This window comes from Pinus tabuliformis, chromosome X, assembly GCF_031772625.1.
Source record: "Pinus tabuliformis cultivar Carrire ecotype Pingquan chromosome X, CPIR1, whole genome shotgun sequence".
Lineage (NCBI taxonomy): Eukaryota > Viridiplantae > Streptophyta > Pinopsida > Pinales > Pinaceae > Pinus > Pinus tabuliformis.
This window is the reverse complement of record NC_142308.1, coordinates 665,510,767-665,654,945: the sequence shown is the minus strand read 5'-3', so window position 1 is coordinate 665,654,945 and position 144,179 is coordinate 665,510,767.

The window sequence follows — 144,179 nt, the reverse complement described above, 5'->3', positions numbered from 1 at the left end:
AGAACGCAACAAACACATGAAGATAAACAAGGGAGGTACTGGGCGCTTGAGATGGGCCCAACCCCAAGAACTACAGCCTCCCAAGAGCGATTTATAGCTGGTGCAAAGCTGGATCCATCTTTATTAATCAAGAAATGAAAAGTTACATCAAAACTGTCCATAAGGAGAGCTTGAGAATGCGCTGAAAGCAAAGCTAATCCATGGCCTAAAAATCGAACTACAAGCTGGCTAACTAATGGCTAAAACAAAATGACTAACTAGCTACAAAAATGACTACCAACTAGCTAACCAAAATGAGGCCCCAAGCCTTCTTATTTATACAATTTGAGGACCCAACAGTCCTCCTAAAAGTTAGGGACTTGGCTGCCCAAGACTTGGAGTTAATAACAGTCCAACTTGACTTGCTTGGCTGCCCTTGAGCTGATTGATTTGGTGGCCCTTGAACTCCGAGCTGATGGTGGAGAATTCGAGGTAAGGGCCCATAAATGAGGGGGACACCTTCCTACAAATCCTCTAGCTTGTTCTCCCACGAATTTGGCTGCCAAGTGCTCATTAAGACCTTCAAATTTGTCTCCAAGTTGACCAAAAGGCTACACAAAGCACCCATTAGACTTGTTGGCATAATGACTAACCAAATTCACTCTATTAACATAAAAATAATCAAAAACATGCAATAAACAAATGAGAATGGTGGACTAAGCCAAATTAGGAAGTTGAATGAGCCCAAATAATTGTACATTTTTGGGGCTCATCATCACCCCCCTACTGAAAGTGTTGCTCATCCTCTGAGCAACCAATCTCTCTCCTTGTCTTTGATGGCCCTGATGGCCTCCTTTTCATGCCAAGCTTCTGAAGTGATGTCCTCTTCTCTGTCATGAAACCATGCTTCCTTGCTTCTTCCCACTACTTGCTCCTTTCCCTAAAGAATTCTCAGCTTGGGTATGATTGTGCAAGTATATTCAATCTGATGGCGGAAATGGTGGTGAAAGGAGATGAAACCAGTGGAGGATAGAAGAAAAGAGTGGTTGCATGCCTCCTCAACAGACTTCAAGCTTCAAATCCCTCTCCAAAATTGATTCTGGCCTGCCAAAAGGCTTCTACAGGAAAGTCTTGTAGCTTCCTGTAGAAGGTTGAACCGTGACTAAATTGTGCTCGAACCTTGAAAGAAATGAGTGTTCATAGAGGGGATGGATGTGCTTGGGGTGGCCAACACAGGTGCTACCTCCTTAGCTAAAATCTCGGCCGATTTCTCCTTTTGCTGCCCTTTTTTCAAACTTTCCTGTAGAAACTGTTCGCTGGCTTCTACAGGAAAGTCCTGTAGTGGCTTTTTCTGTCTTCCTGTAGAAACAGACAGCACCATTATATCCTGCTCGGCTGTGGGTGATTTTCCTTTCAGCTTGGCTGTGGCTATCCTAGACTCAAGCCTGTAATATCCCATCCCGGGGTAGAGCACAAACCAGTTCGGGATAGAGCACATAGCCACAATCAAAACTACTCAAGAATCTGCTAAGTGGGGAACGATAAAACCTCATCTTGCTGCAATCAGCCCATACTGTAATTCCTTGGCCCTATTTGCAAGACTTGTCAGCTTCAGTGTTTTACTCTCTGTAGATATGTGAGGAACTGCTATCATTAGCCATCCTTATTGCAATAGACACCCAAGGATTTTTAGCTTTGTTGGCCTGCTTGCCTGCTTGTATACAGAAGTGGATTTTTGGGATTTCCTTAGAGAGAGCGCAGAGCTATGCCTCTGTTATGCACACAGTATATAAAATTCACGATTTTCTGCAAGTGAGCCTTAACAGTGGCTCAATTATGAATCAACCCCTGGAGAAAATCCCGCATACAACAACAATTCTCATGCAGCGATAAGAAAATGACTTGTAATTTCATGAACAGACTTTTATTCACAATTTCCTACCCCTTCAACACGTCAACTCCACCGGCTTTTTAATCAATTGCGTGGGAGAATTATGTTCAGGCCTACCTCATTAAGAATCGCCACCCCTGACATGAACAGTCCAAGCTCTTCGTAGGCTGGGTTTCTTGTAAAACAGCTTCCTGTAGAAAAACGCCTGTAGAGTGCGACAGGCGGGAATTTTTTTTTTTTTTTTTTATAAGGAACTGAAGAGATCTCGAGAATAAAAGGTGGAAATCGGTAGAGCACCATTGTTTAACTGATCTGGATGGTGGACATGCGCTTCAGTTGACCGCAGTTGAACAAGGAGTGGTGAGAGTTTCAGTGAGCGTCCCTTGAATTACTGCGTGACTTGCGGTGAGGTGGCAAAAAACATGAGCGCTGGCTTTTTCGAACTGGAGTGATGCATGTCCTCTTCTCTCTGTTAATTAATTGACATCATGTTCACTGGAGTTCAACACATCTACCATTAACTGTGTTTTTTTTTAATTTCCACGTGAATGATTGATCGTGCTGTGTGATTTTTGCCTTGCTGGGTGCAATTGAACGTGGCTCTCTTCTTGGCTGAATCCACTCATCTCATTCATTCATGCAATGCTTTAGATTAGATCTATGCAAACAGATGAACAAGGTTTAGTCACGTACCTGAAATCAAACGGCTGCTTGGGAAGCTTCTTGCTGCTGCATGCTTTGATTCTGCTGCTGCATGCTTGGATCCTTTGATTGCATGAGGCTTGGCTGCTAATCCTTGATTGTTTTCTCCTCGTGCAGGTGTCCTCTGGCCGGATCTGAGCTGCATGCAATCATTTCCACGTTCAACTCTGCCCGTTCAAGCTGCTGCTGCTCCATGGTCACAAAACCAGACCTTCTTTTTGCCATTTCTCCCAAACGGTAGATCGGTTTGATCTGAAACTTGGTGAGCATGTTACCACCATCATTATGCATCTCCCATAGCAAATTCGTGATCAATGGATGCACAGATTTCGAGAAAAATGGAAAATGGCTGAAGATTTCAGAGGTCGATTTCTCGGAAACCGTGCATTGGAATCGGCTGAAACTGCTTGGGTAGGCTACTATCATCCATGTGCATCTCCCCATGAAATAGGTTTTGAAACGGATGCACGGATATGGAGAAAATGCAAAAATGGCTGATGGTGATGGAGGCTGATTCCTTGGAAACCATGCACCGGAATTGCATGAAACTGCTCAGGCATGTTGTCATCAACCTTGTACAATTCCCCATAAAACGGTTTGTCAAATGGATGCATGGTTTTCAAGTTATGGCAAAAACAAATTTGGCTCTAGGTGTTTTTGCTTCAAGGCTTTTTGCATGTGCTTGCATGGGATGACAAAATGAATTTTGCTTGTGATGCAGGTATGGAGATGATGGAGGAGGAGTTGGAAGATGGCATGAGGGCTTCTGAACCCTTGAGGAAGCTACCATGCTCGCCAAACCACCTTTTGAAATGCATGCCTAGTTTCCCACAATTTCTACAGGAAGTTCCTGTAGAAGCACAATGAGAAGCACAATGAGGTGGACGAATGATGGAGAAAGGAAAGGGATGGACACACAAGTGCTTGCAGGCCTAACCAATAGACTCCCACCATCAGATTCACTTTTGAAATTGGATTTGGCTCGTCCAAAGGTTCTACAGGATGTTTCCTGTAGAAATTCAGAGCATCCTGTAGAAAACACAGTTTTGAGGAAAGAAGCATAATGACATGAAAAGAATGATGGAAAAGGGGTGAGGAGTGGAAACATAGATGAGTGTAGGCCTCATGGACATATTCCAAGCCTTCAGGTCCTCTTTGGAGATCAATTTGGCTTTTTTGTAAGCTTCCTGTAGAAGATACGAAACTTCCTGTAGAAGGCACAAAAACTCCTTTGTCTTTGATCTGAGTGCTCCTCCTGTCATGACACGTCCTCCTTTAACCTGCAATGTCATTGCTGCAACATGAACTTATTCAATGGAGATTAGCTTCATTTTTCTTTTTCTTTTTTCTTTTTTTTTTTTTTGAAAAACAACTAGGGCGCCTCATGGAGGTTTTCACCCTAATTGCCTGCCTTGGGCGCCTCCAAGGGAGGTTTTCACCCAAAGATCTTTTCTCTGTACTTTTTTTTTTTTTTCAACCCATTGACCGCCTCATGGAGGTTTTCAATCAATGAGCCAACCTAAGGCGCCTCCGAGGAGGTTTTCACCTTAGATTTCTATTTTCCTTTTTTTCATTTTTTTCTTTTTCTTTTTTTTTTTTTTTTTTTTTTTTTCTACCCTACCCTACTTGAAAAAACAAAATCATTTTCAAGTATAAGAATACTTCCAATGGAGCCATGTGCACATCGAGATTAGAGAAAAAAATGATGTGGAGGCTCGAAATGCATGCTCTGACAGGTATCCAGATCTCAGAGACCAAATGATCTGACTTTGAAGGGATCAAACATAGTTGAGGAAGAGAGTACTGCTGCAACTTAGTGACTGTCTGGAACCATGTCTCAATATATCTTTGATATCCTTGGTCCCTTTGCTGATCTGGATCATTCTTCATGTCACTTTCTATCATGACTTTCTCATCTTCCTCCTTTTGCTAATCTTTCTCTTGAATACATGGAAGATTTGATGGTAACCATGAGGGAACTTTCTCCATCTCTGATTCTGATCTCTTCTCTTCATCAAGTGCAGCCCATGGTTCTTTGATCTTTTCTTTTGGATCTTCTTTTGCCTTTCGTCCTTCAATGCTTTCAAGTTGATCTCTTTTTTGCAACACTCTTCCTGAGCTTTGGTGAAGATCATTGGGCTCAAGAGGAGTTGTTTGGATATGTTGTGCCTCAGATTTGCAATGGGTTTGAGCTACTCCATTGCATGGCTTTGGAAATGGTACGGGTAGATGAGTGGAGGTGTGAGTTTGAGATGGAGATGGATGGCATTGTGGTTGGGTAGGCATTTGGGGTTGCCTTGGTGGAGGATGAGGCGATGGTTGTGGATGGGCAGGTGGTGGAGGAAAATGAGCGGGATGAGAGTTGTACTGGGGCCTCCACTCCTGATAAGGTGCATTCCACTGAGGCTGTGGCTGAGCATAAGGGTGAAATGAATGAGCAACTGGTTGGGCATAATATGGATCTGTGAAGGAACAAGGAGGATATGACCAAGGAGGAGGTGTAGACCAGAAAGGATGAGCAGGGGGATCCCAAGAAGGCATGAAAGTGGCTTGATAAGGGTCATAATAGGTCTCGGGTATCCCTTGCATCTCCTGCTGGTAAGATCTAGGTCCATGTGGCCTCCTTTGGTTCATATAATAGAGTGATTCAGTGGCTCCCTTGGCTCTTTGATATGCAGCTTTGATTCTGGGCAAGGAAGGGCACTGATCTATAGGATGGTATTCTTCACATACAAAACACACTTCTAGGGAGTGCATTGGACATTCGTTCCTAGGATGCTTTTTAAGGCACCTAGGACAAAAAATGACCAAAGCCCTCTTGGCTTCTTCTTGCTTCTTTTGGATCCGCCAGGTATCCAGTTGCATGGCAAGAAACTGCCTCATATCACTCTTGAAATCTTTGATCTGATTTTCAAATTCATCTTTGGACAAGATGTTGCTCCCAACATCTCTACTTGTAGCCATTTGCTTCAGAGGAATGTTTTCTTCTTCTTCTCCCCTATAGGTTCTTCAGATATGTCTTGATGTCCACCCAGGGTTTCTTTCATCACAACCATCGAAGAAGAAAGTTGGTTGTGTGAAGCAGTGGGGGTGTTGTGCAATCATTTTTCTAACTTATCTCTACTCCTACAAGGCATGAAATAGATTGAACTGCAACTAACTATCTTGCGAAAATGAAAATGCGGAATTGAAATGAAAGAAGGAAAGGACTAATCTATTTTGCTCAAATGAAATTGCAAGAATGAAATGCTAGTCTACGCTTGCAGAAAGGAAATTGCGGAATTGAAAGGCTATTCTAGGAAAGCAGGAAATGCTAATCTATGAAAGCAGGAAATGCTAATCTATGAAAGCAAGAAATGTTAATCTACTTTTGCATAAATGAAATTGCATAATGGAAATGAAATAAACTACTTAGCAGAAGGTTGTAGTAGAAAATAGAAGAATAGCAACAATCACCAATACTCTGCCGCTTCCCCGGCAACGACGCCAAAAAGATGGTGAGCTCCAGTATTGTAGCAATAATGCTACAACTCTTGGGGCTTCCTGTCTCTTAATTTTATCAACCCGGTAGTTCGTACAAACTTGGAAGCGGCGGTGCTATATGCACAAGTACTAGCTCTTGTCGCAGCTGTCACTTGGTCAGCTGGCACAAGTCCGCTAGGGCTCAAGCCAACTTCTATATGCTCTCAGAAGAAGCTTGCTAAATGATGGACGAAGGCTATCTTAAAGGAAATTAATCTAATTTGCAAAAATGAACTGAAAGCCAAAAAGAAATGCAAACCCTAGCAAACCCTAGCAAACCCTAATTCTACCAACTAGTCCTACTGATGCAAAAATGAGAATGCAAACTATGAGAAGAGATGCCATTACTTCTAGGAAGGTAAAATGCATGTGTCTAAGTTATCACTATCTGAAGAAAACATCTTTTTGTATTTTTGATTAAAGTGTTGGAATTATCATGCATGTGATTCTAACTAGTTTTCCACTGTGCAGGGATGGATCAAGGGATGAAATGCATGGAAGAGGTCAGGCAGGTACAGAGAGGGTCTAAGGGATCCCTAGCATTCTTTCTGAGAGTTTCACAAAGTCTGGAGGCCATGCAACCGTGTTTATGAACTTCTACAGGAAGTCTGCAGGGGCTTCTACAGGATAGTCCTGTAAGTCTTCTACAGGATGTTCTGTAATTCTTCTACAGGATGTTTACGAATTGGATTTTTGAGGATGGATGGTTGATGGAAGATGCATGGATGGTTATGGAGGTAGGATGGGGGTCTGAAGTGACCTAGGAACTGATGGATGGAGTGATGAGATGATATGTGGAAGGCTGATTTGGCTTTAAGGTAGTTGAGGGAACAATGGAGAAGAAGGTAGGGTAGCGTGGCAAAAGAGCAGATGGGAGATAAGGAAACAGAATTGGTGATGGAGGAGCTGATCTGAACGAGGCTCAAATGAATGAGGAGGTGATGAAGATGCCCTGCACAATGCTTATTCAAACAAATCAATGAATTCTTGCAAACAAACCAAGTCCTAGCTAACTCAATCCAACTGTTAATGAATGAGTAAACAGCAGCCTTGTTTGAAAGGAGAACCATATACATCACATGAGAAAGAACATGCCAAAAGATCTAAATGCATACAAACTCCTACCAATCTATTATGAACATGAGAAGCTACTTGAACCATCAAAAGAAACCTAAGTAACAAAGCATGAATTAAATCTAAAGAGCAGATTTTATTTCAAGAACGCAACAAACACATGAAGATAAACAAGGGAGGTACTGGGCGCTTGAGATGGGCCCAACCCCAAGAACTACAGCCTCCCAAGAGCGATTTATAGCTGGTGCAAAGCTGGATCCATCTTTATTAATCAAGAAATGAAAAGTTACATCAAAACTGTCCATAAGGAGAGCTTGAGAATGAGCTGAAAGCAAAGCTAATCCATGGCCTAAAAATCGAACTACAAGCTGGCTAACTAATGGCTAAAACAAAATGACTAACTAGCTACAAAAATGACTACCAACTAGCTAACCAAAATGAGGCCCCAAGCCTTCTTATTTATACAATTTGAGGACCCAACAGTCCTCCTAAAAGTTAGGGACTTGGCTGCCCAAGACTTGGAGTTAACAGCAGTCCAACTTGACTTGCTTGGCTGCCCTTGAGCTGATTGATTTGGTGGCCCTTGAACTCCGAGCTGATGGTGGAGAATTCGAGGTAAGGGCCCATAAATGAGGGGGACACCTTCCTACAAATCCTCTAGCTTGTTCTCCCACGAATTTGGCTGCCAAGTGCTCATTAAGACCTTCAAATTTGTCTCCAAGTTGACCAAAAAGGCTACACAAAGCACCCATTAGACTTGTTGCCATAATGACTAACCAAATTCACTCTATTAACATAAAAATAATCAAAAACATGCAATAAACAAATGAGAATGGTGGACTAAGCCAAATTAGGAAGTTGAATGAGCCCAAATAATTGTACATTTTGGGGCTCATCACCATGGAACAAAGGCTGGAAGCTAAGTTGGATCTCAAATGATGTGGATATTATTCTGCTTGTTGAAACTTGGGAGCACGAAGAATCTAAGGTCCCTAACATAGATGGCTTTACGCTATGGTCTACCTAGAACAAGAGATCCTCCCGTAGAGGCATTGGGGGAATAGCTTGTTACATTAAGAAGAACATCTCCCCCCATGCTAGGATTTATAAAAATGACCCTCACAACCAATACAATTGGATAGAGATCAGTGACATTAATAATAAAAAGTCCTACATAGCAATATGTTATTTCCCTCCCATCAATTCTAACTTCTATAAGAAGAAGAATCTAGATAAAATTAACCCTTACAATGGTTTAGAGAATGATATTTCTAGCCTAAGGAATGAAGGTAATATCCTTTTAATAGGTGACTTTAATGCTTGAACTTCAAACAACCAAGCTATTATTCTAAGCAATCATTCCAACCCTAATCCCCTTTGGTTAGATGAAGACGCTACTCTGGCTAGTAGGTACAAAAGGAGCTCTGAAGACCTTGGGGAAAATTTGTTTGGGTTAGAGCTAGTCAAGCTCTGTAGTGCTCAGCATCTCATAATTTGCAATGGTCTAAAGAAGTGGCCCACTTCCAGCAAGATGACTTGCATCCATAGACTTGGTAGTAGTGTGGTAGACTACGTCATTTCCGATCTCCCTTTATACAACAAAATAATGAATTTTGGCATCTTAAATGACCACGAACCTGACTCTGATCATAGACCTTTACTTATAACTCTCAATTTTGTCATGCATAGAGATCCCACAAAAAATAATACTTACAGCCAAAAGAACTTAATATTTGATAGAAATAAAAACGATCTCTTTCTAAATGAATTAAAAATTAATTTGCTTCCTTTATCTAGTATAAACAACATAGAAGACCTCTATCATAATTTTACTACAACCCTCTCATATTCTATTAACAAGTTCTCAATTGAAGTTTCAAATAACAAAAGAAATAGAAAAACCAACCCTTGGTATGACAAAGATTGTAAAAGTGCGAGGAGAGCAATTAAGGAAGCTATTGATGAATCTCTTAAAATGGACAAGATAAAAATATACAAAGCCCTAACTAAAAGAAAAAAGAGGCAGCACATTCATTAAAGACAGGAAAATCTCTTACACCTCTCTAAAGTAGCTCCTAAGAAATTTTGGAGGCAGATTCTAACTAGGAAGACTAAAGATAATAATAAAATTGCTCTTCACGATTGGAATTCCTACCTTAAAAAGCTTTATGAATCTCCAAATGTCATGGATAACTTGGAAACCCTGCTCACAACGAAAGAAGTTTTCTCTTTAGAAGACATTAAGTTTGGGGTTAATCACCTGGCTAATGGGAAAGCTAAGGACATTGAAGGTTACCAGGTGGAAATATTAAAAATTGGAGGCCCTGTCCTCATCCCCCACATCCACAAGCTTTTCAATCAAGCAGTCAAGCAAGGGTTCCCTAAACCGTGGACTGAGAGCCTCATTATCCCTATTTTTAAAAGTGGGGATACAAATAACCCCTCTAATTATCGGACAATTATGATCAACCCTCTCTTAGCCAAGTTATATGGTAGTATTTTGGAAAAGAAGTTAAGCATATGGCTTGAAAGTGAAGGTAAGCGGGCTAAAGGCCAAGCAAGTTTCAGAAGGCATCACTCAACAACAGACCACCTCGTTACGCTTAGGACCATTGTGGAGGAATGTCGTAATGATAAATCCAATTTATTTTGTTGCTTTGTGGGCTTTAGAAAGGCTTTTGATACGGTTCCTAGATACAACCTTTGGAATAGATTAGAAGAGCTAAAGGTTCCTCTTGAGTTGAGAGCTGTTGCTATAAGGTTATACAAGAAGGTAATTGCTAAGCTAAAGAGCAATGAGGGGTGGTCGAAAGATATTAAGTGTAACATCGGAGTTAAACAAGGCTGCCCCCTCTCCCCTACCCTATTTGGCATTTACATCGACAAGCTCGAAGGCTATTTAGAGGAAGCAGGATGTGATGGCACGTTCTTAGCTGGAATAGTCGTCATCCTTCTTCTCTATGCTGACGCTATTGTTCTTTTTGCAAGGTGCCCATCTGATCTTGATAAGAAACTCATGCTTCTTAAGGATTTCTGCTCTACCATGGGTACGACTGTTAACACTGACAAAACAAAAGTTATGATTATCAAATCCAAAATGGACACTTACGCTAATTTTATTTATGACAATAATAACTTGGAGGAAGAGTATTTATTTATTTTTTATTTTATTTATTTTTTATTTTTTTCTGAGTAAAACTAATTCTATTAATAAAGAGGAAAAATATTTACAATGTGACCGAAGTCGTTACACTGCTGTGATAGGCAGAGTTTTCAGGACAAAACAGGTTAACAAAACCAGAGCATAACCCATGCAGGGGATCTTCATAGTGGACAAAAACTTCACAAAAAACATAAGAAATCCACAGTAGCGTTAACATGGTAAACTTGCCCAATGATAGTCATGGCTTAACCCACAAAACTGTCGCCAGCAAGAGCATACTAATCATCCTGTGGTTCTTCCACCACCCGACACCATCCGAATTCTGGCTCACCCATAGTTGGAGCAGCTACCTGATCAGAGGGGCCAGGATCGACAGGCAGCATCTCTGCATCCTGAGTGCTGCAACCCGGATCGTTCTGAACATGCTGCGGCGCCATACCGATACCAAGCTGAATCGAAGGCGTAGGACCAGAGACTGCCCCAGAGCCCCCTAGATGAGAGTCTGAGTCCTCCATCTGAATGGTCTCATAGAAAACCACACTTATGTGAGTCGTTATTCGAGGCCGATGCAGGGAACTATTGAAGGAGAAGATTGCAGAGCCGGTCGAGGATTGAGGCCCACAGTAGCGACTGGAAGCACAAAACTGCCCTCTCCCACTTCGAGTGCCTGGGTAACGACCAGTGAACAATTCACTGGAGGGGGCGGGCGAATACGAAGACGAGCCTGTTGGAGCGCGCCGGGGTTGGCCTCTACGGCATCCCATACGTTGACGAAGTCGAGCCATCTTTGAGGGATCAGTATAGCAGATGTAGACAGGCTGAGCAATTGACCTGGGACAAAGACAGTGGCGCGCGGAGCTACGAAGACATAGAGACCCGGGAGAGATCCTACGAAGTCCTATCGCCAGCGGGAGCCAGTTGAGCATAGGGCAAAAAATTCCAGAGTGAGAATGAGCAATCGATGAATTGTTAGGACCAATCTTCCACCCCCCTGTAACAGAGACCAGGCTTAAGACCAGACACTTGAATGAAGGGACATAGGCTGAGAGGAAACTACACAGAGACCACCCGCGAAAACCAAAGGTAAGAATAGAGACCCGGAGATGATAAACATACACGAAAACCGCCCGACTATGATCCAGGACCCCCCAAGAGGAGAGGGAGGAATAGCAAGAGCTGCCTCTGGGGCCAAGAAACTTCAGAAAGAGCCGAAAATTGAGCCGAAGCGAGGGGATGAGCCCAAAGAGACAACTCGCAAGACATCACCGCAAACTCAGAGCCGCGCCTCGCCTTATACTTGCCCGATCTATCTCGAAAAGCCGCTTCCATGACTACTGCATTGATGATCGCCGTCATCTCTTGCAGGTTGTAGCGTGCGGGGGGAGGAGCCATTGCAGAGGACAGGGTGAATGAGCCAGGGCCACCTGAAGGGGGGCTGCTATAATCTGCCTTGCGCGCATGCCAATCTCTTACCCGATTGCCAATATTTAACGCGGCGTACTGGGTGGGTAGGTGTCGAGCTGCCTCGCTCCACTCCAGTCTTTTCATATTGATTTCCGCCTCAGTCACCCGCATCCGGGGTAGCTGCATCCTTTTGGACCAAAATAGTGCATTCCTGGGCTTGATCATGATTCTGAATGATGTCTATAGTTCCTGTGAGTATAGTGCTCTCCGAATCCACTCCCAAATTGGCAAGAAGATCCGCAACCTTGTTGCCATTCCTCTTGACATGATTGAAGATAATGGCTGGATTATTATGGAGAAGTTGTTCTATGGCCTCCAGTCTGGCCTCAAGCCTCTAGCTATCGGCTATTTTCCTCGCATGGGTACCATTTTGAAGATGTTTGACCATGTTGATAAGGATTTGGGAATCGCCTTCAATTTCCAGGGGCTGAAAATTGAGATCTCTGGAGATGAGAAGCCCTTGCCAGAGTCCCTCCAGTTCTGCCAAGTTGTTAGTATCCCAGCCTATATTCCCAAAGTAAATATGGAGAGGTGATCCTTCATGGTTTCTGAAAATGCCTTCAAATCCTGCATTTCCGGGATTACCCTTAGAAGCGCCGTCAAAATTGAGCTTGATTGTGTTCTTTGGGGGAGGAGTCTAGGTGTCCTTTTTATTGTTGTTGTGCACGGAATGGGCTTGAATTTGAGTTCCCTCCGGGAGTTGCAGATTCCAGTTAGCCCAAATGGCCTTCTTGTTTGCGGCGGAGGGAAAGTCATCCTGAGTCCAGCTGCGAAGCGCTAGGGTCTCTTTGAGGTTATGGCATAGGTTGCCCCATATGATCTCCCGCGGAGTGCTTTGATCCCTAAATATGCGCTTATTCCTCTCTTTCCATATAGTCCAGAGGAGGAGACCAGGAATTATTCTCCATAAGTGGTTGAGAATTTCACTTTTGTAAGGGTTCTATTGCCACTGGTGCAAGGAGTCAAGGATGTCTTCCGACCTTTTGCATTTTCTTTGACACCGAAAGCTAGCCTTTTCCCACAATTGATTGGCCAGCGAGCAAGAATCAAGGAGGTGTTGGATGGTTTCCTCCTGGGATTTGCAATTGACGCACATAGAGGGTCCATGAAAGTTCCTACGTCTGAGATTTTCCCAAGTGAGGATTTTCCAGTGCTCGACCAGCCAAAGGAAAAGGGAGACTTTGCGCCAAATGCCTGAAGACCATATTCTGTTCCAGATGGGATCCTGGGGCTCCAGATCCATGCAGATGATTTTATAAGCCTCTTTTGTGGTAAAGGATCCCCTGGGTGAGTAGCCCCGTCGAAGAATGTCCTTGTCCTCTGAGTATCTGATTCTCTGTTTTTGGAGCTCCCTCTCCAAATGCTGCTGAGTGTGGTGAGCCGCGTTCTCAATTATTCTATTACTATGCTTCCATTGTCTATACCCCTGTTTTACCTCCTAAATCCAATTCTTTCATACCTCCTCCTGTAGCTGCCCTTCCCTGTAGTGGTTTGGAGGCTGTTCAAGAGTGTTGTAGAGCTTCGGTAGCTGATTCCATGCATCCATCCAGAACCGCGCTGATCGACCATTTCTCACTTCCCAGAAACTGTGTTGCTGGATCATTAGGTAGTGTTGTTTAGCAACGTTCCATATAAGAGAGCCTTTTGCAGTGGGTGTGTATCTGATTAGGTCTTCCTGCGGTCTATTGTTGGCGTATTTAGCAGTCCAAATGGATGCCCAAGGCTTGTTGGGAGCCGTAAGCCACTGCCACCAAATTTTCACGCACATGATTGTGTTGCTGTGATTGGGGTCCCTTAAACCTATGCCTCCTTTTTCTTTAGGCTTGCAAACTGTGGTCCATCTTACCAAAGCCCATTTGCGATTAGTTCCTGTTGCACCCCAAAGGAAGTTGCGCTGAAGGGCCTTTATTTTTTTGATAACCCATTTAGGCACAGCCAGGATTGAGAAAAGGTAGAGCGGCATGGCCTGAAGGACAACTTTGATAAGCACCAGACGACTAGCAATATTCAGGGTTCTATGAGTCCAGAGATTTAGGCGAGACTCAAGCTTCTCAAGGAGCATTCGCTAAGAAGCATGCTTAAGGGTTGAATCAATGAGGGGGGCTCCGAGGTATTTAGATGGAAGAGAGTCTATGGAGAAGCCCAGGATTCGAGCGATGGAAAATTGGGTGACAGGGGGAGTGTGGAAAAAGAAGATCTGCGATTTGGCCTTATTGATGCTGGTGCCTGATGCCTCAGAGAAGTCATTCAGCAGGGATTTGAAAAGAGAGGCTTCCTGAACTGAAGGGTACCCAAAGAGCATATTGTCATCCACGAATTGTTGGTGAGAGATAGCTGGCAAATTGTGAATGGATAAACCTTTGAGTTGCTGGGAGAGGAGGGCTTGCTTGATGTGGTGACCCAGGCCTTCTACCATTAGCACAAAAAGGAAAGGGGATAGAGGATCTCCATGCCTGATTCCTCTAGAAGGGCTGAAAGGACGGGAAGGGATGCCATTTATGAGGATGGAGAAAAAATTTGAAGAGATAAGGCTCATAACCCATCGCACCCACATAGGCGAGAAACCAAAAGTTGTTAACATTATTTGTATATAAGTCTAGTTGAGCTTATCAAAAGATTTTGAAAGGTCGAGCTTGAGAATCATACCTGCTTGTTTGGACTGCTTGAGGGAGTGTATGATTTCATGCGTGAGGATGATGCCATCCAGAATCTGTCTTCCTTCCACGTAGCCCGATTGTTCCGGTGAGATGAGCATGGGCAATAGCAGCTTTAACTTGTTGGTGATGACCTTGGAGATCACTTTGTATATTACATTACAGAGTGCAATTGGACAAAACTTGTCTAGGGTTCTAGTGGCCTCTTCTTTAGGGACCAGCACAATGAAGGTAGCATTGAGAGAGGGTAAAAGCCAGTGAAGAGTGCGCGATTCCTCCACCACTAGCCATACCTCTTCTTTTATCAACTCCCAGAAAGTATGGAAGAATGTAGTGGTGAAGCCATCCGGGCCAGGGGCTTTGCCTTCCTTGAGCTGGTTCATAGCTACATCCACCTCCTGTTGCGTAGTTGGGCGAAGAAGGAGTTCATTGTGCTCTGCTGTAATGATTTTAGGCACATTTTTGATGATTTTTTCTATAGCCGCCCGCCTATCCGCATGGGGCTCTTGATGGACCTGCTGGAAGTGTCGTAGGAACTCCTGCTCAATCTCTGCATGGTTTTCTATTCTCTTCCCTTCCGGGTTTTGTATGAAAGAAATGGTATTGTGCATTCTTCGTTGAATTGTGGTTCGATGGAAGAATTTGGTGTTCCTCTCGCCTTCTTTCAGCCACCTAATCCGGGACTTTTGCTTCCATAGTATTTCCTCCTGCTTCCTTCTCTCCTCCAATTGCTTGTGAATGCGTTGTTCCTAAGCAAGGGTCTCTTCATTGTGTCCCTCTATTATAATTTGTTGTTGTAGCTCTTTCATTTCCTTGTTTAAATCCTGCTGCGCTTGAAAGATGTTGCCGAATGTCTCTTTGTTCCAGCACTTGATTTGGGCTTTGAGGAATTTGAGCTTTTGCTGAAACTGAAACATTTTTGTACCATCTGGTTGAGGGAAGGAGGTCCAAGTAGATCTGATGAAGTCTTTGAAAGCGGGGTGGGAGAGCCAAAATGCTTCGAAGCGAAATGGTCGCTTTGTGACATTACCCGGTCTTTGCCACTGGAGGGAGATAGGCCAATGATCCGAGCCTGAGTAAGGGAGAATTGATGCAGAGAGGTCTCCTCCAAGGTGCACCGCATTGTCCGAAATGAGGAATCTATCAAGTTTGGAAGTGATTTGTTGCCTCCCTGTTCTTCGATTACTCCATGTATGCGTGCCGTTGCAAAATTGCATGTCAACTAGAGAATTATTTTGGATGAAATCTTTGAAGTGGGCGTCTTCCAGCTCCAGCCTAGCTCACCCTCCTTGCTTTTCTTCTATCCTGGTAATCATATTATAATCGCCCCCCATGATCCAAAGAGGGTGTACTCTATTGAGATTGAGCGCTTCTATTGTGTTTAGAACTGCGATTTTGTTGTTAGCTTCCTGAGGGAAATAAACGTTGGTTAGATGACCATGAATGTTGGTGCCTATAATGTGAAAGGTGGCTTGAATAATGTGATGCGAAGCATGGACGTCTGTCAGTCCTATCGCTTGAGTGGTCCATGCGATAGCCAGACCGCCCGAGGCCCTTGAGGCATCAACTGCAAGCGAGTGACAATCTGGCCATGCCTTGGAAAGAATGTTCCCAAGAGTGGTACTTTTACACTTCGTTTCTTGGAGAAAGACAATCTGCGGTTGCTCCTGCTTTATCATGCTTTTTATTGATCTAAGTTTCCCCGGGCTATTGAGCCCTCTTATATTCCATGAAATAAGTTTCATGATTCACTACTGGGGGAGGGCTTGTAGTACTTAGTTAACTTAGCATACCTGCCTGAATCCACCAGGATTTTCCCTAAAGCAATAGTTCACTGGAGATCTGTTCTTCTCCCTCGCTTTTTGGAATCCTTAGGGGGAAGCCCCCATCCCAAAGACTGCCCGGTTGGATGCCAAGTTGTTGTTGCTGGTAGGCCCTAGATAGGATGACTTCCAATTTGCTGATCTGGTGCTCTGGTATCTTATCATATTCCTTTTTTTTGCAGACCTGCTCGAGCTCCAGAATGTCAAGACCATTTAGGTCAATGCTCTCAGGTTCTTCGTCCATTTGTTGTACCTGGTTTTCTTCATCTGCAGTGATTTCTAAGCTTAAGGACTGACTGGGATCACCGTCAACATCCATTTCTTTTGCTTTTCCATCCGAGATCTTGCTGGCTTCCTTTGGGGTATAAGTAGCAGTGATAGGGGGTCGGGTTATGGAAGGGGAACCGGCAGGAAGAGGGATGGCAGAGGAGGAAGATGGCTTAGGGCTGGGCGTCGAATGCAGAGTATGGTCATCTGAGGTTTTAGCAAGGACTTCAAAACTATTGCTTGTTGAGGGAAAGGAGGTAGCACCCTGTTGGGGTTTCTTCCCTGTGGAGGTTTTCTTGTGTGTTCTTTTACGATTGGCTACTTTAATGAAGCCATCTTGATCTGGCTTGTCTGAGGGAGCAGAATTTTGGGCTTTGGCATTTAGAGGACAGTCTCTAAAGAGGTGCCCCAGAGCATGACACCTTCGACAGCGAAAGGGAACATGTTCATAATCCAAAGGTTGAACCCATTCATAGTCATCATGGAAAAGACTTACCGAATCTGGGAGGGGTTTGTCCAGCCGCATGAAGACGCAGATACGGGCATAGGAGGTGTATCTGCGCAACTTCGTCTCTTCCGCCGATTTTATGAACTCCCCCAACCCATTTCCTATGTCTTTGAGCGAATCTTCATCCCAGTATTCCGCTGGAAGCGAGTACATCCTGATCCAGACTGGTGCCCAGCTGAGGTCCTCCTTGTCTGGGTTAAATCTTTCCACCCACTCTCGTAAGTACAGGCCCGCCGAGTTGAAGAAGTAAGGTCCTTCATCCATGATTCGATTCCTATCTTCTATGCAAATAAAGATCGCAGTAAAGAACCCCTTCGGTCCTAGCTGCAGGGTGACATGGCCTTTAGGCTTCCATTTGGCAGAGATCCAACCTTGTAGTGCCCTTTTCGTTGGCCAGAAGCCAACAAATTTTCCAATAAGCGCGTGGTCCTTCATAAACTGGATTTGCCCATTGATCCTGTGGCTTGGAAGTTCTATCTTGGGCCTTTCAACCGCCACTGGCTTGCATGTCTTCGATGTGACCCTAGGCCGTTCCTCTGACTCTGGTTTCCCATCTGGTATCTCTTTGCTTTCTTCTGTCTGGGGCGTGGTCGCATTTGTCTTGTTTTGCAGTGGAGAATCCATGTTGACCTCATTCTCTTGTACTGGATCAGAGGACTGAGTGCTTGGTTGCGCTGGTGGCTTCCGAATGGACGAAGGGGAGGGCTTTGATGTCCCCCCCCGGGCGAACTCCATTACCGCGCTGGTAAGCCAAGGGAGGGTTGTATCTTTTTGGCCGGCAATCGATCTGAAGGGGGCAGAGAGTGTGCAGGTCGCGGAGACTGCGCCATCGTAGGGTTTACCAGAACCCTAGAGCTAGAGCTCGTTCTCTTCAGCTAGATCAGAGGAAGAGTATCCTTACAAGTACCTAGGAATTGATATTCATCACAAGCTCAACTGGAACCATAGCATTGAGAAAAGGATTAATGGGGGGTGGAAAGCTTATTTTGGTCTTGAAAATAATTGTAAAAATGTGAACCTTGTAATGTGGGATAAAAAGAAGTTCCTCTTCGAAACTTTAGTAACTCCTGTTATCTTATATGGCTATGAGGTTTGGGGTTGCAACATCTCTAGAGAATCGTGGAGAAATATTGAGCAAATCCAAAAGCGTTTTATAACATATAACTTGAAAATTAAAAGCAATACACCCTATCCTATTCTCCTTATAGAAGCAGGTCTTTCCCCTATTGAGAGCCTAGCTATGAATAGGTTTCTGATGTACAAGCACAAACTCAATAACATAGGCGGTCATAGACTTCCTAAGCTAGCATTGAATTCCAGCCAAAACCACCTAAGGCTCAAACGTGGGTGGCATAAAGACACAAGGGCCTGGTTAAACTATTGGGAGATCAACGAGAATGATGCATTGCAAAACATCAATAACATTAAAGATATTGTTACTTCTAAGTTCAAAGAAAAAATGTGGTGTGAGAAAGATTTAGTAGCTAAAAGAAAATTAAGTTATTATAAAGAGGTCATCAACCCCACCCTAGAAGATCAAAAGTATCTCTCTATTTTAAATAGCTCAAAGAGGAAAATTAATATAGCAAATATTAGAACGAAATCTCATGCGCTCCATAGTGAAACAGGTCATTGGGCAGTTCCTAAAACACCATGGATGGAAAGGATCTGCCATCTATGTGAGAATGGGAACATCGAGGATGAAAACCACTTCCTCTTAGAGTGTCCCGCATACAACCACATTAGATCTCAGTTTCACAATCTTTGTTACAATACTGACCTTCCTAGCCTTTTACAATGTCAAAATTATAGTGAGTTCAGGAGGCTTCTCTCCAAGCTTTTTGAGCATAGGAACAAAATCTTAAATCAAAATAAATAATTTTTTTCTTTAGGTCTGATAGACCAATATTTGGTCTTAGCGGACGTTAACCATCATCATCATCAATAATTTTGAAGTTGAAAGTTTTATTTTGAATTTTATTTAAAAGAAAATTATATATCTTATATTTCATATTGAATGCTTCTGTGATTCATGATATAATGATTAAAATTTTTGGGAAAATCACATGAAGGATTATTGGTTGACGTGTTTCAAACTTTATTCTAAGTTTATCATCAGAACCGGCCTGAGGAGCAAGATCAACAGATTCCTAAAATACATCTCACAAATACAACAGTTAGAATCCAAGATTCAAAAAAATAATTAATGACTAGGAGTGTTAAGGGATAAAAATTGATTTAGTCAATAGTTAAATTTGACTTTTGGAAATTAATTAATTAAATATTACTATTATTATTATTATTATTATTATTATTTGTTTAAATGCGAAATTTTTTCTATAAATAGACTATATTAGTTTTAAATTGAATTTAAAATTAATTTTAAGATATTATTACAAATTAAAAAAATAAATAATAATAATAATAATAATTAATATCTATCTATATATATATGTATGATGATGACGATGATGGTGGTGGTGGTTAACGTCCACTAAGACCAAATTGGTCTATCGGGCCTATAATTTTCTTAGTTTTTAATTATCTAGCTCCTCGTCTTTCTTGGCAAGATTGGTACTGTAGCTTTCTCTTTTTTCTATACGATCTTCCAACTTCCTTTATCTTGCATCTTCTTCATCTCTTCTGATTCTTGGGACATTGGTGTCTTTGCTTCATGTTCTGTTGTGTCGTCTTTTTGAAGATAGTCGGAGAAGAAGTTTGGTCTAGGAGATCTGCTTTGCTGTTAAATGAAGAATTATTTTGTGTGGTATTCGAATCCTCATATTCAAATCCTCAGAACTATTGATACTTGAGGGGTTGTAGAGTTGGGCGAAGCTTTCCCCCTGCTTGTTTTGAGAGTTGTTTCTTTCTTGCCCGATTTCTTGTGATTCAGAGTTTTCTCGAGAGTATTCTTCTTTGATGACAGTGTAGTGTTCTTTTTGTGCTCCTTCCCACCATGTAGATCTGTGGTGATTTTTTCTAGCATTTTTCTGGGAGGCTTTTGGGCAATTTTTGGCTAGATGACCTGTCTCAAAGCAAGATCAACATCTGAAGAAGACACTTTCATAATCGAGTTTCTGGTTCCACACATAGTCTTTATATATATAAAGTTTATAAATAATAATGTGAAATGAATTAATCAAAAACTTGTTATTATTTTATTAATGCTTATTGTATATTTATTAAATACTTATTAATAAAATAATAACAAGTTTTTGATTAGTTCATATTACATTATCACATTTAAGTAAATGATTATATATATCTAAAATTAATTTCGTAATGTCTTAAAATTAATTTTAAATTCAATTTAAAACTAATATAGTTTATTTGTAAAATTCTTTATATCGCATTTAAACAAATAGTGATATTAATAATAGAGTTTAGGCTTCTGTGATCCATATCAAGTTAAGAAAGATTCTTCGGTTGGTTCGAAACGCGTTGACAAATGATATTCCATGTGATTTTCGCCGAAGAATCTTTCTTAAATAGTGATATTATTATAATATTAAATAATAATAATAATAATAATAATAAACTAATTAATTGATTTCCAAAAGTCAAATTTAACTATTGATTAAATCATTTTTTATCTGTTAACACTCTTTGTCATTAATTATTCTTTTGAACATTGGATACTCACCGTTGAGATATATTTTAGGAATCTGTTGATCTTGCTCGTCAACCTGGTGAACCTAGATTGAGGTTCCAAACGCGTCGACCAATAATCCTTCATGTAATACAAATATTTTATTATTTAATTTTATTATTATTAATAAATTTAGTTAAATTATAGTTTTGAGATTAATATATTGAATATAAAAACTAATTTTTATTATTAATATTTTTATTATAATAAAAATTTATATAATATTACAATTTTATTAATTTAAAATATTTTTTATAATATTTTAAATTATTTTATACATTTTTTATTATTTTGAAAAACAAAAACTTTAAATTATGACTTCCATTTATAATATTCAGTAAAAAAAATCAAAAATATAATTTTTTCGCTTAAGCATTTAAAATAAAAATAATTTAAATTATGATTTTCTTTCATGATATTCATAATAATTATATGAAAGTTTAAATTTTGTTATTTAAAAAAAATGTTATTTTAAATTATAAGAGATTTAATTAAAGATTTAATGAACATTGAAAATATAAAAGGAAAATATGAAGTTAAATATTGCTAAAAAATTATATAAATAAATATATTAAAAAATTAAAAAAAAAATTAGTACTATAAAATTATTGTGAAAAACATTTTCATGGTATAGAATTTCGCTGTAATCCATCCAGGTAGCAATATGAATGTAAACTAACTTTATACTTAATTATAATTTATATTTCAAATAAAATTTAAAAATGAAATAAATGTATTAACTAATTTCATATCTTTTTGTTGTTGTAAATTTAATATTTTATTGATCAATTAGGAGATAACATGTACATAATATATGTTTCGACTATGGTTTGCCACTTGGGAAACTAGACTAATGTCAAAGGTATAGTTCTTTTTGTCCAAAATTTCATGTATAACTCAAAAAATTGTATCCATACCATGCCTCAAAATGTTTACCAATACTATCATGCAAATACGTAAGCTTAAGTGCATCAAAATGGAATTTGTGCTACTAAAAATCCATGATAACTATGGATCTCCAGACCTAAGAGAATATGCTACAATAAACAAAAAGAGGTGCCATGAAACTGATTAGTTGGATGTTGAAATATCAATTGGTGTCTCATGTGTGCTAGGTGAAGCCGGGCCTTTTCGTTTAGAGAGGATGGCCTCAATTTGCGTTAACCATAAATCCATCTCCCTAAGTTTAAGAGACAACTCCATGTTCTTTGCTTAGATGGCTTTGAGCTAAAGAGAGAAATTCCTTTTAGTGTCTTATTTATCCTTGAAGACTTTGCTAATGAGTTTTTTGATGTGCCAATATAATTGTACATTACATAAGTATTGATTTTATCTTCCTCGAGTGTGGCTCAGATACGGAAGGCACTCAATTAATAAGGAGAGGATTTCCTCATCACTATGCCCATTCCTTTCAGTCATTGCTTCAATAGTCACTTGATTCACAACTATATGGATGTGGTTAGGGGTGTGGTCATAGTACCTATGTACCATAATTTGGGCTAAAAAGTGGTCTTCCGAACTCCCCAAGTCCTTGTTAGAGGAGTTGTGCTCGCTTCTCATGTGTTGGCGAGGCATGTTGTAGGAGATAGGACGAAAAAAATGGCCATGAGAGCAACGAGAGAGAACAAAGTATGACAAGAAAGGACAAATTTTTTTGGAGTAAAAATAGTGAGTTGCAATTGACAAATGAAGCTAAGCTGAGGTACAGTAACCAGTGACGAGCAAACATGTGTTGCAAGGAAATTAGGTAAATCAATTGTAGTGGTGTCAAAGTGTAGCCTAGGTGCAAGTGTCAAGGTCTAAATAGTCTGTGTATTGGTATAATGGAACAAAAATGAGCTAGGACACATGGAAACTATGTACCAAGAGAAGGAATGAAGTGAAATGAACTATATCACATGAATTATACAACTGGGAAACACAAATAATTTCAACCATTTTCCATTATAGTTGTAAAAGATAATGTAACTGAGACCAAGCATGAAATGTAGTGAAGGGCATCTATTTCCTAGTGTCATCGAAGATGAAAGTTCCCTAGAGATGAAAATTACAGAGCCCAAGCATCCAACTATTCCAATCAAGCCACGAACCATCGACCACCACATGAAAACAAACCCCCGTATTGCAACAATTTTTAGTGGCCTCCTTCAGTTGGGTATCCATGGAATTCTTTGTGAAGAATTTGAACTCAAGGGAGACTAGCTCAATAGGACTTGTGCCTTCCCCCTCCAAATAAATGGAAACGACAGAGCTAGGTAGGAGAGTCAAACTCAAGGTGGAAAGTTTCCCCTTTTCTCATTCCATTGCAGTGATAATCAGATGCAATATAGTTAACAATACTATCTTGGTGTACATAATTCTCATCCTCTCCGCGCTTAGGGTGAGTAATGTCTTGGGTGAATTTCGTTCCTCTCATTGCATGTATGTTAAATGTGATGGTTGGGTGGAGGGTGGCATGGCCCTGCCTTCCCCCCAGAGTGGGTTGACGAAGGAGGGCCAATCCCTTCTCCCCTCTCACATGCTTTGTTAGTTTGCCACTCTAATTTGGATAAATTAACTTCACACTTATTGATAATCTATATCACTGATCCAAAGGGAAAATGACATCCACCCATGGTATTCATTCATCGATAGAATTTTCCCATGGTATTGTAAGTGGCATCCACCCATGGGATTCATCCACCCATGGTATTTATCCACCCATGGAATTTACCTATGGTATTGTAAGTGGCATCCACCCTTGGTATTCATCCTTCCATGGTATTTAAACACTCATGAAATTTACCCATGGTATTGTAAGTGACATCCACCCATGGTATTTACCCACCCGTGGAATTAACCTATGGTATTGTAACAAAAGAAGGCTATAAGTAACAAGTCACTTTTTTTAGAAGGACAAATCATCCACCATAGTGTAGCTTTTACAATTATTCTATGTTTTAATAAACAAAATTTTGTGTGGTTTTGTTTACTGTGTGTGCTCCTCTTTTCTTTTGGCATTTCAATTTTCTAGATCTTGGGGGCCTCTCCCCATGACCTAGATCAATCTCAAATAAAGTTGAACTAGTACACTAAACATATGTAACAATTTTATTACTTAGTCATATTTCCATGGGTTAATCTCAAGTTTCTATCGCAATGTAATAAGAAAATAGTCTTCATTCTGACAATACTGTCTACACCAAGAAATTGGGTAAGTATATTATCATTCTTGTTCTTTATGTTGATGATCTTATCCTTACTGGTAGTGACCCCAACCTTATAAACCTTGTGAAGTCTAGCCTTAAAAATAAGTTTGAAATGACAGAATTAGGACACTTGCATTATTTTCTTGGTCTTCAAGTCTTGCAATCCAAGGAAGGTATTTCCCTTTCCCAGTCCAAGTATGGATGTGATCTTCTACGCCACTTTCATATGGAAGACTATAAGCCAGCCCCTTCTCCCTTTCAGTCTGGAGCCAAAATTTCAATCACTTGTACTTCCCCTAAAGTTGATGCTACCTTATACCGTCAGCTTGTAGGAAAACTTTTGTATTTGACCCATACTCGTCTTGACCTTTCCTTTTTTGTTGGCCTTATTGCTCAGTTTATGAAAAATCCAAATGAAAGTCATTGGAAAGAAGGTAAAAGAATGCTTTGTTATGCTCGAGGTACAATTTAGTTTGAGATTTATTAGAGTGAAAAAACATCTCCTTTATTGGTTGGTTTCATTGTTTCGATTGGGCTGGTGACCCTCATGATCAGAATTCTACTGCATGTTATATCTTCACTCTTGGTTCTAGACCTATTACATGGGCTTGCAAGAAACAAAGTGCCATTTCTCTTTCTTTAGTAGAAGCAGAGTATCGTGGTGCCATAGAAGCTAGTAAGGAAGCCATGTGGCTTCGTCAGATCCTGTCAGAGTTTGGCTTTCAACAGCAGCATCCGACTACACTTTGGTGTGATAATTAAAGTGCCATTCAACTATGCAAAGATCCAGTCCAACATTAACGCCACAAACCCATTGAACTACACATGCACTTCATTAGAAAGCTCATTCATGACCATGTTCTTGAAGTGCAATATTGTTCAACCTTATGGTCAGGTTGCAGACATCTTTACAAAGGATTTCACAGAGGCGAAGTTTACTAAACTTCCATTTATGGTTGGAGTTTAGGAAGTTGTCACTAAGGGGGGATAGGTTCTAATGCCTCCTTCCTTCTCCTATTGTGTCATATTTGTACATCCTTCAATCCTATCCCAAGTTGTTCTGAAGGAGGGATGTTAGGATATTCCGACACATAGGAAATAGTTAAGTATAACTTGGTCTAGTGTAGAGTTAGGTAAAGCATGTTTCCTTACTATGTACATTTGTAACTTACAATCCGATGGTCATGATATGTTCTAGACATGAAGTGATCCGATGGTTCATTCTCTCCTCGGTATTACCAACACTTGATCCGTGCCTTAACACCCGATTGGTCCATGATCTCTATTTAAAGAGCATGGAGGTTCATTTGTAGGGTGACCGTTCATGAGAGAAGCTTTTGTAAATTTTATTTCTTTTATTAATAAATTGCCTGAAGTGGCCACATTGGCTCAGGCTGTGGACTGTTTCCCTCTTTGAGGGTTTTAACCACGTCAAGAATACTGGTGTATTGATCCGTGATCTGTTTGTGAGCGATGTCCTTTGGTGTTCTATCTGAGGAACTTACCCTGTAAATTCCTACACTTGTTAAGACATTCAATTCACATCTCCATGCACAATATAGATCTGTACAACCACATGTTGCTATTAGGCTACATTCTTTCACATTTTTTGTTACAACATGGGTTTTGCAGATCTAGTGCTAGCTACGTTCCATAGAGATTTTGGCCGACAATTTATACCACACTTAGTGTTGAACAATTGCAATTTTTCTCAACAATTTCTCTCGAAATTGTGTAGACCATGTTTTTTGTGTAAAACCAATTTTTTGCAAGGTGTTTTATGACATTGAATGGCCTCCCTCTTCCTCTCCAATTTATGGTGTTGGAAACTAGATCACTATTGGGGGTGGTGAATTAGTAGTGAGAGAACATATGCTTTTTTTCTCCAATTATTAATATTTTAATCCATGTAGAAATTGAATCACAAACTATATATTAGATCACCTAAATAAACATGCAACCATAAACAATAATTAGACAAAGAACTCAAATATGTCTAGTGGAAAAACCTCTCCATGGAAAAAAGCCACCCACTGCTGCTGTGCTTCTCAAGTTCTGTTGTGTCAAGAAAATTCTTACACAGAGTATACATATGGATACTCTCAAATGGATACCTTTTCTCAAGCGGATCTACACAATATCATCCACTGAAGGCCACCGCAATCAATGATCCTTGCCTGGTTACTCCTAAACTATCAAAAACTCTATAGATTCTGATCTACTGGAAGCTACCGTGACCAACGAGCCTCGCCCAGTTTCTGCTGAATTATCCAACAATCATTGGATTTGATAAATCTTCTCACTTAAATTGATTTTGCTTGAGTCCACCAAATCTTCACCTCTATGTGCTTCTCGTTTCATATATTTTCAGATTGGAGCTAAGAACTGCTCAACGTGAGCTCTGTAGCAACATATAGTCAAATCACATAATAAAATCTGCAGCAATAACTACAATCAAATCTCGATACAATATCTCACACAAGTAGAAAAGATAATCACCTCAACCACTACTCCAAAACACACCTCAAAATCTCACACAGTCCATAATCATAAGGCTAAACAAAGCTTCGGCTCACTAGTGCTACCACTACAAACTAATGCATAAAATCTACATAATGAAGCTCACACATTTTGCAAGCTTATCACCAAGCTCACTCTCACACAACACACACACTAAAACCAACCATACTAACATTGAAATTTCTCCAATGTTTGGATGAACTCAAGTGCGCAACTCAATAATTACACAAAACTATTGAGCTCAACAATCTCGTTCATATGCTAGATTAGATCCCGATTCAACTCATTGACCCAATCAACCACTAAATCCATTAGCCTTTTTTATCTTTTCAACTTTAATTAGCTTCTGGAGGTCCCACAAATGTTTCCAACCATAAGTCGAAAATTTCTGATTAAGGAAGTCATCACAAGCTAAAAATTAGCTCAACAGCACGAGGAATGCAGAGCTAAACTCAAAAAATCCATGGTCGCTTCCATGACACAACTCTGCATGCAACTAGGGCCTTAGACTCTCCCTTAAGCTTTCCCTACATATAACTGGGGCTTCCAACCACTCCCACAAGCCTCTGTGCATGCATCCAGGGCATGGACTCAATGAAAACATGATTCCTTGAGCCATAAACCTCTGCCACCTATTCCATCAACTTCCTCTACCCCTGTACACTCCTCCAAGCCATTGAGATAGGTTTGTAACTGATGAATAGGAAAGTAATAAGTCTATGATAGGCTAGACCTATTCTTCCAACCTTAAGACCAATATCAACACCTCCATCTCGTCAAAAAACAACCTCATCAACTCTTACACCTGTAACAACATCTCCAACATATGTAGCGGCATCACCAACTCTTGTAACATGAGCAACATGCTATACAACTTCCTATAATACTAGTGGAAGAACCTACAACACAAGTAGCATGCAACTGAACTCATAAATCAGTAAACCAACAACCTCCTAGAGCAGTAGCATCAAACCAACAACCTCCTACAATACAACATCTCCAAGATACACCACAACACCATGAGCAACTCTCCATCCTTCTGCAATGACAACATCTCCATTCACAACATTCCATCCTCAAACCATTCACACATGAGGATTTATCTCCAAGTCAATAGCCACTAGGTCTAGCCATCACTCTGTTGACATCAATTCCAACTTACAAGACCCTCACCAAAAGCATACTTCACATGACAAAAACCTCTCCAACATGTTGAAATTAATGCCAACACTACAGTGAAACCTCCAACACAAATGCTACTAGGTTTAGATATATTCCAACCAACCAACTGATCCATAATGCCAACAAACTCCCCCTTTGGCATTAATGGCAATCCCATCCAACCAGTGAGGTTGATCTCCAATCATTCAAAGACTCTCCCCATTTTACATCAATGGAAAAGGGGCCATAAAACACTGAAATGCAATGCCAATAATGTGCCAAATGAGAGAAGGACTCCCCCTATCATAACCAACACCATGTTGATACAAGAATGATGTAGACCAAAATAAGAACCTCAACTGCCAACCGTGTCTCTATCCAATGCCATGCCAACCCTAAAGACTAGTCATGCTCCCCCTAAGCATGTAATGGAGCTGGAAACATACACTGCCTAATGCAATAAGTATCCTTTCTAAAAGCAAGAGACTCGTCCTCATAACAATGACTCTAATTTGAGTTTGGACATGATATACCATTAAGTACAATACATACAATGCTTCATGGAGAAGGTACATAGCTATGAAAAGTATGTAGAAATGACAAATGACTCCACTATACCTATCATCAATCAAGACTCTTATGGATCTAAGTTTACATCATGCTTTCAAATGTGGAGCTACATCATCACAATACATGACTTGGACTCCATTGACCCATACATATCTAATGACACAACATGATAGACATCAATGGTCCCCCCATGAGCATTGTGCCCAAAAGATAAAAAGAAATAAAGTACATGGATTTTACTACTGCACATAATGGTGCCCTCGTCAATATATGCCAAAAAACATAAAATGCATCAGTACATAGCATCAACGAGCATCAATATGCTCTATATTGTAGAAATAATAAAATTAAATACATGTCATTGACAATCTATGCACTAGCTCTTTGAATGAAGCTGCAATAAAGTACAAATAACATCATATGCTAGTACATGGCCACTCAACACCTTGGCCATCACCATGAAATCCTACAGCAAAATCATAATAACCACCAACGACCAACACCATACTCCACATGTGCATCAATATGAACCGATAGTAGCAATATAACAGGTACATATCATCATCATGAGCAAAAACATCTATGAGGCTCATCAATATGATAACATCAATAAACACATGACCTCATCATGAGAAACAACAAACTCTCCATACATAATCAGTTGTATGAATCAACATGATTCAACCATACGAGTATTCATACATCATAAGCAACATCATGCTCTCTCTTTCTCCTTGCAATTGGAACATAAAAAACCAGCCATCTAAAGTATACCAGCAACATGCATGATTCACCTAGAAGTAGAAACATAAGCAATGAGGTGTATAGATTCTAGATGATCCATCTAGAAAAATGTGAAAACAACTATAAAAATCATCCTACATAAACAATGTCAACATTATGCAAAAACATTAGGAACCACATATACTCCCCCTGAATATGTGATCCTCCATCACACCTCAACCATATGTATGAGTCAGCCGTATGATTATCATACATCCAATGCTATCACAAGAAAACCAACATGTAGTTGCTCCAAAAACCATCAGTAATAATAGCTGAAATATATGTTGCAACAAGGTTGATATACATATCTTTTCCACTCATATACAATAAACACAATAGTTGCAAAAATGATGAGTGAAAAGAAATAAAACATAAAGAATCAAGCCTTGAGAAATAGCTCCCCCTGAGCATGATATACCTCATATGAAGTGATCTGATTGATATGAAGGTGCATGAAGGAACTAGATTAAGCTTCCAACACTCCCCCTGAGACCATGCAAGTCTCATGCATATTGCTACATTCAATTAGATTTAACATGAAAGAATGGACTATAGTAGGGACTGATCTCATCTAATATGAATTAGATGAGGAAGAGTACTCTCTTGGTCTCTTCTTCCTCTTCTCTCTTTCCTTAAACACATACACATTATCGGGGGTCTTGATTCTTCTATAAATCACTCTCTTTGATCCTTATTTCTAAATGGTGAAACCTTTGGAATTGAAGATCACTTCTTTTCCTCCATCAACCATTTGGATCACACTCAAGATATTATGCTTTAGACCTTCAATGAGCCAAAAATCTTCTGTATTTGTCCTCTTCTCACCAATATTGGCTTTACCACTTCCCAACACTCTAGCAGTTTCACTACCTTCAAACACAACACAACCATCCTTGGTTTTATTGAGAAAATGAATTTTTCTCTTATCCCCTAACATATGGTGAGAACATCCACTATCTATGTGCCACATGCCATCCTCATCATGAGAAAAAAGTGCAATGCCACATCTTCCCAATTGCTTCTCTTTCTTACATGTGCTCCTTGGATGCACATTCTCCCTTGACTGCTTCTTTTGAATAAATGGCCTCAATGGTTTAGACAATTTAAAATCCTTGGCCATGTGCCCAAAATTATGGCACACATAACACTCTAGGTGACCAAGATATAGCCAAAGGATCTAATATTTTGCTGCTCATAGTAGACCTCCATATTTTCACGTTAGATCTGTAATCAATGACTTTTTTCCCAAAAATGTTACAAGAAAAAAAAAAACCATTGAAAGAGTTTTTATACTTGGATGTAGGTCCTCCTCTTGGATGAACATACCACTGCATGGATGAGTGCATTCTCCTCCTACAATCAGCTTCCACATGACCAAAATCATGATAGTTGAAACACTCAATCTCGTCCATCAAGGGGGCAAATGAGTTTTGAGTTCTCCTTTGAGAATTGTTACCTCCAACCATAGGAGAAAATGGTATTCTAGATGTGAAAGCTCCTTTAGGTTTTCTATTTTTCTACTACTTGTGGCTCACATTATTTGTTGCAGGCTTCTTTGATTCTAATTTGACATTCTTCTCTACATGCAAACTTTTCTCACCCTTGCTGCTTATCTTGCTCATTGATATAGTGCTCTTCACTTTCTCTAACTGCTAGTTCTTTTCCTCGACCTCCTTTCTCAATTTTTCAATCACACCCTCAAGCGCTTCCACATAATCTTTTCTATATTTCTTCTTACTACAATTGACTTCTTCTAATATTTTTTATTCTTCTAGCTATTCTCTCAAGGTATTAATTTATTCCTTGATATATTTCTCCCTTTGATTAAAATCATGCAGTTTCTTCTTATGCTCCTTGCATGCATTTGTTAGTCTACGAATTTCACTAGAAAATTATTTGATAACAACCATGGCATATTCATATTGAGCCTTCAGAAGCATATAATTGTGATCATAATCTCTATCACTAAACAAATCTGAATCATTATCATTACCGCTATCTGAAATATAACTCAAAATAATATCATTACGACTTATGCCTTCATATTTGTTGTTCTTCATCACAAATGGTTCATGAGGAGCTTCCTTCTACTTTTTGATGCTCATCTCAGTTTCTTCGTCACTATTTCTTCTGTTGGATCCATATAACATATGCAATCTGTCCCAATTTTCCTTGGCAGATTTTAAATCCCCAATTTTCTCCAAATCTACACAATGGAGATTTTCGAAAATAATTTGCCTTGCTTGAGAATTTTGCTTCCATAATTTAAATGCAGGAAAATATTCATCATTTCCTTCACAAACCAATCTCCAAATTTTAGAGCCACAAAGCAATAATTTATTTTTCACATTTTCTCTCCAAACCTTAAAATTTGCAGTAGTAAGAACCAATTTATTTGGTAAACTCAATTTGAAAAAATATGAAATTTTTTGCAAATCTCCAAGATCCACTCTCCAGCAATCAAGGTACACCCGAGAGCCCAACTCTGATACCAAATTGTTGGAAACTAGATTACTATTAAGAGGGCGGGGTGAATCAGTGGTGAGAGCACATATAAATTTTTTCTTCAATTATTAATATTTTAATCCATGCACAAACTGAATCACAAACCATAGTTTAGAGCACCTAAATAAACATGCAACCATTAACAACAATCACACAAATACATCAAATATGTATGGTGGAAAACCCTCTCCAGGGAAAATAACCATCCGTTGTTGTTGTGCTACTCAACTTCTATTATCTCAAGCAAATTATTTACATAGAGTATACATATGGATACTCTCAAATGGAAACTGTTTCTCAAGAAGATCTACAAACTACCATTCGCTAAAGGACACCATGATCATTTATCCTGATCCGGTTACTCCTAAACTATCTGTTGGTCGGATAAATCGTTCTTGCGGACAAGACCGATCTCCCTAGTATCTACTGATATCTAGTGACAAGGAGAACAAGCAAATCTACCTTTCTCTAAATATATTGCGATTCATTAATAAAAACTAAGAGGTGTTTTAGACCCTACCTTAAGTCCAACGCTAGTTTGTGGTAGCCACGTTTCGACCATCTGAAAGAGTTTCCTTTTGAAAATCTGTAAACACAAACAAGAACACATCAAATAACACCTGCATAGCTAATATAATAAATCATATTCATCATGGTGATCAAGGAATCCATGAAATAAACCATAAAACACAGCTTATTGAGAAAAATAAACTTGATTGTATTAACTTTGAAAATAGAAGAACTTTACAACCTTTGGTGCCTTGATGTTGTACAAGCTCCTCCCAAGGTCAAAACATTTTAGGTTTCTCAAAAATTTTGACAGGGTCCGCAGGCTTCCAGTAGAACTAGACGCAGTATCGCTCTATGCACTAAAGGAACAGTGCGGGGATGTCCGCACTCTCTTGTAAAAAGAAAGTGCGGTCCTCTTCAAAATTTCGGAAAAAACAAAAAACACTCTAGATCCTAAAAACTACCCAATCCCACACACATTAAGCAAAAACTAGAAACAAGGGTAAGTTTCTCAAGTCAAAGAAAAAGGAAAAGCAAAAAACCAAATTCAAGTCCCTAGCGGAGTCGCCAATTTGTCGGCCAGATAAATCGTTCTTGTGGACAAGACCGATCTCCCTAGTATCTACTAATATCTAGCGACAAGGAGAACAAGCAAATCTACCTTTCTCTAAATATATTGTGATTCATTAATAAAAACTAAGAGGTGTTTTAGACCCTACCTTAAGTCCAATGCTAGTTTGTGGTAGCCACGTTTCAACCGTCTGAAAGAGTTTCCTTTTGAAAATTTGCAAACACAAACAAGCACACATCAAATAACACCTGCATAGCTAATATAATAAATCATATTCATCATGGTGATCAAGGAATCCATGAAATAAACCATAAAACACAGCTTATTGAGAAAAATAAACTTGATTGTATTAACTTTGAAAATAGAAGAACTCTACAACCTTTGGTGCCTTGATGTTGTACAAGCTCCTCCCAGGGTCCAAACAGGAATCTCCTCTACTTTAACAAGCCTCACACTCTTCCCAATGAGATAAAAAAAGGTATGTAATCTCTCCTCTCAAGCTCAATTAGGAAGACTAAATTCCAACAACATTTCACCTCAAAAATATTCAGCTTTCAACCTCTCCAGTAACAAGCCCAATGCTTCATTTTATAGTGCAAAGGAAGGAGGTTACAGGTCCACCTATGAAGGGATAGAGTCCTCCTTCAAAGGGATAAGCTCCTCACATCAAGGGGTTAGCTCCTCAAGGTATGGGATGCATGAACCTTAAAGGAGCGAACTTGCCACCTCAAGGTTCCTTCTAGAAGCTTCTAGAAATGACTCAAAGTGAGTTTTTAAGAATGTACTTGCGCCTTTTTGACTTTTACAGGGGTCCACACCCATTACATAGAGATAGAGCGGTCAGGTACGTAGGGAACATGACCAGTAGGTGCAGAACCGCAGGTAATGTTAAGAGAAAGTGCGGAACTAGAGTTTTAGAGATTTTTAAGGGCTTTCTCTCATTTTTCAAGGCTTGACATGAAGAACTGAGGTTTAAGACTTGCAAAGGAGGAAAGTACGAGTGGTGATAGACTCACACTGACTGCAGAATGTCATGGTGACAATATTTTGTGCAACAGATTGCCCCCTAAAGTGCAAAGTCTGTAATAGATGAGGATTTCATTTGTCATCTAAGAAGAGTGAAGTACTTTATCATTTCAAGGATCATCCTGTGGACAGCCTGGTTGGAACCTGTCAAAACATTCAATACAAAATATATATATGTGAACATATCATCGCTGAGGTAGGCATTCCCATACTCAGATCAAAACTGACTAGAAAACTAACTAAACTGGTCTGATATAGGAATGATCTTGTAATACATCACAAGTATAGACATATGTAGACACAGTATGGACGCAGCCATCTGTTTATGAATAGTCCACTGTATAATGAATAACAAAATTCCTCGTAGCCTGGATGGTGGAAACTAGATCCAGGGTCTTGATTTCTGCTTCGTGAACTAGTACGATTCTATCCATGTGAATGAATGTGTCGAAGTCAAACATGGTAGAAACCAGTTGATTACTAGTCAATGATGTGAACTGTTAACAAGTGTGAGAGAAACCACCGGTAATGTCAATGGCTCTCAAAGTACTCAGTACAATCCATGAAATGTGAATAGATGAGTTGATGTTGAACATGTCACAGAATCCTTTGATCGAAGGTCAATGATGCAACCTGTCATCAAAGGCGAGAAACCTGCCATTGAGGCATGCAGATTCCAAGGTACTGACGATTTCTAGATCGTCTTTCTAGATAATGAGCTGAAGTCGATAGAAAGAGATCCATCGTAGGCAAGCCCACAACACGAAATCATAGATCAAGTTTGAAGAAATATATTTGGCAAGGACTAACTCAGGGATGGTCAAGATGGATGACATATATTTTGCAGATGAATGTTTTATTTGAACTGACCTCTTGAACACATAACGACACTGCAGATGGTTTGGTGACAATTGACCCAAAGCTAATACCCAGAAACCGGTTGAAGACTTTCAATATGGTTTGATTAACTATTAGGCAAAGGATTTCCCAACCTAGGTGAACAAAAAGTGTCGTGTTCAAGAGTGTTTAAATGCTTTTCTAAAACACAAAGTATAACAAATAGGTTCATTTTTCTCTCTTTTCCCCCACCATTTCTAGCAAGTACATCTTTATTTTTGACAAGCTTGAGGAGGATAACATTTGCTTGGTTATAAGCTCATCATTCAGATGAGTCCAACTTAGTTTAAAATTCGAACCCTAAGAAGGAGTGGTTTGTTCCTGTTTGGAAATTGAATAGGTCCTTTACTGTTACATTTTAATGAGTCCAGTATAGGAGAAACTCGGCGTTTTTCAATTTTAGGGAGTCAGAAGAAAAACTTAAGAAAACTCCATGGTTGTCCTTTTTCGTAAATTTGTGTCTCCCAAGAAAAAGTATAAAATAATACTTGAGAGAACCGCTTGACCATTACGATCAAGGATTACTTTTCATAATTAGTGTCTCTGATCCGAAAAAGTAAAAAAGTGATCAAAGACACATCGTTTTATAACCAATATCGAACTTGAAACGACAAAATCCGACAATCTTTTCATGTTTATGTGGTCAGAAAAGAGCTGTAAGTGGACCGTCCTTTTAATTTTGTTTTAATGAGTTTAAAAAGAAAAACTCGGCAATCTTTTCATATTTTACGAGTCAGAAAAGAGCTTAAAGAGGACTCGTCCTAGAGGAAAGTGGTATAAAGGGTAGCAACTGGTTCTGGCAATGAAGGAACTGCCCAAAACATGTAATGGTTAAGAGGCTGGCTAATAAAAACACTCATGGCTGCGGTCCCTCAGGAAGGGTAAACAATCAAGTGAGAGCATATGATCGGCCAAAGAGATGGTGGCGATGGAATGAAAACAACCAAGGCTCATCTAACAGAATTTAGCGGATAAAAAAGGCAATCACGAGATGTAAAACGGGTATGGGTTCATTTTTACACAAGCTTGAACCATAGAGAACTCTGCTTAGATTTGGTTTCATGTTTACACAAGCTTGAAATGAAAAACTATGCTTGATATAAGTTCGCATGCCCCCAGCATAATGACGCAAAACGAGGTACATGCCCCCCAAGCTTCATTGCATTCAACCAGGTGGATGGAATGAAGGTGTAATTTCGAGATCTTGGAAAGACTCGACTCGAAAATGGAGTTGTTTCATTTTTTCATGAGGTTGACACAGGAAAATATCTATTGTCAAAACCCTTGTTTCATTTTTTAAACGAGTTTGACACAAGACAAGGAACTATGCTCTAAAAATCCTTGATTCATTTTTTAACAAGATTGACACAAGACAAGGAACTATGCTCATGACTCCTAGTTTCATTTTTTAATGAGGTTGAGACAAGAACAAACTATCCTCGCTGACTCCTTGTTTCATTTTTAACGAGCTTGACACAAGACAAGGAACTATGCTCATGACTCCTAGTTTCATTTTTTAATGAGGTTGAGACAGGAACAAACTATCCTCGTGACATCCAGTTTCATTTTTTAATGAGGTTGAGACAGGAAAAAACTATCCTCGCAACACCCTATTTCATTTTTTAACGAGGTTGACACAAGAAAAGAACTATCCTCAAAACCCTTGTTTCATTTTTTAAACGAGCTTGACACAAGATAAGGAACTACGCTCATGACTCCTTGTTTCATTTTTTAACGAGCTTGACACAAGACAAGGAACTATGCTCATGACTCCTTGTTTCATTTTTTAACGAGCTTGACATAAGATAAGGAACTATGCTCATGTCTACTCTCTACAATCTACCTATATAACCTACTGATTCATTTTTTTTAATGAGGTTGACACAGGAAAATAACTGTCCTCATACCTGATTCATTTTTTAACGAGGTTGACTCAGTAACAGGAACTATCCTCTGACCAACTGATTCATTTTTAACGATGTTGACACAAGAAAAGAACTGTCCTCATACTCACTGATTCATTTTTTAACGAGGTCAACATAGTAAAAGGAACTTTCCTCGATGACTCCTTGTTTCATTTTTTAAGGAGCTTGACACAAGATAAGGAACTATGCTCATGATCCCTTGTTTCATTTATTAACGAGATGGATGCAAGAAAAGGAACTATGCTCATGACTCCTTATTTCATTTTTTAACGAGCTTGATGCAAGACAAGGAACTATGTTCATGAGTCCTTGTTTCATTTTTTAATGAGCTTGACACAAGACAAGGAACTATGCTCATGACATCTAGTTTCATTTTTTAACGAGGTTGATACAGGAAGAAACTATCCTCGCAACACCCTGTTTCATTTTTTAATGAGGTTGACACAGGAAGAAACTATCCTCACACTCACTGATTCATTTTTTAACGAGGTTGACACAGTAAAAGGAACTTTCCTTGAAACCCTTGATTATGGCTTCCAACTGGAAGAAAGACATGTCAATGGACACACCTTGACCATGGCTTCCAAGAGGTCTTCATTAGAAGGAAGAATAGTTCTCTGGAAGGAACACATGTCAAGGGACTCAAAAGGGATAAGAACATCACATTCAAGTAATCCCATAGATTTTTCCATGTCAATTACCAAATCTAAATCAAAGGAAGATGAACAAACAATGAGAGTCTCACTTACATCGGTAACTGAAAACATGGGACCAGTTTCCACATAATTAACCCGTGGCGGGCTAGATACCACTTTAGAATAAGGAACATTTAGGGGTGTCGTATTATTGGTAGTTGAAACAAGACTAGGGAACGAAAGTTGGTCTACAGTCACAATATTTCCATTGTGAGGGAAAGACATCACGTGAAAGAGTGTCGATATGACAACTTTCATTGCATAAACATAGTCTCTCCCAAGGAGTAAATTGAAATCCAAGGGACCTCGAACTACCATAAGATCAATACAGATAGTTTTACCTTCCAAGGTAATAGCAAACTTAAGAAGGATCCCTAAAGATTCACTAATGGCTCTGTTAAAAGCTTTTAGATTCTACGTAATAGGCACAAGCTGAGGGGAACCCAAAGCTTTCCAAGTAGTTGAGGATAAAATACTAACAGAAGCACCTTCATCTACCTGTGTGCGATGTATGTCCGTACCACCAGCCTTGACAATGATTTGGAAAGGGATGGAGGAAGGAAGATGAGGTTCTGTCAGTCTATTCCAATCAAAGGAAAAGACCTCAGTACTTGGAGGGGGTTCTGTCGAAACAAGTGAAATGCCCCCCGACGTAGAAGAATTTGATGTAACAAGAAGAACCTGAGCGGTATGAAGTTCACTCTCTAAAGGGAGAGTGGGATCGACCGAATGTGAAATTGAATTGACCACTTGATCAACTAATGGATCATTAACCTGAGTGATATGAGTTTCACTCTCCAATGGAAGAGTGGGATCAACTGTACTTGAAATTAGATCAATCTCTCTGTCAGTTGACGGTAGGTTGGGAGAAAGCTTACGGTAACTAGTTGGAAATTCTTGCTATGGAACAGTAAGGTTTTCCAACAATTTTGAGGCTTCATCCATGTGAGGGAAAATGTGAGTTTGATGACTCCCTTTGCATAACTTACAAGGAAACCTAACTTTACCCTTTTTCCCTGGAACTTGACTATCACTGGTTGATGGATCAATGGAAAGTTGATGAGAATTTTTTGACCATACTTCCAAGACCTTTGGAATACCAGGACAATTGATAAGGAAGTGGTCACCCTTCGAAAGCCTGCAAGGGTATTTGGGTTTACAATGCATGTTGGAGGTTTCCTCAACACAACTAACACTTACAGCCATGGTTGGTTGGTTGACTTCTTTATTATCTTTCTTCTTCTTATTCTTCTTCTTCCCTTTCTTCTTCTTCTTAGCCACCTGGTTACTAGCGTCAAGGCTTTTACCAAGCGAAGAGGAAGAAATGGAGGAAGAAATATTAGGCGAAGAAGGTAAAGGGTCAACAGAAGGTTGGTGATGTTGAGATGGTGAACTCCGTTGAGGTGAAGCATTCAGTTGAGGTGGAACAATTGGAGTATTTGGGACCAACGAAGTTGAAAATAACCATATTAGTAAACCTATTGTAAGTCCAGGTAATGACAAGGTAGCCATATAAGGAGGACCAACATTTCCAAAGCAAGGAAAAGTACTAGGATTCTCGTTAAGAGGGGTTCCTTGGTTGGTAAATTCCAGAACAGTTGCCATTATATTCAACTCCAGTGAATTTTATTAACAATTTAAAACTAAAATTAAGAATTCACAATTCACACCTATGGTCTCTAAAAGTAAAAACAAACAAATTAACACTCGCTATCAAATCTATGAGTCAAACCACACACAAACAGTAACTTCCCATACTAAAAACACTAGTTGGTGATGAAATCCAACTTAGTAGAAATTTAATATAGAAAGGGCGGTTGGAACAGTCACCCTGACAACTTTCTTAATGAAACAGACTGGCACAAGTTTCTTCACAAAACCATATCAAGTGAAGAGAACCCCCTAGAGAGTCCAAGTGAGTCTAGTCGACGTCTGCTCCAGGTACAGTGGGAGCTTCCCTCCACCGTCACCTTAGGAAAGAATCCTATAGATTATGGCCACTAAGGTTACCAACAGAAACAAATATACCTGGGGGAGCAGTCTACGATCCGATACACATGCAAGGGAAAAGTAACAAAGCTCAATCCCCTTGAAGGCTCCTTGACATAATCCAAGGTTTACCAACAAGTGACCCAAGGCTCCTCGACAATGGTCAATCTGAGGTTTACCATTTTTAATACGTGTATATCTTCTATCGTTCCCAATAAGGAAGGATTGATTACCTCACTGGTTCATATATGATCTCGTGCTTGACTCCTTTAGGAGGAGCTTCCTAGAGCATACATGCAACAATTGGAATTTTTCCTACCGCAAGATCGACTACTTGTTTGTTTTACTGTCTTGGAGAGTTAACTAAAACCTATTCCAAGACACTAGCCTAAGCTAGATTGGTGGAAAGAGCCCTAAAAATGTAAAAATTACTAGATGAATTTTAATTAAGTGTTGTGTTATTTAGGCTGTTGTTACTCAAAAGGGTAAATGGATATGAAACCAATGGTGTTATGACCCGACCCAAAACTGAATGCAATCGAATATGATAATGTAATCTTTTCAATTCGATGAATCCTGACTAAAGTAAGGAGAGAGTTTCCATTCACTTCCAACAATGCAAAAAATTGATCACTAAAAGAAAATATAACAAATTCTCTAATGCACTAATTTCATCAAGAAAAACTAATGCAAATCAATTCCAAAACAGTTTTTATTTTTATTTTTGTGTGTTGAAAACAAGCATAAAAATATGTAAATTCAAATCAAAGAAAACTGATCTAAATCTACGATTGATTTTTCAGAATGTAAACTATGCAATTGTAATCTATGCACAAATCACTTGAAAAATATGCAAATGTAATCTATGCACATTTTTCATTCATATTCTGAAAATGAGAATTTTAATTATGCAAATGTAATCTATGCAAGAGAATTCTCAAACACAAGATGATTCTAATGTAATCTAAGAACCAATCAAGTGCAAGTCAAGAAAATTGGGTTAGAGTTCCAAAGATCAAAAAATAAAAACACTCAAAGGCGATTAACACTCATACACAATTTAGTCCCCCCCGACGAATGAGGGGGAAATTGTTTTGCAAAAACAAAAGAAAAAGATGCAAAATTGTGAAAAGACTAAGACAAACCTCCAAGTAATGACCAAAGGAAATAAAATTAAGAATTTCTCAAAAAAGAGACTCAAAACACCCAATTAACTTAATGGAGATTGATGAGATGAAGAATTTGCTGAAAGAAACTCATAAACAAGGCTTTTTGATAGAAAAATAAAGATCTGGGTAGACTAAAAGCCGTAAATAAAACCTAAACCTAACTGGACGAAAACATTTTAGGTTTCTCAAAAATTTTGACAGGGTCCGCAGGCTTCCAGTAGAACTAGACGCAGTATCGCTCTATGCACTAAAGGAACAGTGCGGGGATGTCCGCACTCTCTTGTAAAAAGAAAGTGCGGTCCTCTTCAAAATTTCGGAAAAAACAAAAAATACTCTAGATCCTAAAAACTACCCAATCCCACACACATTAAGCAAAAACTAGAAACAAGGATAAGTTTCTCAAGTCAAAGAAAAAGGAAAAGCAAAAAACCAAATTCAAGTCCCTAGCGGAGTCGCCAATTTGTCGGCCAGATAAATCGTTCTTGTGGACAAGACCGATCTCCCTAGTATCTACTAATATCTAGCGACAAGGAGAACAAGCAAATCTACCTTTCTCTAAATATATTGTGATTCATTAATAAAAACTAAGAGGTGTTTTAGACCCTACCTTAAGTCCAATGCTAGTTTGTGGTAGCCACGTTTCAACCGTCTGAAAGAGTTTCCTTTTGAAAATTTGCAAACACAAACAAGCACACATCAAATAACACCTGCATAGCTAATATAATAAATCATATTCATCATGGTGATCAAGGAATCCATGAAATAAACCATAAAACACAGATTATTGAGAAAAATAAACTTGATTGTATTAACTTTGAAAATAGAAGAACTCTACAACCTTTGGTGCCTTGATGTTGTACAAGCTCCTCCCAGGGTCCAAACAGGAATCTCCTCTACTTTAACAAGCCTCACACTCTTCCCAATGAGATCAAAAAAGGTATGTAATCTCTCCTCTCAAGCTCAATTAGGAAGACTAAATTCCAACAACATTTCACCTCAAAAATATTCAGCTTTCAACCTCTCCAGTAACTAGCCCAATGCTTCATTTTATAGTGCAAAGGAAGGAGGTTACAGGTCCACCTATGAAGGGATAAAGTCCTCCTTCAAAGGGATAAGCTCCTCACATCAAGGGGTTAGCTCCTCAAGGTATGGGATGCATGAACCTTAAAGGAGCGAACTTGCCACCTCAAGATTCCTTCTAGAAGCTTCCAGAAATGACTCAAAGTGAGTTTTTAAGAATGTACTTGCACCTTTTTTACTTTTACAGGGGTCAGCACCCATTACATAGAGACAGAGTGGTCAGGTACACAGGGAACATGACCAATAGGTGCAGGACCACAGGTAATGCTAAGAGAAAGCGCAGAACCAAAGTTTTAGAGATTTTTAAGGGCTTTCTCTCATTTTTCAAGGCTTGACATGAAGAACTGAGGTTTAAGACTTGCAAAGGAGGAAAGTACGAGTGGTGATAGACTCACACTGACTGCAGAATGTCATGGTGACAATATTTTGTGCAACACTATCAATGACTCTATAGACTTCAATCTTTTGGAAGCTATCACGACCAACGATCCTCGCCCAATTTCTACTGAACTATCCAACAACCATTGGATTTGATAAATTTGCTCTCTTAAATTGATTTTTCTTGAGTGCACCAACTATTCACTGTTAGAAAATTATATATTATAGGGCAACGAAACACATAAAATATATTGCAGAAATACAAACACATAAAACACATAAAACAAGAGAGACATAGATATACGTGGTTCACCTAGTTTGGGCTACGTCCATGGAGAAACAACCATTCCTTCCTTTTATATTATCTAGCAAACTGAAGAGATACAACCTACAGTAGATCCACTGTAATTCCCTCTTTGCTCAATCTCCTCTCTCTTCCTCACTCAGAATATAGATATACATAGTTGCAAAACAATTCCATCATATATAGCGAGGGGTTTCCTTCTAGGGAAAAAAACCCTAAATTAAACATAACTTCTACCATTAGATCTCCGCCTAATGAACGGCCCAGATTGACTATGAAATTAAAACATTTTACAAGGTAATTTTACATCTATTTTTAGCTTTGGTGCCGCTGTAGCGTATATTTTACAAGCGGCTTTACCGCCCCATTACGAACTGGTGTCCAATGCGGTGATACCTTTGAATACAGAAGATAATTAGGCTCCACACCCAACAATCTCCCACTTGGAGACTGATTATAGCAACTCCACCGCCGCTTCATTTGTTGGACAATGACTTCACTTTGGACCTGGTTGTTTCTCATATTCTTCATCATAATTGAAGACCAATTGAAACTGAGCAGACTCTCAGTTTCTCCCTGATTACAACTGTCCATATTCCAATTCTGACCATATGAAATGGTACTTGAGTTGTATATGTTTAGTATTGGAATGAAATGCAGAGTTATTTACAAGATGTATGGCACTCTGGATGTCACTGTATAACCTGCCCAACTCCTGCTTACCCAATTCATCCAGAAACCTTTGTAACAAAATCATTTCTTTACTAGCCTCTGTAGCAGCAACATACTCTACTTCTGTTGTTGAGAGTGCAACAACACTTTGCAGTTTTGATACCCAACTAACAATTGTTCCACCTACAGTAAACACATGCCCTGTTGTGCTCCTCCTGTTATCTCTATCACCCGCCATATCTACATCAACATATCTGCAGAGCAATGCTTGAACCACTAAATCATAATTCTTGATTTGTTGTACCTCTCAAATACCTAAGAATCCACTTCACGGCCATCCAATGTTCTTTTCCTAGATTTTTCATGTACCTTCTTACAACTCCCACTGCATGTGCAATATCAAGCCTTGTGCAGACCATTGCATACATTAAGCTTCCAACTGCTGATGCATATGGAACTTTAGACATATGAGGCAGTTCTTCCTGAGTTTTGGGACACTTCTCCTTACTTAATTTGAAATGGCTAGCCAAAGGTATACCTTTCAACACCGTTTCTATGTACTCACTTCGAGACAATGTTAATTTGTGATTCTTCCTGTTTCTAGTTATTCTCATACCAAGGATTTGTTTTGCGGCACCCAAATCCTTCATTGCAAATGAGTTTGCCAATTTTCTTTTAAGAACATTTATTTCCTGCATGTTAGAACCTGCAACAAGCATGCCATCTACATACAATAACAATATAATATAGCTGCCATCATTTTGCGTTATGAGATAAACAAAATGATTAGAGTGACATCTAGTATAACCTTTTTCAGACATAAACCTGTCAAATTTTAGATACCACTGCCTTGGAGCCTGTTTTAAGCCATACAAGCTCTTCTTCAACCTGCACACTAGTTTCTCCTTCCCTTTTACCTCATATCCTTGTGACTGTTGCATATATATCTCTTCCTCCAAATCCACATAGAGAAAGGTTGTCTTTACATCTAACTGCTAAAGATGCAAATCTTCAGCTGCTACTAGACTTAAAATAGTTCTGATTGAAGTCATTTTAACAACAGGAGAAAATATCTCATCAAAGTCTCTTCACCACAAGTCTAGCTTTATACCTTTGTCTACCTCCATATTCTTCCTTCAACCTATAAACTCATTTATTCTGCAATGATGTTTTACCTACAGGAAACCTGACTAAGTCCCAAGTCTGGTTATGTGCTAAGGAGTCCATCTCTTCTTTCATGGCTTTCTCTCACTTCTTCCTGGTTTCTACCTGCACTGCTTCTTCATAACATTTTGGTTCACCAGAGTCAGTCAATAATACATAATATAATGAAGGAGAGTATCTTTCAGGGGGTCTACTTATCCTAGTAGATCTTCTAACACCAATTTCAGGTGTTTTAGGTGCTTGTTGTTGTTGTGGTTGTTGTTCTGGCTCTTGATCATTATGATTTTCAGGCACTAACACTTTTTCTATGATCTCTTCAAGCACTGTGTATTCTCTGTTTTCTTTTTCTTGTTTCTTTTCCTGCAGTTGATCCTTATACAAAACCTTTTCATTGAATATGAGATCTCCGCTCCTAATGATTTTGTGGTTTTCATAATCATAAAAGCGATAACCAACATCCTTAACACCATATCTAATAAAGGTACATTTCTTTGATTTTGTCTCAAGCTTTGTTCTATTTTCTTTATTAATGTGGACAAAGGCTTCACAACCAAAAGTCTTTAAAAAAGAATAGTTTACCTTTTTACCTGTCCATGCCTCCTCTGGAATACCATCATTCAAGGAAGTTGAAGGCCCTCTATTTGTTATATAAACATCAGTATCTACAGCATCTACCCAAAATTTTAAAGGCAATCCTGCATGCAATCTCATGCACCTTGCACGCTCCATGCTTGTCCCATTCATCCTTTTTGACACACCATTTTGTTGTGGTGTTCCTGGAACTGTCTTCTCTCTATGAATTCCATTTTCTCAACAGTAACTATCAAACTCTTTGCTACAATGTTTACCTCCATTGTCTGATCTGAGACACTTCAACTTTTTTCCTGTCTCATTTTCAACCAAAGCTTTCCATTTCTTGAAAGTATCAAATAAATCAGATTTATTTCGAATACAATAAATCCAGGTTTTTCTAGTTGCATCATCATTAAAAGGAACATAATAGCAAGAGCCACAGAGAGATGATACCTGAGCAGGTCCCATACATCTGTATGCACAAGCTCTAATTTTTCGCTCTTCTTTTTTTTCCCAACTTTGAGAAATCTGACTCTCTTTTGTTTTGCATAAACACAATTTTCACAGAATTCCAAATCAACATGCTCCAAACCTGGAAATAAATTTCTTGAGTAAGGATCTGCATCCACTTCTCACTCATGTGCCCAAGCCTATGATGCCACAATGTTGTATCTGCTCCTATAGAGGTTAAAGCATTAACAAAATTAGAAATACCATTGCATAAATACAATGTACCAACCTTTTATCCTTTTGCTATTACCAGGGCTCCTTTAGTGACCTTCTAGGTTTTATCTTTGAAAGTAGTTACACAACCTTCACCTCCCAACTTCCCTGTTGAAATCAAATTTTTCTTCAGATCTGGAACATGCCTTACCTTCTTCAATAGCCACTGATTTCCATTTTGTTGTTTTATGAAAATTGTACCCATTCCAATGATTTTACAAGGTTTATCATCACCCAATCGAACCTGTCCAAAATCTCCTTGAACATAATCATGAAAATGTTTCCTGTAAGGTGTGGCATGAAATGAGGCCCTTGAATCTACCACCCATACATCAATAATATTTTCTAATGAAAGAATCAAAGCATCTTGCAACACTTCACCTGTTACATTTGCTTCATGATTATTTTCTTGCTGCACGTCTCCTTATTTTCCATTCCGAGACTTGGAGTCTTTCTTCAGGTGTCCTTTCTTCCTATATTTCCAGCACACTATCCCCGATCTGGACTTGGATCTGCATTTTCTTGACTTACTGTGATATCCAGGGCTCTTTCCTCTTTCCATTTTTCTTCCCCTAGTTTCTACAGTCAAAAAATTACCTGATGTCTCATCGAAGCTTTTCCATCGCATTTCCTCACTAAGGATTGCACCGACAACATCACCAAACTTTAAAATAATAGATCCAGAGATAGAGTTACTAATGGCCATAACTAAACCATTCCAACTTTCTAGAAATGAGCACAGAAATAACAGAGCCCTAACTTCATCATCAAAAGTGACCCCTACAGAACTTAACTGATTGGTAACTGTATTAAATTCATTTAAATGATCAGCAACAGATCCACCTTCTGACATCTTCATAAAAAATAAACGCTTCATAAGAAATACCTTATTTGAGGCCGAGGGTTTTTCATATAGTTTGGCCAATGTCGACATTAAACCCTTCATTGTCGTTTCCTTTGAAATATTAAACGCTACCGACACCGCTAGGCACAATCGTATTGTTCCAAGTTCTTTTCTATCGAGAATATCCCATTCTGTGTTTGTCATACTCGTCGGCTTCTTTTCCTTTTCCGCTCAATGGTTGGTGCAAATCTCTCTGGTACAAATAATCTTCCATCTACATCTTCCACAACTGGTAGTTTTGGCTATTAAATTTTTTTACCCTAAACCTACCATCTTCTGCCATTACTCCCACACAAACCAAGAACCCTTCTCTCCTACGAGTTTATTAGCCAAATAGACCTTCAACTCTGATACCAGTTGTTATAAAATTATATATTACAGAGCAACGAAACACATAAAATATATTGCAGAAATACAAACACAGAAAGCACATAAAAAAAGAGAGACACAGATATATGTTGTTCACCCAGTTTGGGCTACGTCCACGGAGAAACAACCATTCCTTCTTTTTATATTATCCAGCACACTGAAGAGATACAACCTACAACAGATCCACTGTAATTCCCTCTTTGCTCTCAATCTCCTCTCTCTTCCTCACTTAGAATATAGATTTACATAGACGCAATACAATTCCCTCATATATAGCGAGGGGTTTCCTTCTAGGGAAAAAAAACCCTAAATTAATCATAACTTATACCATTAGATCTCTGCCTAATGAACGACCTAGATTGACTATGAAATTACAACATTTTACAAGGAAATTTTACATCTATTTTTAGTTTCGGGGGTGCTGCAGCGTATATTTTACGGTCGGCTTTTCCCCCCCATTACAAACTGGGGTCCAATGCGGTGATACCTTTAAATACAGAAGATAATCAGGCTCCACACCCAACATTCCCCTCTATGTGGTTCGTGTTTCATATATTTTCACACAGGAACCAAGAACTACTCAAGATGAGCTTTAGAACAACATATTGTCAAAGTACATAATAAAATCTGCAGAAGTAGCTACAATCAAACCTCCATAAAATCTCTCACACAAGAAACAAAAAAATCACCTCAACCACTACTCCAAAACACACCTCAACATCTCACATACTCCATAATCATAAGGCCGGATAAAGCTTCAGCTGACTACTGCTACCACTGTAAATTAATGTAGTAAATCTGCATAATGAAGCTCACATAGTTTTCAAGCTCATCACCAATCTCACCCTCACACAACACACACACTAAAACCAACCATACTAACAATGAGAGATCTCCAATATATGGATGAACTCAAGTGCTCAACTCAATAATTACACAAAACTACTAAGCTCAACAATCCTATTCATATGCTAGATTAGATCCGAATTCAACTCATTAACCCAATCAACCACTAAATCCATCAGGCCTTTTTTATCTTTTCAACTTTAATAAGCTTCTGAAGGTCCCACAAACTTTTCCAACCATAAACCAAAAATTTCTGATTAAGGAAGTTGTCACAAGCTAAACATTAGCTCAACAATGTGAGGAATGCGGAGCTAAACTTGAAAAATCCTTGGATGCTCCAATGACACAACTCTGCATGTGACTGGGGCCTTAGAAACTCCCTTGAGCTTTCCCTGCATGCGACTGGGACTTCCAGCCACTCCCACAAGCCTTTGTGCATGCGTCTAAGGCCCAAACTTAGTAAAATAACGACTCCTTCAACCCTGAATCTATACCACCTATTCCATCAACTTCCTCTACCCTTATACACTCCTCCAAGCCACTAAGATAGGTATGCAACTGATGAATAGGCATGTAATAAGTCTATGATAGGTTAGACTTATTCTACCAACCTTAATACCAAAATCAACACCTCCAGCTCCTCAAACAACAACTTCATCAACTCCTACACCTCCAACTTATGTATCAACATCACCAACTCTTGTAGCATTAGAAACATGCCATTCAAATTCCTCTAGTACTGGTGGAAGCACCGCCAACACAAGTAGCATGCAAGTGAACTCATAAAGAAACTAACCAACAACCTCCTACACCAGCAACATCAAACCAACAACCTCCTGTAGTAGTAATATCTCCAAGATAAACCAAAACACCATGAGCATGTCTCCATCCTTTTGCAGCAGCAACATCTTCAATCACAACATGCCATCCTTAAACCATTCACACATGAGGATTCATCTCCAAGTCAGAAGCCACTAGTTGTAGTCATCACTATGTTGACATCAATTCCAACTAACAAGACCCTCACCACAAGCATACATCACATGACACCAACCTCTCCAACATGTTTACATTAATGCCAACACTACACTGCAACCTCCAACACCAATGCTACTGGGTTGACATCAATGCCAACCAACCAAGTGAGCTGTAATGCCAACATATGGATGAGATTTTCCTTTGTGTCTATCCTTTTTTCTATTCTATGTTTACTAGGTTGTTTTCTCTACTGGTGGGATGTTTTTATCTACTTTTTCATGTTTTCTCTAATGTTGGGACTTTTTTCTCTACTACAGGGACATTTTTCTCTACTACTGGGTCATTTTCTCTACTACTAGGATGTTTTCTATGTCACTAGGTTGTTTTCCTTCTTGTTTGGATCCTATTTACTCATTCTGGGTTTGAAAATTGGTCTTATTCACAAATGATTCTTTCTGATATTGATCCATTGATGGGATGCATGCCTATAAAGAAAGAAGAGGAGGGAAACCTTCTAGATTATGGGAGAGCTCATAGAGTTCTGGGTGTTGTAGAATTGTCAGTGGTGGAGATTTAATTCATTGTGCAATAGAGTCATATCCATCATATCTCATCATTTTCTTATTTTTCTATAATAATTTTAACACTTTTAGGTGAAGGTCCTACATGAATTTCCATTGTACACAAGGAAAATCATGAACCTATCACAACTAATGATCTTGGAAAATAAAAGAGTTGGTGGGAAGCCATGAGAATTTTTTTCTTTCCCTCTTTCATTGTCAAGTTTAGAATCCATTAATTGGCAAGTTTTTGTGGTTGTTGTGCTCATATTTACTCCCTTTGACTACATTTATTTGCATTATTTTCCTTGTTTCTAAGCTTTATTCATGTTGAATAAACATGTTGATTCAACCCCAATGTTAATTGGAACTACCTACAATTTTTGGAAAATAAAGTTGATTGGCATTCTCATGGGTAAGAATATTTGGCGCATTGTCAATGGTGTTAGCACAAACCAATCAATGGCAAAGAATTAGATGTATTGGAGGAGTGTTGTAAGAAGACAAGAGGTCTCACGAGGAAAAATATCACATACACTCTACTAGTACATATAGTAGCTAAAGAAAATCTAATTGAGGTGTGGAAACCTTTAGCTTCTACCTATTCTCTAAAGAAGAAGGTTGTTGATTCAGTTTGTTGAGAAGTAATTACCTTGTAGTCTATTGTTTCTTAGTTGCAAAAAAAATAAAGCACAATTAAAAATTTAGTATCAAAATATGAAGGAAGATCATTATCCTTGTTGATGTAGCTAACTAAGAAGGATAAGACTATTCAAAGCCTACATGATTGCAATAGAACCTTGAGTTGGAAGTCAATTGATTGCAGAATGTTGAGAACATGAATAATGATGTTGAGAAACTAGATTCATCTACTGATGATATTATTTGTATTCTAGTTGATTATAATACAACTAATTATGTTTCTATTTCATCACATGATTTACTAGCTACTAATCATGTTGTTTTCCCATCTTTGAAAAGAAAACTATAGGTATTTGGTCTCAAATTTTGACCAAGATGGTGGACTTGGGAAGTATAAATAGGGAATTTCTAATCTTATTTCCTTAATATACAAACATCTAAAGCAAGTATTAGATATAATCCAACCACTCCTACATCATTTCCTACATCTAGTCCTGTTGAATTTTGAAAAGTACCATTTTTTTAAAGACGAGTTCAAACAAGATTGCTGGAAGAGTTTCCTTTTTATTATTATGTTGAGAAAATAGATGATATGATTTACAATTCCATTGTAGATGAAAATGTTTCTGATATACAAGGTTATTCTAATCCTATCATCAAGTTATGACATGATATTGTATGTATGCCATATCATCATCCTCATAAGAACTATAGGAATTTACCTAGGAATCAAAATTCTCGGAAACATGGAAGTTATTCTTTCAAATCCTTGTAGAGAAGACAAGAATGGTAGAACTATGGACCAATGTTGGCTATCAGGGTAGATTATGGTTGGAGTGGGAATGGTCATGGGGTACATTTCATAGATGATTGAGGACTTCATATCATTATGCATCATCCATTGTACCATTGTACAATTACCCGCTTACTTCTTATTGATTGGATGTGTGATAGACCTCAATATTGCAACAATAATGATGGAACTCCCAAGAGTCTCAACTTTAATTATCAACTCGAGGTTCGTACAAAATTAAAAGAGGTCGACACTATATGTGTAATGGGTACTATTCTTTCCTTTTTAATCCTATTGTGGGTGGTAGATGTTGTAGTGAGGTTAGATCATTGCCAAGTTATTTATGCTACACGAAAGTGAAATTGAAAAAATAACTTGCAAAAATGTAATGGAACACACCTATGTTGATTGCAGGAAATGGAAAACACACTTTTTTTGAAAACAAAAGAATTAGAAAGTAAACCTAAAATCAATATTGTAGAAGCTAAAAACAATACTTAGAAAGCATATTGTAAAAGCATCTAAGAGAAAATTCAATATATCTCTACTCTTCCAAACTCCATCCACAAGATCCAAAAGATGTTCTAATATGATAATAGAATTAAATCAAGAATTTATTGCTGAATTGGATGAAGAAAATGATTTTTTTGTTGGCTGCAACAAAATTCCTTGTTTTTCTACAAGAAAAACAAGCAAGCTAAAAAAATGCTAAAATTAAAATCTAAGATGAGAGAAAAGGGTTGGAATGATGAGAAATGATATTATTTACCTACTAAAATAATAAAGAAATTAATTCTAAGGTTCATCACTATGAAACCAAGTTCTTTCCACCCTTTGTAATCATAATCTTGACTGCACAGTAAAATAGGAAATTGTAGAAATTGTAACATTAGATGAAATGAAGTGGAAAGAGACTTGAAAATGCAATGATAAGAAATATGAGTGATACAAGGTGATCACAAATAGTACAAATGACCTGCAAAGACCATTATCTCATAAAACTACCTACTTGACCAAGCACAAATTTATTAGCTCATAAAACTACCTAATGCCCAGAAAAACTGATTCAAGAGCTAAACAACTTAGCAAATGCAAAGCATGAAAATGATAGTAGCATAAGTAGAAGAGGGCTCTAAATCTCTTGGGGTGGGCCCACATTAAATAATCTTAGATTCCTTGAAGAGGAACAAATATCGAAACTATAATGAGGAATTTCTTCCATTAACTTAGAATCTATATTACATAAGGAAATACAATGCTGCAAAACATGCTAAAAAAAATTCAAAGCCTAAGCTTCCTTCTAATCTATTATTTATATATCCTTAAGGGCCAACTTGAATCTATTATTTATACATCAGGTGTGGGAGCATCCTCCTGGAGAGGAGGGTTGCATTCCCTGTTAAAGATCCTAAAAATAAGGGATCTTGCCGCAGATCTAACTTGCAACAATAGGAGTTATAAAGTACCTAAAATCTCTCCAATCCTGGATTCTTCATAATTAGCTCAAACTATTTATAAATATTGCACAATAAACATAATAAGGCACATAGAGAATGAAATCCAAATTGAATTAGTTAGGAACTCATTAATCTAGGAAAATATACCACTGAGTGCAAAATGTGGGGTCAAAACATTTTTTATGTGCCTAGGAGTGGACTGATGGGCCTTATTATTTACCTATTCTTGAGGCCCATCATAGCCCCCTACTGGAACTATTTCTCATTCTTAATAAACTCAATATCCCTCTCTTCGCTACTCATATTCATGCATTTCTCTAATTCTTTGTTTAATATCCTAGACTAAATTGATTGTGGTTCTCCATATTGGATAAAACTATGCATTCTCCTCTATGATTTTCCACACTTGAGCTTCCTTTACTTAAATTTGACGTTACTTTAGTCTTAGCTATGGAGGTGGGTTAACTCTGAGTCCAATCCATCTAACCTTAAGCCTTTAGATGACCCTCTTATAAAGAGGAGTTTTTTCTAATGCTGTGTGGAATCTATCAAGGGAGTGATACTCCCTCAATTTCATGTTGTAATATAATCCTTGCCATCTCCTCTGTAAGACTTATCAACTCTCTTCTCCCAAAATCCTAAAGGTGTCCTCAAAGTGTAGGATGGATTCTACTTTCCTTTGTTTCCAAATTATCTCTATCTCTGGGTCTTGTGCAAGAATGTCATGGGATAGAACAAGCACTAAAAGATATGGGTGTTTCAGTCTGATCTAGAATGGCTCCTTTAACTCTCTCTCCATGGTCTTTTACACTTATTCTGCTCTAATCTTCTCATGCCTCAACCAAGAGGCTGATTCCAACATATTTGCATCCCCCAACTAAGGATTTGGATCCCAAACAATAATATCAGAGAGGACAAGGTTATGGATATAAAATTCAGCTCCTTCATGTTACACTGTTGGAAGAAGTCTATAAAATTCTTAGTCTCTTGTAGCTGCATGGTGCCTCTTTGAGAAATATGAGTGATTTGGAATCTACACAATTTCTCCTTTAGGAAAAGTTAATATTCTTTGGATTTATGCATGTATTTCAAAACCTATAAGGAAATATGTTCCATAGTTCGTAGTGATGTTTCCAATGCTGAAATTTGGGCATATTTTGTTTTTAACAATCCTTGTGTTTGCTGCAATTGACTCCTTAGGTATTTATTTTCTTTATAAAGGTATTATCTTTTGTTGGAATATTCTAATTTTATGAATTCCATTTCCTCACTTACATTGTTGACTTCATCCTCCATGCCAACAAGATCTTACACCCCTTTATATCGGGAAATTATTTTCCACCTATATGCTTCTACTTTGGCTTTCTCCACCTCAATAATTAGGTAGGGTAATAGATGTGTTAACATCATTCTTCTTAATGTTCCTATAGTAGGAGGATCAAACCTAAATGGCCATGAAAAGAATGAAGGAGGATTCCTTGGTGTGAGTTGCTTTGTTACTTTTTCTACCACATGTAAATTGGTATGTTGTACCTGTAGATGGGTAGATTGTTCTTCAAGCTGCTCTCTTTCCTCTGGAAACACTACTATTTTTCCTTGTTGCACTCTTTTTATTGTTTCTTTAACCTTTGACAGGCCCTATGTTTCCTATCTTTGGTTCCTTTTCTCTTCAAGGCTAGATGTTTCTGCAATTGCGACAGAAGTTGTAGAAGGAGGTTGATCCTTTCAACTGGATCTAGTTCTAGTGGTTTTTATTCTTTCATATACAATTTATTGGACAATCTTTCTTAGTTTAGGTTATATAGTGTTACTCAATCCTTCCAAAGTGGATTCTATCTCCTTTTATTCATCCCTTAAGGTAGATTTATTAATTGGTATTGAGGGGTTGGTTACTGCCTTCCCCTTCCTTTTTTTAACTGTAATCTTTTTAGGACTACTTAGTTCTTCTTGTGTTTCCAAAAAGGATTGTATATCCATGTCCAAAAAATTGGTCCAAGAAATGGGATGTTGTCAGACTTCCAGTGCATCAATTACAATTAATTTAACTAAGCCATCATGGTCCAATTACTTGTGTTTTCCCTCCCTCATTTTAGTGCTCATCTCCTTAAGATATTATAGGAGAAAGAATTGGATACTAAGTAAATCATAGTTTGGATGTGGGATTCTAATCTCAACTAATATAGTATCCTGAATTGGTAAGCATAGACTATGCTCAACCTATCCTCACAATATATGTACTTGATGATTTGGTAGGCTACCTCACCCTAAGTATTAGGTAAGCTTTCCCTCCTTACTCCATTTTTTTCCTCATCAAGATTCTCATATTGTAGGAAAAATCCCTTCTTATGATGGTGATGGCCTCCTGCCTCTCTTCCTTATTCCACTGAAGTCCTTTGGGAAGGGTTGTAATTATAGTCACAGAGTATTCATTGAGGTAAATATCTATATCCCTTACTTCAGTGACAAACATATGCCCCTCAAGTTACTGAAAATTCGTGGAAAATTCCATTTCCAATTCATCATCAAGGCCCATAAGTTTTTCAAATAACCCTAATGAATGAACATTTTCAAGGATGGTAATAACTATAGGGTGATGGAAAATCCTACTGGTGTAAATGGGTTCCCTTTTGTTAAAACTAAACCCCATTTTGTATGAAGAGAATAAATATAACTATCTTCTCAAATGGTTTGTTGCTTTGTGGCTGTAACAATTGAGAGAGAGAATGGTGTTATTGTGCTATGTGAAGAAACAAGGTTTCCCCTTACAACACCTTTGAGTTGTTTTAATGGAAATAAATCCAATGTGTAGTAGCACAGTTTTGAAAATATATCTTGAATGGACTTGTCATTAAATATATAGAAAGAAATGACAAAACCTCATCTTCCTACCACTCATTGCTTAGCCAACATAAATTAGAGAAATAACCTAGTTTGACACATAATAGAGTTTGACTTAGATTGTGTAATTATTATGGGAAGATGACTAATAATAAATTCAAGAGTTTTTTGGCACCAACATTTTATCACATGCAGAGGTTTTGATTCCTTATCAAGGGAAATCTTGTAGCATTTTACATAGTCCTATAGAAAACCTTATTCAAGTCTTCTAGTTGTCTATAACAGCCCTGTGGCAGCTTGTAATGAATCTATAGTTATCTATGATTCACCTATAACTTTTCATTTTATAATACACCTCATCAAAGGAAAGGTTACCACTTATTTTTTACAATGAAGGTAATCACGAGGGTGAAATGTGGTTATGGAGTGGTAACCATGGGACCCATCATGCACTGCTAGCTATCCCATATACCAGTCCACTCTTCGATGTGCTAATGAGACGTACTCACCACCTCATCCTCCTATAATTGTTCCATCATTAAAACACTAACCACCTATTTAATCGAATGAGATAAAGAGATAAATTGTTTTTCGTAGTCAACTACCACATGTGGGAAAATTTGGCGCTAGAACTATCATTTAGTTTTCATTTACTAGCTTATTTGAACCTTAATATGTGCACAAAAATGGAATTTTCATTATGTTTAATATGAATTTAGAGAGATTTTGGGGCCCCATACCTTTTTTTTTACCTTTTGGAAGTTGGTTACTGATGAATTCCATGGTTGTAGGTGCTTTTGAAATCAGATTGATTTTGTTTGTTGGTATAGGTCATCCTGTAGTAGTTTGGAGAAAATCGTGTAGTTTCTTATGACCTCTTTATCAATCCTAGAGGTGGCTTCTAGTTGTTGAAAAAGAGGGTTCCCTAATAGAGCTCCTTATATGTAGGAAAAGTTGGATTTGCAGGGCATTTGCATCTTACTACAAGACTTTGTAGTTTCCTATAGCAAGCAAAAATTCCTTTCAAGGTTAGTGAAAAATATTCTTAGTTGATGCTAGTGATTTGATGAACGAAATCTTGATGGAGAAGGTATTAATTTGTATGTTATGAAAAAGTGAAGGAAATAATCTCACTACATGGTGAAATTGGACTAACAAAGTGAGGGGAGCACATTTGTTGAGCTTGTAGCTTTTTTCCAAAGGCGGGTTTTCTTGTAGTAGTTATTGATTTTCCTATAGCACTTTAGGAATGCTACATAAAACCTATGGAAATTTAGGAATATGAGATGGATGGTGTTGGAAATGATGTAAAGGAATGGAAAATGGTACGAGGATACCAACTGGACCAAAATTGAGGTAATATTTGATTATGACTTGGAACACGTCCTAATGTCCCCTTTCTTTCTAATTTTTGCAGTACTTTCATTTTCATTGATCTAATTGTTGTTTTTCTTGTGTTGTAGGGGAAATTTTTCTTGCACAAAAATCAATGTGAGAGATGATGAAAAGAAAATATGTTTTCGATTCTCTCTCTCTCTCTCTCTCTCTCTCTCTCTCTCTCTCTCTCTCTCTCTCTCTCTCTCTCTCTCTCTCTCTCTCTCTCTCTCTCTCTATTTTTCAAACTCAATGAATACCTCATGGATTTTTTTGACCAATGAGCCCATCTCAAGCACCTTAAAGGAGGTTTTAACTTGAGCTTTTAGTATTTTTCCCCTTTTTTCTTTATTGGTTAGGAGAAAGATGGATTGAAAGAAATGGCGTTGTCAATCATATTCATTTCCTCACTTATTGAAACTATAAATTAAGCCCTGGAAAGGGGATTCCTACAAAATTTTAGTCTGTAACCATTCACTAACAATGGGTTTTTTTCCTCATCTATGAATTTGATCTTGATAGAGCCATTATCATAGAATTTTTCCAATAGGTCAGGTCCCAACCATATGGTTATGAGCTTTCCTTTAGAGTCCTTAAATCTAGAGTCATACAAGAGATCCCAATTTCCCTCTTGGAAGGCTCTTGTTGATGTGTCTATCATGCTAGATTTTCTTTGTAGTTGAACTAACTTAGTATGCAACAAGGCTTGCATCCTATACTCATGCAAGGAATTTAGTTTTTTTATCCTTTCAATTTTTTCCTTGGTCAAATCCATATCTAGCTAAGATTCCATTCTCAAAGTGTTGTATTCAAACTCAACTAGTAACCTTCTTTCCATAAAATAGTTCATAGGGAGTGAAGCTAATGGTGGATTTCCAAGTGACATTGTAGGCCCAAGTGACCTCAACAAGCATGTCTACCACTAATTACCTTAGTGAAAATGTTCTTTAAGGCTCTGTTAGGCTCTGTTGGTGTCCTCCACCTGCCCATTTTCTTGGGGGTAGTAGGAAGTGGACTTTGAATGGCTAATGTGATGTTGCTTCATTATCTCCTCAATTAAGTTGGAAGTAGATTGGGTGACTTGACATGTCACCGAATCTCTTAGAAATCCAAACTTGTATAAAATGTTCTCCCCTAGGAAGTTAACTACATTTTATCTGTGGTTGTATTTACTACTTTTACTTTAACCTATTTAGTTAAATAATCACTGAATACAATGATATACCATTTTTGTCTAGATGGGGGGTCAATAGGACCAACAAATTCCATGCCCAAATTTTCAAATGTATCAAAAGAAAACAAAGGTTGAGGGGTGTTGACGGTGCTATAAATCCATCAACCAAGGGGATCTCCCCGATATGAAGTCCCAATCGGACCTCACACTATTTGGTGTAGGAGTCCCATCCGGTATAAAGGACCAGTTGCCAAATCCCTAAATATTTTCCTTCACTCTAGCTTTCAGCACAAGAGAGTGATGCAGTGGTGTCTTTGAAAAGTAAGGGAGGTGTGCCTGGTGAGTGTGCAATTGTAATTATGTCAAGGTTCCTCTACCACAAAAGGGGGTAGAAAAGTGAGCATCTAAGTGAAAGGTAATAGTACCACCCAGAATGAGACAAACATGAAATAGAAAGCTTCGTTTGACATCCAACAGAATGGTCCACAAGGATGGGACAATAATAACAACCATTACAACACATTCTCAATGAGATAAGCACTAAAATAACTTAAATAGTTCAACTATCTTAGTACATGTGAAAGAAACATGAAATACAAATGTCGATAGAATAGTCTTACAAGCATTCATAATCCATGCTTGAAGAATGTGATGACCTTAAAAGGCTTCATTTATTAAACAAAAGTTCCAAGACACATGTTTAAAATGTACATCACTAGCCCCAATAGTGGGACATTGGAGCCACTTCTTGCTCCTCAAAGAACTAGCTAATCTCTCTAATGCCTTGCGGGAGGAGCCAAGGTGAGAAGTCCTTTTCTCATACAATGAGGGGGTATATGTAACTAAGGGGTGATGCTTCCCCTTTATGACTCTTTAAATACCCTCATGACTATTCAACTTCCTATGACTTTTCAACTTACATGACTCTCCATATTCATGTGTGTCCTTTGGACTTCTACTTTACAATACATTTGAATATAATGTACATGGTCCACAATAGTGATGTGGCATATGATCACTCATGACATGACATGACATGAAACTAATGACATGGACATCTTGGTTTTGTGGAAATGCCAAATCATTGTTGTTGTTTTTAATGATGTCTTCTTGAGAATACTCTTGTCTTCCACCTCGTCATGGCTTGGTGACATGAATCTTAAATGATATCAAGTCTTAGGTTGTGGTCACAAGGTCGTGTCCTTTTTCCTTGATAATTCAGCTGGTATTCTTAGTTATAAGAATGTCTTTTGAATGTCTTCCTCCTTCATCTCCTTCTTCATCATCCTGCCAGGTTCCTATATCTGCAATTCACTCATGATGAGATGACGTCAGCCTGAAAACCTCCTAGCCTATGGTGGTGCATTCTAGTCCAAGGACTAAGCTAGAACTAAGTTACAAGTTGGTAAGAGAGGCTCAGTGATTGCACATTGTGTAGTCCTAGTAGCCAGAGCTAAGGCTTGAGGCCTGGAACTGTACTATGCACAGTTTAGGCTGAGTTGGGAGGCTATATTCTGCGCAGTTTTTGAGATGAGTGTGTCTGACTGAAAGGGGTGCCACTGTGGAAGATTTATGCGCAGTTCTGGAGAGGAAGGTTGACTAAATTTTTTTTAGTTATGGGAGATAGTGGGTCACGATTAGGGGAGGACCACTTAAGGTAGCTTCTGCGCAGTTCTGGAAGGGAAGGTTGACTGAAAATAATGCACAATTCTTGAAGGGAAGGCTGGTCTTGGGCTGAGGAATTGTGCAATGCAGCAATTATGGGGGAGAGGGACTGCACATTTGATAGATCTAGGGGTCAAGATCATGGCTTTATTACTAGAATTACGCAGTGCACAATCCAGGCAACTTGGGTGAAGTGAAGTTGAGGGGTCGGGGAGCTTCTTCGGAAAAGGCTAAGTGTTGGACCAGTGAGAATGATAGGTGAAGTGATTTAGCTTCGAATATGTCCTAACACTTAGAATACTTGACGACTCAACAACACTGATCAACCATGACAAATGAACAACACTTTAGCTTGCATGTGACCGCTTCATGACCAACTATGACAAGTGTGACACCTAAGGTAGACTTTACGACAACCATGATGACACTTGTGTGACAACAGTAAAAAATTTGTGAATGATTATGAAATGTGTTTACATGGTTATGAAAAATCATGAACACAAAGACGCGACCTTGGAACCACCATAATGAAATTATGCATAAAATGTGACAACCACCATGAAAAAAGATGGCATGGAATGACTTTCAGTGTTTGTAACATGGAAAGGGAGTGAAACACTTCAAGAAAACACATGGAATTCCTTCCAGTGTTTGCGACCATACATGTCATTGATGACATAACGACATGACAATGGTATGCTATCCTTCATACTACACTAAGAGGTGCATTTCAACTTCATGAATGACGTGCTTTGTTTATGTACCTACCATCTAAAGGGTTATGAACCAAATAGAGTCTTCATCCAGACCTAATATCTCAATCTTGTATCATACCCCAGGGTTCGTTGGTCTTCTTATATGATGATTATATTTTCTCCTTAGCTCCTTAAATTTCATATACCATGTCTTCCTTCTTCATCATCTTACCATAGCGTAAGAGATTACTTCCATCTACAACTCACTCATGACGAGATGACATCAGTCTCAAAAACCCTAGCTTAAGATATAACACTTGGATTCATGAACTGGGCCAGTACTAAATGACAGGTCAGGGGGGAAGGCCTAGTAGCTGCAAAATTGTGCAATTCAAGTAGACAAGGGTCAATCTTGATCATTGAGACTGCGCAGTGTGTAGCTCAGGCCAGACTAAGGGAAATATTTGCACAACCCTCACTAAGGGAAATAAAAATGCGTAGTTCCCATTGAGGGACATAATTTCACAGTTCATGCAAGTAGTAGATGCAGCGGGATGGGTCTTGGGATGAAAAACTATGAAATTTCATGAGGTAAGGGGGACTTGCTAGCTGAGAGGCTTGATGGATAGAATTGTGTAGTTTCTGGAGGAAGTGAGCTCTGGTTAAGGGAAGGAAACTAGAGGAAGAATCTGCACAGTCTTGGAGGCCAAGGGAGGTTGTTCTTTTTGTGCATTGTGTAGTTCTAGCAAACAAGGGAAAAGCTTGAATGTTGAAGATGTGAAGTGTGTAGTTTAGGAAGGCTGGGTGAGGCTAGGTTGTTAGGAATCCTCCAGAATTTGGATAAGGGTGGGATCAGTGGAACTAATGTGAACAATTATGGAACTTGATTGTGACCAAACACATGGATACTTGCTGATACAACGTAGATCATCAAGAACATATGAAAACGTAATTTGCATAATGCAACAACCTTTGTGGCAACTTACGACAAGTGTGGCCCCGTCAATAGAATTTGTGAGGATAATGACGAAACTTGTGTAATGGTGCGTGAAACTTTGTAAATGAGTGGGAAACATGTTTATATGATGAGAACAACTGAATTTCACAAATATTTCCCCTTGAAGCAAATCAAAACTCCCCTTTGCATGAAAAGAGATAATTCCCATGCCCGAAGAGAAAACTTGCCATATAATGATAAAAGCATGAACTACACTTGAGATCCGAGAAGGGGGCTTGAAATCATCATAAATGAGCAATAAGTGACTAAGGAACCATCGATAATAGGATCCACAGTAGGCTCCAAAATTAGAGTGTAGGGAAAAACTTTGGAGGGTGTTGCAGCCGCTACAACACTTGGTGACACACTAGTAGAATCCATCTTCTCTATTTTGGTTAACTCTTTCATGTAGGGCCTTGGTTCTTCGAGGAGTATTGATTCATTGTTTAGATCACTTTGGCCTTTTCCACTTACCCCATTACTAGACATGGTCCCCTATATACCTTATCGGTTGAACACAACATAAGATTCAACATACTCACAATGATTCAAGTTGGGAAGGGTAGTATAGCTTATGATATTAAGGTTTTCAGAGTATAATTTTCATCTCTGGTGTTTCTCTGCTACAAGAAGGACTGGAAAATACCCCCACAGAGTCACGCAGGAACACAAACATTTCTCTACTGCCAGCAACCGTGGATAGTACCCCGGAGGAGTTTCTTGCTTCACCTTTCTACGTAGGAAGCCTTTCTCTTCTTTAGAATTTATTTAAATAGAATTGTACATTGGCACTTAGTTATTTTAGGGCGAAAGAGGGATCCCAACTTATTGAGAGTAAAATAGGTTGTTCCTTGGGAGAAGCATATAGATACCTATCACTTAGGTTTGCTCATTTAGATTTTCCCCTTCTCTATTTCTACTAGTTGGATAAGCTTGAGAACACCAACACAAAAAAGACCGAGAATTGGCATGAGGTTTCTGGACTAGAAGTGGGTTCATGGTTGGAAAAAAACTCTCCTTATAGATGAATCGTATTTTCCGTCAGAACTTCATCGGCCAAAATATGTAACCAACATAAGGAACACAGACAGATGGCTAGCCAAATGTTGAAGTGTCACAAGACTCTTTATAGTTCATCCACACACATACTAAGAAGCCAATATAGGTATAAGCACAACATATATTCACTTAATGAAAACAAAGGAGAAAATCAACAAGACAAAAAGAAAGAAAACACACAACAAGGAAACATAACCAGAAGAAAAGAGAACAAAATGGATAAAGAAAACATGATTTATAACCAAAATAAGAAAATGAGGACAGGCTACAGGGAATGAGTGCAAAATGAGTGCAAGAAAGGGAAAACTAGGATGCAGCTAATCCTACTCCTATCCTAACATCTATAAGGTTGGGGTCACGTATAATGGAATTTCCAGTGAAGCCACCATAGTTGTTCTCGATCTGAATCCACAAATATATGAAAAATCACAAAAGATAAGAAGTTATGTGCAACAAAAAATGTAAAATCTTGAAAAACTTGCACAAGAAAAGGAAGGTCTTGCTTGTGGGAAAAAAGGTGTGTCACAACCACTACTTTCATCCAATCCACATGCTTACCTTTTTGATGAATACCATTTTTCAAAAAACCTTGGAAGCTTCTTGTAGACGTGTCTTCATCTACATTGAGCTCCTTAGCAAGCACGAGGAAAGATCAAAACTTGTTGTTTGCTATGAAGCTTTCCAGGTAGGATTGTTCCATCCATTTAGCAATTGGATCGTAAAATTCATGATGGCCCGCTTGAAAACCCTAAATATTGGAAAAGGTGAATTTTCAATGAGAGGAATGGGATCGTGATCTGAATATTGTAAGGTAAAATAGATATGATCATTCTCAACAGTCATGTCAAGACAGTGAGGGCCTATCATAACCATCAGTGAAGTCTGAAGTGCCTCACTTGCTTGACAAAAATATGAATAGAGAGATGTTGAACAATGAATATCAAGGGGTGTGAAACAACTACCATTGGATGTGCTAATGGGAAGATGATAAGCTAAATGATAGTCACCAAAGACATAATAATGATCATATTAAGGATTATATTCCCATTTTCTGATAAATGAATAAATATCAATTTGAACAGTCTCGTGAATTCTCTCAACAATCGAACCAAGTTCCTTGCAAGACAAATATGACATACCATTTTCTTGCAACTGGTGACAAATTGTACAAGAATCTTACTCATCAAAAGAGTTAAAAAAGGATGCCATTAGCAAAAATACATGAGGCCAGTTAGGACATGGTGAACAGTGAAGAACTTGATTCATGAGACAAATTGTGCATTCATTATAACTCAAGAGGATTTCTGGTGCGATGAGAGGACAAATTTGCAACATAAAATTCACAAGAAGACCCAAGAGATCACCATTAAGGGATAAATTCGATAAGTATGATTCTTTCAGGAAAATATAGTCCTTGGAATGATCAACTTCACAATTTCATGACTCTATGAGAGATTCACATTCCCAACCCAATTTTGATATGAGAGATTTGCATGAAGATGAATGAAATGTAAGAGATTCTTGAATTTAGTCAGAAGTAAAATATTGAAAATTTGAAAGGTCAAACCCATAATACCAAACATTTTTCACAAGGAAATTTACATCAAGTGAAACCATGCAGAGAGACAGATTGTGAAAGAGAAACCAGATCTAACTTAGTTCAGGGGTCTTACCAGAGTTGCGAGATCCTAACGTAACCATCAATGGTAGTTCAAGTGCCTCAACTCCCTAGCAGGTCCTGGAACTTCCCATGATTGTCGAATCTCATGTTGAAGCTTGGAACATATCATGCATGGTTTTAGGAAAGCTTTTATTGCTCTTTTCAGTAAGACCACTACTCATCAGATAACATCTATCTCTGTCACAAATTTTACCGGATTATTCAACTCCAACAACTAGATTGCTTAATTCGAAAGACTCTTTTGATCGCAAATTCAAATATAAATGAATTTATGAGATATCATGATCAAGTTAATTTGAAGAGTTTTCCTCATGTAAGAGAAGAGATGATGAGGGGTGGGACAAGTTCTTTATGATTTCACTGTTTTCAATTTCATCATGGATAACCTCACCGCCTTGTGTCCATCGAGGGGATAAATCATCAGATGAAGAAACATAAGAGCATGTAGTATCTCTATCGCAAGTAGATGCATTGAAATGGTAAGAAATAAGGGATAATGAGGTGAAGAGGAAGTTTCAATATGAACATCTTCTTTGACTGAACCAGATTCTAGATCTAATTAAAATCTTCATGAGAAATCGAAAGATCACATGATTTTCTTGGGAATTCGTCATGAAATACAACAATAGAGTCATATTCATTAGAATTATTACTGCCCAAGGCTGGGGGTTTATTGAAAGAATTTATTGCATTGGATTTTCTACTGATATTAGCAGATTGAGAGACACCCAAGAGTGGAAACTCATTATTTTGACATGGAAGATTCTGAAAAAGAGAGGAAATATTGAAATTATCTCAACATTTTTCTTCCTATACTTGCGTAATGTGACTTCTTTGCACTTGATCGCAATTTGAGCCAACAGCTTGAGAATCAAGAGAATGTGAAGAACTAACTGGTGGAGTAGATTGATCAAGCAGGACATGGTACAAAGAGCCAGGTTATGTAGATGATAGAGGATAATAGAAATCTATATTAGCTTTGAGAATAGAGTTGTGAACGGTGACATCATCGAGCATGATGGAGGAGTGAGTATTCATTGTAGGCTTGCTGAGCCATTTGATAATTTCCTCCATTGAATTTTAATCATGAAAATCAGAAGAAGAATGAGAAGATGGATTGGAGATTTGATCTGCAGATTTCCTAGTTTTATCAACCCCCACAAGGAGGTGCGCGCATCGAGACTAGAAAGGGAGGAGGACAAAGAATAAAAGGGGAAGTAATATCCTCCTCTACAATTTGAGGTGTCTCATGATTCACAAGAGTTGGGGAAGTGGAAAAATTAGGAGGTTCAAGTTCACTGTATGAAGAGACAAGAACGATGCGCTCAAAGTCTTATTTCAAGAAATCCTAGTTGAGATGTCTTTTAGGAATTTCATAGTAGAGGTGAAGGAATCGATCAGAAAAATCCTCAATTGATTCATCAAACTTCATTTTTAAAACATTGATTCTTCCACAAACAGCTTGGTAGTTATACTTATCAAAGGATTTATGAAGCTTCTTGGCAAGCTGGTTCAATGAATAGATAAAAGAAATGGGTAATGTATGATGCCATCAATTAACACGACCTTTCAATGTGAGGGTGAGTAATCTAACAATGACATATTTGGAATGTATTCTATCAGAAAGACAAAGACGAACAAATTGAAATAGATGCTCACGAAAAGTTGATTCACCCTCACCATTGAACTTAAATTGGGACAAATTATGAATAACTTCTGCAAGGATGGTATAATTAAGATCTTTAGAAAAACATCCCGGGATTATGATTTTGGGAAGAGCCATTTTAAATAAGGGATTCAAACCATACTCAATAAGCACAACCTATCATCTAGCTCTATTTTTAGTGCTATTTTGTTGATGGTTTTATAAATTCGTCAACCAAGGGGATCTCCCATATATGAAGTCCCAATCAGACCTCAAACATTTTGGTGTAGGAGTCCCATCCGGTGTAAAGGATCGGTTCCCAAATCCTTAAATATTTTCCTTGGCTCTAGATTTCAGCACAGGAGAGTGATAAAATGGTGTCTTCGAAAAGCAAGGGGGGTGTGCCTGGTGAGTGTGCAGTTGCAACTATGTCAAGGTTCCTCTACTGCAAAAAGGGGGAGAAAAGTGAGCCTCTAAGTGATAGGGAATACTACCACCCAGGAAGAGACACACATGAACCAGAAAGTGTCATCTGACATCCAGGGGAATAGTCTAGAATGGATGCGATGGTCGTTACAACCAACAAACAAGGAAATATTTGTCTAGTTTCTCGTAGAATAGTCCACAAGAATGGGACAACAATAACAATCATTACAACATATTCTTAATAATATAAGCACTAAAATAATCGAAATAGTTCAACTATCTTAGTACATGTGAAAGAAAACATGAAATACAAACGTCCACAAAATAGTCTTATAAACATTCATAGTCCATGCATGAAGGACGTGCAGGCCTTAAAAGGATAGTATTATTAAGAAAAATTTCCAAGACACATGTTTACAATGTACATCACTAGCCCAAATAGTGGGAAATTGGATCCACTCCTTTCTCCTCAAAGAACTAGCTAATGTCTATTATGCCTTGTCGGAGGAGCCAAGGCGAGAATTCCTTTTCTCATACAATGAGGGGTATATGTAACCAAGGGGTGATGCTTCCCCTTTGTGACTCTTTGACTACCCTCATGACTACTAACCTTCCTATGAATTTTCAACTTACATGAATCTCCATATTCATGTGTGTCTTTTGGACTTCTACTCTACAATATATTTGAATATAATCTACATGGTCCACAATAATGATGTGGCATATGATCACTCATGAAATGACATGACATGACACTGCTAACATGGACTTCTTAGTGACGTGGCAATGCAAAATCATTGTTGTTTCTATTAATGATGTTTACTTGAGAATACTCTTCTCTTCCACTTCCTCATGGCCTGGTGGCAGGAATCTTCAATGATCTCAAGTCTTAGGTTGTGGTCCTTTTTCCTTGATATATCAACTGTCATGATCAGCTACAAGAATGTCCTTTACATTTCTTCCTCCCTCATATCCTTCTTCATCATCCCACCATTTTACTGTATCTCCAATTCACTCATGATGAGACGACATTAGCTCGAACTAAGTTACAAGTTACGAGTTGGGAAGCGAGGTTCATTTTCTGCACATTATGCAGTCTTAGCAGCCAGGATTGAGGCTTGAGGCTTGGAACTACGCAATGCAAATTTCAGGCTAGTCTAAGAGGCCTTCTTCTGTGGAATTTTGGAGATGAGTGAGTCCAGCTAAATGAGGGGCCATTGTGGAATATTTTTGCGCAATTTTGGAGAGGAAGGATGAATGACTTCTGTGCAATTCTGGGAGACAGTGGGTCAGGATGAGGGGAGAACTACTGAAGGAAGTTTCTGTGAAGTTCTGGAAGGGAAGGCTGATTGAAAATATTGTGCAATTCTTGAAGGGAAGGTTGGTCAAGGTCATAACTTTATGATTGGAACTACGCAATGCGTACAATCTAGGTGAAGCCAAGTTGAGGGGCCAAGGCGAATCTTTAGAAAAGGTTAAGTGCTAGACTAGTGATACTGACAAGTGAAGTGATGAAGCTTCGACTATTTCCTAGCACTTAGAATACCTTATGGCTCAACAAAATTGATCACCCATGACACATGAAAAACACTTTTTCTTGTGTGTGACCACTTCATGACCAACTATGACAAGTCTAACACCTAAGATAGACTTTATGATGACACTTTTGCGATAGTGCTCAAAAATTTGTGAATGAGTGTGACAAGTGTTTACATGGTTAGGAAAACTAACAAACACAAAGATTAGCCCTTGGAAACACCAAAATGAGCTTATGCATAAAGTGCGACAAACAACATGTAAAAATACGACATATTGCCTATCTTGCGAAAGGGAGCAAAACACTTAGCGAAAACACATGAAATCACTTTCAATGTTTACAACCATACATCTCATTGAAGACATAATGATATGAAAATGGTAAGTTGTCCTTCATACTACACTAAGAGGTTCATTTCAACTTCATGAAATATTTTCTTTGTTTTCGTACCCACCCTCCAAAGGGTTGTCAACCAGAGAGAGTCTTCATGTTTTCATGATCTCTGATCTTCTATAATACCCCAAGGTTCCTTGGTATTCTTATTTGATGATTATCTTTTCTCCTCAGCTCCTTAAGTGTCATCGAGCATGTCCTCCTTCTTCATATCCTTCTTCATCATCTTTCCATAGTGTAAAATATTACCTGCATCTACAACTTACTCATGATGAGACGACATCAATCTGAAAACCCCTAGCCTAATATAGAGCACTTGGATTCATGAATTGGGCTGGTACTCAGTGACAGGTCAAGGGGAAGGCCCAATGACTACACAATTGTGCAGTTCAAGAAGCCAAGGGTCAACCTTGATCACTAAGACTATCCAATGTGCAACTCAGGCTAGACTAAGGGGAATTTATGCACAGTCCTCACTGAGGGAAAAAATGTGCAGTGCCCACTAAGGGACAAAATTGCACAGTTCAAAAAGGAAGTGGCTGCTATGGGATGGGTCCTTGGGAGGAAAAAATACGTAGTTTCAGGAGGCAAGGGGGATTGGGAAGTTGAGAGGCTTGAGGGACAAAAATGCACATTTTCTGGAGGCAATGAGCTTCGGTTGAGGGAAGGACACTAGAGGAAGCATCTACGCAGTTTTGGAGGCCAAGGGAGGCTGGGATTTTTATCCATTGCGCAGTTCCACAAAGAAAGGGAAAATATTGAAGGTTGAAGATGCAAAGTGCAAATTTTAGGAAGGTTGGATGAGGCTAGGTTTCTATTAATCCTTTGGAATTTGGCTGTGTGTGGGATCAATCGAACCGATGTGAACTGTAACAACCTTGGTGAAAACTCCATGTAATAAAAGCTAATAAAGGAAAAATAATAACCAGGGTTTATGGGACACTTATTCCAAGATGAATGTTGGGAAATACATCCTAGTGTGGGTGTTCATTTGGTTATTGATAGCTAAGGAAATTGGCAAAGGCAATGGCTAAGGCTTTGGAAAGGAAAAATGGAATTTTGGCACATTTATTTATGAAATTAATGGAAATTAGGAGAAAAGTGAGGTGAAAGGTCACAAGTTGCATGTGAGGAGGAAAATGAAGAAAAATAATGGAACATGGAGAAAATAGAGGCCTCATTGATAAAAAGGCTTCTGAGGATCAGTTGGCAACCTTTTGTTAGTTTGATGTTGGAGATCTCTCTCGTTATTCTCTCTCTCTCTCTCATACTCTTGGATACTTATAGTTTTCTTGGAGCACACTTACAAGGTCTGGCATACTCGGATTTTTGGAGAAAAAAGGCAAAGGAAGAGTAGGAAAGCAGAAGGGGACATTGCGATCAACAACTACATTGGATTTTTCTTGCAGGTACTGAGTTGCATGCATGTTTTCCTCACTAGTTTTGGCATGCATGGCATATGCATGTGGTTTGTTGGTTGTGACCTGTCATGGGCATGGAGGATGGTCAAGATTAATAAGCAATTTCCTAGCCTTTCCATTTCCTGGATAGCCATGGTGATTGTGGATTTGTTTTCCTTATTTTGTCTTGATTGGTTCTCATGTTTCCTGACCTTGGGTTGAGTTATATGTCCTGAAAACCCTTGTTGGAAAAACACTTTGGAAGCCTTGTAACAACTTGGTTTGAGTTACTAGTCCTGGAAGCCTTGGTTGGAAAAACACTCTGGAAGCCCTTGGTGGGTTGAGTTACTAGTCTTGGAAGCCCTGGTTAGATAAACACTCTGGAAGCCCGATAAAAGTTGTGGGTTGAGTTACTAGTCCTAGAAGCCTTGGCTGGAAAAACCCTCTAGAAGCCTTGGAAGCCTTGGATAGAAACCGATCTCATGATGGTTTTGTGATGTCTAACCATGAGGTGGAATCAATGTTTTATGGGTTGAGGTGGATGGCTCGTAGAAGCCCTGGATGGATTGATGCATTCTATGAGATCCCACATTCATGCTTGGAATATGGCACAGGGGTGAATGGCTGAAGAGAGATTTCACTCAACCATTCTATGGTTGGGTGGAACATGGAAGTCAGAGAAAATTTTAGGGGCGAATGTTCGCCCTTTGGCGAAATTAAGGGGTTTTAAATTTTTAGTGGGCGAATATTTTGTATCATAGTACATTTTTACAAATCACCTCAAATAGCCCACCTTATTTTATGGGAGAGGGTAAAAAAGGTAAATTTAGGCCTTGAAATTAGGAGTTACAACCTTCCATTCGCCCATTTTCAAGAATAGGTTTTATTTAAGTGAATTCATTCGCCCATTTTCAAGAATAGGTTTTATTTAAGTGAATCCTATGTGCCAAATACCATATTTATAAAAGAGGTATGGTAAATTAATAAAAATATAAATAAATGAGAAGCATGGTAAATAAATAAAACATTTTTTATATTTACTCAATAAGTCACCTTATATACATGCAAGGGTGTAAACAAATAAAAATATAAGTAAAGTGGAGGTATGGTAAATAAATAAAACGTCTTTTTATACTTACTCAAAAGGTATGGTAAATAGATAAAAATATAAATAAACTAGACGTATGGTAAATAAATAAAACCTCTTTTTATATTTAGTCCATAACCCTTGTTCTATTTATGAAGGCTCAAGAAAGAGGTTTTATTTAAGTGAATCCTATGGGAAATAAAAAATATAAATAAACGAGAGGTATGGTAAACAAATAAAACATTTTTTTTTTATATTTACTCCATAAGTCACCTTATATTTATGAACACTAAAAAAAATGCATTATATTTAGGTGAAACCTATGGGAAAAATACTATGGGACAAATACCATGGACTAGATTGTTATTAATACCATGCAAGAAAACATTATTAACCCTAATATTAGTATTAATAAAAATAAAAATGTCACATGGTATTGACCCATGGTATTCACCAAAATGGCACATGGTATTGACCCATGGTATTCACTTGGAATGTAGCCTATTTAAATGGGGGAATTAAACCAGCATAGATCCATCTTTACTCTGGATCTACTAACCCCCGAGAGGTATCAAATATCGTGATATGCAAACTAGCATAGAGTGAAAAAATATTTGATCCCTCTCGGGGGATCAAGAGTAAAAATGGATGTTGTAATTTAATGTATGTTAAACATTTTAGCTTGCTTAAAATAAAAAATAAAATAAAAATCAACTATTAATTTTATTACTTTTTATAAATTATTAATAGTAATTTTTAAGCTCCAGGTTTATGATAACCCATGGTAATACCAAGATCTTACAAGATTTTATAATTGAGTAAAATATTCGCCATGCTTGGTGAGATATTCGCTAAAAAAATATATATACATATTATATTATTGATAAAATCGCCTTCCATTTTTCCTATATACCATGGAGATTCGCCCATTTATTATACTTATAAATTTAGGGGGGTTCTTAAAATTTTCCCTGATGGAAGTCCCATCCTGGGTTTGGATTTTGCATCATCAATATGAGGTTATTTCTCCTTGTAAATCTATGAGTATTATATTTCCTTAAATGTGGTTTATATGGATGTGATTTCATGAGTATTTCTGCTGCTATTATGCTGGTTATTTATGTGTTTTATGATGGTAGCTTTGTATGGATCTCATCATGTTTTTATTTCTAAATGAATGGTCAATGTATCTATGAACTAATGGATGAAATGGCATTTAATATGTTAAGGCATCAATGTCTCTTATCGATTCTACGTTAAGTTTGACACCTCTATGCTCAGATCTAATGTTTACACCTGTAGATTACATATTTGTGATATGTCTGACGAAATGTCTGTCATGGATAATAGGGGTCCATTCAAAGTCTCATTCAAGTGATTGCATTTATGCTGTCATTTCATTATTATTTTACTATTTTGAAGATGTGATTCAATTCTAGGTAGTGACCTCGGCTCTGGGCCTAAAAAAGTGGCTCAAATCCCGGGGACACTGGCATAGTACTGAAAAAAAGAGTCCCTGGACGCTGACTTGCGAGCCTATGAGAGCATCCAAAGGTCAAGTTGTCAAAAATCTCAGTGGGACCCAAGGGCTAATTGGTAGAAATGATGGATTGGTTCCTGAGGGTCCTAATGCTGATGTTGAATGTCTATATGGTGTGTTTCTGTCGATTCCACTTCCTTAATGTGACTTAGGAGGTCGAATCATATCGTAGTGGCCTCTCATTGCATGTTTACACTGGCTGGATGATTTCTTGGGTATACGTGGGAAGAGGGTGTTACATGAACCGTGATGGAACTTTACTATGACCACACACTTGGATGCTTGGTGATAAGACATAGATCATCCAGAATATATGAAAACATACTTCAATTAATGCAACAACCTTTGTGGTAACTTACAACAAGTGTGGCCCTGTCGATATACTTTGTGAGGATAATGACGAAACTTATGTAATGGTGCGTGAAACTTTAGAAATGAGTGAGAAACATGTCTATATGATGAGAAAAACTCACTTTCATAAAGATTTCCCCTTGAAGTAAAACAAAACTCCCATTTACATGACAAGCACTAATTATCATGCCCGAAGATGACACTTTCTATATAAAGATAAAATCGTGAACGATACTTGAGATTCAAGAAGGGGGCTTGGAATCCACAGTAGTTCCAAAATTTAAGTGTAAGCCAAAATAAGGAGGGTGTTGCAACCACTACAACACTTGGTGACACATTGGTAGAATCTAGGTTCTCTGTTTTGGTTAACTCTTTCATGTAGGGCCTTGGTTCTTCGAGGAGTATTGATTCATCATGTAGATCACTTTAGCCTTTTCCACTTACTCCATGACTAGACATGGTCCCCTATGTATCTTATTGGTCGAACACAACATAAGATTCAACATAATCACAATGTTTCGAGTTGGGAAGGGTAGTGTAGCTTGTGAGCTTAAGGTTTTTAGAGTATAATTTTCATCTCTGGTGTTGCTTCACTACTAGAAGGCTTGGATAGTACCCCCGCAGAGTCACACAAAAACACAAACATTACTCTGCTGCTAATGAGCCTAGACAGTACCCCGATGGAGTTTCTTACTTCACCTCTCTGCGCAGGAAGCCTTTCTCTTCTTTTGACTTTATTTATTTATTTAAAGAGAACTGTACATTGGCACTTATTTATTTTGAGGCGAAGGAGGGATCCTGACTTATTTAGAGCAAAAGAGGTTGTTCCTTCAGAGAAGTATATAAATACATATGATTTAGGTTTGCTCATTTAGATTTTCCCCTTCTCCATTTCTACTAGTTGGATAAGCTTGAGAACACCAACACAGAAAAAACCGAGAATATGCATGAGGTTTCCAGACTAGAAGCAGGTTCATGGTTGGAACAAAACTCTCCTTACATATGGATCATATTTTCCATCAAAAATTCATCGAACAAAAGATGTAACCAACACAAGGAAGACAGAAAGATGGCTAGCCAAATGTTGAAGTGTCACAAGACTCTTTATAGTTTGGCCACACACATACTACGAAGCCAATAAAGGTCTAGGCACAACACTTATTCACTTAATGAAAACAAAAGGAGAAACTAAACAATAAAGAAAAATAAGACAAAAAGAAAGAAAGCACACAACAAAGAAACACAACAAGAAGACAAGAGAACAAAATGGCTAAAGCAAACATGATGTAGAACTAGAATAAGAAAATGAGGCCAGGCTATAGGGAACGAGTGGAGAATGAGTGCAAGAAAGGGAAAACTAGGATGCAGCTAGTGAAGCCATCTTATTTGTTCCTGACCTGCATACACAAAGATATGAACAATTAAAACATATAAAAAGTGATGTGCAACAAAAAATATCAAAACTTGAAAAACTTGCACAAGAAAAGGAAGGTCTTCCCTGTGGGCAGAAAGGTGTGTCACAACCACTACATTCATCCAATCCACATGCTTACCTTTTTTATGAATACCATTTTTCAACAAACCTTGGAAGCTTCTTGCATATGTGTATTCATCTACACTGAGCTCCTTAGCAAGAGCGAGGAAATATCAAAACTTGTTGTTTACTATGGGGATTTCTAGGTAGGACTATTCCAGCCATTTAACAATTGAATCAAAAAATTCATGATGGCCCTCTTGAAAATCATGATATCTTGGAAAAGGTGAATTTTCAATTAGAGGAGTGGGATCACAATGGGAATATTGTAAAGGAAAATAGATCTAATCATTCTCAGCAATCATGCCAAGACAATGAGGACTTTCCATAACCATCAGTGAAGGTTGAACTGCCTCATCTGCTTGACAAAAATATGAATAGAGAGATGTTGAACAATGAAGATCAAGGGATGTGAAACAACTGTCATTGGATATGTTGATGGGAAGATGATTAGCTAAATGAAATTCAACAAAGACAGAATAATGATTAGATGAGCTAATTAAAGCATAAGATTCCCATTTTCTGATAAATGAAAAAAAATCAATATGAACAGTCTCACGAATGCTTTGAACAATCGAACCAAGTTCCTTGCAAGACAAATATGATAGACCATTTTCTTGCAACTAGTGACAAATTCTATAAGCATCACAGTCATCAAAAGAGTTAAAAAAAGATGGTAGTATCACAAATACATGAGGCCAATAGGGACATGGTGAATGGAGAAGAACTTGATTCGTGAGACAACTTGTGCATTCATTATCACTCAAGAGGATTTTTGGTGTGATGAGAGGGCATATTTGCAACATCAAATTTGCAAGAAGAGCCAAGAGCTAACCATTAAGGGATAAATTAGAAAAGTATGATTCCTTCGGGAAAATATAATGCTTGGAATGATCAACTTTTCAATTCCATGAATCTACGATATATTCACATTTCCAACCTGAGTTTGATGCGAGAGATTTTCATGAAGATGAATGAACTGTGACAGATTTTTGAATTTGGTCAAAAGTAAAATCTTGAAAATTTGAAAGGTCACACCCGAAATACTAAACATTTTTCAAAAGGAAATTTACATCGAGTGAAACCATGTAGAGAGATAGATTGTGAAAGATAAATTAGATCCGACATAGTTCGGGGGGCTTACCAGAGTCATGAGATCTTGACATAACCATCAATGGTAGTCGAAGTCCCTCGACTCCCTGGCATGTCTTGGAACTTCCTGAGATTGTAGAATCACATTTTGAAGCTTGGACTAGATCATGCATGGTTTGAGGGTAGATGTTATTGTTGGTTTTAGTAAGACCACTGCTCATCAGATAACATTCATCTCTGTCACATATTTTACCTGACTTTTCAACTTCAACAACTATATTTCTCAAGTCGAATTACTATTTTGATCACAAATTTAAAGATAAATGAATCGGTCAGATCTCATGGGTAGGATGATTTGAAGAGTTGTTGTCATGCAAGAGAGATATGATGAGGGGTGGGATAGGTACTTTATGATTTGAATGTTTTCAATTTTATCATGGACAACCTCACTGCCTTGTGTCCATCGAGGGGATAACTCATTAAATGAAGAAAAAAAGAGCATGGAGTATCTCCATCACAAGTACATGCGTTGAAAGTGATAGGACACAAGGGATAGTGAGTTGTAGAGGAAGTTTCGATATGAACATATTCTTTCACTGAACCAAGTTCTAGATCTAAATTAAAAACTTCATGTGAAACCGAAAGATGACGTGACGTTCTTGGGCATTCATCATGACATAAAAAAATAGAGTCATCTTCATTAGAATGATTACTTCCCAAGGCTGGAGGTTGGTTGAAAGAATTGATTGCATTGGATTCTCTACCGAGATTAGTAGATTGAGAATTACCTGAGAGTGGAAACTCATTATTTTGACATTGAAGATTTTGAAAAATAGAGGAAATGTTGAAAGCATATTCACCTTTTTAATCCTCTAACTGCATAATGTGACTTCTTTGTACCTGATCAAAATTTGATCTAGCAGCTTGAGAATCAAGAGAATGTGAATGACTAGTTGGTGGAGCATACTGACCAAGTGGGACACGTAAAAAGAGTCAGGATATGTAGATGATAGAGGATAACATAAATATGGATTAGCTTTGAGACTATATTTTTGAAAAGTGACATCATCTTGCGATATGGAGGAGTGAGTCTGCACGTTACGCTTCATGAGTCATTTGGGAATTTCCTCCATTAAATCTGAATCATGGAAAACAAAAGAAGAATGAGAAGATGGACTAGATATTTGATTTTCATATTTCCTAGTTTTACAACCACCACAAGGAGCAGGGAAAATTTTAAGAACCCCTCTAAATTTGTAAGTATAATAAATGGGCGAATCTCCATGGTATATAGGAAAAATGGAAGGAGATTTTATCAATAATATAATATGTATATATATTTTTTTAGCGAATATCTCACCAAGCATGACGAATATTTTACTCAATTATAAAATCTTGTAAGATCTTGGTATTACCATGGGTTATCATAAACCTGGAGCTTAAAAATTACTATTAATAATTTATAAAAAGTAATAAAATTAATAGTTGATTTTTATTTTATTTTTTATTTTAAGCAAGCTAAAATGTTTAACATACATTAAATTACAACATCCATTTTTACTCTTGATCCCCCGAGAGGGATCAAATATTTTTTCACTCTATGCTAGTTTGCATATCACGATATTTGATACCTCTCGGGGGTTAGTAGATCCAGAGTAAAGATGGATCTATGCTGGTTTAATTTCCCCATTTAAATAGGCTACATTCCAGGTGAATACCATGGGTCAATACCATGTGCCATTTTGGTGAATACCATGGGTCAATACCATGTGCCATTTTTATTTTTATTAATACTAATATTAGGGTTAATAATGTTTTTTTGCATGGTATTAATAACAATCTAGTCCATGGTATTTTTCCCATAGGTTTCACCTAAATATAATGCATTTTTTTAGTGTTCATAAATATAAGGTGACTTATGGAGTAAATATAAAAAAAAATGTTTTATTTGTTTACCATACCTCTCGTTTATTTATATTTTTTATTTCCCATAGGATTCACTTAAATAAAACCTCTTTCTTGAGCCTTCATAAATAGAACGAGGGTTATGGACTAAATATAAAAAGAGGTTTTATTTATTTACCATACGTCTAGTTTATTTATATTTTTATATATTTACCATACCTTTTGAGTAAGTATAAAAAGACGTTTTATTTATTTACCATACCTCCACTTTACTTATATTTTTATTTGTTTACACCCTTGCATGTATATAAGGTGACTTATTGAGTAAATATAAAAAATGTTTTATTTATTTACCATGCTTCTCATTTATTTATATTTTTATTAATTTACCATACCTCTTTTATAAATATGGTATTTGGCACATAGGATTCACTTAAATAAAACCTATTCTTGAAAATGGGCGAATGAATTCACTTAAATAAAACCTATTCTTGAAAATGGGGGAATGGAAGGTTGTAACTCCTAATTTCAAGGCCTAAATTTACCTTTTTTACCCTCTCCCTTAAAATAAGGTGGGCTACTTGAGGTGATTTGTAAAAATGTACTATGATACAAAATATTCGCCCACTAAAAATTTAAAACCCCTAATTTCGCCAAAGGGCGAACATTCGCCCCTAAAATTTTCTCTGACAAGGAGGCACCCACATTGGGACTGGAAAGGGAGGAGGACAAAGAAAAAAAGGGGTAGTAAGCTCCTCCTCTACAATTTGAGGTGTCTAATGATTCACAAGAATTGGGAATGTGGAAAAATTAGGAGGTTTAGGTTCACTGTATGAAGAGACAAGAACCAAGCGCTCAAACTCTTATTTCAAGAAATCGTAGTTGAGATTCTTTTTAGGAATTCCATAACAGAGGTGAAGGAATCATTGAAAAAAATCCTCAATTGATTCATTAGACTTCATTCTTAAAAGATTGATTCTTCCACAAACATCTTAGTAGTTATAATTATCGAAGCCTTTATGAAGTTTCTTGGAAACATGGTCAAATGAATGGATAGAAGCAATGGGTAATGTATGACACCATCGATTAACATGATCTTCGAATGCGAGGGTGACAAACAACTTGAAATAGATGTTCATGAAAAGTTGATTCACCCTCACCATCAAACTTAAATTTGGATAGGCTATGAATAACTTCCGCAAGGATGGTACAATTAAGCTCTTTAGAAAAATATCCTGGGATTATGATTTGGGGAAGATCCATTTTAAATAAGATATTCAAACCAAACTCAACGGGCACAACCTATCATATGTCCCTCCTTCTACCACCATTTTTTTGACGGTATTGGAAATCCATCAACCAAGGGGATCTCCTCGATATGAAGTCCCAATCAGAACTCACACCGTTTGGTGTAGGAGTCTCATTTGGTATAAAGGTTTGGTTTCATATCCTTAAATATTTTCCTTGGCTCTAGCTTTCAGCAGAGGAGAGTGATGCAATGGTGTCTTCGAAAACGAAGGGAGGTGTGCCTGATGAGTGTGTAGTTGCAACTGTGAAGGTTCCTCTACTGCAAAAGGGCATAGAAAAGTGAGCCTCTAAGTGAGAGGTAATAGTACCACTGAGGAATTGTTATGCTCTTAACCTGCAAAATGATACCCAAATACATAATATGCGAAGAAAAGATACCCAGAACACAGAATAGCAATGATTTTATTATTCAGAGAGTAATGTTCACTTGCCTCTTCGAGGGGGCAACGTCCAATAGAGTAGAGCTCGATTACAAAATAAGACATGATGCTCCTCGCAGGGAGTCTCTATCCTTTATATATGACTCATACATGCAATACCACGGGCCAATACCGTGGGTTTTATTAATACCATCTATCTAATACTATGGCCCATTTGCAACTAACTGTGGTTCCGTCATTAATTTCGGATTAACAACTTACAATTATTAATATGGGCTTTATTGACTCTTGACTATGACGTGATACCATTACATAAATAAGGGGGTTAGGGTGGGACCCTAACATGCCCTCCCCCTTAAGACTAGCCTTGTCCTCAAGGCTGAAGCTGCGAAAACTGCTGAAGAATAGTGGCTGGTTCCAAAGTTGCATCTTCCGGAGAGGTGTCTTTCCATTTGACGAGGACTTCCTTAATCATGCGACCGCGCAGTTGCTTGTTGCGTGTGTCTAGGACCTGTTCGGGTTGAAGCCAGATGGACCCTTCTTCGTCCAATTCAGGTAGACTGGTCTGAATTCTGCAATTTTTCCCAATCACTTTCTTGAGGCATGAGACATGGAAAACTGGATGGATTTTTGCAGTATGTGGCAAGGCCAACTTGTAAGCCACTTCTCCAATGCGCTGAAGTACTTGATATGGTCCGTAGAATTTGGAAGATAGTTTCTGACACCCCTTGTCTTTGAGTGATGTTTGCTTATATGGTTGTAGCCATAAAAATACCTGATCCCCTTCTTCAAATTGGCGCTCTGAGCGATGCTGGTCTACCTGTTGCTTGATGCGGTTCTAAGCTTGATGAAGATTCTCTCAAAGATGGGCGAGCATGGTTGTGCAGTGTTGTAGAAGTTGATCCACTGCTTGTACTTTTGAGCATCCCTTGAGATACGAAGTAGGTGAAGGCGGGAGTTGGCCATATACTGCTTCATAGGGAGTCATTTTGGTGGTGGCATGATAGTTGGTGTTATACCACCATTCAGCTAGAGGTAACCACTACACCCAAAGGTGTTGCTTTTCTGAAGTGAAACACCTAAGGTAGGTTTCTAGACATTTGTTAACGGCTTCGGTTTGACCATTTGTTTGCGGATGATAGGAAGTACTAAGTTTTAGTTGAGTGCCTTGTATTCTGAAGAGTTCCTGCCAAAAATTACTGGTGAAGATCGGGTCGCGGTCGGACATAATAGAAGTGGGCATGCCATGCAATTTGAAGATCTAATCCATGAAAGATTGAGCGACCAAAGTTGGTGTAAATGGGTGGGGTAGGGCGCAGAAATGAGCATACTTCGACAGTCGGTCCACAACCACCATGATGACTGACTTGTTCCCTGACTTTGGAAGACTTGTAATGAAATCCATAAAAACCTCCGTCCAAATTGATGCCAGAATGGGCAATGGTTGTAATGTGCCTGATGTGTTGACGGTTTCCCCTTTGTGGCGTTGACAGACATCGCATTATGCTATGAAAGTAAGGATGTCCTTTTTCATGCCTATCCAAAAAAATGATCTTCTGGTGCGAGCATACGTCTTTTGAAAGCCCAAATGTCCTGCAATGGGAGATGAGTGCAATTCTGCCAAAATGCGACTTTTGAGGGTGGATGTTGGTGATATTACGACTATGTCCTTGTAGCGAAGAATATCATCCTGCCACGAGTAGCCCTTGGTGGAATTTGGATCTACCTGCAATTGAGAAATGAGTTGGGAGAGCCCGGGGTGTGAAAACCATTCCCTGCGAGCCTCTTCAATCCATTCTGGAATGGGGAGGGAAATTGCTAGCAGAGTACTTTCCTCCTCAAATTGGCAAGATAATGCATCTGCTACACTATTGTCTTTCCCTTTCTTTTAAATGATCTCATAATCATATCCCAACATTTTTTCGAGCCATTTATTTTGTTGTGGGGAGGATAGGCGTTGCTCCAAAAAATATTTAAGACTGTGATGATCTGTGCGGATTTGGAAACGTTGCCCCAATAAGTAAGGTCGCCAGGTCTCGACTGCATGTAAGATGGCCATCATTTCCTTCTCGTAGGTAGATTGGCCCAGATTCCTCCCACTTAGTTGTTGGCTTGTGAAGGCCAACGGTCACCCTTCCTGCATTAAGACCGCCCCAATACCTGTACCCGAAGCATCACATTCAATGAAAAAATATTTGGTGAAGTTAGGTAGTGCTAAGACTGGAGTGTAACACATAGCATTTTTTAGAGCTGTAAAGGCCTGTTGTGCTTCCTCATTCCAGAAGAATGAATTTTTCTTTAAGAGTTGGGTGAGGGGCTTCGCTATGCGAGCATAGTTGCAGAAAAATTTACGATAATAGCCTGTGAGACCCAAAAATCCTAGCAAGCTCTTCAAGGTCTTAGGTTGAAGCCATTCCTGCATTGCCTGGATCTTTTTGGGGTCCACCTTGACACCTTCACGCCCCACAATGTGGCCCAAATACTCTACTTCTGCCATGCCAAACGAACACTTGGAAATCTTGACAAATAATTTATGCTTGCGGAGCAGTTGCAAGAGTAGATCTACATGCTGAAGATGTGCGGCCCAAGTGCAACTATAGATGAGGATGTCATCGAAGAAGACAAGGACAAATTTCCTGAGATATGGTTTGAGAATGTGGTTCATAAGGCTCTGAAAAGTAGAGGGGGCATTACAAAGACCAAATGGCATGACCAGGAATTCATAATGGCCTTCATGAGTTCTGAAAGCAGTCTTGGAAATGTCGACTTCCTTCATGCGAATTGGGTGGTAGCCTGAGCGAAGATCCAGCTTAGTGAAGAATTGAGCCCCATTGAGTTCATCCAGCAAATCATCAACCACTGGGATGGGAAATTTATCTTTGACTATCAACTTATTGAGGGCCCTGAAGTCAGGACACATCCGCCACTCCCCATCTTTCTTGAGCACCATGACCACTGGGGATGAATAAGGACTAATGCTGGGACGAATGACACCTGCTTCCAAAAGTTCCTTGATGATTTTTTCTATTTCATTCTTTTGGGTGAACGGATATTTGTATGGGCGCACATTTGGGGGTTGGGCCCCTGGAACCAAGGTGATGCTATGATCATGTTCCCCTCGCAAGGGTGGAAGCTCATGAGGCTTGTCAAAGACCGGCAGATGGTTATTTAAAATCTGTTGCATCTCAGGATGAATTGACAGAGGCTTGGTTTCGACTGCCTGGATGGCATTAAATTGAGCTACAACTCCATGATTGCCCTTTTTTAACAATTTTTCCATCCTATGCGAGCTGATGATAGAGGGGGCTCCCGCCTGAAGTCCATGGAGGGTATGTGTGTAGTTGTTCTGCTTAAAACTCATATATAACTCCTGGAAATCCATTGTGATTGGCCCAAGAGTGCAGAGCCATTCGGCGCCGAGGACAATGTCGCAATCCCCCATGTGTATGGCAAACATGTGGGTTTTCAACTGATAATCCCCCATTTGAAGTTTGACATTTTCACAGTGGCCTTCACATTTCATTGTGCCTCCATCCGCAATTTGAACTTGGAAGTTAGAAACTGCTCGTACAAAACAATGCACTGCTTCTGCGACTTTTTGATGGATGAAATTATGTGTACTTCCACTATCAATCAAGACTACTACTGGGCGATGTTTAATAAAACCTCTAATTTTGAGAGTTTGAGGGGAAGAAATTCCTGCCAAAGCATGCAACGAAATAATTGGTTCTTCAGAGACATTGTCCTTTTGGTTGTCTTCTTCTAGCGGCTCATGTTCTACCAGTGGTGGATCTTCCTATGTTGAGCTATAGTCCGTGGCATCAATTTGAAATTTTTTTGGCTCCTTGCATTTATGACCTGGGGAGTATTTTTCATCACAGTGGTAACATAGGCCTTGCTTTCTTCTTTCGGCCATTTCTGTAGGTGACACCTTTTGGACCTTAAGTGTTTGAGTCGTGTTGTGAGCTTGTGGGGGGCGACCTTTAGCGGAGAAATTTGGGTGACTATATTGGGCTGCTAATGCACGTTCCACGTTACGAGCTACCTTGCAAGCCTCCGTCCATGTGGGAGGGTGGTGCAGTAGGACTTGGGCTTTGATAGCTTCTTTAAGACCGCTGATAAAACATTCTTTGTAGAACACATCTGAGAGACCCCAAGTGCGGAAGGCTAAGGCTTCAAAAGCTGTAATATATTCATCCACTATACCAGTTTGTTGGAGCTTAATAAGACAACCCAAAAAATATGATTCCTGGTCAAAGCGGTCTTGAAAAGCTTTGGTGAATTTGGTCCAAGTCCTAAAAGGTCCAGTGCAACGTTGATGCCATTCCCACCATTGCCACCTTTCATTGTCCAAGTACATGCTCCCCAACATAAGCTGAGTCTCATCATCAAAGATGTGATTCAGTTTGAAATACTGCTCCATTTGTGCTATCCATGCCGACGGGTGAGAACCGTCAAATTTATGCATATCCAACTTGGGAGGTTGTTGACTGGGTTGTTGGTGGGTGTGCCAGACGTGAGGAGAGTGACTAGACTCACCCTCATTGTTTTCATTGCCATTATACACCTCCTCATGGGCTTGCTCCTTGCCCTTCGGGACTATTTTCTCGACCATGCTACATAGTCCGGTAAGCTGAATGTGGAGGTTTTGCACTGATTCTTCAAGTCTGTCCATCCTTTCATTGGCCATCGCTTGAGCTCTAGTTTCTACCATACACCAACCTGATTTTTTGAAAATTGGGACCGCCTAAAAAATTTTCACTAAGAAGTGAATGGTACCACCGTGCTCAACTCGTCGTCCTAATTCTGATGGGCTAGATCACCAATAAGCACCCCGAAAGATCTCAAGAGGGGGCCTATAGTTTATCTATGGCGAGGTTTCAAGGGAGCCTAGGGGGCTTCCAATATACCCAGAGGGTACGTGGAAGACAGTCCGTGCACGTTCTGTCTAATGCGCTACTACTCGAAGGGGTACCCACAGGGGTTACAAGGGAGTCCAACAGACGTGACCACCTCTTGTATTTCCTGCGTGCATGCCTCCCCAAATCCGCAGGTTTATGCGCTCAATGACAGATCCCATGGTTTAAAGACACTGGAATACATCTCTAGCCAATTTTTTTTTTTCTAAGAAATGGAGATCCCACCGCCTTGGAAAGTGCTTTGATACCACTTGTTATGCTCTTAACCTGCAAAATGATACCCAAATACAGAATATGCGAAGAAAAGATACCCAGAACACAGAATAGCAATGATTTTATTATTCAGAGAGTAATGTTCACTTGCCTCTTCAAGGGGGCAACCTCCAATAGAGCAGAGCTCGATTACAAAATAAGACACGATGCTCCTCGCAAGGAGTCTCTATCCTTAATATATGACTCATACATGCAATACCACGAGCCAATACCGTGGGTTTTATTAATACCATCTATCTAATACTACGACCCATTTGCAACTAACTGTGGTTTTGTCATTAATTGCGGATTAACCACTTACAATTATTAATATGGGCTTTATTGACTCTTGACTATGACGTGATCCCATTACATAAATAGACACACATGAACTAGAAAGCTCAATCTAACATCCAGCAGAATAGTCCATAGTGGATGCGATGGTCATTACAACCAACAAACAAGGAAATATCTATCTAGTATCCCACAAAATAGTCAACAAGGTTGGGAAAAAAATAACAACCATTACAACAAATTCTCAATAAGATAAGCACTAAAATAACCGAAATAGTTAAAATATCTTAGTATATGTAAAAGCAAACATGAAATACAAATTTCAACATAATAGTCCTACAAAAATTCATAGTCCATGCATGAAGAACATGATGACCATAAAGGGCTTATGTTATTAAGAAAAAGTTCCAAGACACATGTTTATAATTTACATCACTAGCCCCAATAGTGGGACATTGGAGCCACTCCTTGCTCCCCAAAGAACCAACTAATCTCTCTAATTCCTAGCAGGAGGAGCCAAGGTGAAAATTAATTTTCTCATATAATGAGGGGATATATGTAACCAAGGGGTGATGCTTCCCCTTTGTGACTCTTTGACTACCCTCATGACTATTCAACTTCCTATGACTTTTCAAGTTACATGACTCTCCATATTCATGTGTGTCCTTTGGACTTCTACTTTAAAATTCATTTGAATATAATGTACATGGTCCACAATAGTGATGTGGCATATGATCACTTATGACATGACACTACTAGCATGGACTGCTTGGTTATGTGGCAATTCCAAATCACTATTGTTGTTGTTAATGATGCCTTCTTGAGAATACTCTTGTCTTCCACCTCCTCATGTCTTGGTGACAAGAATATTCAATGATCTCAAGTCTTAGGTTGTGGTCACGAGTTGGTGTCCTTTTGCCTTGATAGATTAGCTGGCATGCTCAGTTACAAGAATTTCCTTTGCATATCTTCCTCCTTCATCCACTTCTTGATCATCTCGCTAGGTTCCTGTATCTGAAATTCACTCATCATGAGATGACATCAGCCCGAAAATTGCCTAGCCTAAGATGGTGCATTATAGTCTAGGGACTGAGCTAGAACTGAGTTATAAGTTGGGAAGGGAGGCTTAGTGTCTACGCATTGCATAGTCCTAACAGGCAGGGTTGACGCTTGAGGCTTGGAACTATGTAATACACAATTCAGGTTGGGCTAAGAGGCTATCTTCTGCGCAGTTTTGGAGATGAGTGACTCCAGTTAAAGGAGGGCCACTGTGGAATATTTTTGCATAGAGATGGAGAGGAAGGCTTATTGAATTATGTGCAGTTCTAGGAGATAGTGGGTCAAGATGAGGGTAGGACCACTAAAGACAACATCTGCACAATTATGGAAGGGAATGCTGTCTGAAAATATTGGAAAATTCTTGAAGGGAAGGTTGGTCTTGGGCTCAGAAATTGTGCAATGTAGCAATTTTGTGGGCAGAAACTATGCATTGTGTAGATCCAGGGGTAAAGGTCACATCTTGCTGATTGGAATTGTGTAATGTGTAGTCCACATAGGTTGGGTGATGCCAAGTTGAGGGGTCAGGGAGCTTCTTCGGAAAAGGCTAAGTGTTGGACCAGTGAGACTAACAGATGAAGTGATGAATCTTCGACTATGTCCTCACACTTAGAATACTTTAAAACTCAACAAAATTGATCACCCATGACACATGAATAATAATTTCACTTTCATGTGACCACTTCATGAATAGTTATGAGAAGTGCGACACCTAAGGTAGAATTTACGATGACCGTGACGACACTTGTGTGACAACTCTCAAAACTTTGTGAATGAGTGTGATAGGTGCTTACATGGTTATGAAATCTCATACACACAAAGAAGAGCCCTTGGAACCACTAGAATGAGCTTATGCATAAAGTGTGAGAACCAACATGAAAAAATATGACATCTTGCCTATCATCTGAAAGGGAGCGAAACACTTAGCGAAAACACATGGAATGACTTTTAGGTTTGTGATAATACATGTCATTGAAGACATAATGATATGAAAATGGTAATTTTTCCTTCATACTACACTTAGAGGTGCATTTCAACTTCATGAAAGATGTTCTTTGTTTTCATACCTACTCTCCAAAGGGTTGTGAACCAGATTGAGTCTTCATGTAGTCCTAATATCTGATCTTCTATCATACCCAAAGGTTCCTTGGTCTTCTTATATGATGATTATATTTTATCCTCAACTCCTTAAGTGTCATTTAGCATGTCCTCCTTCTTCATCATATTTCCATAGTGTAAGAGAGTACCTGCATCTGCAACTCACTCATGATGAGACAACATCGGCCTGGAAACCCCTAGCCTAAGATAGAGCATTTGGATTCACGAACTAGGTTGGTACTGAGTCACAGGTCAGGGGGAAGACCCAATGACTACACAATTGTGAATTTCAAGTAGCCAAGGGTCAAGTGTGATCACTAAGACTGTACAGTGTGCAGCTCAGGCCAGACTGAGGGAAATTTTTCACATTCCTCATTGAGGGAAAAAAAATGCACATTGCCTAGTGAGGGATAGAATTTCGCAGTTCAAGAAGGCAATGGTTTTTGTGGGATGGGGCCCTGGGAGGAAAAACTACACAATTTCAGGAGGCAAGGAGGACTAGGAAGCTAAGAGGCTTGAGGGACAAATCTGGGTAGTTTCTAGAGGCAGTGAACTCCAGCTGAGGGAAGGACACTAGAGGAAGCATTTGCATAGTTTTGGAGGGCAAGAGAGGTTGGGATTTATGTGCATTGCATATTTCTAGAAATAAATGGAAAATATTGAAGGTTGAAGATGCGAGGTGCACATTTTAAGAAGGTTGGATGAAGTTAGGTTGCTACGAATCCTATGGAATTTGGCTAAGTGTGGGATCAATGGAACCATGTGAATAGTGATGGAACTTGATTATGACACAATAGGACACTTGGTGACACAACATAAATCAACCTGAACATATGAAAACATACTTTGCTTAATGCGACAACCTTCATGGTAACATACGACAAGTATGGCCCCGTCCATAGAATTTGTGAGGATAATGATGACACTTGTGTAATGGTGCGTGAAAATTTGGAAATGAGAGTGAAACATGTCCATATGATGATAACAACTCACTTTCGCAAATATTTCCCCTTGAAGCAAACCAAAACTCCCTTTTACATGAGAAGCGATAATCCACATGCACGAAGACGACCCTTGCTATATAAATATTAAAGTGTGAATGACACTTGAGATTCAAGAAGGGGGCTTGAAATCATCAACTGACCAATAAGTGGCTAAGGAACGACTAATCAAAGGATCCATAGTAGGATCCAAAATTCAAGTGTAGGCCAAAATTTTGGAGGATGTTGCATTCACTACAACAAGGGGTCATTTCATCCTTCCTTGTAGGCTTCCCCATTCTTTGGGTGCAATGTATCTTTGGGAATCCTTATGAAGAGTTGGAAAAAAGTATCCTACATGTAGGATCTTGTAGGCTATCCTTCTTGTAGCCAAATGATATCCACAAGTTCCATCATGACATTTAATAGTACATCATAGACCTAATCCTCCCTCACACATCTTCTTAAAACCTAATTAGGTCCCACCTTGAAGAGGCTTCCAGCAATCCAAGTATAGGAGGTGATTTGTCTAATGATATTTCATTTATCCATTGAAGACAAGTGAGGAGGGAGTTGGATAGTGCCTAGATAGTTGGTAGTGTCAGAAAACCATGGAGAAAGAAGTGAGATGGAAAAATGACGATCATATGGAAGTTTGTCATCAGCCATCCCTTCATCTACAATAAAGGTTACTCTTGACAATGAATCTACTACAACATTTTCTTTTCCTAGTTTGTTAACAATGGCTAAATCAAATTTTTGTAAAAGAAGTATCCACCTGATTATCCTAGCATATACATCTAATTTATTCATGAAATATTTAATCTTTGCATGGTCAATATGTACAAATAATTGGTAACCATTAAATAACGTCTAAAATTATTCAAAGAATGTACAACACTGAGGAATTCGTTTTTAGTTACAGTGTAATTCAATTTATCCTTTAATAGGCTGTTACTAATTAAGTAAATAATATAAGAAAGTTTACCCTCAAGTTGAGCTAAAGCTACTCCAATTTTCCTATTTGATGTGTTTTTGTGAATTTGAAATGGAAAGGTCTAATTAGGACCTCTAAGAATAAGTGTTGTCATTAACTTTTCCTTTATGCTCTCAAATGATTTCTTGCATGTGTGTGTCCAACAAAACTCAACATCATTGGTCAACAAGGAAAACAAAGGAGAGACTTATTATTAAAATCATTTATAAAGCTCCTATAGTATCCTAAAAGGCCTAAGAAGCTTATGAAATCTCTTTATTTCTAAGGTATATGAATGTGGTTAATGATTTCCACCTTACTAGAATCTACTTGAAATGACTTTGAGGAGAGGAAATGTCCTAAAAAAACTCCCTCATTCATTAGGAACAAGAATTTTTCATGTCTCAAGGATAGGTTTATCTCCCCACATCTTTTCAATACATTGTTAAGATTGGAGAGAGGTTATTGAAAGTCATTCCCATAGGGCGTGATGATTTATATTGGATCACAATATTGTTTTTCATCCATGTCGATTCTTTTAGAGTGGAACAAGTGGAGGAATAAGATAGTGGGACCATTTTAATGATGTTTTTTGGTGGTAAAACTTTTCCAATTTATTATAACACATTTTTTTCATATTCCACACACAAATACCTACATAAGAAATGCCTCAATTGGAGTATGTGTGCAAAAGTTATTCCACTCGAAAGTTGACCTTCCTACTTTATCCACCATAATTTAGGAGGATGCCACGCTAGCCCCCTTACTCAAGGAAAAGGGGTTTCACAAGATACTGAAGAAGAAGGCTCTAGAAGAGCCTAATTTGTAACACTAGTTAAGAGTTGAGGGAGTCAAACCTAACCACTAGTAGGATATCAGGCTATGTTATAACATGGCCACTAAGATGAAAAGGGATTACATTATGTTTAAGTGAATTCGTTCCATAGATGATTAGAGTAGCTAATAGGGATATGAAGATAGAAGACAGAGAGTATTTGTGCATTGTATTAGCCCACGGGCCACAAGACTTACTTCTGTGTACTCACAACCATTTTTTGTTCAGAGAAAGAGAGGAAAGTGACCTCACCTTCTATATGGGTTTTCTATCGAAAGGATTTCCCAAGTTATATCTTATGTCAAATCGTGTTTTTTGAGTTTTCATTTTTCTGATCTCTTTTATCTACATAATTATAATTTGCATGAATATGGAATAAACAATAATTTATAGATCCATAAATATAAAGATAAATAAACCCTCATAGTGTAGATTTTATATTTTTAAGTATAATTGTTTTAGATATGTTTTGTTACCTTTAACTTTGCATCCTTATTCACCCATCCTCATGGTATGGCCTTGGATTATCATGAGATTCCAACTCTAGTTTGTTAACTAGATTTGTTGGAATGAGACTTTCCTATGATCCTAAGTCAAACAAAGAATCAATCTTTGTCTTCTTGGCCTATACCTTTAGGTGGAAGAGTTTGGTAATTTCCTTCTTGTCTTGTTGCTGAAGGCTACTCTAATTCACCTCCTTCTACATTGACATACAATGGATCTTCTCATCCATGTTTTATTTTATTTTAATCTGATTTCTCAAATCAATTGTCATGAGATTCTTCTTCTTATTATATTTATTTTTGTTCTTTAGGTTAAGCTTCATATGAAACCATTAAAACCAATATATCCACTTTAATAATAAGCTTCATACACAGGAGAAGTGTAGAAGTTGCATCTGAAGCTTAACCTAAAGGAAAAAAAAGAAAAATAATAAGAAGAAGAATCTCGTGTCCACTTATTCGAGCAACCAAATTGAAAGAAACTCGAACATGCATGAGAACATCATCTATACATCATTGAAAAATGACGTGAATCTGAGTAGTCTTAAACAATAGGATGAGAAGGAAATTACCATACTCCTCCAAATAAACGTATAGGCCAAGAAGACAAATATTGATGTTATGTTTGACTCAAGATTGCAAGTATTTCTCATTACAATATAGTTGGTCAACAAATTTGTGTTGGAAGTTCATGATCATCCAAGCCCATATCCATTGGGATGGGTAAATATGGATGCAAAGTTAGGGGTAAAAAAACATATTTAATACAATATACTTAAAATTTTGAAATATACACTATGAGGTTTTAATATCTTACACCACAATCTTGATCTCTCCATATTCTAGATTCATGATTTGAGGTTGATTATAGAACTAGATTAATAATATTTATATCATTGATACTACCGAAAAGGATCAACCCACATGCCTTGGCTCAGACTCTTTCTTTGTCATCACTCCATTGGGCTAACTGACTACCAAACTGATCCATCATACAAAGGCATTCTCAACATTTTCATTAGGTTGGACACACTATTCTTTTTACATTTTGTTGCAAATTGGTTGCATCCTCAAGATCGACTATTCACTTTTATGCATTCTAACCAAATACCATAATTTTTTTTCTCAGATGAAGTCATACACAAACTTGATGACTTAGTCACATTATATTCCGTTCGGGTTTTATCCAATTTGCGACACCTCATTGCATACCCCTTCACATCACATCAAGAAACATGTTTCTCTATTAGAGATTAATCACATCTCAACGCACAGGGCTTTATGGATTTATTGATTAATGACTTGCATCCTTTTTAGACAAATATTCATTCCAATAAAAAACTAAATTCCATCGGGCTATTATCTTGATAAAATAATTGCACACCTATTCGATCCCAAGAAAATGAAATCCACACAATTGTGTACATTTTCAATAGTGTCGTTGACTAGATCAAATGACTAAATCAATAGAATAGATCATGAGTTGTATCTTAATCAATTTGACTCATTCTTAGATTAATGATTTGTCAAGGGAATATTGGATCAAAGTGTTACAATACCATGAGAAATTTCCATGGATCCAACTTGTGGTATTTTCTTTCATTGCACAAGACCACATATGTGTATTCCTTATGGATAATATGTGTATACACACTTGTTTCTATTACCAATAAGTGTATAATTTTCTTCTTTCATATTTTTTCTTACTACTCCACTCAAAAACCCCATCAACACTCTTTTGGCCCACATCAAACATTTTCAAAGAACTACAAACACATTATTAACATTCATGCCCTACATAAAATTTCATTAGGAAAATGTATCAGGGCCGAGGTAATTCTCTATAAAACACATTTTGCATCAAACACCTATATCAAGCACTACTACTATTGACATCAATTCCCACACATAGAGACAAGTCCACTCATAATGTTATTACCATCAATTTCAACTAACAACCACTGCATACAATCTCCCCCTTTGGCATTGATGGCAACACCATAACCAAAAACAATCTTCATTAATCTGCTAAAACCTGGTTGATGTTGAACTCTCTCCAAACCAACTAATGTTGTGTTTATGGCTAATTTCTTTCTCTCCCCCTTTGACATAAATGAAAAATGGTAGTCAAGACTCTAAAAACCATGCTGAAAAAGACTCTCTAATGAGATATCCATCTAATGCACTTGTTGTTGGCTCCTACAAAAAAAAGTTACATCAATTTCAACAATGACAACAATTTTCTTCCTCTTGTTGAATATGCTCCCCATAAACATATGCTTAGTTGATATGTCTTCAAAAAAAAATTGAGCTAATTTCCCTATGGAGGGTTCACTTCCATGGTTGCTTATCTTCCTAGCTAATTCCTTCCTGAATGAAAATTTATGCAATATACATGAGACTTCTCCTCTTGATCCAAGGATTACTCAACTAGAAAACCAATTTGTAAACTTGTGTTAGCACCTAAATCCGCCTCAGGCTGAAAGAAGGCAAAAATCAAGGCAACATCAAACCAAGCTCAGCCTCATAGTTAGCCCTATGAGGACAGGAGAGGGCTCCTTCCAAGTCACACTCAACGAATAAGTAAATGAAATGGCCTGAGATGACTTACAGTGTACTATTTGTCTTAGGCTAGTAAGTGAAAATGAATATAAAGAGTGATTTTTATGAATGACTTTGTTTCTGGGATGTTATGGGACCTCTGGACCTCAATGAACAAAGAACTTAACATAAAGGCATAGATTGTTTCGTGAGGCAAGGTAGGCAGAAAGCATAGCAATTTAGTTTTAAAATATGGCGGAATGGAGAGATTGATTAAGAAGGTGAAAAGGGCATATTAGATGAATCCTTTTCAACAGAAGAATGAACACTATACATGAATTTTTCCTCTAGGTAGAGCAATAAAATTGAATTCTACCTAATCTCATTCAAAAAACTTCACTAGAAATGAATATGAAATGGACTATGAAACATAACAAGATACATATGAAACATAAGAGACACACTTGCTACACTCACAACCACATGAATCTCATGAAATAGAGCTGCTGCCTCTCATTAATTCTCTATCAAAAATACATAGTGGAGAAACAAATTTTCTTTCCCACAGTCTCCCAGAAGTTACAAGCCACCCAAACAAAAATTGGTTTGCAAATGGTTTGCATACAATATATAGAATGTGACATGAAGAGATAGAACGCCCAAGGGTCACAAAATGAAGGTGGAGAGCCAAGAATCAGCTACAGGTGCAGCAACAAAAACATGACAAATGGCTTGGGTGACCCTTTGCCTTCCTTTGCCACTTGTATAACTGACCATATGGAGTGAAAATATTTATAAAACCGTCGTGCTCCTCCTCCTGTGCGTAGCACTTTTTTCCAGGTGACTTTTGGAGGCCTTCCCGATGTCCAAATTGAGTGCAGGATAGCGCATTGGAAAGGTATTTGATTGTACTTTCCAACCCCACTAGAATGTTGTGATTTGGAGTTCATTTTCCTTGTCTAAAATCAAATCTCCCAAGACTGGTCGAACTGTGCCAATTGAGGCTGCCTCAAGGCCGAGTGCTTTTGCGGTCAACTTTTGAATGTCTTCCTAAATCTCAAATTAAGCCCATAATAGCTCGTTGGAAAGCCTGTCCTATCTAATTTCTAACCCAGCTAGAATTTTGCAATATGGAGTTCAGTTTCCCTGTCAAAAGGCAAATCTCCCAACACTGGTCGAACTGCGCCAAATGAGGTTGTTTAAAGGCAGAGTGCTATTACAGTCAACTTTTGAATGCCTTCCTTAACTCCAAATTGAGCTCAGGATAGCTCATTGGAAATCTCGTTTTGTCTAGTCATCATGTGACTCATAAATTAAGTCATTTGGAGAACCAATCTAGGAGAAAATTTTATTTTCCCGAGGTTTCTCCAGAGGTGCATCAATTCTCCTCAGACAATTGTATTTCTGACATTTCTTCAAGACCATGACACCTGTGTAAAAAGTGAAGGAGATTTTTATTCCTTGGTCTGTTATGGACAAAAACCTCTCTCATTTTTCCAAAATTCATCTTTGATTTCTCAAAAACATCATTTGAGTGAAACATCTCCCAATATGTGGGACTAGGGATTTGCCGAAATGAAGCGAAATGAAGGGGATAGGGAGCTTCTAAATTCTTGAGGAAATTTTAGGAAGTGTGGAGGGATGTTAGGAAGTAGGGGAAAGTGGAATCTCAGAAATTGAGTGAGGGGAAGGGGTCCAAAAAGGTAAAACACAAGCCCAACCACAGAAAATTGCCCAGTTGTAGCAAGAAACTAGGGTTTGTGCGAAAATGAGGAATTTGGGGGATACCAGTGATGGGAAGAGTTTGATAAGGTACATTATGGATAGGGAAAGGTGTATGAACATCAGGACACAATTTTTTCCCATGATTTGAGCATCCAAGAGAAATTACCTTTCAAAACCCTAGGAGAGGGAAGTGAACCTTGCCAAGGCACAACTAAAACATGAACGAGGTGTGAAATGACCCAATGAAACTTGACATGATGATGAAAACCCTCTAAATGATGTTAGACTCAGCTGAATGGTGACATTGACTGACATCTGGACAACTTTGAAAGGAGTGAAAGCAAACCCTAGGCCTAATGCCTAGTGACCAAGTTTTACTTGAAGACTCATTGAAATGATAAAATTTGACCTTGACACCTTAAAATCACTTGTGTAAGAGCATATTTGATCACTGGAGGAAGGCTGCAAATACTGACACTAACATTGGCTCCAATGGGGGATGGTAGCTCCTTGGAGGTGCCAAGAACCACATATCTTTGGGGTGAGCAGACAGTGCCTTTGTCCATTGGGCTATGGAGTCTATTATTCCAACATGACTCAATTTATTTACAATGAAACTTGACTCAAACTGACTCAATGCAAACTGACATGACTAAAAAACTTGACTGAAATTAAAACTTGGTGGTAGTACATGACCACCTTTATTTCTTACAAGACTATATATCATCAAACTATATCAAATTGCCAATGTAACCAATCAAGAAGATGGCTTCTTGACTGATTCTTCCAATCAGACCTTCTAGTCAACAATTGATACCGGTAACTGGGCATCCAAAAACATAATTGGCCATGATCTCCTTCATCACTGAATACTGCAATAATGACCTTCACTGCTGTCTGCAACAAATTTGCCATTGGATCATGAAAAACATGAAGATTTACCTCATGTTGAAGAAACAAGATGTCTTTTTCTTTTGATTTTGATCTTCCTTCATAATGTTCCTGGTCCTCAAAAAATTCTGAACAAGCAGATGAGTGGATTTCCTCTTCAAATAACACTTCAAAACATGAAACATATGAGGAAGAATCTGAAATGGAATCCATAATGGTCTGGTCGGTTATAGTCTGAATATATTTCTGATCATTTTGACATGATATGATAGCCAAATTCTCATTACATTCATCACAATCATCAATCATGAGAAAAGCAACTTCGGATGATTCTTGAAACCCAACACTAACATTTTTATCATCTATCATAAATTCATCCAGAGAAAGCTTTTCACTTACTTGAGCAAAGTTCTCATCTTGCTGTCCATGAGTTGATTGGATTATCTCTTCATGAAGGCTTTGTTCTAATGACATGAGAACATTTGGACTCAAAACTTTGTTTTCTTCTATGGACCAATCTGAAATGACACCTTTTCTTTCATCACTTTCAGCCATATGGAACTCTCCAACTAGATGATCTATTTCATGTAATTCATGTCGACTATCAAGAGGCAAAGCTCCTTCATCTTCCACCGTACTAAAATCTTGATCATACTGCAAATTTTCATGATCGTCTTTACACTGCTGAAAAGGAATTTCATACAGGGCTTCCATGATTTCATAATCCATAAAATTATCATCCTAATATATTTTTCAAGGCTCTCAATAAAACCATAAGCATGCTTGCAACAATCATGAACTAGGTTCAATGATGGATAAGAGTCTTTATATCTTTCAATGAACATGGCATGAAAATCCTTTAAACTGTAAATACAAGCAGGCGGCAAGCTTTCATACCAAGACTGGGCTTCACCTTCTAGAGTGGCCATGAATATCTTCATTAAGCAATCTTTAGGAAAATCAACCTTCAACTTGTGAATATGCATGTGAAATCGAACTAGATGTAAAGCAGCGTCTTTCTTACCATCATCTTTAAACATAGGTAGATTCTTTGACCAATCTACCTTCGGAATTTTATTTCGAAAGCCTGGAATGTGATCTCGGCTCATGAGAGCATATCTTCTTGCAATGCGATCCCTCTATAGTGGAGTCACCATGAACCACCGATTGTTGGATTCTTCAGTGAAAGGCATTGCCAGGTGAATGATTTCAGCCATCTTCTTATGTCTGATTGTTGTTCACCATCAACATCAGATCTGAACTTGAGATATGTCCTAGGGCAAGACAATCTACAAGCAAACCATTTTATTCCCCAGTATGGTCGCCATTATGTTAGCACCTAAATCTGCCTCAGGCTGAAAGAAGGCGAAAATCAGGGCAACATCAAACCAAGCTCAGCCTCGTAGCTAGCCCTACGAGGACAGGAGAGGGCTCTCTCCAAGTCACACTCAACGAATAAGTAAATGAAATGGCCTGAGATGACTTACAGTGAACTATTTGTCTTAGGCTAGTAAGTGAAAATGAATATAAAGAGTGATTTTTATGAATGACTTTGTTTCTGGGATGTTATGGGACCTCTGGACCTCAATGAACAGAGAACTTAACATAAAGGCATAGATTGTTTCGTGAGGCAAGGTAGGCAGAAAGCATAGCAATTTAGTTTTAAAATATGGAGGAATGGAGAGATTGATTAAGAAGGTGAAAAGGGCATAGGAGATGAATCTTTTTCAACAAAAGAATGAACACTATACATGAATTTTTCCTCTAGCTAGAGCAATAAAATTGAATTCTACCTAATCTCATTCAAAAAACTTCACTAGAAATGAATATGAAATGGACTATGAAACATAAGAGACACACTTGCTACACTCGCAACCACATGAATCTCATGAAATAGAGCTGTTTCCTCTCATTAATTCTCTGTCAAAAATACATAGTGGAGAAACAAAGTTTCTTTCCCACAGTCTCCCAGAAGTTACAAGCCACCCAAACAAAAATTGGTTTGCAAATGGTTTGCATACAATATATAGAATGTGCCATGAAGAGATAGAACGCCCAAGGGTCACAAAATGAAGGTGGAGAGCCAAGCATCAGCTACAGGTGCAGCAACAAAAACATGACACATGGCTTGGGTGACCCTTTGCCTTCCTTTGCCACTTGTATAACTGACCATATGGAGTGAAAATATTTATAAAACCGTCGTGCTCCTCCTCTTGTGCGTCGCGCTTTTTTCCAGGTGACTTTTGGAGGCCTTCCCGATGTCCAAATTGAGTGCAGGATAGCTCACTGGAAAGGTATTTGAGTATAATTTCCAACCCCACTAGAATTGTGTGATTTGGAGTTCATTTGCTTTGTCAAAAAGCAAATCTCCCAAGACTAGTCGAACTGTGCCAAATGAGGCTGCCTCAAGGCAGAGTGCTGTTGCGGTCAACTTTTGAATACCTTCCTCAATCTTAAATTAAGCCCTTGATAGCTCATTGGAAATCCTGTCCTATCTACTTTCCAGACCAACTAGAATTTTGCAATTTGGAGTTCATTTTCCTTGTCAAAAATCAAATCTCCCAAGACTGGTCGAATTGTGCCAAATGAGGTTGTCTAAAGGCAGAGTGCTGTTACAGTCAACTTTTGAATGCCTTCCTCAACTCCAAATTGAGCTCAGGATAGCTCATTGGAAATATATTTGTGTTTAGTTATCATTTGACTCATCAAGCAAGTCATTTGGACAACCAATCTAGGAGAAAATTTGATTTTCCCGAGGTCACTCCAGAGGTGCATCAATTCTCCCGAGACAATTGTATTTCTGACATTTCTTCAAAACCATGACACCTGTGTAAAAAGTGAAGGAGGTTTTTATTCCTTGGTCTATTTTTCACAAAAAAATCTCTCAGTTTTCCTAAATTCATCTGTGATTGCTCAGAAACATCATTTGAGTGAAACATATCCCAATATGTGGGACTAGGGATTTGCCGAAATGAAGCGAAATGAAGGGGATAGGGAGCTTCTAAATTCTTGAGGAAATTTTGGGAAGTGTGGAGGGATGTTAGGAAATAGGGGAAAGTGGAATCTCAGAAATTGAGTGAGGTGAAGGGGTCCAAAAAGGTAAAACACAGGCCCAACCACAGAAAATTGCCCAGTTGTAGCAAGAAACTAGGGTTTGTGCGAAAATGAGCAATTTGGGGGATACCAGTGATGGGAAGAGTTTGATAAGGTACATTATGGATAGGGAAAGGTGTATGAACATCAGGATACAGTTTTTTCCCATGATTTGAGCATCCAAGAGAAATTACCTTTCAAAACCCTAGGAGAGGGAAATGAACCTTGACAATGCACAAATGAAACATGAACGAGGTGTGAAATGACCCAATGAAACTTGACATGATGATGACAACCCTCTGAATGATGTTAGACTCAGCTGAATGGTGACATTGACCGACATTTGGAAAACTTTGAAAGGAGTGAAAGCAAACCCTAGGCCTAATGCCTAGTGACCAAATTTTACTTGAAGACTCACTGAAATGATAAAATTTGACCTTGACACCTTAAAATCACTTGTGTAAGAGCATATTTGATCACTGGAGGAAGGTTGCAAAGACTGACACTAACAATTTGAATATACATGGTTGAAGAAATATATATTATCCTTTTCTCTTTCCTCCTTGCAGCATACAAGCGACATCTACGACTAAACCAAGGATTTCCTAGACAAACAAATCCTTGTGTAACTCCCCCTGAGCTACTGCACCTTTCAGGATTCTTACTGATCCTGTGGACTTGATCTTGCTTTCAAGAACGTAGACACACCATGCTTGTTTTGTGGCTTCATCTTCAACGGTACTTCATGCAACTCATGATGTTGCCATATGCTACCCCTAAGGCCATGTTGACTTCAATTTTTCATTGAATTCACTTGTTGCTCTTTCTTATTCCAAACTATTTTGAGCTACTTTCTGATCTATGGATCAGTCCTCCTGACTTCTTGTTTAGTGTACTTTGAATGACCTCATTATTTTGCATGAGTTTCTTTAAAGAACTAGACAACTTGCAATCTTTAGAAATATGGCCAAGACAATCACATTTATAACATCTTATGTGAACAAGAAAGGGGGGAAATGTTTGTGTCCTCTTATGTTACTATCCACATATGACATATTCTTTACATAAAATGCACTCCTACTTATTTTTTCATAAGATTTGCAATCAACAAGTTTATGGCCAAAAGTATTGCATGAATAAAAATAGCCATAAAAAGAACATGTAAACCTGATGGTTGATTATCTTATTATAGGGAATTATTTTTCTTGATTGCTTGCTTGATATATATTACTTTTCTACTGCATCTTTTGTTTCATATTCTATTGATAAAATCTTACTTGAGTTCTCTTATAATCAACTGCAACATGCACAAATTTATGGCAAGTGAAGCACTCAAAATCTTCCAATAAAGGATAAAACTATCTTGTTGATGAAATCAATTTTCTTGGCTCATTCCTTGGCTACTGGTTCTACTACTTGCTTCCTCTCTTGTTGCTTATGTTGCTACTATTTTCTAGTTTTCATGTAGATTCCTCTAAACTGGATTTTCCTTCATGAAGGCAAATACCCGATTTGTCAAATGGATACCTTTCGCCGCTCTTTTCCAATTTCAAATGAGAATTTTTATTTTCTATATCACTTAAACAAATAGCCTCAACTTTTAAATTTTCACAATGATTGACCTTTCCTTTAAGCTGGTTGCCCACTACATCTTTGATTCTTCTTGATTGTTCTAGCTAGATTTTCAAGTCAATAATTTCTTCTTTAAAATCATGCTCTCTTTCTTCAAGTATATGAATAAGTTTCTTATAATATCTATTTTCTATTGAGAGCCTTTCTATTTCAATAAATATAGAGTCAAACCTAGCTTAGTCTTCATCTAGTTTATCCTCGATAATCAACTACATTCACACTAGGAGGATAGATGTCATTCAACTGAACAACTTCCTTATGAGATTCATTTCTTCTTCTTCTTATTTTTCTTCTCTTTTTCTCCATTTTTGCTACTCATATCTCCTTCATGCAGGACCTGCAACCTATCCTATATATATTTTTCAAGTTTGAGATCCATTACCTACTTAAGATCTAGATATTGGAGGTTATTGTAAATTGCATATTTAGCTTGGGAATTCCATTGTTGAACTTGTTTTTAAGGGGGATATTCACCATAACCATTAGTCACTACCTTCCATAATTAATATCCATGAGAAATTAATTCATATTTTACCTTCTCTCTCTATTCCTAAATTTAATGATCCATGATTCAACCAAATCTACCTTCCAGCGGCCAAGTTATACTAGGAGGAACTTTATCTGATACTAATTATTGGGATCATGATTTCCATTACATGAAAACCCACATGTGTTAGTAAAGAGACGCATTGCCAAAGTTAATGGATCCTTGAGAGGCGGTTAAGCACATGTCACAAAACGCACATGGAACACTACCAAGTCCAACATGTGAAGTGGTGTTTGGAAGTCCCTACATGTACATGAAAGATGCAATATTCATGCAAAGAGACAACTCATTAGGGATCGAAAATTACTCACCATTAATGCACACAAAGGAGTGCAAAATAATTCCCTGTAAGTGCCCACCAAGCCAAGAAACTGATTAGTTCTAGGAAGATTTTTTTCTATTGTTTTTTAGAGAGAATCATTTTATAGAAGCACTAGTAAGAGTAAATGAATCCCTAGTGGGGTGTACTAAGAAACATCAAAAAAAAACTATAAGAGTTGCTACAAGAATATAGGGATGTGCTTCAGGATCCTAAAGGGTTACCACCCATGAGAGAAGTGGAACATGAGATCCAAATATTTCCAAAATCCCCACTATCAAACATTGAGTTGCACATGTAGTCTGTTATAGAAGTAAGGTAAAAATAAAAAGTTGTAGCAACCACTAGAACAAGGTGTCATTTGAATAAGTACATCACCATGTAGGTCACCCATAATCATTGTGCCAAAGGAGGATGGGACTTGGTGAATTCATATTGATTAGAAGGTGCTAAAAAAAATCATTCTCAAGAAGAAATACCCCCTACCTTGAATAGATGATATACTCGATCAGTTTCAACAAGTGAAATACTTCACCAAGTTTGAGTTAGATAATAGGATACCCAAAAGACCACCTATACAACCATACAAGGTTTGTATGAGTGTTCAGGCATGCCATTTTTCCTTTGTAATTCACTAGCTACATTTATGAGGTTAATGAATAATATACTACACCATTTTATAGATCCATTTGTTATTGTCTATTTATATGATATACTGATATATAGTGCTACTTGGGAGGAGCACATATCACATTAGACATAGATGTTGGAGACATTAAATAAGCACCAACTACTAGCATATCTCAAGAAGTGTGATTTTGACAACAACTTTGGTGTAACTAGGGTATGTGATAGGTGGAGGAAACATGAAAATAGATCTTACCAAGATGGATCCTACCATGAATTGGCTAGTGCCTACTAAAGTTTATTAGGTTAGGATTTTCATTGGGGTAGCACAATACCTAAGGAAATTCATAGCCTCATTTTCAATGGTAACAACACCACTCCATGCCATAACAACAAGTGGCAAGAGTTTTTAGTGGGGAAAGGGTCAACAAAGGGCCTTTGGTGACCTAAAGAAGGAAATGATTCAAGCACCAATTTTGGCATTACCAAACTTGTATTATCCCTTTGAAGTGGAGATAGATGTGAGTGGGTATGATATGGGAGTAGTCTTGATGTATGAATGAAATAGTGTATTCTATCATTATGAAGTATTTCATTGGGATGTTCTTAACTACTCAACCTAAAACAAGGGGCTCTATTCCCTGGTGCAACTTGTGAAGAATTGGAAGTAATATCTGATGGGAGGGAGATAGTAATCCACATAGAAAATAACCACTACAGTTCCTACATTCCCAGAGTAAACTACAATATACTAGCCATTATAAGTGGATGGGGATTCTACCTCAGTTTCATTTAGTGATAAAGTATAATAAGGGTAGAAAAAATAAGTTGGTTGACATGCTTTTGAGGCTACCTGCATCAAATATCACAACTTTGGTAACTATAATGCACATGGATGCATTCACCCATGATTCATACAATGAGGCATGTTCAAAGGATGAGAAATTTAAGGATTTGTTTCAGCAGTTGCAGAGTTAGAGTCATGTGCATGATCTGACAACATCATTGACTACCATCTTCAGGATGGGTTACTTTATAGGCTGGATAATTTATGTATTCCTAAAGATGATCAATTTTAGTTGATCATAGATGATCACACCTCCAAAATTACGTGGGACTTTGGTGTGGGGAAGACAATGGGAAACTTACAAACTTAAACATATTTTGGAGGTCTCCCTTCTACCGACGAGCAAGATATCTCAAGTTAGCTAGTAGTGGATTCCCTTTCCATAGAATTTAGTATTTTGACACTCTTTGATGAAATGATTCAACAACTACCAAGTCCCAAGTATCAACTCAGATCAGAGATTGTTCTAGCTCGATCAAAAATTTAAAATATTCACTGCATGTCAAACTCTAATTGGGAAAGATTTGTCAAACTCAAAGGTGCCATCCAACATCTTTCCCCTACTTTAACTATGCAAAGTTGTGCAAATTTTCCTCCTTTAAAATCAATAGTTGAGCATATTAATGAAAGAAATGATGAATTTGAAGCCGTAGTGATCTTCCCAAATTCTAAGAAGAAGAATGTGAAAAGTCCCTAGATCTAAGTGCTAGTTGTTTGCCAAAGAAAATGGCCAAAGTTGCTAAGTCATCCCCACAAAAAAAAATGTTGTTTAAATATAATTTTAGTTTATTTTTATTTAATTTACTTTATCATGTATTGTTACTTTGCAGTTATTAATACAATTGTCTAAACATTTATGATTTTTTTGTATAAAATGACCTTGATTCTTATATGAGGGGGTCCATTTTTTGGGAATAAGGCACTTATGTCAATACGGTCTGAATGCACCTATTGTATTCATTGGATCAAGAAGACTTAATTATTTTTGTTATGTAGCTCATTATATATAGCATCTTTTTAGTGCATGTTTCAAATATCTTGCATTGTTATTACTAACTTGAATTAATGGTTCATTCTAATAACTTGATCAATAATATAAAATACTATAATATAATTTAATTTCTCTTTCCCCTAGATATTATACTATATGAGGAATTTTAGCTAAGACATCGTTGATATGTTTTCACCAAACTGAAGATGTGTCATGTTGTTGGTTCTATTGTGGAATTTTTCTCTTATGGTTAATTTCACTAATATGTTTTATCATTCTCTTTGATGTTTATTGATTATTTATGTTTATATCGTGATATTTGGTAATAAGGTTATCGTTTGGAAAATTATGACTCAGATCATCCACAGTACTATGTTCATCTTGTTGACATTTCAAGTCCCAAAGGGGATCCATCCTCAGGATAGAAAATGAGTGATAGATTGAGAGAAGAATTTTACCAACCAAAATAGATAAATAAATACCCAATGATGATTCTTTTAGAAATTTCATGTTGACAACTCTTCTTTCAATATTTATCCTTGAAATTTTGAGAGAAAAAATATCATTCCATATATCCTCTGATCCATACAGGGAAATTATGTTAGAATTTAAGCTTCTGTGGTCATTGTTTGGAAAATTATGAATCCGATCATCCATAGTACTCTGTTCATCTTGTAAACATTTCGAATCCCAAAGGGGATCCATCTTTAGGATAGAAACTGAGTGATAGATTGAGAGAAGAATTTACTGACCAAAACAGATAAATAAATACCTAATGATGATTCTTTCATAAATTACAAGTTTGTAGCTATTCTTTCAATATTTATCCTTGAATTTATAGAGAACATATCTCATTCCATATATCCCCTCCATACAGGGAAATTATGTTAGACTTTAAGCTTTTGTGGTCGTCTTTTGGAAAATTATGACTCAAATCATCCACAGTACTATGTTCATCTTGTCAATGTTTCGAATCCAAAATGGGATCTATCTTCAAGACAGAAAATGAGTGATAGATTGGGATAAGAATTTTACCGACCAAAACAGATAAATAAATACCTAATGATGATTCTTTCAGAAATTGCAAGTCGGTAGCTCTTCTTTCAAAATTTATCCTTGAAATTTCGAGAGAACAGATCTCATTCCATATATCCCTTCCGTACAAGGAAATTATGTTAGAATTTAAGCTTTTGTGGTCATCTTTTGGAAAATTATGACTCAAATCATCCATAGTACTATGTTCATCTTGTCAACGTTTCGAACCCCAAAGTGGATCCATATAAGGGATAGAAAATGAGTGATAGATTGAGAGAATAATTTTACCGACGAAAAGAGATAAATAAATACCTAATGATGGTTCTTTCAGAAATTGCAAGTTGACAGCTCCTCTTTCAATATTTATCCTTGAAATTTTGAGAGAACAGATCTCATTCCATATATCCCCTCCGCACAGGGAAATTATATTAGGCTTTAAGCTTATGTGGTCAACTTTTGGAAAATTATGAATCAAATTAGCCACAGTACTATGTTCATCTTGTTGACGTTTTGAATCCCAAAGGGGATCCATCTTCAAGACAGAAAATAAGTGATAGATTGAGAGAAGAATTTTACCGACCAAAACAAATAAATAAATACCTAATGATAATTCTTTCAAAAATTGCAGGTCGATGGCTCTTCTTTCAATATTTATCCTTGAATTTTTGAGAGAACAAATCTCATTCCATATATCCCTTCCATACAGGGAAATTATGTTAGACTTTAAGCTTTTGTGGTCATCTTTTGGAAAATTATGACTCAGATCATTCATAGTACTATGTTCATCTTGTTAACGTTTCGAATCCCAAAGGGGATCCATATTCAGGATAGAAAATGAGTGATAGATTGAGAGAAGAATTTTACCGACCAAAACAGATAAATAAATACCTAATGATGATTCTTTCAGAAATTGCAGGTTGGCAACTCTTCTTTCAATATTTATCCTTGAAATTTCGAGAGAACAGATCTCATTCCATATATCCCGTCAGTACTGGGAAATTATGTTAGACTTTAAGCTTTTGTAGTCATCTTTTGGAAAAATTATGACTTGGACCATCCACCTTAATATGTTCATATTGTCGACATTTCGAATCCCAAAGGGGATCCATCTTCAGGACAAAAAATGAGTGATATATTGAAAGAAGAATTTTACTGACCAAAAAAGATAAATAAATACCTAATGCTGATTCTTTCAGAAATTGCAGGTCAAAAACTCTTCTTTCAATCTTTATTCTTGAAATTTCATGAGAAAAGATCCCATTCCATATATCCCCTTCGTACAGGGAAATTGTGTTAGACTTTAAGCTTCCGTGGTCATTTTTTTGAAAATTATGACTCAGATCATCCACAGTACTATGTTTCTATTGTCGACATTTTGAATCCAAAAGGGGATGCATCTTTAGTACATAAATGAGTGTTAGATTGAGAGAAGAATTTTACTGACCAAAATAGATAAATAAATACCTAATGATGATTCTTTCAGAAATTTCACGTCAACAACTATTCTTTCAAACTTTATCCTTGAAATTTCAAGAGAACATATTTCATTCCATATGTCCCCGTCGTACAGGGAAATTATGTTAGACTTTAAGCTTATGTTGTCATCTTTTGGAAAATTATGACTCGAATCATCCACAGTACTATGTTCATCTTGTTTTCGTTTTGAATCCCAAAGGGGATCCATCTTCAAGACAAAAAATGAGTGATAGATGGAGAGAAGAATTTTACCCCACCAAAACAGAAAAATGAATACCTAATGATGATTCTTTCATAAATTGCAGGTCGGCAACTCTTATTTCAATCTTTATCCTTGGAATTTCGAGAGAATAGATATCATTCCATATATCCCCTCTGTACAGGGAAATTATGTTAGACTTTAAGATTTTATGGTCATCTTTTGGAAAATTATGACTCTAATCATCCACAATACTATGTTCATCTTGTTGACATTTTGAATCCCAAAGGGGATCCATCTTCATGATAGAAAATGAGAGATAGATTGAGAGAATAATCTTACCGATCAAAATAGATAAATAAATACCTAATAATGATTCTTTCAGAAATTGCAGGTCTGCAGCTCTTCTTTCAATATTTTATCCTTGAAATTTCGAGAGAATAGATCTCATTCCATATATCCCCTCCATACAGGGAAATTATGTTAGACTTTAATCTTTTGTGGTCATATTTTGGAAAATTATGACTTGGATCATCCACAGTACTATTTTCATCTTGTCAACGTTTTGAATCCCAAAGGGGATCCATCTTCAGGACAAAAAATGAGTGATAGATTGAGAGAAGAATTTACTGACCAAAATAGATAAATAAATACCTAATGATGATTATTTTAGAAATTGAAGGTCGACAACTCTTCTTTCAATCTTTATCCTTGAAATTTCAAGAGAACAAATATCATTCCATATATCCCCTCCGTACAGGGAAATTAGGCTAGACTTTAAGCTTTTATGGTCATCTCGTGGAAAATTATGACTCGAATCATCCACAGTACTATGTTCATCTTGTTGACGTTTCGAATCCCAAAGGGGATCCATCTTTAGGACAAAAAATGAGTGATAGATTGAGAGAATAATTTTATTGACCAAAATAGATAAATAAATATCTAATGATGATTCTTTCCAAAATTGGAGGTCGACAACTCTTCTTTCAATATTTATCCTTGGAATTTCGAGAGAACAGGTCTCATTCCATATATCCCCTCTATACAGGGAAATTATGTTAGACTTTAAGCTTTTGTGGTCATCTTTTGGAAAATTATGACTCGGATCATCCACAATACTATGTTCATCTTGTCGACGTTTCGAATCCCAAAGGGGATCCATCTTCAGGATAGAAAATGAGTGATAGATTGAGAGAAGAATTTTACCAACCAAAGAAGATAAATAAATACCTAATGATGATTCTTTCAGAAATTGCAGGTTGAAAACTCTTCTTTCAAACTTTATCCTTGAAATTTTGAGAGAACAAATCTCATTCCGTATATCCCCTCTATACATGGAAATTATGTTAGACTTTAAGCTTCTATGGACATCTTTTGGAAAATTATGACTCAGATCATCCACAGTACTATGTTCATCTTGTCGACATTTCGAATCCCAAATGGGCTCCATGTTTAGGACAGAAAACGAGTGATAGATTGAGAGAAGAATTTTACCGACCAAAATAGATAAATAAATATCTAATGATGATTCTTTCAGAAATTGCAGGTCGAAAACTCTTCTTTCAATCTTTATCCTTAAAATTTTGAGAGAATAGATCTCATTCAATATATCCCCTCCGTACAGGGAAATTATGCTAGACTTTAAGCTTCTATGGTCATCTTTTGGAAAATTATAACTCAAATGATCCAAATTACTATGTTCATCTTGTCGACATTTCGAATCCCAAAGGCAGTCCATCTTTAGGACAGAAAATGAGTGATAGATTGAGAGAAGAATTTTATCGACCAAAATAGATAAATAAATACCTAATGATGATTCTTTCAGAAATTCCAGGTTGGCAGCTCTTCTTTTAATCTTTATCATTTAAATTTTGAGAGAACAAATCTCATTCCATATATCCCCTCCATACAGGGAAATTATGTTAGACTTTAAGCTTCTATGGTCATCTTTTGGAAAATTATGACTTGGATCATTGACATGATCAGCATTATCTTGTTGCAACCATTAATGAATTTATATGTCATATGATATACTTATTATTAGAAGACTCTATGTTCATAAGCTTATCTTTTACTTCATAATCGAGATACAACAATAAAGTATTATTTTTATTTCGATTCTTCATTATGATGAGTGATCCTTTATTAACGACATAAGAAAATCCATACTTTGTTTACCTTTTATTTAATTTTTTGTTGAAAATGTTATTAATGTTCCTTTCTATTTTTGTTATAATGTTATTTGTTTTAACAACTACTTAAATTTATATATGATTCATTGATCTTATATCTCCTATAAGTTTCTTCCACCTGGAACTTAACCTTTTAATGCTTCCTTTACACATTATCTATATAATCTAGCTACATCAATAAATTTTATCATAGAATATATTTTTATGACATAAATATAGGGAATACCCCTTGAGGTGAAGGGAGGCCAACCCTTTAACTTGAAGCGAGAGGATTATTATCATCAGTGAATTCCATTTTATATTTTTCTATGTCATCGGAACAATCTGGGAGACAACATTCTTTTGGCGTCGTTGTTAATGAATGTTGATTTTGTGTTTCCTCATGACTAGTGGTAACCCTACTCAACCATTTATTATTTTTGGGTTACACAACCAATGAATCATTCTGAATGGGATTTATAATTTAAATTTATAGTTTTCAAGTGCTCCAAAGGAGATTTAGAGGAATTGGGAAGTCCTAGCCCATGAGGACGAGCAAGAAAAACCAAACCCATATGCTCCTCAATGACAAGAGAGGTTGAGAACGTGAATTTGGTGGCGAAGGTGCATACTCACAATAAAACCAACCTCTCAAAACAAATACACCTTTAATAAATCTCTATTTGAAATATAAAATAATAGAATTGTTTATTCGATGACTCTAAACTAGATACTCCCAAAAGGATTACTAGCTCTCAATCAGATTTAACTTATTCAACCCTTGAGAATCCAAATGTTCTTGTAGCTTCTACTAATAGGAGGAAACAAATTAACATATTTAGAAAAACACATCCCAATTATCCAAACCCTAGGAAACAAGAAATATTTCAACCACCAACAACCATTAGGGAGTTGAAGATAATAATCGATCAAGTAGGAACTGAAGCTACAGCAAATTTTTCATCTAGTCCTTCTTCCTCTACTCAGACAAATCCTCAAAATTTACGACAACAACCAGTATTTCATCCTCCTTCACCCAATATCAATGCTTGGGTAAATATATGATATAGACCCTTAAATTTACAAGGTCAATTACATGACCTCCCTGCTCAATATGACATGGCCCTCCAAAATTTTGAGAATGAGGGACAATGTACCATAGAGGATCATGCAATGAAATTTCAGGATTATTATGATAATATATGTGTAGAACAACATAATGTTTGTATGAGATTATTCATAAAAAGTCTAGAGGGACAGGTTTGTTATAGACATTTTTGTGCCTTACAGCTATAAGCAAGAAATGTCCATAAACCAAGGGATCCTAAGTCCCTAAAGATGTTGTTCCAGCTCCTAAAGAAACAAGGTCAACAAATTACAGCTTCTCCCAGAAGTTCTCCACTAGAAACTGCTCAAAACTAGTCAAAACAGGATCATTTCAAGTGCTCCACTAGCTGGCTGCGTTGCAAAGCACCCAAATACACTAGCTAGGTGCGTTGCAACGCACTTGAATGCACTACTAGGGTGCGTTGAGCGGGAAATGACAAGTGGCAGAGTCATTCAACGAGGTGGAGAGACAATGGAAGCTTCCAGAATCTTCTCCAATGACACTTGCCTCACTGAATTCGACCAGTGATGAGTAAGAGGCTCTCAGTCTCCAAGTGGAAGCAAGAACTGACAGAGAGAAGCCACTAATCAATTCATGAGCTGACTCATCCTCTTTGCACACATCTATATATGGATCCCTCACCAAGAGATCCAGAGGCTGGAATTTTGTACATTGCAGAGAATTGCTGTTGGTTTTATAATTGATATCAGAGTATTGGGTGATTTATGCTTTGTTGGAGGTGAAGAAGGGATTCTATGCTGGGAGGCTGATGCTGGATCAGGACTCATCGGTTGTAACTCCTCCTGGATCTTCTTGTTTTATCAATAAAACTACTTGAGTTTCTCCTACATGCTTGTATATCTGATGTGTGTTATATTTGCATGTTTAGCTTAAATCTGATCCTAAGCTTTTTATGAACATAAATCTATGTCTTTGTGTAGTTTCTCTCTTCTGTGAACTTGCAGGAACTTGGTGACGCTGGGCAAGTGAGGGAGCAGATCGGTGGAAGCTAGCAAAGGGAGGATAGATTGGATCGAACAACTAGCGCAAGACACAGGTCGGTTCATCTTAATCATCTTCGTTTATAGTTCATAAAGAAGAATACAAGAGTAGTTTTCCTTGTTTGTTTCTGAGGTCTCTGTCACAACCCTGTGGGATAGGGTCATTCTGAATGGACACTTTTCCCGAAAAGAAAATGGCGACTCCGCTGGGGAACATGTCTAGTTAGTTTATTTTGTGTTTCTATTGTTGTTCATCTCATAAACTTAGGAGTGGCGAATCGAACTGCATTTGCCATTTACAAATGCAAAGTAGACATCTGCTACTCTAGTCCATTCACTGGGCCTATTTGTGATCTGAACAGTTGACTCACAAATGATCTGATTACCCTTTGTGATAGCTCTCAAACCTCTTGTAAATCAACCCTCTGATTGTATACATTTGATTGCTTTTATCCGGCCAAAAACCATAGATTAAACTGCAAATCGTGACCCAGAACCCAGAGAAAATTCTCGTTTCTACTTCAGCGCAGGCTCTGGGAAGAGACTCTACATTTCAGCGCAGTTCTCGAGAGGGCTACCTGCGTTGCAATTCAGTTTCTCTGTGTAGCAGGTGCGTTGATCAGCCTAGCCTTGCCTAGCTGAGGTTCTTTGCTCACTTTTTCCAGTTTTGCCTCTGATTTTTGCAGCTTGTGATCAGTGTGTTTGTCTGTTTAAAAGCCCCTTTTCTTTGCCTTAATTCTGCCTCAGTTGTATAAAAGAAACTGTATTTGTTTTTGTGTATTTGTTACGTCATTTACAGTTTCCCATTGCAAAAGTAAACTGGTCATACTGTCGCCCTTAGATCTAGATCTGTCGTAAGTGTCGTTTTGATCTTAGGAGAAAGTTTATTTGCTGTTGGCAGTTGATTACGCTTTTACTTTTTCCTTTGGTTTGAATTTGTGAATTTCTAGTGTCGAAACAAGTGTTTACTTCAAAATCATAAAGTGTCGTAATCGTCTTTACTTTTTGATTTCGAAAAGAAGCTTGTTTGTGTTTTTCACTTGAAATCGAGTTCAAATTTGTACAACAACTTTCTTTTTAGGCATCAATATTAAGAAAGTGAAAAACAAATACATGCACAAGTGCATTTGCATATTGACAGTTTGTATGGCTTGATTTAGGAAAGTGCATTTACAGTGTGCTCTTTGCTCTTTGAGAAAAGATTGTGTCTTTCTTTTCCCCTTGTAGCTAGGATTTTCATTGCTAAAAAGAGATAAAAGCTTTAGATTGCATTTTAGGAATTACATCTACATTTCGTGGTGAACCCAAAAGGCAAACTTCATAAGAAAGATCAACCTAAAATAAATTCAATGAACTTAACAACGCTTTGTAACTTAACGCACAACATCTAGAGGTCTAGGCTAGAGACGTATTCCGGCGTCGTAAAGCCTGGTAACTGTTGTCCTCACTGTTGGTTGGGTGATTCCTCCACTTTGAGACGATAAGTGCCAGTACGGACTTGTGCTCCCATGTACCGTCGAGTATATATTGGGAGACCCCTATAGGCATAAAACCTTTATCCATAGGAAGCCGTATCGGCTGCCCTACTGATCGCAATGCACTGAACACAGCATTCGGGAAGATTGACCGCCCGTACCCTAAAAAGTATTCTGCGGTTTTGCGATTGGTTTGGCACTCCCTCTACCTAGACCTCCAGAGCAGTCCCTTTCGTTCCTTTTTAGACTCCTTAACGGAAAAGGTCCATCTGAGCACTTGTCACTTCAGGCTCATTAAAAATCGAAGGAGACTAGAGTCATCTTTTGTTTTTTCTCGACTCTTTAAAACTGAAAAAACAAAGTTGTGTCAAAGTGTGTTAAAATTTATTTTAAACGGAATATTCATACCCCTTTTTCCTGCTATGATCTTTAGGTTGAGAAAATGGAGCCTACCAACCAAGGAATTCCCCTTGGTGGAAATCCGAGTCCCTTCTCCTCTTGGGGAGATGTTGGTGCACCCCATATGGCCACATTGTCGCTTCCAGGACTGAAAATTGGCTTGCCAGTTTGGCTCTTCTCAACCAATGTCGTTCAGAACACCACTATTCCTGAACAATCGAATCAGCAGTTAGACGAGTCCAGAGTTACCCACCAACCTTCTACTTCCTCTAATTCTTCCTCTCTTCCTTCCTCTTCGCTTAACGGGACTGGTAAAGCTAAAAACCAAGTTCCTAAGGAGAAGAAGGAAAAGAAGAAGAAAGAGAAAAAGAAGAAGGAGCCAAAGGCGAATAAGGGAAAACGAGTGTCGTCTAATGAAAATCCAAACACAACACCGACCAGGCCTAAATCGCCATGTGTCATTTGTAGAGGAGACCACTTTCACAGAGATTGTCCTTGCATCCCCCGGATACTAAGGGACTGGTCCCCTCGTTTGCACAATCCGGTGTCATCAACCTCTGGAGATCATGTTGAAAGCGCACCGTCAACTAGTGAAAGTGAAGCCCCAGGACAAAAAGGGAAAGCTAGATTTCCCTGTAGGCTGTGTGAAGGCGACCATGCCCTCCACCGCTGTCCCTTCTTAGACGAGGCTAAAAGAGTTTTGGATGATCGTCCGGTTTCACCGTTACGACTTCCTCCTGGATACAAAAAACTCTTGCCAAGTCCGTCACTAGTTGAGAACCCAGCTGGCCCGCTCAAGTGGTCAGCTGAAGCGTCTATCATTGAAGATAAACCAACTGAATCCATACCAGACGAAAGTCAAAAGGTCGAGGCGGCAGTTGACCCGGTTTTGCCTTCAGAGGTTTTATCTTCGAATGATACAGTCACTGAAGGGGATAAGGATGACACCGTCCAAATTCTCTTCATTAACACAGACTCCGACGAACACGGGGGCAATCCACCCATTCCTTTATCGCAGGAAGGAAGTTCGTCAGAGCCATACCCGGCCGTCTACTCAGTCCCACCTCCAAGCAACCTAGTTGTATCCTTCGACTGGAACCAACTAGGCAGACCCCGTTTTCCAGCAAGCATACCATTCTGAATTATCGTTCAAATATAAAGAATGGTCATGGCTGGCACCATCATAGATGAGGGGGCATCTGTGAGTATCCTTTCCTCTATTGCTTGGAAAGCGCTTGGTTCGCCATCCCTGTTGCCTAAAATGAGAAATCTGACAGGCTTTGATAAAGGAACCAGTCAACCTTTAGGGATCCTTCCCGATGTGCCCATAACATTGAGAGGGAAGACAGTTCGCCTGAACGTCATGGTCATTCAAGGACCCTTGGATTATAACCTACTCCTTGGACGAGACTATATTTATTGCATGGGAGCCATCGTCTCCTCACTCTTTAGAGTAATGTGTTTTCCGCACGAAGGAAGAGTGGTCAAGCTCGTGGACCAGCTTTCATTTCCTGGATCACGCATAGCAAATAGTCATATACCGTCCCTAAATGGTCTCTTCACACAAGAAATGTCTCAAGTCCCAGTCCGTCCTCCCGATGAGCGCGAGTAATTCGAAGGGATATGACCGAAACCCAGGGGGCATGCGTCCTGGTCTGCTTCGGCAGGAAAACTTCGGGTATAGAGTAGGTTTCCGCGGGAGAATATGACTAGTCCGTACCCCGTCCGTGATTGGAAGAGGGGTTGTTCTAGAATAAGATTCTTTCATCAAAGTTATGTGAGTTGACAGACGGAGTCACTCACCTTTGTTTATCTCGGTAGACATCGCCGAAGAAGTGTTTTGTTTGCACCGCGAATAGAGCAATCTTTGGGTGACCTGTAAGAGGTAGGCCTCTCCTGATAGAACAAATGGTTTGTCTGCAAATTGAGGGGTAACCTTGAAACCATATTTTATACCTGGGGGCATGCAGACCTTTTGGAGTGCAAGCAAAGGGCGACTATTTATTTTTTAAATTTTTAGGTCCTCCCTTTAAACCTGTAGGCTAACCCTTTAAACTCGTAGGATTAGTCGTCACCTAACTTGCATAAAGAAAGGATGTGGGGCAAAAATCTAAAAGTTGCCGTTTTATGAGACATTCTTATCATATGACTGGATTAATCGAGCAGTTTTAGCACATAGTTCAAGCTCGTTAAAAAATAAACATAAGATTGAGCAAATGTTTCCACCCGCGTTTAAGCTCATTAAAAAATGAACTATCCTCCGGTAAATAACCATCGTGAATGAAACATTTTCAGCCATTAAAGCCTTGGTCGTGTTTGCACCGTCACCTCCACTTTTCCATTGGCCGATCGTTCACCTCCATTTGATTGTTTACCCATTTTGAGGAACAGCTGCGAAGAGTGATTTCACTAGCCATCCTTGTGACACTGTCGTGATTGGAAAATTCCAAACCTTACTTGGAATCAGCTGCTACCTGTCTTATCACTCGTTCCTCAAAAGATGAGTCTTCTTTAAGCTCTTTTCATCTGACTCGTAAAATATGAAAAGATTGCCGAGTTTTGGCCTTCCAGCTCGTTAAAGCGACAGGAGGTGCTATCCCTCCTCTAGATTTTAATCTTTTTGGACCTGAGGGATTATTGCACAAAAAGATCGAGCGCTTGTTTTGTTCGGCTCGTTAAAACTATCGAAAATCCATCCCTTCTGTATTGTTTTATACTTTTTCGGACTTAAGGGATTAGATGACGAAAAAGGAATTCCGGAGTTATCTTTACGTACCTTTCCAGACTCCATAAAAAGGAAAAGGACCGAGTTATCTTTGTCGTTAGGCTCGTTAAAAAGATTAATAGCGACAAACTTGTCTTTAGACGAGAACGAGTTTCACTATCGCTAGGCTCGTTAAAACATAGCGATGGGTTTGCCTGAAGGGAAAATTATAGAACAAGCATATGTTATCCTCCTCAAGCTTGACAAAAATAAAGAGGTACTGGTCAGAAATGACTGGGGAAAAATTGGGAAGAAAACTCAAAGAAACTTTATTGGTAGCAAGTCGCTCTTGAACATGACACTTCCACTCCGTGCTAGAGTCGGGTTGGGTTGTTTCATTCACCGGTCACATCACCATGGTCACGCCATACCATCCACATTTGGGGTAAATGCTACCGATCCATCACATAAGTGTCGCCGACATGTTTAAGAGAAGTCATCCAGAGAAGTCACCTGTGTCCCATCCACTACCATACATTATACTTCACACTTTCATGACCGCCACCCTGAACCGTATGTCACCAGATCGTTTTCACCTCCATCAAAATCATTTGCTCCGTTCCGTGTCATTGATGTGGGATTCATTAAGGCCCTCCTTTGACGGATCGCTTCTTGTCGACATCAGCTCATTATCCAAGAAGTTGATCTAGGAACATCCCTCCAGTACTTTGAAGCTTGCATGCCTCAATGGCAAGTTTCTCACTTCCGGCGACAGGTATATATCAATGACCTTCGACCGAAATATTTTGCGTGGTGTTCGACGCCAAGTCCTTTATTCACACCACGTGAATTGTACTGCAGTACCTTGAGGGTCATTATCATTATCGGTGATTCCTCTCGCGCTTGTTAAAAGTTTACATCATTGACTAGTAATCAAGCGATGTCTTTCCATGTTCGACTTCAAAACATTTCTCACATGGATCGACTTGTACTTAGAGTGAAGATCGGACGAGATTGAAGACCCCGGATCTAGTTTCATCCATCCGGGCTGCGATATATATTCAGGAAAAATAAAGACATTGAAATGTACAGCATTGCAGCCCAGATAATCATCCTACCAAAAGGATGATGACTTCACCAGAATCATCAGTCTACCATCAGACGATTGTCTGTCCTATGTACATGAAAATGAATTTATAAAGCTGAGCATGGGAATTCCCACCTCAGCTAGATCATGAAAACAATATTAAAATAATGTATTGTATTGTATCTCATTACAGGTCTCCTCTCCAGCATTAGAAGAACTTCAGATCCTCCTAATAAAGCATTTCACCCGATAAATGGCCTCATACTTTAGGGGGCAACTGTTATAGACATTTTTGTGCCTTACAGCTATAAGCAAGAAATTTCCATAAACCAAGGGATCCTAAGTCCCTAAAGATTTTGTTCCAGCTCCTAAAGAAACAAGGTCAACAAATTACAGCTTCTCCCAGAAGTTCTCCACCAGAAACTGCCCAAAACTAGTCAAAACAGGATCATTTCAAGTGCTCCACTAGCTGGTTGCGTTGCAAAGCACCCAAATACACTGGCTAGGTGCGTTGCAACGCACTTGAATGCACTACCAGGGTGCGTTGAGCGGGAAATGACAAGTGGCAGAGTCATTTAACGAGGTGGAGAGACAATGGAAGCTTCCAGAATCTTCTCCAATGACACTTGCCTCACTGAATTCGACCAGTGATGAGTAAGAGGCTCTCAGTCTCCAAGTGGAAGCAAGAACTGACAGAGAGAAGCCACTAATCAATTCATGAGCTGACTCATCCTCTTTGCATACATCTATATATGGATCCCTCACCAAGAGATCCAGAGGCTGGAATTTTGTACATTGCAGAGAATTACTGTTGGTTTTATAATTGATATCAGAGTATTGGGTGATTTATGCTTTGTTGGAGGTGAAGAAGGGATTCTATGCTGGGAGGCTGATGCTGGATCAGGACTCATCGGTTGTAACTCCTCCTGGATCTTCTTGTTTTATCAATAAAACTACTTGAGTTTCTCCTACATGCTTGTATATCTGATGTGTGTTATATTTGCATGTTTAGCTTAAATCTGATCCTAAGCTTTTTATGAACATAAATCTATGTCTTTGTGTAGTTTCTCTCTTCTGTGAACTTGTAGGAACTTGGTGACGCTGGGCAAGTGAGGGAGCAGATCGGTGGAAGCTGGCAAAGGGAGGATAGATTAGATCGAACAACTAGTGCATGACACAGGTCGGTTCATCTTAATCATCTTCGTTTATAGTTCATAAAGAATAATACAAGAGTAGTTTTCCTTGTTTGTTTCTGAGGTCTCTGTCACAACCCTGTGGGATAGGGTCGTTCTGAATGGACACTTTTCCTGAAAACAAGGTTAAAAAATGGTTCATAGGTTTACAACAAAATTCTATTGATTCTATAGATAGGTTGGTAGAATTATTTTTGAAACAATTTGTAGCAAAAAAGTGTAATTGATGATATCTGATAGAATTTGGTTCCCTTAAACTAAAACTGAATGAATTTGTGGATGAATTCAACAAAATATGTAATAAATGTTATAATCAGCTACTTGATGAAATTAAGCCTTCAGATATGGCTATTATTATATCTTATTTTGGTGCATTCAACTCCAATTTCTCCTTAAAACTGAGAGAAAGGGATCCTTCCACATTAGAAAAATCCCAAAGTAAGGCCTGCGTTATTGAGGGAAACCTCATAGTCACCGGTAAACATAAAGAAAAATATGACAAAACAAAAGGTGAAAAAAAAATCTCTGACCAAAATTAGGAAACCTCAGGTGAAATGGGGCACTGAGAATAGAAAATATATGAGATGGTGAAAATAATAAAAGGAATTATCAAATAAGATATATAAGCTATAGATGGGGAACAAAACTCCCAATCCGATAGCTCCAAACCCACCTCCCTAGTGTAAATTCTTTCCAAATAACAATAATATACCCAATAGGAACCCAAATGCACCTTATAGAAATTCAAGCACTTATTAGATACCCTTTGATCCACAAATACTGTAACAAGGTTGGAGGGGAGACGAACCTCCGATCGAGACCCCACTGTAGAACAATTTCAATCTCTGGAAGAGTATGATGATGACATAGCAAGCCAATAGATGAATCTTTATGAGTAATAATATCCTAAAATAAACTACCTCGATTTTAGCCTAGCCAATGGAAACAATCTCCCATTTGGAAGGTTTTTCATTATATTGATTAGGAATTCTAGGCTCTAGAACTTGAATGTTTTACCAAACAATTGGAAGCGTAGATACAACATAAATATGGGTTAAGGCCTAGGAAAGATAACAAGATAATCTAGACCCCCAATTTCTGAGAGGGTTGGGATAAACAATTCACTTACAAATATAAGGAAAATGATAACAAGGAAAATCCTAAAGAGTTAGAGCGAGAAGAAAATGTACCTTGAAATTTGCAAAATTTGTTTACAAAACAAATTGACTAAGATAAAAATAAATTTGCCTCTAGTAGAAATTATGAAGATACCAACCTACAAAACTGAAGTTGATAAATTTATACAATAGGCCATAGATAAAAAAACAATATGCCTATTACTAATACTATTAATACACATGACGATTACCCAAAGATTACTATTAGTTTTCATGCTAAAAAAGAAGATAATTTAGTACCACCTTTTTACATCAATTTCAAAATACATGATTTTACCCTTCATAATTGTATGTTGGACTCAACCAAGCCTCATAATCTAATTCCAAAGGAAATTATGGACAAGTTAGGCTTGGATATCATGAGATAATACAAATATTTATACTCCTTTGACTTCGGGAAAGTCAAGTGCTTTGGTATGATTAAAGAAATGGTAGTTGTCTTAGTACAAGTTTCAATAATGATCATCATCATGGATGTGGTAGTAGTAGATATTCCCACGAACTACAGAATACTTTTGTCTAGATCCCGGGGAGCTAATTTAGGAGGTTCCCTCCAGCTCGACTTATCCTATGCCACTATTGCTATTTTTGGGTGTGGAACCCAGTGATTGTCGGGAATCATGTTTAGCATATACTGTGAGCTCTAATGAAAACCCTAATAATTTCCCCACATATGTCTTAGATGACATTTAGGAAAAAAAAATTGGAAACAACTAATGAGGAGAAAACCTTAGTTAACAAAAAAGTAAAAAAATTCCAAAAATATGTACATAATATAAATTCCATCTAGAAAATGTTCTTTGATGATGCTTATTCTCAAATCATATCTAGGGCAAGAATTGTTTTTATTTATCCTAGCCATGAAAGTGTTGTCTTTCCATTAAAAATAAACTTTGAAACTACTAATAATGTGGGTGAGTATGAAGCCTTAGTCTTGGGTCTTGAAGTTGTGCGCAATCTTAACATCCAAAATCTGATGGTCTTCAGCGATCCTAAACTTGTGATTAAACAAGTTATGAATAAATGTCAAACTAAACACCCATAGCTTAGGGCCTATAAGAATCAGGTCTAGGACCTAACTGAGGATTTTTTTTAGCCATAAATTTCACTACAATTCCCAGGGATAAAAACTAGTTGGCAAACACTTTGGAAGTTGTTGGTGTAACCTTTGTCCCCTTGAGGAAACTAAACTCAAATATGAAACTAAAATTTTTTATTGTCCTTCAATTCCTGACAACACCAAACATCGATAGGTATTTGAAGATGATTAGGGAATTAAAAATTTATTGAAATTGTAAGATAATTTTCTTATTTGTGCATCAAGGGTGATGTGAATGATGATCATGGAAATATTGACCTTTTTAAGTTTAAATAGAAAATCAGAAAGCATGAAATTGTGCAATTAAAGAAAAATTACATCCCCCATGGGATAATCCCCCTCAAAATTTTTTTGATCAAAATGATGCTATCTCTTTCTCTTTGTTAAAACCTTTCAATGTCGAAATAATACAAATAAATGTGCGAATAGAGGAGGATCTAAAATTCACTAATATTTATAAATCCCTTCTGGAAGAGGTGAAAAAATTATATATAACCTTTCAAAACTTAGACTTCTGCAATTATTTTTGTATGTATAATTAGTTTACGGATCCATCGCATAAATATTGGATGTTTTTATCAATGTTTCAACCATCATATGTGGTTCATCATCATGATTTAAAGAAATATGCGAAGGTATGATAACCTTTTTGTAGAATCCTCTAATGTTTTTTTCCTGGAGCTACAATGACCTAAAATCCTATGAAAAATTAATTATTGAGCATTCAATACCTTTGAAAGAATGGGTTAAGCCCCTCAGATAAAATCTTAGACAAGTTAATGCATTTTTACTCCCATCCATTGAAAAGGAGGTCAACAAACTGCTTGATCCTAATATTATAGTGCCTCTCAGGTATTCCAACTAGGTTTCTAATTTAGTCCCAATTAGAAAGCCTATGCCTTAGTAAAGGCTTTGAAGGATTTCAGAGATTACACTCTTCAGTAAAAAATTATGTGTATTTTTGGAACCTATTGTAACATCATTTGGTTTTGATAAGTTAGTACATTAGTCAAAAATAAATTCAAAATGTTAGGTTAGGATATGGATGGAAAAGTGTTAGAAAATTATAAATTACAGGGCAATGGAACACATAGAATATAGCAGAAATATAAACACAGAAAACGCATAAAACCAGAGAGACACAGATATACATGGTTCACCCAGTTTGGGCTATGTCCACCCCGAACAACCGGTCCTTCCTTTTTATTATCCAGCAAAATGAAGAGACACAACCTACAGCAGATCCGCTATAATATCCTCTGTTTTCTCTCACAGTCTCGCCTCTCTGTTTCTCACTCAGAGAATACACATCTATTACACAGCCTCAATACAATGCCCTCATACAAAGAGAGGGGTTTTCCTTCTAGGGAAAAAAACCCTAAACTAAACATAATTTCTACCGTCAGATCATTCGCCTAATGAACGGTCCAGATTGACTAGAAATTCCTATACTTTTACAAGACAATTTTACATTTATTTTTAGCTTTGGGTGGGCTGCCCCCGAAACCCCCGCTAGGGGACCACTGGCCCCCAGACCCCCCCGAACCCTCGTGAGGGGGACAAGTCCCCCCCACACCCCCCTGCATGGAGGGGTGTACAAACTTCCTGGGGTATACATCCGGTTGAAATAAAGACCTCTAAATAATCATGCTCCACACCCAACAATCTCCCACTTGGAGAACAATTGTAGCAACTCCATTGCTGCTTCATTTACTAGAAAATGACTCCTCTTTGGACCTGGTTGTTTCTCATCTTCATCGTCATTCTTGAAGACCAATTGAAACTAAGCATATTCTCAGTTTCTCCATGGTTACAACTTTTGTTAGCATATCTACAGGATTCTGGCTAGTGTGTATCTTTTCCAGCTTCAATTCTCCATCTTCCAACACTGATCGTATGAAATGGTACTTGAGCTGTATGTGTTTAGTCCTGAAATGAAATACTGAGTTCTTTGCAAGATGAATGGAACTTTGGCTATCACTATATAATGTGCCCATATCATGCTTCTTACCCAATTCACCCATGAACCTTTGTAACCAAATCATTTCTTTACTAGCCTTTGTAGCAGCAACATACTCTACTTCTGTTGTTGAAAGTGCAACAACACTTTGGATTTTTGAAACCCAACTGACAGCTGTTCCACTTACAGTAAATACATATCCTGTAGTACTCCTCCTGTTATCTCTGTCACCTGCCATATCTACATCAACATATCCCTGTAGAGAAATGTTTGAACCACCAAAGCATAATGCTTGATTTGTGGTACCTTTCAAATATTTGAGAATCCATTTCACTTCCATCCAATGTTCCTTTCCTGGATTATTCATGTACCTGCGTACAACTCCCACTGCATGTGCAATATCAGGCCTTGTGCAGACCATTGCATACATTAAGCTTCCAACTGCTAATGCATATGGAACTTTAGACATATAATCGATGTCTTCTTGGGTCTTTGGGCACATTTCCTTACTAAGTTTGAAATGGCTAGCAAAAGGTGTACTAACTGGTTTTGCATTGTGCATATTAAATCTTTTCAACACCTTTTGTATGTACTCATTTTGAGACAATGTTAATTTGCGATTTTTCTTGTCTCTCTTTATTCATTGCAAATGAATTTGCCAATTTTCTTTCGAGCACATTTATTTCCTGCATGTTAGACCCTGCAATAAGCATGTCATCCACATATAATAACAATATAATATAGCTGCCATCATTTTGCTTTTTCAGATAAACACAATGATCAGAGTGATATCTAGTATAACCTTGTTCAGACATAAACTTGTCAAATTTTAGATATCACTGCCTTGAGCCTGTTTTAAGCCATACAAGCTCTTATTCAACCTGCACACTAGTTTCTCCTTCCCTTTTACCTCATATCCTTGTGGTTGCTGCATATATATCTCTTCCTCCAAATCCCCATGGAGAAAGGCTATCTTTACATCTAACTGCTCAAGATGCAAATCTTCAACTCTACTAGACTTAAAATAGTTCTGATTGAAGTCATTTTAATAACATGAGAAAATATTTCATTAAAATCAATACCTTTCTTCTCTGTAAACCCCTTCACCACAAGTCTAGCTTTGTACCTTTGTTTTCGCCCATCTTCTTCCTTCAGCCTGTTAACCCATTTATTCTTCAATGTAGTTTTTCCTGCAGGCAACCTGACTAAATCCCAAGTCTGGTTATGCATTAAGGAATCCATCTCTTCTTCCATGGCTACCTCCCACTTCTTCTTTCTTTCAACCTGCATTACTTCTTCATAACATTCAGTTTCACCAGAATCAGTCAACAATAAATAATATAATGAAGGAGAGTATCATTCAGGGGGTATACTTATCCTGGTAGATCTTATAACACCACTTTCATGTGTTTGGGGTGCCTGTTGCTATTGTGGTGATTGTTGTTGTTGTGGTTGTTGATTATTATTATTTTCAGGCACCTTTACTTTTTCAGTGATCTCATCAAGAACTGTGTATTCCTTGTTTTCTTTTTCTTGTTTCTTTTCCTCCAATTGATTCTTATACAAGACCTTTTCATTGAATATTACATATCTGCTCCTAATGATTTTGTGATTTTCATAATCATATAAGCGATAACCAAAATCATTAACACCATATCCAATAAAGGTACATTTCTTTGATTTCGCCTCAAGCTTTTTTCTATTTTCTTTATTAATATGGACAAAGGCCTCACAACCAACAGGCTTTAAAAAAGAGTAGTTTACCACTTTACCTGTCCATGCTTCCTCTGAAACACCACCATCCAAGGAACTTGAAGGCCCTCTGTTTATTAGATAAACAGCAGCATCTACAACATCTGCCCAAAATTGTAAAGGCAATCCTGCATGCAATCTCATTCACCTTGCACACTCCATGATTGTTCTGTTCATCCTTTCCGACACACCGTTTTCTTGTGGTGTTCTTGGAACTGTCTTCTCTCTTCGAATTCCATGCTCTCAACAGTACCTATCAAACTCTTTGCTACAATATTCACCTCCATTGCCTGATTTGAGACACTTCAATTTCTTTCCTCTCTCAATCTCAACCAAAGATTTCCATTTCTTGAACTATCGAATACATCAGATTTATTCTTAATACAATAAATCCAAGTTTTTCTAGCTGCATCATCAATAAAAGTAACATAATAATGAGATCCAGTGAGAGATGATACCTGAGCAGGTCCCCATACATCTGTATGCACAAGCTCTAATTTTTCGCTCTTCTTTTCTTTCCCAACTCTAAGAAATCTGACTCTCTTCTGTTTTCCATAAATGCAATTCTCACAGAAGTCCAAATAAAAATTCTTCAAACCCGACAACAAATTCCTTGAGTAAAGGATCTTCATCCCCTTCTCACTCATGTGTCTGAGCCTATGATGCCATAATGCTGCGTCTACTCCTTTGGAAGTTAAAGCATTAACAAAGTTAGAAATACCATTGCATAAATACAATGTACCAACCTTTTCGCCTTTTGCTATTACCAGTGCTCCTTTGGTGACCTTCCAAGATTTATCTGTGAAAGTTGTCAATCAACCTTCACTACCTAACTGCCCTATTGAAATCAGATTTTTCTTCAGATCTAGAACATACCTTACCTCCTTTAGTAGCCATTGGTTTCCAATCTGCTGTTTTACAAGAACCTTACCCATTCCAACAATTTTATAGGGTTTATCATCACCTAAATGGACTTGTCCAAAATCTCCTTAAACATAATCATGAAAATATTTCTTATCAGGTGTGGCATGGAATGAGGCCCTTGAATCTACCACCCAGGAATCAGTAATATTTTCGAAAGAAAGAACCAAAGCATCTTGTAACACCTCACCTATCACATTTTCTTCATGATTGTTTTCTTGTTGTGCATCTCCTTCTTTTCCCTTCCGAGATCTACAGTCTTTCTTTAGATGTCCTTTCTTTCCACATTTCTAGCACACTATCCCCGATCTGGACTTAGATCTTCCTTTCCTTGATTTACTACGATATCCTGAGCTCTTTCCTCTTTCCATTTTTCTTCCCCTAGACTCTGCACTCAAAGCATTACCCGATGTCTCACCGGATCTTTTCCGTTGCATTTCCTTACTAAGGATAGCACCAAAAACATCATCAAACTTTAAAGTACTAGATCCAGAAACAGAGTTACTAATGGCCATTACTAAACCGTTCCAGCTTTCTGGCAATGAGCACAAGAATAATAGAGCTCTAACTTCATCATCAAAGTTTACCCCTACAGAACTTAACTGACTTGTAATAGTATTAAAATCATTTAAATGGTCTGTAACAGATCCACCTTTCAACATCTTCATATTAAATAATCGTTTCATAAGAAATACCTTGTTTGAGGCCGAGGGATTTTCATATAGTTTCCCCAATGCTTTAATCAAACCCTCTGTCATTGCTTCCTTCGAAATGTTGAAGGCGACCGACGCTGCGAGGCACAACCGTACTATTCCAAGTGCCTTTCTATCGAGAAGGTTCCATTCTTCATCTATCATACCCATCGACATCTTTGTTTTTCCACCCAATGATAGGTACAGATCTTTTTTATACAGATAATCTTCCATCTGCATCTTCCACAGCGAGAAGTTTTGGCAATTAAATTTCTCGACCCTAAACTTACCATCTTCTACCATTGCTCCCACTCGAACAAGGAACCATTATTTCCTGCGATTTTATCAGCAAAAGAGACCTTCGGCTCTGATACCAGTTGTTGGAAAATTATATATTACAAAGCAATGGAACACATAGAATATAGCAGAAATATAAACACAGAAAATGCATAAAACCAGAGAGACACAAATATACGTGGTTCACCTAGTTTGGGCTACATCCATACTGAACAGCCAGTCCTTCCTTTTTATTATCTAGCAAAATGAAGAGACACAACCTACAACAAATCCGTTGTAATATCATCTGTTCTCTCTCACAGTCTTGCCTCTCTGTTTCTCGCTCAGAGAATACACATCTATTACACAGCCTCAATACAATTCCCTTATACAAAGAGAGGGGGTTGCCTTCTAGGGCAAAAAACCCTAAACTAAACATAAGTTCTACCATCAAATCATCCACCTAATGAATGGCCCAAATTTACTAGAAATTACTATACTTTTACAAGGCAATTTTACATCTATTTGTAGCTTCAGGGGCGCTACCCTTGAAACCCCCACTGGGGGACTGCTGGCCCCTGGACCCCCCAGCCGGGGGGATCAACCTCCCCAAACCACCGTGAGGGGGACAAGTCCCCCTTGCACCCCCCTGCGTGGAGGGGTGTACAAACTTCCTGGGGTATACATCCGGATGAAACAAATACCTCTAAATAATCATGCTCCACACCCAACAAAAAGAAAGAAAAATAAAAGATGTTAGGAAAATTTTATATTTTATAGGCATCCATATCAATAAAATGTTAGAAGGTAGTTGCCTAAAGAAAGAAGGCAAAAGAAAATAAAAATGTTAGGGAAGCAAAAATAAATAAAGGCTTCAATCTCAAATAAAAATAATAAATGCAAGGGCCTCTCATTTAAATGCGCCACATTGAAATGTTAAATTTTTGTTAATTAATGATTAATTTCATTAACCAGGATTAATTTGTGGTATAAACCTTTGACATTAAAATTTTTGTTATATAGCGCATATACATTGTTTTTGCCAAAGTTTCTAACAAACAAAATGTCTTGTCAGCATTAAATAAATAAAGCACATCATTCAATGGCCGATCTACTCCTGGCCCAGATCAACCATGGGGAGAGACTTTGCACCCCCCTCGATCATTTCTCGTTAATGTGACGGGGGGGTCCAAAAAGTGGTTTCAATGGTGGATTTCCCAACCCTACGTGTCACCACCTTATTTCTCTGCACCCCCCTGCTAACCACTCGTGGTTTCCTTTCGCCAATAGTGTTTCATCCCACACCTCGACCGTTATCCCCTAACCAATCCCATGTCGCCACCTCACATACCCGTTGCCCACTCATTCTATTCATTTCCATCTCATGAGCTCCCTGCACTGTTATCATACCCATTTATATTCACCCGTTGTAGCTTCACTCCTGTGCATTAAAACCACTATGGTCGTGAATAAAACCATTAGCACTTCCCGACATGTTATAAGTGAACCCATACCTTCCTTTTTATCACTTTCCTCTGACTCTTTTCTATTATTTGTAGGTAAACAGTTTATGCATGACCTTTGCCCATTCCATCGATCTATTAGCAGAATTGCTCTTCCTTTTGTCTTCTAACATGGCCCCAAAAGGGAAAGCTAAAAAGCAGATTGTAGAGGAAATCACTGCTACTTCAACCCAGCTCGACCTTGACCATGTTCCTCTTGTAGACTCACTGTTTAAAATTGCAGAAGCCAACTGTGAGTTCGATTTCTATGAACTACACTTATGGCTCAAACAAAATTACCTAGACAAGCAAGACCCAATCAGATTTTGGGAATCTTTGTTACCTTTCTTTAGTTTCCCAAAAACACATGAGTTCCCTGACCTCATTACTTGGTGTCAAGACAAATATGGCCCTATAAAAAGAGCATTGATGGCTCAGAATGGAGACATTATGATCACCATCTCTACTGAAACCATAAACCAGATGCTCCTAATCCCTCAATTAGACACTCTCAGCCATTTTTCACTAGTAGCACTTATGGATTTGTACCATAAGTTAAACTTTCCACAGAGAGCCCATATTTTTGTAATATTTTTACCTAAAGATGTAGAATTACCAAAAATAAATCCTCCCTACTCATCTTCCATGTTTCCTGAAGCCCCCAAACATTGTATTTCTCTACTTTCCTACTTTTTAGGATATTTAGATGACCAGTACGTTGATGAGACTATCCTTGGTTTCTTTCCATATTTAACAAAGATCAACAACTAGCATTCATGTATAATTACAACCAATTCTTGGTTGATAATATACACAAAACATTCATGAATTTTACTGTATAGGGAGTGTTCAGCTACAACTCTATAATTGTCCACATGTTTCTTTTTCAACAGGATGATCTTTTTCCTATCAAGCTCAACAAACAGGATGAAAAAGGAGTGAATCAATTAGTGATTCAGTGGAAAAAAATAGTCAAGACAACTTCTACCACCTCCTCATTTTTAGAATTTGTAGATACATTCATACATCCAATGGCACAACTCCTCAACAATCAGATAGAGCCAAGGATTGGAGATGAAATTAAAAGTATTTTACACTTAAGTGAGAAGAGTAAAACTAGTGACTATTATTTATACCATAATTACATAGAGATAAGGGTATATGGTTGTGAGCTTGCACCATATAAGCTACCCAAATATGTTCCCATGAGAATCTTTTATCTAGAATATATTAGGCAGATGATCAACATAGATGACCTTCACTTTGTGTCAGGAAAAAGGAAATCTCAATTCAAGATTAAAGCACACTCTGGATCATTCATTTTCAACGCTAGATCAGTTGGTGTTGAGGAAGCTACATTGTTAAAGAAGATGAATTTCCAACCTAGCTTCACCTGGTCATATGATCCTTTTGGTATTATTTCTACTTTGAGAGTTGATTTAAAAATGACTCCTTATAATCATACTCCAAGACCAAAAGTAGAAAAATTCATGAATCAAGAGCAATGGGTTGATGGGACACTTCAAGGGGAAGATGAATAGGTTGTATCCACCCCCATTGAACAGACTCTAGTTCCCTAGAGCAAGCAACAGAAAAGGGTGAGAGAAGAGTCTTCATCTACTAAGGAGATTATGAAAGGTTTTATTTTTCTACAGAATAAGCCAAAGGTTGGCTTGATTACTTCAATAGAAGAAACTCAACCAGTTATAATTAATCTAGGAGATTCATGGATTTCTACGTTAACAGGAGTTAGTGGTTCAACCACTCCTCCTACAACTTCACCTTCTAGAGAGCCTCTAGAAATCATTCAGTCCATAAGAACCAGCTCTTCAGATGATCGGAATATCTTTTCAATATTCCTTGAGATTAAATAGAATAATGAGACTTTAAATTCCAATGCGTATAGCCAATTCTGGAAACAAACTTCAACTTCCTAGCATAGGCTTCTTTCTGCTTTTGATAGTGATAAAGGAAGAATGAAAATGGCTTTCCTACAAGCCCAAATTCCATTTCCTACATCTCCATCAGATTAGAAAAAAAGTCGTCTTTGAATTTGATAGTAGTCAAATTCATCTGATTGACCAAAGGGATATACATAGACAGACTGGTGAGATGTTATTTTCCACTATGACTACTACATCTATGTCTCTTTCTAAACTTATGACTGCCCCATCCAATGTTTAGTCTCAGCTTAAGATAGAAAATTTTTCTTCCTTAGCTAAATATAACATAATAAAATCATTGGAGGATTTTGTAATTAAAGTGGGATATGATCCCAAAGATGTGAAATTTGCAAAGCTAATCCTCAATAAGAAAGATGCATACATTGCTGCATTGAAGAAACAGTTGAAGCTACCTTCTACAGAGGATCCTCTAACAAAGGATATAGCAGAGAATGAACAACAAAAGGAGGACATGCGGAAGCTTATCATTGAGAAAAATATACAACTGAAGAAAATAGAAGAGAATATTGAAGAGTTACTAAAGGAAAAGGAAGCAGCACAACTTGCTATGGTTCCAGTCACAGCAGTCCCAATAGTAGTTGCAGGTACAGAGCCTAGTTCATCATCAGCATCCATTGAGTCTACATCAACAATAGCTAATCCAGGAAAATTATCACAAGAATTGGCCATACAAAAATAGGAAAACTAGAAGTTACTGCAGAAATTCCAAAATTTAGAATTGCAGAAAGTCCCGTAGATTGGAACTCAAGATCTAGAACTCCCACAGATTGGAACTCAAGATCTAGAAGTTTGAGAGTGAGTCCCTAATGGCAGATATTTTGGCCCATGCCAAGGAAAATATTTGGATACAAATTAGCCAATGCATGACAAATGTATGGCCAGCCATACAGATTATTTTTAGCAGCAAGAACTCATCACCAGATGTAGAGCAGTGATAGAAGAACAGAAAGCAGCCTTGAAGACCAAGCCAACAGAATCCACACATATGATCAAATTTTTAAATTCAAAAAGCAGAGAAGAATTAGAAGAAATAAACATCTCTGATAGAACAACTACCATCTTAGAGATTAAGAAGGTATTACAAAAGGAGAATTTGTTCAACCAATTAGAAACTAAATGTCAAACTTCGGATATTACTGTTAAAAGATTTCATTCAAATTTTAATATCTTGAATCATAAAGGACTACCAAGATTGGTATGTCTGAATGATAAATTGATCAAATTAGAGGATTATTGCAAGGAATTGTATGCTATTGCAGTGGACGTAACCAAATTTGTAGGAGTCAAAGGACATATAACAGGGAAGTCCTTTCTAGAAGCCTTGCAGTTTGATTTAATAACCATCATGCATGAAATTAAACATTTATTTCTCACCAAGCCAAATTTTGAGAGATACACAAAAGTGGATGAAACATTTAGAAATATGGTGAATGTGGAAATCCAAAGTGAAGAAAGATGGGATCAATTTTGTGAAACAATTTAGTAATTTCTGATTCTAACAGCATGACAGCTCATTAGTATTTTTAGGCCAGATCATGAATAGATTCCTAAAGGATAGAGCCACCTCTTTAACAGTTTCTCGGTTCTATTATATTGTTCTATTTTTGCAATGTTGTACTATTTTAGTATGCTATTCCAAACAAATTGTAGATATTTTTCATATTTTGTATAAATAACGCCTCCTTTGAGTTATTATGTGTTAAACCCTTGAACAAGATATCAAGCATATTTGTACTAAGCTGGAGAATTTTTTTTTGAATAATAAAAGATTTTGTATTTACCTCATATGGTTTGTTTCTCAGTGAGTTGTATTTAATATTATTTATTCATTATGTTTTCTTCATATAAATTAAGTCTTTTGTAGTTATCCGATTCAAAATTTAACTAAGTTTCAGTCTCATTTTGAATCCTCTGTGAAGTTGTGATTTAAATAAGAGAATAATTTACAGAACTGTTTGTTATTGTAAGTTACTTTTTAAATATAAATTACATCAGATCTCTGTAACAGTTTAATTATTTTTTGTTGATTAAGTAAACATTGTTTTCTTAATTTCTTCTTATAACTGGTTAAGTATTCAGTTTGAATATTAAATCAATTATACTTCTCGAGCTCTACTTTTCCACCCCATTAAAATCAAATTAACTAGGTGTAGTTAAAGAACAACCCTTTATTTTACTTTGAAATCTATCTAAGTTTGAAGCACCTAATTATAAAATTGTTCACTCATCATCCAATCATTTAAAACAATAAAACATTATATATTATTTGGCATAACTAATTGACCTAGATTTATCTCAAAGGAAAACATCAAATTGGTGCTATTGCTGGGGAGTGAAGGATTGAAAGTTTTATTTTCCCTAGGGCAACGATTTTTTCTTTTTCCTTTAAGGTGAATAAAGGATTAGATATAGGTCAAAAACTTTCACCTGGTGATTCTACTATTTCAAGATGGCTCCTTTTAAGCATACTAGATGACGCTCTGATTCTGAGATTGTTAACCCTCTTCCAGATCTAGAGAGACTTATTAGGGAAGCCTCTTTAAGGAGAATACATCAAACCTCTTCTTCTTCTCCAGCATTACATTATGAAGATATATCATTTGTAGATCCTTTTTCATTTGTTCCATCTAATCCTGATTGGACTGAACTACCTCCTAGGGTTTTTGAACTCCATTCAAAAGGGGTATATCTTCCATCAGCCTTTTTAATCCAATCACTTGAGTCATATCAAGTGCCATCTATTCCTATAAAATCACCTTCATCTAAGGAAGAATTGGGTTTACATTTACCTGAATTCAAACCTACAGATTTCATCTCTCCAACTCCTTATTATGTTCCATCAACTTCTACTAATCTTGAAGAGACATTCTCTATCTATTCAAATCCTTTGTTTGATAATAAGGAAGACTTTCCCTCAAGATTTCAAAAGTTGGTTATTAAAACCCCTTTGAAATCTTCAAGGAGGTCTCCTCCTTCTTTCTCTCCTCCACATACTAATATCCCTACCGATTCTTCTTCATCACCTTCATCTTCAACATCTTCCTCTCATTATTTTGAACAAGAGCAAGGAGATACCCAGCTTTCCAAATATCAAGCATTCTGTGAATTTTTTATTGTAGAATTAAATAAGAGGTATGACCTAAGACCTAAATCAAGCCTAGGTATACCTCCTAAATCTACAATTATAATTGAACCTGCAATAAAATCTATTCAAACACAAACTCCAACACCTCAAACTGCAGAGTCATCTACTAAAAATTTTTCATCTGATAAAACCATTTTGACAAATTTTAATATTGAGAAAGAATTGGAAAGAGTCAAGATTCCTATCCCTTTAGATGAACTTTCCAAGAACCTTGGTTATAAAAATCAAGTGTCTAAATGGATACAATCTTCTAGTGTAGATGCCGAGGGAGATATTATCAGTCTACAAGATGAAAAACCATCAGTAGTTTTTGGCCCCAGTTTTGATATGATTGATGAGATTGTTCCACCCTTTTATGTAACTTTAAAGGTCCATGATTTTCTATTGTATAATCACATGTTGGACTCTGGTGCTTCTCATAACCTTATGCTAAAGGTAATTATGGACCAACTTCAGTTAGAAACTACTCGTTCCTATCATGACCTCTACACCTTTGATTTAAAGAAAGTACCATGCCTAGGACTAATCAAAGCCCTGGTTGTGACCTTAGCCCAAGTACATGTTAAGTCTATAATCTTATACATAGTTCTCAATGATATTCCTGCCAAGTTTGGCATGCTTCTATCTAGATCATGTTGTGCTAAACTTGGAGGATCACTTCATATGGAAATGTCTTTTGCTACTATTCTAGTCTATGGAGGTTAACATCTAAGGTTATATAGGGAATTCAAATTCCTCCATATGTTTGCAGGTATGATCAAGAAAACAATCGCCCCATCTATGAAATAGATTAGGATTTTGGTTGCTTTTAGTTATCATTGCAAAATTCATCAAACGCTCAACTTGCCATCGAAAATATAGTTTCCAAACCTAAAATTGAAAAATTAGATACCTAGAAACTTTATTTTGATGGCTTTTGCTCAAAGGAAAGAGCAGGAGCAGACATTGTTTTAATATCACCAAATAAAGAAAATATTACTCAATCATGTAAACTTGAATTTGAAGTCACCAATAATGTGGCTAAGTATGAAGCTTTTCTTCTTGGTCTTGAACTAGCTAAGAGTTCAAAGGTTCAAAACTTGAGTGTCTTTTCTGATTCTGAGTTAATAGTTAAGAAGGTTAGAAACTTGTGTCAAAAAAACCACCCAAGACTTAGGTTCTATAGAAATGAGGTTTGGGATACAATTGAAAATTCCTTCCAAGGATTTAACATAATTTTTATACCCAGAGATGAGAATATGCATGTTGATTCACTTGTTGTTTCAACAAGCTCTTTCAAAATCCCTGAGCCAGTATTGTTGGAATATCATATTCAAGTCAATTACAGACCATAAATTCCTGATAACCTTAAACACTAGAAGATTTTTGAGGATGATGATCAATTAAAATCTTTTCTTCAAGTCATTGATGAATTCTCAGATATGAAAATTGAATAATATCAAAAAGATGTCCATGAATCAAATCAACAGAGCCCAAAAACTTCATTCAGTCCTAAAATTCTTGATCATGATATCATTCAATTATATAATAATTTTATTCCCAAAGAATTAGTTCCATTGGAAAAGTTATTTGATAATAATGATGTCTCCAAAAAACCCTTGTCTAATCCACTTGAAAAACAAATCTAAGAGTGCAATATTGGGACTTTAGATGAAGTGAAAAATGTTAAATTATCATCATATTTGCCTTTGGATGTTAAAAACAAATACTTGAATCTTCTTAAAAATTACAAAGATGTTTTTGCCTGGTCTTATAATGAATTAAAAACTTATGATACATCTTTAATTGAGCATAAGATTCCTTTGAAACCAGAAGCAAAACCCTTCCAACAAAAATTAAGAAGAATCAATCCAATACTTCTTCCAACTATTGAGAAAGAACTTAAAAAACTTCTTGATGCTCATATCATAGTCCTTCTGAGGTATTCTGACTGGGTATCTAACCTAGTTCCTGTTAGAGAGAAAAATGGTGAAATTAGGCTATGTGTAGACTTCCAAAATATGAACAAATCATCTTTAAAGGATAACTACCCATTTCCCAAAATAGACCATCTACTTCAAAAAGTTTCAGGTGAAAATAGGATTTCTATGTTAGATGGATTTTCTGGTTACAACTAGATTATGGTGAGTCAAGATGACCAAGACAAAACTACTTTTACTACTCCTTGGGGTACATTCATGTATTCCAGGATGCCATTTGGACTAAAAAACACTGGAGCTACTTTCTAAAGAGTCGTGGATCTAGCATTTGTTAGTAAGACATCTGAAATTACTGTCATTTATCTAGACGATTTAACTGTTTTCTCTGATTCTGATGAAAATCATTTAAAACACTTGAGTAAGGTTTTTGAGAGGTGCAGAAAATATGGCATATCCATAAATCCAAATAAGTCTCTATTTGGTGTAAAGGAAGGGAAATTACTAGGGCATATTATCTCCAAGGAGGGAGTTATCATTGATCCAAAGAGAGTTTCAACTATTCAAACTCTATCTCTACCTAGAAACAATAAGGAGATATAAACCTTCCTTGGGAAAATTAATTTTCTCAGAATATTTATCCCTAATTATGCAGAGATAGTCAAAGATATAACTGATATGTTAAAAAAGAACAATGAAGTGAAATGGATAGTTTCTGCCAGATATTCTTTTGATCAAATCAAAAAGGCTATATTTGAGGCCCCTACATTAGCCAGTCCTGATTATTCTTCACCTTTTAGCATATTTTCTTTTGCATCAGAGACAACCTTAGCAGTTGTACTTTTATAGAAGAATACAAATGGTGATGACCATCCCATAGCCTTCTTTTCTAAAGTCATGAGGGATGTTGAGCTTAGGTGTGAAATTAATGAAAAACAAACTTATGCCTTAATCCAAGCCCTCAAATCCTTTAGAACCTATGTATTTCATCCACACATTACAACCTATGTCCCTAATCATGTTGTCAAAATTGTTTTGGCCCAACCTGATACTGATGGAAGAAGTGTAATATGGATTACCGAAATTCTTGAATTTGATATTGAGATCAAGACCACAAAGCCGGTGAAGGGTCAAGGTTTGGCTAAATTGCTGGCTGAATCCAATTGCAAAGTATTGGGGATAAAGAACCTTCTCAAATTACACAAAGGGAGAATCCACAAGAACCTTCCCAAAATTTAAAAGAGAATCCACAGGAACCTCCTTTAGAAAAAACCGTTCTCATTCATATAGATCATAAATATCTACTCTTTGATTGGTATTCTGATATTATGCAGTTTCTTAGAGATTTTCAATGTCCAACTGAACTTGACTTGAAGCAATGTAAATCCCTGAAGCTTAAAGAAGTGAAATATTGTATTATCAATGGTAATCTATACTGGAAGGATCTGTTAGTGCCTAAATCTACCTTAGGCTGAAGGAAGGCAGGTCTAGTGTAACATCAAACCAAACTTAACCTGGTAGCTAGCCCTACCAAGTCAGGAGAGGGCTCTCTCCTTGTCAATCTCAATCAAAATATGGAAACTAGGGCTTGAGATGACTGAAATGAATGCTGATTTTAGGCTAGGTAATATTAGGTCAGAGGATTTTGTTTGATTTTTTGATGGTTGGTTGCTGGATCAATTGGAGAAGGTAGCCTGGATCCGGGAAATCAACTCAGGAATACAGTCATGTCTTGTGGGGCAGGGTAGACAAGAGCTTCATGTACTAGCAAAGGATTTGAGGTGGTAGAGTAAGACAACTGAGGAGTTGAGGAGGGCATAAGAAGTTATGAATCCTCTTCAAATAGTGAAAACATTGAAACTAAATGAAATCCCAAGACAAAGCACTGTAAATCTAGTGTATTTTGTCTATTCACCTTGATTCACTTAGTTTAGAAGAAAAAGAGAGATGTGGATACATATAAACATTATAAAAAACTCATTACAAAGAAGAAACAATACACAAAACTCACTGTCACAAGAATCCCACAAAAATAGTTGTGAAACCTGGTTTTATTCCTTGCCAACTACTGATACAAAAAGTTCAATGAGTCCAACAATTCTGCCAAAGTCCAACCTTTACAAATGAATAAAAAATTACATGATATGGGCAAGGAAACTACTAAATCTAGCTATCAAGGTCAAATCCATGAGAAAAGGGGTGCTTTTCAACCATATCTAAACTAAGAACAGGAATATAAGTAGTGGAGTAGCTTGCCTCTAAAACCAAGGAAACCAATTCATTCAGTTCAAAACCACCTTTGACTTGATGTATCTACCCTATTGAGTGTTTTACATCCATAATTACATCAAATTACATCATTCACCATGATAATTTCACCGAGAGGGCAAGAAAAAGTCAACTACAGAGAAAACTAGGCAAAATCTGGAAAAACAGGGAAAACTGGCAAAATTCCTCCTATGTGCAGCACTTTTTCTAGGCCACTTTTGAAAGGCTTCCCGAAGTCAAAATAAGGTGTAGGATAGCTCATTGGAAATTTTGGTGAGTCTACATTCTGGAACAACATGAATTTTTGAATTTGGAGTCCATTTGTACCTCCAAAAATGGAATCTCCCAAGACTGCTTCCTGTGTGGCAAAAAAGTGGCAGAGAGGGCACTTTTTGGGTGTTTTTTTCCCTTTTGGAGACCTAGAACTTGTCCAAAATTCTCAGAAATTTCTGAGCATGCATATTTTTTCACGCTGATTCCAAAAATATAAACTTTTTTGCAAGAAGATGTCCCCAACAAAAGCGTAGCGCACCTATTGGAAAAGCCTGTTTTTTACATTAAAATTTTTAAAATTGATAGAAATTTCTCCAAATTTCTTGAAATTTGGTATGATTGACCCTTGTTAAGTGCTTTGATGGGAAAATGATGCTTCAGCCAAGATCTTTGAGTTTATCATGCTCTTTTTTCTTTCTTAAGGCCCTTTTTCAACTTAGCCTTAAGCCTCTTCATTATACTGTCAACATATTGCCCTTTGTTCCACCGTTCACCAACATTTGGAATGCCTGTTGCTTCTAAGATAGTGGTAGGTGACAAGGTGAAGGAGACACCAACAAGGTTCACTTGGCCATTATGTAGATGAGTGACAAATAATCGGGCAAGCTCATAGCAAGACTGATGTCTAAAAAAAGATATAACAAGAGGACAAGTAAGCAACTCTGTGAGACTGATAGTTTCCTCCCGGATGATCCTTCCCCCTTTGTGTGGATTTCTTGGTACATGAGATTCTCTGGAAGAATCATTGAGAGTTTCCTCTTCCCTCTCATAATCTGAATCTGTCTCCATGCTTATGAATTTGAAGTGAAAGAAGATGAGTATGAAGAGATTTTGAAATGAGGGAAGTGAATGGTGTTATGAATGTGAGATAAGGGGTTTGATAGTGAACTGGATGTAATGAAAGAGTAGGATGTACAAGTTAGGGTTTTGGAATAGGGTATAGGGCTATGGTTTGGTAAATTGGAGTGGGGTTTGGGGAGTGAAAGTTGATGATTTTAGGGAGAGGGAATGGGATTTGACAAGCTCAATATGAATGGAGTGAGAAAGAAGAAAAAATGACTGTCAATAACTTGGAAGAGATGATTTAGCAACTAGCTAGGGTTTGTGTTAACCATTTAGCTAGGGTTTTCTCTCAAGAAAACCAAACACATCCAAGCCACCAAACATAACTTCCCTGAGCAAGGAGGAATGATTTACTTACTTGGAACAGGCATTAATTTGATTTTTAGGAAGTTTGGAGGAGTTTTGAGGAAATCCTGCTTCTTGTAATAGGTGCGTAGCACTAAGAAATAGGTGCACAGTTCCAAGGAATAGGTGCACAGTGCCAGACCAAAATGTAGTGGAAAACCTGCCACAGGTGCGCAGCGCCGATTGTGTGCGCAATGCCAAAGCCTAGGTGCGCAACACATTTTTTTCAGACCCGTTTTGGAGGCCTTCCTAGTGTCCAAATTGGGCACGGGATAGCTCGATGGAAAGACTATAGAGTCTACTTTCCATAACATCTTGAATTTTCCAATTTGGAGGTAATTTTCCCTGCCAAAAGTCTAATCTCCCAAGACTGGTCAAAATGTGAAAAATGAGGCTGCCTAAATGCAGAGTGTTGTTGTAGTCAACTTTTGAAGGTATTCCTCAACTCCAAATTGAGCTCATGATAGCTCATTGGAAATATCTTTGTGTCTTGTTATCATTTGACTCATCAAGCAAGTAATTTGGCCAACCAAGCTAGAAGAAATCTTGATTTTCCCAAGGCCACTCCAGAAGTACATCAAGTCTCCTGAGGCAACTTGTATTTTTACATTTCTCTAAACCATGACACCTATGTAAAAAGTGGAGGTTTCTCTTCCTTGGACTGTTATGGAGAAAAAATTCTCTCACTTTTTCCAAATGCATTTTTTCTTTCTCAGAAACATCATTTGAGTAAAACCTATCTTGATGTGTGGAACAAGGGATTTGTCGAAATGAAGTGAAAAGAAGGGGATAAGGGGCTTCTAAATTCTTGAGAAAATTTTGGGAAGTAGGGAGGGATGTTAGGAAATAGGAGAAAGTGAAATTTCAAAGGTTGAGTGAGGGAAGAGGTCCAAAAGGGCTAAACACAGGCCTAGCCTAGAAAATTGTCAAATTGTAGCAAGAAACTAGGGTTTGTGGGAAAATGAGGAATTTGAGGGATATCAGTGATGGGAAGTGTTTAATAAGGTATATTAAGGATAGGAAAGGTGTATGAGCATCAAGATGCAAGATTTTTTGATGATTTGAGCGTGCAAGATAAATTACCTTCAAAACCCTAGAAGAGGGAAATGAGCCTTACCTAAGCATAACTGAAACACGAACAAGGTGTAAAATGACCCATTGGAACCTGAAATGATGATGAAAACTCTCTGAATGATGGTACACTCATCTAAATGGTGACATGGACCGACATTTGGACAACTTTGAAAGAAGTGAAAACAAACCCTAGACTTAATACCTAGAGACCAAATTTTACTTGAAAATTCACTGAAATGACAAAAATTTACTTTGACACCCTAAGATCACTTTGTAAGAGCATGTTTGATCACTGGTGGAAGGCTTCAAAGACTGACACTAATAGGATCATCTCAATATCCTTCTTCTCTTTTTGACTGAAAATGCAACAGAGGGAATTATAGATCAGTTCCATGCAAGTTTTTGTGGTGGACACTATGCCTGGAAAGTAACAACTTACAAAACTTTAAAGGAAGGTTTCTATCGGCATACACTGTATAAAGAAGTTGGAGCAAGAGTTAGAGGTTGCACACAATGTCAAATATTTTTCGGGAAACAGAAGTTGTGAGCACTCCCTCTTGTTCCAATATTTGTTCAGGCACCTTTTTTGCAGTGGGTGTTAGAAAATTATATATGACGGAGCAACGGAACACATAAAATATTGCAGAAATATAAACACAGAGAACGCATAAAACAAGAGAGACACAGATATACGTGGTTCACCCATTTTGGGCTACGTCCACCCCGAACAACCAGTCCTTCCTTTCTATTATCCAGCAAAATGAAGAAACACAACCTACAACAAATCCGCTATAATATCCTCTGTTTTCTCTCACAGTCTCACCTCTCAGTTTCTCGCTCACAGAATACACATCTATATCTCAGCCTCCAATACATTGCCCTCATACAAAGAGAGGGGTTGCCTTCTAGGGAAAAAAACACTAAACTAAACATAAGTTCTACCGTCAGATCATCTGCCTAATGAACGGCCCAGATTGACTAGTCCCCCTGTGGGGGGGACAAGTCCCCTCCGCACCCCCCCGCGTGGAGGGGTGTACAAAATTCCTGGGGTATACATCTGGCTGAAACAATGACCTTTGAACAATCATGCTCCACACACAACAATCTCCCACTTGGAGAATGATTGTAGAAACTCCATCGCTGCTTCATTTGCTGGACAATGACTCCTCTTTGGACCTGGCTGTTTCTCATCTTCATCGTCATCCTTGAAGACCAATTGAAACTGAGCATATTCTCAGTTTCTCCCTGGTTACTACTTTTGTTAGCATATTTGCAGGATTCTGGCTAGTGTGTATCTTTTCCAGCTTCAACTCTCCATCTTCCAACACTGATCGTATGAAATGGTACTTGAGCTGTATGTGTTTAGTCCTAGAATGAAATGCTGAGTTCTTTGCAAGATGAATGGCACTTTGGCTATCACTGTATAACGTGCCCATATCATGCTCCTTACCCAATTCACCCATAAACCTTTGTAACCAAAGCATTTCTTTACTAGCCTCTGTAGCAGCAACATACTCTGCTTCTGTTGTTGAAAGTGCAACAACACTTTGGATTTTTGAAATCCAACTGACAGTTGTTCCACCAACAGTAAATACATATCCTGTAGTGCTCCTCTTGTTATCCTTGTCACCTGTCATATCTGCATCAACATATCCCTGTAGAGAAATGTTTGCACCACCAAAGCATAATGCTTGATTTGTGGTACCTTTCAAATATCTGAGAATCCATTTCATTGCCATCCAATGTTCCTTTCCTGGATTGTTCATGTACCTGCTTACAACTCCCACTGCATGTGCAATATCAGGCCTTGTGCAGACCGTTGCATACATTAAGCTTCCAACTGCTGATGCATATGGAACTTTAGACATATAATCCATGTCTTCTTGGGTCTTTGGGCACATTTCCTTACTAAGTTTGAAATGGCTAGCAAAAGGTGTACTAACTGGTTTTGCATTGTGCATATTAAATATTTTCAACACCTTTTGTATGTACTCATTTTGAGACAATGTTAATTTGCGATTTTTCCTGTCTCTAGTGATTCTCATACCAAGGATTTGTTTTGCAGCTCCCAAATCCTTCATTGCAAATGAATTTGCCAATTTTCTTTTGAGTACATTTATTTCCTGCATGTTAGATCCTGCAACAAGCATGTCATCCACATATAATAACAATATAATATAGCTACCATCATTTTGCTTTTTCAGATAAACACAATGATCAGAGTGACATCTAGTATAACCTTGTTCAGACATAAACTTGTCAAATTTTAGATACCACTGCCTTGGAGCCTGTTTTAAGCCATAAAAGCTCTTCTTCAACCTGCACACTAGTTTCTCCTTCCTTGTGGCTGCTGCATATATATCTCTTCCTCGATATCCCCATGGAGAAAGGCTGTCTTTACATCTAACTGCTCAAGATGCAAATCTTCAGCTGCTACAAGACTTAAAATAGTTCTGATTGAAGTCATTTTAACAACAGGAGAAAATATTTCATCAAAATCAATACCTTTCTTCTGTGCAAACCCCTTCACCACAAGTCTAGCTTTGTACCTCTGTTTTCCTCCATCTTCTTCCTTCAGCCTGTAAACCCATTTATTCTTCAATGTAGTTTTTCCTGCAGGCAACCAGACTAAATCCCAAGTCTGGTTATGCATTAAGGAGTCCATCTCTTCTTCCATGGCTACCTCCCACTTTTTCCTGCTTTCAACCTGCATTGCTTCTTCATAACATTCGGGTTCACCAGAATTAGTCAACAATAAATAATATAATGAAGGAGAGTATAGTTCAGGGGGTCTACTTATCCTGGTAGTTCTTCTAACACCACTTTCAGGTGTTTGGGGTGCCTGTTGCTGTTGTGGTGGTGGTTGTTGTTGATTATTATTATTTTCAGGCACCTTTACCTTTTCAGTGATTTCATCAAGAACTGCGTATTACTTGTTTTCTTTTTACTGTTTCTTTTCCTGCAACTGATTCTTATACAAGACCTTTTCATTGAATATTACATCTCTGCTCCTAATGATTTTGTGATTTTTGTAGTCATATAAGCGATAACCAAAATCATTAACACCATATCCAATAAAGGTACATTTCTTTGACTTTGCCTCAAGCTTTGTTCTATTTTCCTTATCAATATGGACAAAGGCCTCACAACCAAAAGGCTTTAAAAAGGAGTAGCTTACCTTTTTACCTGTCCATGCTTCCTCCGGAACACCACCATCCAAGGAACTTGAAGGCCCTCTGTTTATTAGATAAACAACAGTATCTACAGCAGCTGCCCAAAACTATAAAGGCAATCTTGCATGCAATCTCATGCACCTTGCACGCTCCATGCTTGTTCTGTTCATCCTTTCTGATACACCATTTTCTTGTGGTGTTCTTGGAACTGTCTTCTCTCTGTGAATTCCATGTTCTGAATAGTACCTATCAAACTCTTTGCTGCAATATTCACCTCCATTGTCTGATCTAAGACACTTCAATTTCTTTCCTGTTTCAATCTCAACCAAAGCTTTCCATTTCTTGCAAGTATCAAATACATCAGATTTATTCTTAATACAATAAATCCAAGTTTTTCTAGTTGCATCATCAATAAAAGTAACATAATAACGAGAGCCACCGAGAGATGATACCTGAGCAGGTCCCCATACATCTGTATGCACAAGCTCTAATTTTTCGCTCTTCTTTTCTTTCCCAACTCTAAGAAATCTGACTCTCTTCTGTTTTCCATAAATGCAATTCTCACAGAAATCCAAATCAACATTCTTCAAACCCGGCAACAAATTCCTTGAGTGAAGAATCTTCATCCCCTTTTCACTCATGTGTCTGAGCCTATGATGCCATAATGCTACATCTGCTCCTTTGGAAGTTAAAGCATTAACAGAGTTAGAAATACCATTGCATAAATACAATGTACCAACCTTTTCTCCTTTTGATATTACCAGGGCTCCTTTGGTGACCTTCCAAGCTTTATCTGTGAAAGTTGTCACACAACCTTCACCGCCTAGCTGCCCTGTCGAAATCAGATTTTTCTTTAGATCTGGAACATGCCTTACCTCCTTTAGTAGCCGTTGGTTTCCATTCTGTTATTTTAGAAGAACCTTACCCATTCCAATAATTTTACAGGGTTTATCATCACCCAAACAAACTTGTCCAAAATCTCCTTGAACATAGTCATGAAAGTATTTCTTATCAGGTGTGGCATGGAATGAGGCCCCTGAATCTACCACCCACGAATCAGTAATATTTTCGAAAGAAAGAATCAAAGCATCTTGTAACACCTCACCTATCACATTTGCTTTGTGATTGTTTTCTTGTTGTGCATCTCCTTCTTTTCCCTTCCGAGATCTACAGTCTTTCTTTAGGTGTCCTTCTTTCCACATTTCCAGCACACTATCCCCGATCTGGACTTGGATCTGCCTTTCCTTGATTTACTGCGATATCTTGAGCTCTTTCCTCTTTCCATTTTTCTTCCCCTAGACTCTGCACTCAAAGCATTACCTGATGTCTCACCGGAGCTTTTCCGTCGCATTTCCTCGCTAAGGATAGCAACAACAACATCATCAAACTTTAATGTACTAGATCCAGACACAGAGTTACTAATGGCCATTACTAAACCATTCCAACTTTCTGGTAATGAGCACAAGAATAACAGAGCTCTAACTTCATCATCAAATTTTACCCTTACTGAACATAACTGACTTGTAACAGTATTAAAATCATTTAAATGGTCTGCAACAAATCCACCTTCCGACATCTTCATATTAAATAACTGTTTCATGAGAAATACCTTGTTTGAGGCCGAGGGTTTTTCATATAGTTTCGACAACGCCTCAATCAAACCCTCTGTCGTTGTTTCCTTCAAAATGTTGAAGGCGACTGATGCAGCGAGGCACAACCATATTTTTCCGAGTGCCTTTCTATCGAGAAGGTCCCTTTCTTCATCTGTCATACCCGTCGGCATCTTTGTTTTTCCGCCCAATGGTAGGTACAGATCTTTCTGATACAGATAATCTTCCATCTGCATCTTCCACAGCAAGAAGTTTTGGTCGTTAAATTTCTCGACCCTGGACTTACCATCTTCCGCCATTGCTCCCACTCGAACAAGGAACCCTTCTTTCCTGCGAGTTTATCAGCCAAATAGACCTTTGGCTCTGATACCAGTTGTTAGAAAATTATATATGACGGAGCAATGGAACACATAAAATATTGCAGAAATATAAACACAGAGAACGCATAAAACAAGAGAGACACAGATATACGTGGTTCACCCAGTTTGGGCTACGTCCACCCCGAACAGTCAGTCCTTCCTTTCTATTATCCAGCAAAATGAAGAAACACAACCTACAGCAAATCCGTTGTAATATCCTCTGTTTTCTCTCACAGTCTCACCTCTCAGTTTCTCGCTCACAGAATACACATCTATATCTTAGCCTCCAATACAATGCCCTCATACAAAGAGAGGGGTTGCCTTCTAGGGCAAAAAACCCTAAACTAAACATAAGTTCTACCGTCAGATCATCTGCCTAATGAATGGCCCAGATTGACTAGAAATTACTATACTTTTACAAGGCAATTTTACATTTGTTTTTAGCTTCGGGGGTGCTGCCCCCGAGCCCCTGTCGGGGGACCACTGGCCCCCGAACCCCCCAGCCAGGGGGGATCGGCCCCCCCACACCCCCTCGCGTGGAGGGGTGTACAAACTTCTTGGTGTATACATCCGGCTAAAACAAAGACCTCTGAACAATCATGCTCCACACACAACAGTGGGGGTTGGACTTCATAGGAGAGATTCATCCATAATCAAGTAATCAACATAGATGGATTCTAACTGCTACAAACTATTTTACTAAATGGGTAGAGGCAATACCTATTAAAAATGCAACTGAAATTGTTGTAATTAAATTCCTTGAGGAAAATATTTTATCAAGATTTGGATTTCCTCAACAAATTGTTACAGACAATGTAGCAACTTTTAGCAGTGTTAAAATGATTGAGTTCTATCAAAAGTATTCAATTCTATTACATCATTATACACCATACTATCCACAGGGTAATGGGCTAGCAAAGTCCTCTAACAAGAGCTTAGTTAAGGTCATTAAGATGACTCTTGAAGACCATAAAAGGAGTTGGGACAGTCACCTGTTGATGGTGCTGGACCCGCCAACATGTAAGGGGATCTCTCGGTAAGAAGTCCCAATTAGACCTCAACCCATTTGGTGTAGGAGTCCCAACAGTGGCTTGTACGATAATGTCTTGATTGCAATTTCGCATGAAGGCAAGTAATATGTCTCTATTGGTAGCAAAGGTGTGACAACTACAACAAGCCAAGGAAGGCGCATGAGAGGTTCTAACACATGGGGGTTAAGATGAGAGTGCCCCTTGGAAACCTGTGATAGCACGAAGTTAATAAGGGAACACATGAACAAAGATGCATCACAACATGGAAGGAAAGTTAGCTATCAATCCAAAGTGATGGTTAAACCAACATCACGTTTCAGAAAGGTTCATGCATACTTATACAGAATAGTCCATACATGCATGGGTAAGCAAACAAATACATATATCATTTAGAGTAAACCAGATAGCATAGAATACAATACAACATATGCATGAAATGTGTTGGCTCTGTTATATTAAGAAGTGTAAGTTCCAGTCATACAATACATCCATGTCTAAACACTGGTTCCGACAAGGGAACATTATAGCCACAACCGCCTACTCTTCCAAACAGATATACTAGCTCTGCGTAGTGGAGAAGCCAAGGCTCGTTACAATATTGTCCAAGCTCTCTCTAAGATAGTCCTATCAAAAGCTCGACTGACCAAAAGCCTTTACAATGAGTTATGAGGTTCTATTTATAGCAAAGGGTGGGGTGACCCTTGACATTCCCCTTTGTGATAGTTCATCTACCCTCATAAACCTTCATCTACTCTATGATTGTTACATCCAACTATCGACACTTGAACTTCCACTTGACAAGACGTTACATTACAATGCACATGTGCCCATGTGAGACAGTATGGCTTGACCAAGTCATCCAAGACATCACTGACACTCAGTCCCTTGTGGTGAGACCAACTCTTTGACATGCTTGTGATGGTGAAGGTGGTCAGCTGATGCCAAGCTTGGTCGTCTGTGATTGTGTGCATGCACTTAATGGTGACATCTTGCTGAAGCGAACTCTTGCCTCCGTTGCATCTAGGTGCATTGGTATGGCTCCTCCATCCAACTCGTCTACTAGCATGAGCATGGTCTTCTTGGGTGCGGCCG